General features: G+C 44.5%; 1 protein-coding gene across 1 annotated transcript; it reads right to left on the bottom strand.

Annotated features, from left to right (window-relative positions):
- Positions 1 to 76,215: 76,215 nt before the first annotated feature.
- Positions 76,216 to 123,781, bottom strand: LOC146806172 (olfactory receptor 51G2-like). Its single transcript, XM_085623882.1, has 3 exons — positions 123,472 to 123,781; positions 84,334 to 84,459; positions 76,216 to 77,072 (listed from the first exon to the last, which is right to left on the bottom strand). The coding sequence occupies exons 1-3, from the start codon at positions 123,779 to 123,781 to the stop codon at positions 76,216 to 76,218; spliced, it is 1,293 nt and encodes a 430-aa protein (XP_085480008.1).
- Between the last annotated feature and the right edge of the window lie 20,398 nt (positions 123,782 to 144,179).

The raw sequence follows: 144,179 nt of genomic DNA, 5'->3' as shown, positions 1-144,179 counted from the left end.
GTGGGGGTGGTCTGCCTGTGCCCTGGCCTGTACAGTCATTAGGGGGTGCATATTTGTTGCCACTGATGCTGAGTCCCAACATAGGAGTGCGAGGTTTCAAATTAACAGACTTGCTGCATGCATTATCAATGTTGTGGCCTCAGACATGATGTGCATGAGTGGGATATATGCATAGTGCCGGGACGGTTGCTCCTGTTACAGTCAGCTCATTCCAGGACCATGGAGCAATGTGCACACTACAGTCATGTGTCACAGCCTGCCCTCCTACTCATGTGTGTCATCCAACACTGTGCACATTCACTGTGGGTTCATAATGGCTCTGCCTCTGTGGCATTGTTCCCTGGCCTGGGTAGTAGTTTCTACATGTGTGATACATTTGCCCACTGGACAGGGATACAGCAGTTTTCTTGTGCATACTCACACTGGGCAGTGCCTGTGTGGCTATTCACAACAATCTGTTGATGTTTGTTTGTGACCAATATGTTTTTGCAGCCCTACAAGGTGATGTCGTGTTAATGAAGCTAGTTTTCAAGCACAGTTATTGTAACCCTGAATAACAGCTCTCACTTCTTGATTGGTATCAGTCACATTGACTCAGGTATGGGTGGATGTGCGCGGGAGAGGCGTACATGTTCAACCCTGATGTTTCATTGCCAGTTCTGACTCTGGGAAAATGTCCATTGGCACTCACTACACCTGTCAACAAGTCTCAATGTTTCATATGCTTGACCTTGTTGTTTGGTTGTGAAGGACAATGATGTGCCTGCATGACAGATGTCTCCCAGGGAAGTGCACAAGACACCACCTTTAAACTTTCCAGGGACACGCTGGCACATTTAAAAGTAATGCACAGTTTGGACAACACTTGTTTGGAGTTCATACATACTATACATGTTCCAACAGTGTGCTAGCATTTGGGTTAGTCCTTGGTTGTTGCTGATACAAAATTACGAGTGTCAAGTCATCCAGCCACCCTGGTGCCATGTATATGTACTTACTGCTACGCCATTTCTGCCTAACAGTGGCTGATTTGAATGAGTCTGGCAGCTCAGACAATGACTGTGTACATGTAGTTTGGTGTGCACCTCCTTGTGTGACTTCTGCTATACAGACACATGTGTGTTGTGTTCACAGAGTGCCACATTCACACATGCTAGACATGTCCATTTTGGAAAGGGTTGTGATTCTCCAGGAGTCACAATGTATTTCTTTGGGGTGTCAAAAGTACTCACAGGTCTCTGAGTCTGGGGACACCTTCTGCATTGGCATGTGGTATTTGGCCTTGGGTGCGACAATACTGTTTGTTTCCAAGTGAACAATAGGTGGCATGCCTTCATAGTCTTGCCTTGGCTCCCCTGCCCCAGATTCTGAGAAGGAGGCCTACTTTGCTGGGCTGGGCCTCAGCCCCACTAGTTCACCTGGCCGGAAACGGTCAAGGCACTCCACGGGTAGGGGAGTTAAGTCCCCCAGCCCGTCCACCACCTTCCCCAGTAGCGCTGCAACCCATCCCTCGGACCCCCCCCTCCTTGGGGCCTGTTGTTTCTCCGGGTGCAGGGGAGACGCTTGAAGAACTGGCAGAAGTGTGCAGCGCCGAGCTCACCTCCACCTTTGGCACTGCCCCACCCCCTGTGGTGGAGTCGTCCATCCCTGCACCCACCACTCCTACCCTTCCCCCTCCTGTCCCTGCGGTGCCTGGTCCTTCCCCACATGATGCCCCCCCCCAGTCGACGTAACACTCTTGTGATGTGCAGGCAAGCTAGGGGAGACGCATGGCCATGTGTCCCCCCCAAGGACTGCTGATATGGACTGGCCATTGGCCTTTGTGAATAGTCTTGTTTCGGCACATATAAGAAACCGGGGAATCTCACCACGGGTACCTTTGGATTGGCATTGCTCCTTTCCTTGCAGAATAGAATTGAATAACTCGTGCACTTTATTACATGGTGGGTACCAGTAAATATTTACGTTTCTTCTTCCTTTTTTAAAACCTAAGATGAACTTTAAGGAATTAATTATCCTAGTCTCCCATCACCCAGATTTGAAATTGCATATGATCCATAGCCTGGGTACGACAACGACTGAGACCCTATATAGGTGATTGGGACTGTCCTATACAACAAGTGTTGTTACTTCTCCTGCCTCTATTCTCTTTCCTTTACTTGGGGATTGCTGAACTTGATTCTCTTCTCTCACCCCTCTGTTTTGTTTAGTGTACACATCATCTCTCTTCGCTTGATCTGTGTCAAAACTTGGATATTAAATTATTGTTAAAAACAACAATACAGCGCTGTATATGTTGTAAGCAGACAAGATGAATCACATGTAATGAAAATACTTAGGGTTTAGGAATAAGTTATGTAACCGGCAACATGATGATACATGTGTAGAAAAAAGAAAAAATTCACAAAAAAGAAAAAATTCACGGAAAATTACAAATAATTGTTACCTAAGTAGTTTGTAGCACACAAAGGTGTGGGTTGTATATATATGTTTTTATATTATGTATATTTTGTTTTATATATATGCTTATGTATATTTATATGTTTGTGTCTAAACAGCCCTGAAGAAGTCCACTTCAAGGACGAAACACGTCGGCTGTGTTGTCAAGAACAGACTGTATTTACAATTCGTTGTTTTAAAATGAGAACTATTATAAATCTTTTGAATAAAAAATGAACTTTTTTGAATAACTTTGACGTCGGGAATGAATTATATTATTATCTTTCCCATTTTCTTAATGTGTGGTGCACCTGTGCTTTTGGTTTGAAATTGTTAGGTCCGCTTGGACTTGCATTGTATCAGTGGGTGCGATCCAGTGTGCACACTCACCCCTAGCAACTACATAGGGACATGAATACAGAAGGGATAGCAGCTTAGGTGCTGGCCTATAGAGGGCTCCACTGATCTGGTATGCTTCATACCTTTCTTTTGCATATATGTTATACCCCTCAAATTAGCACTAAATTGCCCTTCAAGTCACTGTACAATACTAATTTTGAATATAAATTTTCTCAGAAAGGTCTCCTTGACCCCTGAATTCCTAATATCTAATGATGCCAGGATTCAAGGATAGAAGACAAGAACTAGCCCAAGACCTATTTGCTACAAGCTCTAAACCTGGAGGTGGGGGTAGCGCTGCCCCCAAACCAGAGGGCCTTAAGGCTAAATTTCAAAGGTTGGAGAAATTAAAAAAGCTTGAGATGTCCAGATGGTGGGACGGAACCACCCTGGAAAAGTATATCGAAAATGAAAAAATACCAAGGGGTCTTAGAATTCTGATCTTTCCGACCTTTGAAGATCTGGACAAAGATTCACTTGAGGACTGGGAGGGAAATTTACGCAATGCATCATTTAATATGATGCGTATACTCATAAAGAATGCTGAAAAGAAAGGAATCAAATTGCAGCAAGAAATAGAGGAAATAGAGAAAGAGATTTTAACATCAGAACTCAAGGATGTGGTCAAGAAAAATTATGCCATCCTGGATGAAGTCTTAGAGAGCCACCAGTTGTACCTAAGGGATAAAAAGATCAAAAAAATTAAAAGGGACGATAAAGACTACAGAGACGGGAGAGTTTACACGTTCTCGCATAAATATGATAATGTAAAGATCCCAGGGGAGGGAAAAAGACCACGGGAGGACACTTTGGACTTAACTCCGGCCAGAAGTGTCACTTCTATATCATCGGCAACCAGCTCAGTTATCTCGGAAGAATCCATAGGTACAAATGGGACGGAAAATAGATCGAATGTTTTATTAGAAATGGAGAGACTAAGGCTGGGGGCAAAATCAGCATTAAAAGACCAAAAACCAGAAGGGGGGGAGGAGATGGCAGGAGTACAAACAGGACCAGCAAAAAGACAAGGCAGGAACCAGTGGGCAGGTTGACTCGTTCCAAGAAAACAGGGAATTAGATGAGATTGGTGCCTCTGGGTCTAAGGAACTGATGATAGTTAATCGTTCTAAAAAGGCTTTGTCAGCTGATGACATTTCTGTACTAAGCAAGGGCCTAGGGTTCTGCCCTAATCAAACGGGTAATGATGTTGATGTTTTTGTGGATCTTTCGAAATTTGTACGATTATTAAAATTGAAGGACCATTTCTCCCGTAACCCATTTATATGTACAAAACCATCTGAGGAGTATGTTCCACCCTCACATACTGTAAATGAAATAAACGTTTTGCAAACAATGATGTCTGTTGAGTATGAAACCCCTATTGAACTGGAGTTGATTAGAAATGAGTTGGATATTTCAGAGGATGTGTCATTGGATAGTGGTCTAAGAATTAAATCTAAATACACCCCACATGGTACACACCCCAATATAGACCTGTTCAGAGATAAAGTCATCCAGGGCCTCTATAAAATTTGGGAACATCCAACCCCCCGTAACAAGAGAAAGCATAATTTAACTGCAGGTGAAAATGACGCATTGAGGGGACTAAAAACTGACACGTCCATAGTTATCCGTGAGGCGGACAAGGGGGGGAATGTCGTGATCATGGAAAAAACAAGCTATATGGGTGAGATCGCACGGCAGTTATCGGACACCTCATGCTATACAAAACTATCAGGTAATCCAATCAAGACTCTAGGTATACATATCAACATGAGACTCATGGAATGGAGAGACAATGGCCTATTGAGTGAAGATGAGTGTAAATATCTCATGGTACAAAAACCTACCTCCCCTTGCATATACATATTGCCCAAAGTACACAAGGGAGGTCCATTTCCACCTGGACGTCCCATCATTTCGGGGGTGAATTCACCCACCGAAAGACTCTCCGAATATGTGGACCATTATATCCAACCATTGGTCCAAAATCTCCCTGCGTACATTAAGGACACGAAGGACGTATTGGGCAAATTTGAGGGCCTAGTCTGGTCCGAAAGCCTTATGTTCGTCACACTTGATGTGACCAGCCTTTATATGTGCATTAAAAAAGAATTTGGGATCCAGGCACTACCATATTTTCTAGGTCAAAGAACAGCGGACCATTACTTGCATAATGAGGTTCTCCTGGAGATGACGGAGATCATCCTATCAAAAAACTTTTTTTTGCATGACTCTGAGTGGTTCCATCAGATCCAGGGAACGGCCATGGGCTCTAGATTTGCCCCCGCTTATGCCGGGCTCTTTATGGGCTGGTTTGAGCGGGGGCATGCCTGGGGACGCCATGCTGCGAAGTGGATGGAACATGTCATTTTCTGGGGCAGGTACATCGATGACATCATCATGTTATGGGATGGGCCTGCCCCGGATCTTCTGGAATATTATGCCTACCTAAATGACAACCCATTCAACGTGAAATTCACAATTGAGTACAACAGGGAAACCATTGATTTCCTTGATGTTACTTTTTATGTCCATGACAATCAAATTCAGAGTCGCACTCACAGGAAAAAGACTGCATGCAATAGTACATTACACTTCCTAAGCGCACATCCGAATCATGTTGTAAACAACATCCCTTATGGGGAAATGATCCGGATGCGGCGCAATTGTAGTTTGGAAAGCACCTTTCTCCAAAACATCAGTGAAACAGAACAACGTTTCCTCAGCAGAGGCTATCCAAAGGCAATACTGGATAAGGCACACAGAAGGGTGATGAAGGTACCTAGGGCCGATACACTGAAATCAAAGCCAACAAAAAAAGAGGATAAACCCCGAATCTCCTTCAATACACAATTTAACAACAATAGTAGTGGAGAAGTGTGGCTCACTGGTTAGAGAAGGCATACCCTGAAGCAGAGGTCAGACCCGGGACCAGGGTTCAATTCCCGACGCGGCAGGGTCTGAGCCCAAGTGTCCACGGACTCGATAATTCTCACTTCGGTGCCTACTCAAATCATGGGTTCACACTCTGCAACTCTGGGCAATAGCTTGCTTAATCTCCACAACGGCCCCCCTGCGGCGGGATGCCTGGCTTTCAACTTGGGGATGCCCAGTACGGGTTATCTCACAGGGAAAAACCAGGACGGGTTCCCAATGCAAGCGCCAAGATGCCCAAGGGTAAGTTGAGCGCTATATAAGCACACATAATAATAATAATAATAGTAGTAGAACATATAATGTTTTACGCAAAAATTGGCACTTATTGAAGGATATCCCGAGTTTACAAGGGATAATCCCTGAAAAACCAAGAGTGACCTATAGAAGAGGACAAACCCTACGTAACAAGCTATGTCCAAGCTATGTTACGACCCCCAAACCTCAGACTTGGTTACCCTCCATGACAAAGGGCTTCTACACATGCAATGAGTGCAATGTATGTAGGTTAGGCAAAAACAAGACTAAGACATTTTGTCATAACACCAATCGAACATATGAGATTAATCACATGATTAACTGCAAATCGACATTTGTGACCTACATTCTGGGCTGCTCATGTAATAAGATCTACGTGGGCAGCACCAAGAGGCCGCTTAAAACAAGAATACAGGAACACTTACAAGCACTTCGGAAGGGTGACCGTAGATACCCCCTGACATACCATATGCAGGAAAACCATGGGAACATGGAGGATTTCTGGTTCATAGAAATAGACCACATCCCGATTCACCCAAGAGGAGGAGACAGGGAACTGGCCCTTAGAAAAAATGAAGCTGCATGGATATGTAGACTCAAATGTGTAGAATTGGGGCATAATAGCGATGATGAGATGCATTATTTTCTTTAGTCATTGTGTTAGTCTCATCTAGGATAATGTATTCCCCGTACTTATTGTTTATGTATACTTACTAACTAAGGCTCGTGATGAACAAGAATAATGTGGACAGTATAAATTCATGTATCACTGGCAAATGTTTCACTAAAAGGTTATGTTGAAAATGATTAAGGTGAATTGTACATATTCATTTATCACCGGTATATATTTCTTGCTGAATTCCTCATTGAAAATGATCAAATGTGGTCTGTATACACTTGCTAACATTGGATACACTGGGTAACAAAATCGGAACCTCTGCCCATCCTTTCCCTTCTCTTTTTATAGGTTTTCCTTCTGTTGCATTCCTTTCTCTGTTTTACCAGTCTCTCTTTGGGAACTTTATTGTAATTAATTCCCTGGCTTGGATTTGTATGCATTATCTGGTCACATGCTTCACCATACCATGGACACATATGCTAATATGGCACCCTTAAATACCCAATAAGTAATAATATTGGTCGTCAGGACACCCTCTCTGCCATTATTTTCTTTTTTATTAGCATACATATGGCATAGTCTTTTGCAAGAGCCAAAGTGCCCCCCACTTATATTCATTGGCGTCATATGAGTATATAATTTTTAAACAAACTAACATTACACACTTTTTTAATGACCGTAGACTGCCCTCAAGAGTAAAAATGTGCCTTTTACATATAATTATTGGCGCTATATGACGTGTATTGACTTGCAGCTTAAACCGGCCTAATTTAGAAAATAAAATGACCGTTCTGATTCAGTTCAACCTGTTCCAAGATGGCTGCCACATATGCCATCCCTTGCGGGGATAGTGACCGGTCCGTTATTTCCATCTCTTTCCTAAACAGAAAGTAAATATAGAAATATGAATTACTTCTAGCTCACTTTGTATACATTGGTGTTGTAGCTAGGTCAACCGATATAGTATTAACAATAGTATTGCCGCGTTAATACAACGCTCAAAAAGGGCCGCCCCATTGGAAGACATCTCACATATAAAACTTGAGGACACTCACGGTGCTGACCATGATTGATTTCAGGTGTTACCTATAGTAGCCAATTACCGCGTATACTTAAGGCTTAGGAATGGTCTTTCATTTGTTCTCCACACTTCCTGCTGCCCGCCAGCCGTTATTATCGAGACCGTCGGGAGTTCATCACAGCCGTATTCTGGTAGGCTTAACTACGAAAGTAACTTTGGAATTAAAACTTAACTTAAGCGAATAGGTACAGCGGGAGAGGGTTTGGAAGCTGTCCCAATGCTTGACTCTTTCGTTTTTGTATTATAGATTGGTTTTTTAGAAATATGGATATTACACCAGTTCGTAGGTTGGATTATATATTCCCTTTCTGTTAGTGATACAAAAGGAACTAGGAGCTGCAAAATCCCTTAATCCAAGCGCGCAGTAGAACTAAGGGCGGATATATCTATTAGCGACATGGAACACACTTCATTATTGGCGCTGGATGTTCCTAATTGCCATGAGAGCTTACTCATATGATAGGGTACCTGTGTTTCTCCTGCTTTGTCACCCTCTAGGGGGTCTAATATGTAAACTATTGGCCTGATACCCAAAGTCCTAGGGGAGACTGTGCTTGCTTGGGCACGAGTTTTTTATGAGCTGGCTCACACATAGAACTTTTAGGTGGTGACTTTACGGTACAATGAGACTATTTTGTGTTATACTATCATAGGATTGCTTTACAAACTATCTATTTCTTGTTATAGACTGTGAAGACTGTTCTCTTTTCACATAACAAGAATATACTTGAAAGAACTTGGAATGATGTGACATGGTCATCCTTTTTTTAAACTCTATGGTGATCGTATAAGAATATTACGCTCATATGTAAGTATATAACTTTAGGGCTGCTATTTAAACAATATAGGGCAGCATCCGCTTTTAGCCTTTATGAATGCTGACTATCATAGTTTTCTCTTATTTGTAGACAGTTTCGGCACATATAAGAAACCGGGGAATCTCACCACGGGTACCTTTGGATTGGCATTGCTCCTTTCCTTGCAGAATAGAATTGAATAAATCGTGCACTTTATTACATGGTGGGTACCAGTAAATATTTACGTTTCTTCTTCCTTTTTTAAAACCTAAGATGAACTTTAAGGAATTAATTATCCTAGTCTCCCATCACCCAGATTTGAAATTGCATATGATCCATAGCCTGGGTACGACAACGACTGAGACCCTATATAGGTGATTGGGACTGTCCTATACAACAAGTGTTGTTACTTCTCCTGCCTCTATTCTCTTTCCTTTACTTGGGGATTGCTGAACTTGATTCTCTTCTCTCACCCCTCTGTTTTGTTTAGTGTACACATCATCTCTCTTCGCTTGATCTGTGTCAAAACTTGGATATTAAATTATTGTTAAAAACAACAATACAGCGCTGTATATGTTGTAAGCAGACAAGATGAATCACATGTAATGAAAATACTTAGGGTTTAGGAATAAGTTATGTAACCGGCAACATGATGATACATGTGTAGAAAAAAGAAAAAATTCACAAAAAAGAAAAAATTCACGGAAAATTACAAAAAATTGTTACCTAAGTAGTTTGTAGCACACAAAGGTGTGGGTTGTATATATATGTTTTTATATTATGTATATTTTGTTTTATATATATGCTTATGTATATTTATATGTTTGTGTCTAAACAGCCCTGAAGAAGTCCGCTTCAAGGACGAAACGCGTCGGCTGTGTTGTCAAGAACAGACTGTATTTACAATTCGTTGTTTTAAAATGAGAACTATTATAAATCTTTTGAATAAAAAATGAACTTTGTTGAATAACTTTGATGTCGGGAATGAATTATATTATTATCTTTCCCATTTTCTTAATGTGTGGTGCACCTGTGCTTTTGGTTTGAAATTGTTAGGTCCGTTTGGACTTGCATTGTATCAGTGGGTGCGATCCAGTGTGCACACTCACCCCTAGCAACTACATAGGGACATGAATACAGAAGGGATAGCAGCTTAGGTGCTGGCCTATAGAGGGCTCCACTGATCTGGTATGCTTCATACCTTTCTTTTGCATATAAGTCTTGTTTACACATTATTATTTTCATGCTGAATAAAGCATTTTCTTTTTCTTTGGAAAAGTCTTGCATTTCAGGTATTGATGTTGATGCTGATGCTACAGGAGTTGGGGTTGTGGGCATGTGTTATGTTTCAGGGATATGTTGTGGTCTGCAGCTCATGGGGTGGAACCTGGTATCTGCATGCCATCACGCGATCTCTGCAAAGATTCTTTGTCGTGTATGCTCTTTGTGTTTTGAGACATTGTCCCAAGGGGTGTTCCTTCCTCTGTGGCACCTGACATCTCCCCTGCAGAGAGTTACACAATTGTTGTGTTGCCCTGTGTCTACATGTCCTTTGTTGGTGATGGATCCCTTCAACTCTGGGCATGCCTGCTCAGCAATGTGTCCGCCTGCATTGTCTTTGCCATCCTTGGTACTCACTGTACTTGTGTATAGAGTATTTTGCCATGCCTTCATGGATAAATGTCTCTGGGCACTGCTGGGAGTCCTCTGGACCCACCCCTCATATGTCTGGGCACTGCTGGGAGTGATAGGCACCCACCCCTCATATGTCTGGGCACTGCTGGGGGTCCTCTGCACCCACCCCTCACATGTCTGGGCACTGCTGGGAGTCCTCTGCACCCACCCCTCACATGTCTGGGCACTGCTGGGAGTGATAGGCACCCACCTCTCATATGTCTGGGCACTGCTGGGAGTGATAGGCACCCACCCCTCACATGTCTGGGCACTGCTGGGAGTGATAGGCACCCACCCCTCATATGTCTGGGCACTGCTGGGAGTGATAGGCACCCACCCCTCACATGTCTGGGCACTGCTGGGAGTGATAGGCACCCACCCCTCATATGTCTGGGCACTGCTGGGAGTGATAGGCACCCGGTCGTCATATCTCTGGGCACTGCTGGGGGTCCTCTGCACCCACCCCTAACATGTCGGGGCACTGCTGGGAGTCCTCTGCACCTACCCCTCACATGTCTGGGCACTGCTGGGAGTGATAGGCACCCACCTCTCATATGTCTGGGCACTGCTGGTAGTCCTCTGCACCCACCCCTCACATGTCTGGGCACTGCTGGGAGTGATAGGCACCCACCCCCCATGTCTCTGGGCACTGCTGGGAGTCCTCTGCACCCACCCCTCACATGTCTGGGCACTGCTGGGAGTGATAGGCACCCACCCCTCATATGTCTAGGCACTGCTGGGGGTCCTCTGCACCCACACCTCACATGTCTGGGCACTGCTGGGAGTGATAGGCACCCACCCCCCATGTCTCTGGGCACTGCTGGGAGTGATAGGCACCCACCCCTCATATATCTGGGCACTGCTGGGGGTCCTCTGCACCCACCCTTCACATGTCTGGGCACTGCTGGGAGTCCTCTGCACCTGCCCCTCACATGTCTGGGCACTGCTGGGAGTGATAGGCACCCACCCCTCATATGTCTGGGCACTGCTGGGAGTGATAGACACCCACCCCTCACATGTCTGGGCACTGCTGGGAGTGATAGGCACCCACCCCTCATATGTCTGGGCACTGCTGGGAGTGATAGGCACCCGCCTCTCATATGTCTGGGCACTGCTGGGAGTGATAGACACCCACCCCTCACATGTCTGGGCACTGCTGGGAGTGATAGGCACCCACCCCTCATATGTCTGGGCACTGCTGGGAGTGATAGGCACCCACCCCTCATATGTCTGGGCACTGCTGGGAGTGATAGGAACCCACCCCTCATATGTCTGGGCACTGCTGGGAGTGATAGGCACCCACCCCTCACATGTCTGGGCACTGCTGGGAGTGATAGGCACCCACCCCTCATCTGTCTGGGCACTGCTGGGAGTGATAGGCACCCACCCCTCATCTGTCTGGGCACTGCTGGGAGTGATAGGCACCCACCCCTCATATGTCTGGGCACTGCTGGGGGTCCTCTGCACCCACCCCTCACATGTCTGGGCACTGCTGGGAGTGATAGGCACCCACCCCTCATATGTCTGGGCACTGCTGGGGGTCCTCTGCACCCACCCCTCACATGTCTGGGCACTGCTGGGAGTCCTCTGCACCCACCCCTCACATGTCTGGGCACTGCTGGGAGTGATAGGCACCCACCCCTCATATGTCTGGGCACTGCTGGGAGTCCTCTGCACCCACCCCTCACATATCTGGGCACTGCTGGGAGTGATAGGCACCCCCCCATGTCTCTCGGCACTGCTGGGAATCCTCTGCACCCACCCCTCACATGTCTGGGCACTGCTGGGAGTGATAGGCACCCACCCCTCATATGTCTGGGCACTGCTGGGGGTCCTCTGCACCCACCCCTCACATGTCCGGGCACTGCTGGGAGTGATAGACACCCACCCCCATGTCTCTGGCCACTGCTGGGAGTCCTCTGCACCCACCCCTCATAGGTCCGGGCACTGCTGGGAGTGATAGGCACCCACCCCTCATATGTCTGGGCACTGCTGGGGGTCCTCTGCACCCACCCCTCACATGTCTGGGCACTGCTGGGAGTCCTCTGCACCCACCCCTCACATGTCTGGGCACTGCTGCGAGTGAGAGGCACCCACCCCTCATATGTCTGGGTACTGCTGGGAGTGATAGGCGCCCACCCCTCATATGTCTGGGCACTGCTGGGGGTCCTCTGCACCCACCCCTTACATGTCTGGGCACTGCTGGGAGTCCTCTGCACCCACCCTCACATGTCTGGGCACTGCTGGGAGTGATAGGCACCCACCCCTCATATGTCTGGGCACTGCTGGGAGTCCTCTGCACCCACCCCTCACATGTCTGGGCACTGCTGGGAGTGATAGGCACCCACCCCCCATGTCTCTGGGCACTGCTGGGAGTCCTCTGCACCCACCCCTCACATGTCTGGGCACTGCTGCGAGTGATAGGCACCCACCCCTCATATGTCTGGGCACTGCTGGGCGTCCTCTGCACCCACCCCTCACATGTCTGGGCACTGCTGGGAGTCCTCTGCACCCACCCCTCACATGTCTGGGCACTGCTGCGAGTGATAGGCACCCACCCCTCATATGTCTGGGCACTGCTGGGAGTGATAGGCACCCACCCCTCATATGTCTGGCACTGCTGGGGGTCCACTGCACCCACCCCTCACATGTCTGGGCACTGCTGGGAGTCCTCTGCACCCACCCCTCACATGTCTGGGCACTGCTGGGAGTGATAGGCACCCACCCCTCATATGTCTGGGCACTGCTGGGAGTGATAGACACCCACCCCTCACATGTCTGGGCACTGCTGGGAGTGATAGGCACCCACCCCTCATATGTCTGGGCACTGCTGGGAGTGATAGGCACCCGCCTCTCATATGTCTGGGCACTGCTGGGAGTGATAGACACCCACCCCTCACATGTCTGGGCACTGCTGGGAGTGATAGGCACCCACCCCTCATATGTCTGGGCACTGCTGGGAGTGATAGGCACCAACCCCTCATATGTCTGGGCACTGCTGGGAGTGATAGGAACCCACCCCTCATATGTCTGGGCACTGCTGGGAGTGATAGGCACCCACCCCTCACATGTCTGGGCACTGCTGGGAGTGATAGGCACCCACCCCTCATCTGTCTGGGCACTGCTGGGAGTGATAGGCACCCACCCCTCATCTGTCTGGGCACTGCTGGGAGTGATAGGCACCCACCCCTCATATGTCTGGGCACTGCTGGGGGTCCTCTGCACCCACCCCTCACATGTCTGGGCACTGCTGGGAGTGATAGGCACCCACCCCTCATATGTCTGGGCACTGCTGGGGGTCCTCTGCACCCACCCCTCACATGTCTGGGCACTGCTGGGAGTCCTCTGCACCCACCCCTCACATGTCTGGGCACTGCTGGGAGTGATAGGCACCCACCCCTCATATGTCTGGGCACTGCTGGGAGTCCTCTGCACCCACCCCTCACATATCTGGGCACTGCTGGGAGTGATAGGCACCCCCCCATGTCTCTCGGCACTGCTGGGAATCCTCTGCACCCACCCCTCACATGTCTGGGCACTGCTGGGAGTGATAGGCACCCACCCCTCATATGTCTGGGCACTGCTGGGGGTCCTCTGCACCCACCCCTCACATGTCCGGGCACTGCTGGGAGTGATAGACACCCACCCCCATGTCTCTGGGCACTGCTGGGAGTCCTCTGCACCCACCCCTCATAGGTCCGGGCACTGCTGGGAGTGATAGGCACCCACCCCTCATATGTCTGGGCACTGCTGGGGGTCCTCTGCACCCATCCCTCACATGTCTGGGCACTGCTGGGAGTCCTCTGCACCCACCCCTCACATGTCTGGGCACTGCTGCGAGTGAGAGGCACCCACCCCTCATATGTCTGGGTACTGCTGGGAGTGATAGGCGCCCACCCCTCATATGTCTGGGCACTGCTGGGGGTCCTCTGCACCCACCCCTTACATGTCTGGGCACTGCTGGGAGTCCTCTGCACCCACCCTCACATGTCTGGGCACTGCTGGGAGTGATAGGCACCCACCCCTCATATGTCTGGGCACTGCTGGGAGTCCTCTGCACCCACCCCTCACATGTCTGGGCACTGCTGGGAGTGATAGGCACCCACCCCCCATGTCTCTGGGCACTGCTGGGAGTCCTCTGCACCCACCCCTCACATGTCTGGGCACTGCTGCGAGTGATAGGCACCCACCCCTCATATGTCTGGGCACTGCTGGGGGTCCTCTGCACCCACCCCTCACATGTCTGGGCACTGCTGGGAGTCCTCTGCACCCACCCCTCACATGTCTGGGCACTGCTGCGAGTGATAGGCACCCACCCCTCATATGTCTGGGCACTGCTGGGAGTGATAGGCACCCACCCCTCATATGTCTGGCACTGCTGGGGGTCCACTGCACCCACCCCTCACATGTCTGGGCACTGCTGGGAGTCCTCTGCACCCACCCCTCACATGTCTGGGCACTGCTGGGAGTGATAGGCACCCACCCCTCATATGTCTGGGTACTGCTGGGAGTCCTCTGCACCCACCTCTCTCATGTCTGGGCACTGCTGGGAGTGATAGGCACCCACCCCCCATGTCTCTGGGCACTGCTGGGAGTCCTCTGCACCCACCCCTCACATGTCTGGGCACTGCTGGGAGTGATAGGCACCCACCCCTCATATGTCTGGGCACTGCTGGTATTCCTCTGCACCCACCCACTTGTGCCCTTGCTGTGGTACACTGCTGTCCTGGGCATACACCACCCCCAATTTACAGCTGATGTGCTGCACCAAGCCGTATGGCGTGTGTATGCCTTGTATCCATCATGTGTTGGGGCTATAGGGGTACGCGCGTACGGCCCGTACCCACGCTCTGGGGGCGTGGGTATGGTCCGTACACGCGTACCCCTACCTCACCACTTCAATGGTGGTACGGTCCGTACCCACGCTCTGGGGGCGTGGGCACGGTCCGTACACACGTTCCCCTACCTCACCACTGCAATGGTGGTACGGCCCGTACCCACGCTCTGGGGGCGTGGGTAGGGGCCATACCACCATTGTGGCGGTGACGTAGGGGTACGTGTGTACGGCCCGTACCCACGCTCTGGGGAACGTGGGTACGGGCCGTACCACCATTGTGGCGGTGACGTAGGGGTACGCGTGTACGGCCCGTACCCACGCTCTGGGGAACGTGGGTACGGGCAGTACCAACATTGTGGTGGTGACGTAGGGGTACGCGTGTACAGCCCGTACCCACGCTCTGGGGGCGTGGGTACGGTCCGTACACACGTACCCCTACCTCACCACTGCAATGGTGGTACGGCCCGTACCCACGCTCTGGGGGCGTGGGTACGGGCCGTACCACCATTGTGGCGGTGACGTAGGGGTACGCGTGTACGGCCCGTACCCACGCTCTGGGGAACGTGGGTACGGGCCCTACCACCATTGTGGCGGTGACGTAGTGGTACGCGTGTACGGCCCGTACACGCGTACCCCTACCTCACCACTGCAATGGTGGTACGGCCCGTACCCACGCTCTGGGGAACGTGGGTACGGGCCGTACCGCCATTGTGGCGGTGACGTGGGGGTATGAGTGTACGGCCCGTACCCATGCTCTGGGGAACGTGGGCACGGGCCGTACCACCATTGTGGCGGTGACGTAGGGGTACGCGTGGTACGGCCCATACCCACGCTCTGGGAGGCGTGGGTACGTCCCGTACCACCATTGTGGTGGTGACGGGTACGCGTCCACGTCCACTTCCGTTGTGGCGGGACGTGGGATTGGTGGACACGCCCCCCAAAGTGACCAGACCATGGAGGTAATGAATGTGCAGGATGGATTAGTAATTTGTGGGGTGTGGGTTATGTTTCCTGCCGCTTGCACCCCCCACCCCCTTTGCCCCTGGTGGATGTTCTGACCTTCTGCGGCGTCTGCGTCAGTTTCTGTACACGAGGTGGTAGGCTATGAGGGCCGGGATGACGCGTAGGTTTGGGTCCATTGCTGTCCGTCGCGTACCGGGGCTCCTTGTTCGCGTCGTCCCCAATTTCCCGGCAGTTTTTGGCTCCCGTAAAAAATGCTGCGTGCGGAGTGACGTCGGCACAAATCGTACATGCTGGTCCGTAGAACGCTGCCTGACTCCTTCCGGACGTCGCGTATGCGCCGTCCAGATTCAGATTTGTATGTATTTTTTTGCAGGTCGGTGTTTTTTACTACTCGTACGGAAATGGTATTTCTGTGCGAATCGTACTTGCGAGTTTGTAAGCTGTTTTTCCCGGGTACGAATCGGACGGAAAAATCGCTCCGTACGACCATTCGTACCCGGGTTTTACCGGATCGGAATCGGCACCTATGTGTGCTACTGAATTATAGACTCAAATTCCGGATCCGAATTGACCAAGCCCAACAAACAAATTTAGATACCCCTATGACAATATACTTAGTGGTGTCAGATTTTAGGATTCGACTGGCAACCTGTGCTGATCTTGTTCCCAGTGAACGGCATACAGACTTTAGCCATACACCTCTAGGTTGAGTGTACATTGGACAACAAAAAAGGAAGTGATCAGCAGTTTCTACCTCCTCCATACAAAAGGGACATTTATCACTGCCACATAGATTTCATGAACTCGTTACCCCACGAAGAGGGAAGGAGCCAACTCTTAAGTGATGATACAATTTGCGATCAGATGGCTTTGTTATGATGTCCCAATATTCATCATAAGTGGGGACATCCTTGATGACAAGGAATAATACTGTCATGGGGCCACCCAGAGCAGCTGCTAATCTCTTTTCCTTAATCTTACACCAATAGATTTCTTTAAAAAGCTTCTTTGAGGGGAAAACAGCAGTAACAGGATCAACCCATAAGGACCCTAACCTCATATCAATCAGGGAAGCTTTTATTGCTGATAACCAAGGAATCCCCGACGAACCCCGTAGCCCTTTTACTTCCAAGAGGGCCTCGGCATACATAGACACTTCCGGTGTCGTCCACAGGCGCAGCCAAAACGCAAGTGGTCTATACCGTACCATGTCCTCCACCGGGTTACAGCCTAGGTCATACAATAGGGGAATACGAGGAGTTGATTGCGGTAACCCTATTGCTGACCTAAGGAATGTGTCCTGAGCAGCCTTAAGTTTGGACATATCACTAAAGCCCCACAACTCTGCCCCATACATAATGGCTGGAAGAATTTTGGAACCATAGATTTTAATCAGTGGAGCCAATGGTTTTGTTAGCGAGTTTCTATGTTCCTTCAACAGAGCTCCCCCAAGTTGGGCGTGCTTAAGGGTTAGGACATCTATCTGGGGTTTCCAACTCAAATTTTCACTAAATGTGACTCCCAAATAAGTAAAAACAGCTGTCTGGTCAGGGATAACCCCACCCATTTTAACCCTTGATTTAACTGATCTTGGACCACGAAGGACCATGAATTTTGTCTTCCCTACGTTAACTTCCAGCTCATGGTCACGGCAGAAAAGCTCAAAGCGAGACAGAGCAAGCTGTAACCCCTGTCTCGTCTTAGAAATTAAGAGCGTATCGTCCGCGAACATTAGCAAGGGGACTTTCTTGCCAGCAAGGGAAGGTGCATCAGTGGGGAAGTTAGTAAAGTAGTTCATAACCCCGTTAATGAACAGGGAAAACAGGATGGGAGCCAAAACACACCCTTGTCTAACCCCTTTAGAAACCTCAAACCTATCCGTCACCTCCCCGGGTTTACCCCATCGAACTTTAGCATACGTATGTTCATGCAATTTAATAAGAAGAGCCACCAGCTCTTTGGGCATGCCTATCCCCAATAAAACATCCCACAACTTAATCCTTGGAACAAGATCAAATGCGGACTTTAGGTCCACAAATGCCGCAAAAAGCATGCCACCACCAAGGATAACCTCTTTCCAATACAGGAGCATAACCCTGAACGCTTGGTCTAGGGTTCCAATATGCGACCGAAAACCCGCCTGGAGTTGTGTTAATATATCAATATCGGCCATCCAGCCCTGTATACGAACCAAAAGTAGGCGGGCAACAATCTTTAACTCAATATCTACGCAAATATCTGGATGAACTACTTGGGATAGGTTTTATCCACCACTACACATTGCATGTGTCTTCCCCACTCTTCTTTGAGTTGAGGGCCTTTGTGGATTATAGGGCAGTCAATAAGGTGATTATTAAGACCCGCTATCCTCTCCTGTTAATTCCGGTACTACTTGATTAGGTCAGATATTCTACCATTTACAAGAAACAAGATTTATGGGGAGCTTACCACTTAATCCGTGTATGAGAAGGCGCTAAATGGAAAACCACCTTTAGGGCTAAGTTCAGGCTGTTTGAGTATAGTGTATGCCCCTCTGGCTAAGTAATGCTACTGCAGCATTTAATATTCCATTAATGAGGTCTTGAGGCAGTTTTTGGATGTTTGTGCAATCATCGACATATACGTCATTCTGATTCACTTAAAATCAGAACAAGAATATGTACAGCATGTACGCGCCATCTTGCAGCACCTTAGGGAAAACGCTCTCTTTGCAAAATTAAACAGATGTTCCTTCCATGTACAGTCAGTACAGTTTATTGGGTATCACTTATCTACAACAGGCATCTCTATAGACCCCAAAAAGGTAGAAGCCATTACCAATTGGCCAACTCCAACAAAGGTCAAGGAAATTCAACAGTTACTTGGCTTCACCAATTTTTACCATCGTTTCATCCTGCACTTTTCAAAAATAGTGTCACCCATACCAAAGCTGCTAAAAAAGTGGCAATCATTCAGCTGGCCACATACATGCTATAGACTTTTCTTCCAAAAAACATTTTCCAGAGGATCAAAACTATATGTTGGCTTCCAGAGAACTTCTGTCCATGAAACTGGTGTCCACTGAATGGAGGCATTGCCTACAGGGGGCTAAACATACAGTCAAAATATTCCCAGATCATAAAATTGTACAATTCTTTAGCTCCGATAGGGCTCTCATCCCTGTCAAATGTGATGGCTGCATTTCTTTAGTGTGTTTGATTTTATTATCACCTATGACCCAGGGACCAAACAGTTACAGTCTGATGTTCTTTCTAGACTGGGGTATGGTGATTCTTCTCAATCTTTTCTTGAGTCCCCTCACTCACCCAAGGTTTCCCTTAGGTGACATGCTTCATCATTGGGGCCATCCCAAGCATCTACTGCCTGGGGCATGCTGCGACTTGCGATAGTTACGTAGGAGCACTGAATTAGTAAAGACTATGTGTAGTGCAGTGAGGGGGGAGTGGTGTGGATTGATTAAAATTTACCTAGCTAGTGAGTGTAGGATACGTTTATTCTTGCTCTTAGCTGGTAAAGGATAAAAAGGGGTTTAATAAAAGGGAGGAATTAGGTAATTATGTACTAATAGTCCCTAATATTCAGAGTCAACATGTTTCGAGGTTATCCCCTAAACCTCTTCTTCAGGACCAGCCCCATGCGTACCTCTCCGTGCACAACCTGTAATAAAGTGAAAAATAATAAACGCGCACCTTAGTGTCAGCGTGAACAATTTACATACGGTTACACTGAACACGTAGTATCTGGAGGGATATAAAAAAACATACATGTTAATAAGCAACCTGCCCATCCGTGTCGTGGGCAGGTGAACATCATGGATCATAATAAAACATAAGTGGTGGTGCTCATGACTGTAGCTTAGAATAGGCGTTAGAATCCAGTGCTGTCTCTAAAGTGAAGAAACACGTATTTAGATGCAAAAACACACACAACACTCGTGATGGGACAACCGACAAAAACAAACATTACATAAAACATATATAGGGGCTTCTGGACCTACTTATTACTTCAGCAAACATAGCCTCATGGTCTGCCGGGGTGGAGGAGCCTGAATAACCCTAGGAGAGAGTATGGGTTAGAAAACTCAAGGTCGGTATTGAACCCTGTAAGAGCGAACAAAGTTAATGGGGAAAAAGAGGGACAAGGTGGCACGGTCGGGCTCATGGTTTCGAGTGAGCCCAAACATGGGAGGAGAAAGCTTACTTGACTCGGCTTGCCTCAGTCACTTCGACCTGTTGAGACCCTTCGGTAGACCGCATCTTAGCGTGTCTTGGTTTCAGCGCTATTAATACTGTGTGCAGCGGTAGAAAAATGCACGGTCATTGACTCGAGGGAGAGAAAAGGACTAGACCGCGTGTAGAGTACTGTTAGCGGCGGACATCTTGAGTTTTTCGGTGGACGTGGTTCCTTTGGAAATCTCGGGAAAACACTCCAAATGGTTTATAAAGACGTAAGGAGCACAATTGCATCGGGTGTAACGGAAAATGTGAAATAAAGAATAAAAATAAAAAATGAAGGGAATTAAAAATAGAAAATATTTCTAAAGGGTAGAGGCGGGGCGCGAACCCTGCCAGTGACAGACAATCTATCCAACTGAATTTGGAATATCGTGGAGGCCATATTGGGTTGGTCTATAGGTAAAGGGATACGGGTCAGAAGGCGGTGAGCAATGCCACGCATTATAACAAAAAAGGGAAAAAACAAAGGAAATCACAATAGTGAAAAGAATAGATAAATAATACTGGTAGGAGGGAGGGTGCCTGGAAAAAATTTTCATTGAAAAAAAGTCTTTGGCAAAGAAAATCAAAAATATCTATATAGATATACTTCCATTTGATGCAGAGGGTCGTTTTGCAAATATAATGCAAAAATATTGTTACACAAAAATATTGTTATACAAAAATAGGCAAACAATTAGTAGTTTGACAGAAAGAGGTTCAAGAGGTCACTCCAGGTTATCTAACAAACTGACCCCACGGGATATTGTCGTTTAGTCCTTTGGTATCCGCGCATAGTTTGAAAACCCAGCATTGTTCTTTTTCCAGCAGTCTGCGTTCAAGGTTGTCACATGGTTTTATATGCTCTAATACCACCCACCTCATGTCGTTTGGTGAGTGTTGCATATCGTTAAAATGTGCTGTCATTCTGGTACTTGCTCTGTGGCATCAGATGTTACAGCGGTGTTCACAAATCCTTGTGCTCACCTTTCTAGTTGTGATACCCACATAGTCGAGATTGCAGGAGCATGTGATCAGGTACAATACTCCCACTGTGTTGCATGTCGTGAAATTTCTTAGTTCCCATGTTGAGCCTGTATTGAAATGGACTGTCTTTGCGGTGGAGGTCAGGTGGCACACACTGCAGTTATGACATGGGTGATGGCCAGTTGGTAGAGTGCTGATGGTCAGTTGCGTTTTCTTTTGTAACATCCGATGCCACAGAGCAAGTACCAGAATGACAGCCCATTTTAACGATATGCAACACTCACCAAACGACATGAGGTGGGTGGTCCTAGAGCATATAAAACCATGTGACAACCTTGAACGCAGACTGCTGGAAAAAGAACAACACTGGGTTTTCAAACTATGCACGGATACCAAAGGACTAAACGACAATATCCCGTGGGGTCAGTTTGTTAGATAACCTAGAGTGACCTCTTCAACCTCTTTCTGTCAAACTACTAATTGTTTGCCTATTTTTGTGTAACAATATTTTTGTGTAACAATATATTTGCATTATATTTGCAGAACGACCCTCTGCATCAAATGGAAGTATATCTATATAGATATTTTGGATTTTCTTGGCCAAAGACTTTTTTTCAATGACAATTTTTTCCAGGCACCCTCCCTCCTACCACTATTATTTATCTATTCTTTTCACTATTGTGATTTCCTTTGTTTTTTCCCTTTTTTGTTATAATGTGTGGCATTGCTCACTGCCTTCTGACCCGTATCCCTTTACCTATAGACCAACCCAATATGGCCGCCACGTTATTCCAAATTCAGTTAGACAGATTGTCTGTCATTGGTAGGGTTCGCGCTCCGCCTCTACCCTTTAGAAATATTTTCTATTTTTAATTCCCTTCATTTTATATTTTTATTCTTTATTTCCCCTTTTCCGTTACACCCGATGCAATTGTGCTCCTTACGTCTTTATAAACCATTTGGGGTGTTTTCCCGAGATTTCCAAAGGAACCACGTCCACCGAAAAACTCAAGATGTCCGCCGCTAACAGTACTCTACACACGGTCTAGTTCTTTTCTCTCCCTTGAGTCAATGACCGTGCATTTTTCTACCGCTGCACACAGTATTAATAGCGCTGAAACCAAGACACGCTAAGACGCGGTCTACCGAAGGGTCTCAACAGGTCGAATTGACGGAGGCAAGCCAAGTCAAGTAAGCTTTCTCCTCCCATGTTTGGGCTCACTCGAAACCATGAGCCTGACCGTGCCACCTTGTCCCTTTTTTTCCCCATTAACTCTGTTCGCTCTTACAGGGTTCAATACCGACCTTGAGTTTTTTAACCCATACTCTCTCCTAGGGTTATTCAGGCTCCTCCACCCTGGCAGACCATGAGGATATTTTTGCTTAACTAATAAGTAGTTCCAGAAGCCACTATATATGTTTTATGTAATGTTTGTTTTTGTCGGTAGTCCCATCACGAGTGTTGTGTGTGTTTTTGCATCTAAATACGTATTTCTTCACTTTAGAGACAGCACTGGACTCTAACACCTATTCTAAGTTACAGTCAGGAGCACCACCACTTATGTTTTATTATGATCCATGATGTTCACCTGCCCACGACACGGATGGGCAGGTTGCTTATGAACATGTATGTCTTTTTATATCCCTCCAGATACTACGTGTGCAGTGTAACCGTATGTTAATTTTTCACGCTGACACTAAGGTGCGCGTTTATTATTTTTCACTTTATTACAGGTTGTGCACGGAGTGGTACGCATGGGGCTGGTCCCCATGCGCTCCTGAAGAAGAGGTTTCGGGGATAACCTCGAAACATGTTGGCTCTGAATATTAGGGACTATTAGTACATAATTACCTAATTCCTCCCTTTTATTAAACCCCTTTTTATCCTTTACCAGCTAAGAGCAAGAATAAACGTATCCTACACTCACTAGCTAGGTACATTTTAATCATTCCACACCAATCCCCCCTCACTGCACTACACATAGTCTTTACTAATTCAGTGCTCCTACGTAACTATCACAAGTTGCAGCACGCCCCAGGCAGTAGATGCTTGGGATGGCCCCAATGATGAAGCATGTCACCTTGGGTGAGTGAGGGGACTCAAGAAAAGTATTTTCTTTTCTTTCAATTGTGATGCGTTGACTCATTGAGTTTTGACCCCCATTCCCTACTAACTAGGTTCAGGGATCCATGACCTTGGATCTTTTTGTCTTACATGTACCTAGGAGAACAAACCTAGTTATATCCTCCTCTCCCTCCTTTCTGTTTTGATTCTTCTCAATCCACATCAGACTCACCTCATATACATTTAAAGAAATATAAATAAACAACTTTACCATTTTCAGCCCACAGAAGGCAATCATAAAAACAACCTCCAGAGTGCCTTGCAATCCATTTGAAGAGCGTAGAGCTCCAGCTAGGAGTCAATTACATAATCATGGTAAGTTGTACTGGAGTCATGGATTTAATGGCCCAGAAGACTTACTGCTTTTTATTAATATGGCTAGGGGTGGCTGCAGTTCCTGTAGTCTCCCACAACATTAAGAAAAAGGCTTGGTGGTGCCCCTACCTCCTCTAGCGACATCACAAAACTAAAACCAAAAAATGTAAATGGCCCTCATAGGGCATTAGGGGGCACTGCTTCAAGTAATAATAAATAATAAACGATCCTCCAGCTGCTCATTGATTTTTCACTTTTAAAAAAAAGAAATGTTTATGTTAGTTTCCCATTGCCCATCTGGGACACCAACAGCACCCAAAGGGTTACATTTATTTTGGGGCTGTGGGGATAGCCCTAGGGCCCCGGTGGCCCCAGCCAGCATACATTGTGTGTGCTGGTGGGAGACAGCATATTGTTATTAAGTGTGTATACCGATGTCTACCTTGATCAAGCACACTGCAGGACACATTTGGGCTGATGGGGTAGCCGTTAGGCCTCCGTGGCCCCAACTGGCTCACCAGTCAGCACCATATTGAGTGGAATCTTTCTTTTGCTCCCACCAATTGGCTCTAAATCCCGGGTGGGATAAGTATTTTGTAACTACTCCCGCCAGGCAGGGGAATAATTGAGTTCCATGCCTGGCAGAGTGTGGGCAGCCTAAGCTGCACTCTCTCAGGCCGAAAACCACAGTGTTTCAAGGGTGGGTTTCCTGGGACACTGCTTAGTATTGGGCTCTGGAGGATAGTGTTCCTGAAGGCCAATACTGGCATGGGGAGAGGGTGCATGGCCCCTTCTTCTTTTTTATTCATTTTGCCTCTGGGGAAAGGATCTCTGGGGCCCAACAGTGGGTCAGGGTGTGGGGGCTGTCCACTTCCTCCCTCTTCTTTTTCTCAAATTGTTACTGAGGCTCAATAGTGGCTCAGGAGGGTGGACAGATGCTACTCTCCCCCTAAATTTTTATTTGGCCCCGGGGGGATATTGCGCCTGGAGTCCAAGAGTTGCTCCAAGAAGGGGCCCCACTCATGCCCCCTTTCACAAATATTAAAAAATTAAAACCCCCGAGTTGTAACTCGTCCTTGGGGTCATAATAATTTAAAAAACACAACACCGGCCACGGTTTTCTTTTTTTTTACGTGACCTGCTCTAAAAAAATGTAACAATGTTTTTCACATTTTATCTCCATATGGGCCCCTCTGAAACCCCCCACAATGACTAAGGGGCTGATTAGGATGACCGGCCACCATCCTTTCGTAAATGGGACCACCCGACAGGCTGTCGGTGGTCCTGCCATAGGCATCAGGATGCAACCACCACCCCGGCGTTCACAATGCCTATATTTTGTATTGCAGAAGGTGCTGCTGGATGCAGCACATGCCGCTGTACTAAAAGGGGACACTACACATATCCCTGAGCTACGTGGAAGGCACCATGCATTGCCTGCCACATGGTGCAGGGATATGTAGGGGCCACCATAGGTGCCCCCGAAACCCACAACTGAGGGCCAGGGGGAATGGGCCGACTATGAGCACCCAAAGCCCCTTTCCACCTGCCTTTTCATGGTGGGTTAACCACCAAAATACGGTGGGCGGAAAGGGACATTGTAATCCCTACAGCCACCATTGTAGGGAATACATCTCCCCTGATCCGACCGCCACCCACCCGCCCACCATCCTAATGTGGCGGGTGGGAATCCTCATTGCGATGGCAGTTCTCCAACTATAGACTGAAGAAGACTTCTCCGTGCACTCGGCTTCAGTGCGTATTATGGTACTGAGGTGTACGTTCTATCTGCTTTTGGCCATCTTAATTGTGATTTCAACCGGCGGTTTTCTAATTTTTGATGCACCGTATATTTCCGGCTTCTGATACTAGGACATAGCTGCTTGCAATCAATTTATACCATACACAGAGTGATTGATCTGTCCGGTCTCCAGTTATTTGATTATACATTGATCATCTGCATTTGCCACAGATACAATTGCCCCTCATGTATGATGAACCCGCATATTCCCTGAAGAAGTCCATTGTATTGGATGAAACACGATGGCTGGCCTACGCTAGATGTTGCATGATATGTTCATTAAATAAAAAAGAGGACTTGAAGAACAAACTCTGGATATAGACCTTGTGATTTGTTATACCATTGATGTGGTGGTGCACTGATTGCTCTTTTATGGTGAACATTGTTAAGTCCAGTGCAACTCCGTTGCATCGATAGTTCCCCACAAGAACGGATGTGGACCACGGTATTTGTGCTTCAAAATGTATTCACTGCACAGTCGCCATAACACGTTTCGGCTAGTGATGAGCCTTGATCACATAACATGGGACCATTGGAGCATTGTGAATTTAAAGTGACAAGTGCTCATGTGATGATATCACGTGTGCAAAATAGCAATGAACATAAAAGACATTTAAACACATGCCGTAATGGTCATTTGTATACAATGTAATCAATGTAATTGTTAATAAAAGCATGCTACAGATCATTTATGACTGTATGGAATCGGTAAAATTATCTAAAACCGATATTGAACATCTTTCAAAATTATTTAAAAACCAATCCACATGTTGCATTTGATTGATCTTTTGTATTTTATCTTGCCTAGTGGCGTGAAATTTTGGTGGCATCACTTCTTGTAGCTCTCACTGCTCACATAATGGTAGACCTATGGTGACCGTTGTCCATGTTTCACTCCATATGTATAATACAATTGTAGTTATACATGACACATCTGGAGTTCCTTCCTTTGTCTGTGTTTATCATTATATACAACATGTTAAAATGTAAACATTGCTCAAAAATGGAAAAGTGCTCTTGTGCAAAGTGATAAAAGTGCGTAAAACCAATAAAGTGCAAAGTGCAAAATTATGACATCTCTGTTCGTTTGTTCTCCCTGTATTTATAAAGTAAATTCAGGTTTCTTTAGATTATTTCAATGGCTTGGAGCCCCAATGCCAAAGTTAATCTTATTTGTCTTTTTTGTCTTAGATCTCAGTATACCTCTTTGAATTATTACAGCTCACCCATTTTTTTTACCTTGTTTTGCACATCTCGGTTTAATACCAGGACCAGGACTTATAGTCTTAAGGGTTTGTAAATAATGTTGATCCAAAGGATCTCATTAATATCTGTGTATTACAGGATAAATCCAGGTGCATGCGTGTATATTCTATATATATATGTCTCCCACTCCGTGTTTCCCAGGAATAAATATCCACAACATCATATGCAAATATATATAGAGAAAAAAAATATATATGTATATAAAATCACATAAAACAATATAAATATAAATATCAACACATGAAATTATATAAACCCTTAAGATATTGAGTAAAATGTTAGTTTAAATCCAATAAAGCTAATTTCAAGTTCTTATAAACATGTATATAAATCCGCTGATATTTTAAAACCTCTGGGCTGTTTAGAATCGATTTCAATGATGTAGCGAGTCTCTAATTTCCTCAGGCTAGTCTCTCTGTTCCCACCTCTTCTACTTGGGGGTACTGCATCGATTACATAATACCTGAGCTCTTGATTATTAGATTTGTGATGTTCCCTAAAATGGCGTGCTACTGGATACGTTTATCCTGGTTTATTATAGCCAGCATATGCTGGAGTACTGTTTTGTGCACTGGTAACTTAGTACTCCCAATGTATTTTAAATCACATAGGCAAGATAGCACATAAACTGTGTACTCAGTCTTACAGGTCAATAGTCTCATAATTTTATGCTCCTTGGTACTGAATGGGGTTTGGTATGAGGTTTTATTATTAGCTATCTTGCATGCTTTACAAGACTTGCATTTAAAGAAACCCCTGTGTGTTTGCAACCAACTAGTACCCTCTATAACTTCTGGACTTGTTTTGACCAGGACATCACACAAGGACGGACCGCTGCTGCAGGTAATAGATGCTCTTGGGGGTAACAGTGGACCAATGACAGAGTCATTGAGTATTAATGGCCAGTTGCCTCTAATAATAGTTTGCAACTGTTTGTGCTGCCCACTGTATTCCATAATTATCCTGAATTCATTGGGAATAGTGTCGATCCCTTCCCCCAAATGTTGTGCATCTATGATAGACCCGGTTTGTTTGTGCCAGAGTAGCACACATCTTTCTTGGGTCATGGATTTCAAAATGGCATCTTTGATGGTTTTTTGTGAGTAGCCCCGCTCGCTAAATCTGAGTTGACTAGTTTTTTGCGCTATTGTCAGATCTGCATAGCTACTATGTATGCGTCTCAGACGTAACATCTCCCCATAGGGGATGCTGTTTATTAAATGTCTGACATGGGCGCTACTGTCATGTAGTGTGGAATTTCCAGCCGTTTCTTTCCTGTATAGCATTGTCTCAATTTTGTCTTCATCAATATATATTTGTGTATCCAGAAAGTTAATGGTAGTTTTACAAATCGTGGCTGTGAAATGTATATTGATTTCATTCACATTGATGACCTTCACAAATTCCTTAGCCTCATCTACAGACCCCTCCCAAACCACAAACAGGTCATCTATAAAGCGTAGCCACATCTTTATATTCTTCTCAATGTATTGAAAATGTTCTGCTCCAAGGACCAGCTCCTCCCACCAGCCATGTGAAGACATGCATAGCTGGGAGAGAAGCTGGCCCCCATCGCCACACACCTTGTTTGCTGGTATAAGACATTGTTAAACATACATATGTTATTGCTTAAACAGAATTTGACCATTTCTGACAACATATTGGTGTGTTCAGTTGTTTGTCCCGGTCTCTTGTTAAGATAGTTTCCCACTGCCTGTACTACATCGGTATGGCTGATACTTGTATAGAGTGAGATTACGTCAAATGCAATAAGCAAATAATCATCTTTCCATTTAAAATTCATCAATTTACATAGAATGTCACTTGTATCACATATGTAGGATGGTAATGCTTTCTCAAGGTCCTGTAAAAAATAGTCAACATATTGTGATGTATGTTCAAACAAACTATTTTTGGCAGAAATAATCGGTCTGCCTGGAGGTTTTATCGGATCTTTGTGAACTTTAGGAATAAAATTAATTGTCGGTGTTGTTGGATTATCATTCTTTAAGAACTTGCATTATATATATATTGTATATATTACGTACTGGTGGTCGCCAGTAGGTAGTTATAGTTAGAACCTAGTTTACATAGGAATTTTTTTTTTGATTTGCTAATAACTTTGGCATTGTTTGATGAATCTTTGCGAAATTCTCCCAAAAAAAGGTCCATCCAGATCAACACCTATCCTGAAAGTTTGGGGGTGATTAGTCTAGTGGGGGCTGAGAAAAAAGGGGGTCCCAAAATGCATTTTCTCCATGTTAATTTCCATAGGAAATTTTGAGACGGGCTACAGCCCGAACTGCTGAACGGAATTACCCCAAATTTGGCAAAAAGGTAGAGCTTGGTTCAGAAAGCGACACTTTTTTTAAATGGTGTAAATCCGTTAAGTAGTTTTTGAATAATTAAAAAAATAAAAGTCAAAAAATCAATTTCCCATAGAAAATTTTGGGCAAGGTTACTGCCGAAACTGCTGAACGGAATTACCCCAAATTTGGCAAAAAGGTAGAGCTTGTTTCAGGAAGCGACCTTTTTTTAAACGGTGTAAATCTGTTCAGTCGTTGCTGAGAAATTTAAAAGATAAAAGTTTCGATATCTAGGGCAGCGATGAAGTCGCGACCCCTCCAGACCACGAGCTTCATTCTAATTGGCTGCCACGACCATGAGCTTCATTCTAATTGGCTGTCAACACTCCAAACCAGGAAGTGTTGGCAGTCATCTTGTGACTCGGTAGAAGCGAGTCACCAGAAAACAGAGAAACAAAGATTTAAAACAAGAGAAGGGGCAGGGTAGAAACACCCTGACCCTCTAGGCCTGCTGAGGGGGTCCCAGAAGGACCCCCAGGGCTCAAAAAAGCTTTTTTTTTAAAAAAAATGTCGGTGCAATACGCGCTGGGGTCGCAAATTCTGCAGAAATTGTTTAAAAATAATGAAGCGTGGGTTCCCGCGTTTTATTTTAAAGAGGCCCCCGGGTGGGCTAGGTCCTGGGGGCATTTCTTAAAAAATAATAGTGGGGGCCTTCTGGGGCCTGTGCAGCCCCAGGGACCACCACCTCCCCGGGGCTTCACTCATGTTGGGAGGGAGGGCACGGTGCCCTCCTCCTGGAGCCCGTGATGGCCCTGGGGACCGCCACCCCCTAGGGCCAGCTACTGCAGTGTCCCGGGGTGCCCACCCCGGGACACTGCTGTTTGCTATGTCAGGGCAGGAGCCGTGTGGCTGCCGCCTGTCAAAGCAAACTTGCTTTGGATATTGGAAGCGAGAGCAGGGCAATCTGCTCTCGCTTCCAAAATACATAGCTGATGCTTTTTCACACGGGGAGCTGCATCTCTGCAGCTCCACATGTGGAAAAGCAATGCTGGCTCCCGCAGGATGCAGGGACCGGCGGGACCGTGGGGGCATCGGGGCTCCCCCAACGGTGAGGCCAGGCCCCTGGGGATAGGGTTCTCGGGCCGGAATTGGCCAAGGGAGGGGGGCCAACATGGTCCTCTACTTGTTTTTTTAATTATTTTAAATAACAAACATGCCGGCATGCTTCGGGGGATGGGGTCCCCGAGGCGAATATAAATTAATGAAAGTGGGCGTTTAAAAAAAAAAATCGAGTCACGACTCCAGCGCTGCTCTCAGGGCATCCCTGTGTGAAAGCGATGGGTGCACGGCTCTCAGTGCGGCACTCGAGTACTTCTTAAGTCTTTCAAACACCGAGGGGTATATTCTGAAGGACACATCACCGAGTTAAAGGCACTTTATCGCAACCAAAATGGTGATAAATGTAACGCACCATTCACAAGCTGGAGCAAACAGCCCATATCACCAGTTTACCAGTGATAGCAGCCTCAAAAAGCATCATCACGGATGACCCCGGCAAATATTGCGAATGAGATGTAGAGTAGGCGTACCCATACAAAAAGCAGCGAACACATCTCTTCGCATGTTTCTCAACCACCAGCAAGGTCGTTGAAGAGAGTGCAAAACAGGCGATAATGTGTGTTAGTAGCAGGAAGTTTACACTTGCTCTTAGCCGGTGTAAAGTAGGACTACAACCTGCAACATGAAAGGAAGCCCAGCCCAGAGCCACACCTGAATAACAACAGATGCAATGGAGCCAACGATCATGCAGCTCTGACACCCAACACTGCTCTGACACCCCCCACCACCAGCCCCTTGTCCGCCAGCCCCTCTCACCCCCACACCACATACACAAATGTGACAGCAACCTTAGGAAATCTGGAATGTAACAAATTGGCTGATGTCGCACAATTATAATTACGAAGATGCAAGCGAGAATGGATCCAATAAGAATCTCAGTCATTTATGGATTTACATATAAAACATTATTTTAAACAAAACAACAAAATAAAAGTAGGTACAAGCATGGCGTGTCATCCCTCGACAATTTATGAATCACAGCCTGCAAGACAAAAAGAAGAATAAGATTGTGTGTCATGTGTCCATCAAAGGAGAGAGAGAGAAAGAGTGAGAGAGAGGAAGAGAGAGAGAAAGAAAGAACGTGTGAGAGAGAGAGGAAGACAGAGAAAGAAAGAAAGAGTGAGAGAGAGAGGAAGAGAGCAAGAGTGAGATACAAGGAAGAGAGAGATAAAGAGAGAAAGTGTGAGAGAGAGGAATAGAGAGAGAGAAAGAGAGAAAGAGTGAGAGAGAGGAAGGGAGAGAAAGAAAGAATGAGAGAGAGGAAGAGGAAGAGACAGAGAAGGAGAGAAAGAGTGTGAGAGAGAGAAAGGAAGAGATAGAGAGTGAGAGAAAGAGTGTGAGTGACAGAAAGGAAGAAATGGAGAAAGAGAGTGAGTGTTGGCACTGTGGAGAAAATCCTCACAGCTCACCTGTGTGTCTCCAACCACGTGCTGGGACATAGTGCAGCCCTCAAGTTTAGTTATCTGAAACATAGTATAAAATCAGTAATGGCAAAATACATACAACTGCACACGCGTAATTCTCTGTTTTGCCCCTGCGCACCCAGGCTGCTGCAACCCATTGACTCCTGCTGCCCAGAGGTGTCTGTCCGCCCTGCACACTCAGGCTGCTGCACCCCACCCACTCCCACTGCCCAGAGGTATCTGCCTGCTGCTGTGCACCCAGGCTGCTGCACCCCATCCACTCCCAGTGCCCGGAGGTGACTGCCCATTCCTGCACACCCAGACTGCCGCACCCCATCCACTCCCATTGCTCAGAGGTGTCTGCCCGCTCTTTTGCACTGAGGCTGCTGCACACTATCCACTCCCACCACCCAGAAGTGACTGCTCGGTGCTGCAGAAACAAGATTCTCTGCTCACCCTCTGCCACTGGTGTGTGTCAGAGGGCCCACCACGTGCTGAAGCAACCTCTTCAGCCGTTGCATACACACAGTCAAGCCGAGCTCACAATTCAGAGTGGGTGTTGATTGCCAGGATGGCCACGCATCATTGCAGGCTGCACACGCATTCAGCTCTGGTGGCACTAACTCATTGGAACTAAAGTCATCACCTCGTGGTGGGAGGTCCGTGTGGGGGGGTCATCAATCTGTGAATCACATCCTGCTAGACAAAAAGCAAGATAAGATTGTGTGTCATGCGTTCATCAAAGGAGAGAGAGAGAGAGAAAGAGTGAGAGAGAGGAAGAGAGAGAGAGAGAGAGAGGAAGAGAGAGAGAGGAAGAAAGAAAGAAAGAGTGAGAGAAAGACAGAGGGAAAGAGTGAGAGAGAGAGGAAGAGAGAGAGGAACAGTGAGAGAGAGGAAGAGAGAGAGAAACAGTGTGAGAAAGAGGAAGAGAGAAACAGAGGAAGTGTGAGAGCCAGAGAAAGAGAGAGAGAGAGAAAGAGTGAGAGAGAGAGGAAGAGAGAGCCCTCAAGCTCACTCATCTGAAACATAGTACAGAATCAGTAATGGCAGAGAACATACAACTGTGCACGCCTAAATCGCTGTCCTTTGTGCATCCAGGCTGCTGCACATCATCCACTCCCACCACCCAGAGGTGTTTGCCCACCCCTGCACACCCAGGCCTCACTGCTCACCTTTCAGCAGACAAGGCACCCTCTACATCATGCAGCCCCACTCTGCAGGCCACCAGGTCTCACATTTGGTGCTGCGTCTTGATTCTACCATGGCAGAGGACATACCAGTGCACCCACCATCATCGCAGGTTGCACACCTGCTCAGCCCTTGTGGTGCCACTAACTCTGTGACCAGTATGGCCACGCCACGTGGCGGTAGGCCCCCGCTGTTCGATGGCTCAGGCCTACACTGCGGTCCAGCAGCGCACACAAAACATGACCTGTCCGGACCACCAGGACGGGTCATCATCGCAGGGTGCACACCCGCTCAGCACTTACAGTGCCCCTACCTCAGTTCACTGAAAGTCACCATCCCGTGGCGGTGTGCCTGTGCCAGCCGCAGTGCATCTGGTGACCAAGTCTGAAACGGAAATGGCATGGAGCAAGTGTGCCTGGTCCTTTTTAATGGCAGGGTCATGTGTCCTGTGACGCCTTTGCTTGATGGGTGTGGTGTGGGTGTAAACCAGCCATCCGGGGGTGACTGTGGTGTACTGACAACTAGACCTGTGAGCAGCAGATCACTACAATGAAAATCTGGGCCATGTAGCGTTTTTGTCCCTCCCTGTATGGGTAAGCGGATTGGGCTGGCCTGGTGTATGCCAGTCCTGCGTGAGGCTGTGAACAATGACTCCGGAGCTCTGGGCATGGTTCTGTCCTGGGCTGTATGAGGAATAAACTGATGTGGGTGTCCCTGTTGTAGTGCTGCCACCACCCGGGCCGCAAGCACCAATGTGTCACCCTGTGACCCAAGTCCTAAAACATGGCCAACATGGAAGGTAGGGGGAATCACTGACCCTACAATCATCCATACTTCCACACATTGTAGAAGTGGACCTCAGCTGGGCCTACCAGTGCAAGGGGTTCGCCCTTCTCTGCACAGAGTCCTCAGACCAATAGGAAGAAGTTGGCACAGAAACTGGAATAGAAAATACAAAGTTTAATAAACCTCATGAGGTGGAACTACATTCAAACAGCACCCTTCGGTATTGAGTGAAGTAGCACACTGAACAGAAAGAGCATGGTCCTTTTATACCCACACAGGGGCTGAAAAAAGGCGGTACAAGTATACATGAGAAGAGTTATGCACATAGATGGTCATACAGAAATGCACAGTCAACAGTAAAGGAGGAGCTAGCAGTTGCTGACTGTGGTAGAAACAACCTGACAGCTACAGACTAAAAACAGATGCATGGACAGTTAGACTCTTCTGCGTATGTGCAGAGTAGCAGAGTCTAAGTATAGCCAGTGCTTTAAACAGAGCACAAAGGAAAACAACAGTGAAGAAGGAAACAGCTCTTGGTGAGCACATGGCAGGCAAAATGGCTGCCAGAAATACAAATGGATTCCACAAAATGGACAAGATAGCCTCTAAATACGAGATGGATTCCGCTAATGCTAATCCAATTGCAGCCAATTTACAACAGACGACCCTTTTAGCATTAGCTGAAGACATCTGTTCCTCTGGGGTAATCTAAATATGCATCAAAGTTCAAAGTGCTAACTCTGGCTTTCAGAGCGCTAAAAGGCACATGCCCAAATTATCTGAAACTCCGACTTCCTCGCTACCACCAAAAACGTGAGCTACGCTCAAACTCCCTACTCAAGCTAACTGTACCGCACATAAGGAAAGCGAGACTTGGAGGCAGATCCTTCTCGGCCGGCACGGCGAAACTTTGGAATACCCTGCCTCCTGCCATCCAATCCGCTACGTCAGAAGCAAGTTTTAGGAAACTCCTAAAAACCTGGCTTTTTACGCAATAATCCTGCCCCCCTTCCTGACTACTTACTCTTGTTGTGGGACTCGCTAGCGCCGGGACACCTCCCCAGAGGTAGCTGTTCGCGCTCAATAAATTTCTGTATTATTATTATTATTATTATCCCGTACATCTATCAGCATTATTTCGGCCACTTCTTTATTCAACATTTGTTGGGCCTTTGTCTCTGCAATTTTCCTTTTGACAGGTATACGGACAGAAATGCAAATAGAGCAAAGCATTGGACCACATTGGATACATACACAGCATGTAAAAAGTATCGAAATAATTATACACAGTATGGTTAGTAACTTCCAGCCCCAAGCAGAAACGAGAGTCCAAAACCATACAGCCAGAGTCCAAGTACCAGTCTCTGGATGAATTTCTGCAGCAATCTTATGCAGCTTTGATATTGCGTCATATACTGAGGCGAGTGATCCGGTATGAATACACAACAGCTGCTACCGATGATGCGACATGCACCACCTCGATCAGCCAGAACCACATCTAGGACCATTCGGTTCTGGAGAGCTACAATCCTTGCAATTTGCAGCTCCTCCGTAATGTTCCCGAGTGCCATAGCTGTCTGATTGGTAACAGCTTCCACAACTCTAGTTAATCGTCTTACTTTCCTACTGTTTAATGCAGCACCCACAAAGGAGAACAAACCTAAATTAAAATCGACATATTGTTGCAGAGTGGTATCAGTTTGGTCTACTTCGTCAACACTTATTGTCCTTTTGTATCTATTCCTAGAGATATCGTCGAATAATTTAATGTCCCGGTGGTAGGATGCAGGTGCCAGAAACACAGGGGGCAATAGAAAGGACACATAGCACACGCCTGACCACCCAGTAGGTAGTTGATAATATCCGTGGCTACCACAGATAAAATAAGTATTGTGTGAGGCTATGAAAGTGCTATTGTTTATACCTTCAATAGACAGAATTACAGTACATTCAATTTTCCCCACTGGAATTCTTCCAATACTGCTTACACATAAATCTGCTTTAACTCTAGTAACAGAAATCACAAATTGTTTATTACTGGTAAAAGTTCTCATATTTGTGAAGATATATGGCGTTGAAATATTGTCAGGTTGATACTCTTTTTATTCCCATTTGGTCCCTTTGGCTTGAGGATAACCATCTTTATCTTGATAGCATACTTTATTGATGCGGAAAAGAAGCCCGCCTACTGTGCGTCTTCCAGATGCAAACAAAAGCGCATACCAAGCTTGACAAGAACCATTATGAGAAAAGGGAAGAGGAATAAAAGGTGTTCCTCCTTTCTTTTTATATGCAGGTATCATCCCACACACCCAACAGTTGGTAGTATTTGTGGCATTATGAGTATGATGCAACATCTGGATAAAGGTATTATTTAAGTAGGATTGTTGATGCTTCTGCTCATGGTAGGGAAGCGTAAAGTAGTGGTGTTCAAATGATACTGGAGTAGTAGCGATCAAAAGTTCTCGAGCAGGAGCTACTTTCTCAACGAACCAGGTTATGACTGCTACAGCCACCATAGCAACAACAAACCCTATAGCACAAATGATCTTTCTCTTAGCAACAGTTGATCTAATTGTGGACATGATCAGCTTATTGTTGAAAACAATCGTTGGAGCTCTTATCCCTGGGCAGCCGTTGATTTCTTCACCGAGGGTCAAGACGGGTGTCGCTACACTATACAGAACTGATCCTCCCCCCTTGCCACATCGGCATTCCGTTTCACTAACCCAGGGAGGTTGCTCTACCAGTCTATTTCAGCAATGCAGGCTCTTTCCGTTGTCTCAGTTGGTATCGGGATACTCCAGGAAATGTGTGGTCCGGGAAGACTTCCTCAGGTTCGTCAGGTGATATGGCTTGGCCTTTCTCTGTATCCAGGATGTCCCGATGGTCGATCAAAGCAACAGGATCCACCAAGGTAGACGGCACTTTCTTGCAGTGGGTGGAGTGCACCCAGTTCCTCCTGTTTGTCACTCGAACCGCAGTTCTCCTTGAAAGGAGCACCTGCTCCGGGCCGCGCCACCTCGGTTCCAAGCTGCTCGACCTCTGGAACGATCGGATCATCACCTGGTCTCCAGGCCGAAGTCCATGGCCTTCACCTGCAGACCTGTCAGGAAGAGCTTCTCGAACCTGTTGATGAATAGAGACCAAACTGTCAGTCAATTGTGATAGGTAGTCACTCATCAATACACATGGCACATCATGTATGGGACGTGGTTTAGGAATTCCCCAAATGTTCATAGGCCTCCCAAATACCACCTCATAAGGTGTAAGACCAGACCGCGAATGTGGCACTGATCTATTGGACAACAGTGCCAAAGGTAATGCGTCTGGCCAATTCAAGGATGTGGAGGCTAGTATTTTCGCCAGTTTTAATTTAAGTGTGGCGTTATACCTCTCCACTAACCCTGCTGATTGTGGATGAAAAGCAGCGTGAAAGTTCTGCTTTATCCCTAACCCCTTCAGGACATATTCGACAACTTGCCCAAGAAAATCGGGTCCGTTATCACTCCATAAAAGTTTACAAACACCAAATCTAGGGAAAAATTCCTTCAAAAGCACCTTTGCTGTAGTGAGAGCTGTATTGTCCTTCGTAGGGTATGCCTTTATCCATTTACTAAAGGCACATACCACTACCAAAACATACTTTAAGTTATTACAGCGCTCAAGCTGGATGTAATCCATTTGCAAAACTTCAAAAGGTGCGGTTGGCGTAGCAAACCCTCCTGTAGGAGTTTGTGTCCCTTTACCAGGATTATGCTGAAGACAAATCAGACAAGACTGCACCATCTTTTTAGCTGTACCGGCAATTTCTGCATGCTCCCAAACTTGCGTGAGTAATTTCGTTATCGATGAGGCTCCAACATGTGCCGGCCCATGTGCCATATGAATCACAGGTTGTAAATAGGCTGTCGGCAATCTCCACTTGCTCATCTCTTTATTCCTCCAACAGCCCTCATCATCCAATGTTCCCTCCTTAGACCATTGCTCAATTTCATCTGCAGAAGCAGATCTCTGCATATCTAGCACTTCCTGTCTAGTATCATCCCAGCGTTCGGCCTGTGACTTCACTACGTACATAGACGTGGTGCTTCGCTCTATGGCAGTTCCACGGGCTGTTTGGTCTGCAAAAGCATTGCCTTGTCCTATTTTATCAATTATTTTCTTATGTGCGCTACATTTAACAATTGCTATCTTCTTCGGGTCTGTTAAAGCAGTCAAGAGATTATGTACTAATTCTCCATGCATTATTTGAACCCCGTGGGATGTAAGAAAGCCCCTCTCCTTCAAGAGTAGCCCAAAATCATGAGCCACTCCGAAAGCATAGCGGCTGTCTGTATAAATGTTCACAGATAAGTCAGTACTAAGTTCACAAGCTCGTGTCAACGCTATTAGCTCAGCTGCCTGAGCTGACTTCTGTGGAATACGAGCTGTCTCAACTACCGCCTGAAGTGTTGTAATTGCATATGCAGCTGACGTTGTACCATCTGGTAACTTCAAACAGGACCCATCAACCCATAGTTCCCCATCAACACTTGAAAGGGGATTGTCTTGCAAATCGAAACAACCCTTTGTCTGTTCCTCAGTAAGGAATATACAATCATGAGACTCCTGTGACTGAGAATGAGTCGCCATGTATGGCAACAAAGTGGCTGGGTTTAGTATCGCACATCTCTTTAGTGTAATGTGAGGGGCCAACAATGTCAATTCGTATCCTGTCAGACGAGCACTAGTTAAATGCTGCGTCTTCGTCTGATTTAAAAGGGCATCAACCACATGGGGTACTAGCACCAACAGTTTATGTGACAAAACTATCCCTTCACTCTGACGTATTGACACAGCTGTTGCTGCAACTGAACGGAAGCATCCAGGTAACGCACGAGCAACAGGATCAAGTACTGCTGAAAAATATGCACAGGGACGCTGTTTGTCACCGTGTGTCTGTACTAAAACTTACAATGCACATCCATCTTTCTCGTGTACATATAATGTAAAAGGCTTCGTATAATCTGGAGTACCTAACACTGGTGCTGAACAAAGAGCTTGTCGTAACTGTCGGAAAGCAGTCTCACATTCATCTGTCCATGGGAGGGGCATTGGAGTATCTTTGGTGAAAAGTGCTAGCAAGGGTTTAACAATGTGTGAAAATCCTAATATCCATTGCCTACAAAAAGAAGTAAGACCAATGAATGCACAGACATCTTTCTGAGTACGGGGCACTGGTGTGTCTAAAATAGCTTGAATGCGATCTGGTGTGAGTGCACGGCCCTCCTTAGACAGAAGGTGACCTAAGTAGGTCACCTTCGATCTACAATATTGCAATTTCTTTCGTGATACTTTGTGATGATGGGAAGCAAGAAAAGACAGCAAGGAAAAAGTACATTTTTCACACTGCTCAGGGGTGTCGGCTGCCAACAAGATGTCATCGACATATTGTATGAGAGCCACTCCTTCAGGCAAAATGAAAGAATCAAGTTGTCTTTTTAATGCTTGACTGTAAATACTAGGATTCTCAGTATAGCCTTGAGGAACTCTACAGAATCTATACGATCGATTGTTCAAAGTGAAACCGAACAAATATCGGCTATCAGGATGAATAGGGATCGAAAAGAAAGCATTCTTCAAGTCTATCACAGAAAATGTAGTCGCTGTCGGGGGAACCAAAGTAAGAAGTGTCGTTATGTCAGAAACCACGGCGTATTGTGGTACTACAATCTTATTACCTTCTCGCAAATCAATAATAAATCTGTAAACCCTAGTGTCAGTATCTTTTTTCAGAATAGGAAGAATCGGACTATTACAAACATTGTAAGGAACTTCCTCAACAACCCTCACTTCAATGAGATCATGGACAATACGTATGAGTGCTTCTTCACCTTCCTGTGAAACTTTATATTGAGGCAAACGTGGCAGCACAGCGCCCTCCTTGACACTAATGTGTACTGGTGGAATAACCATTTGCCCTACATCAGTGTCTGAAGTAGCCCACAAAAGTACTAGGGAGTGAAGCTAATGCAATATCCTCTTTAACAAGATAAGCTCTCTCCATCACAGAATGGTTGTCATTCAAGATAACACGTACACCTTCTGGAGAACATCGTATCGTAGCCCTGAAATACTTAAGCATATCAAGACCTACAATATTGTCTGGTGTATTTGGGGAAAGCAAAAATGGACATGGAGCAGTAAATATATCCACATGGAATGTAAGTGGTTGCGACAATGGGCTAAGGGAAGGGGTTCCATCGAAGCCTATCGATGTAATGGTTAAGCCAGACAGGGGAACCCTTGGAACCAATTGTTTAGACAAGGCGCTACGAGTAGCTCCTGTATCAACCAGAAACTGATCAGCGGAGCCCAAAACATTTGCTGTAACATAGGGACCCCTCTGATCTACTGGAACTTCAACTGATTCTTACCCCATCCTAGGCAATCCTATGCATAAGTAGAATCTTGAGAATCAGAAGGCACATAGTCAGACATTTGATATTGGTTCCTTCTATCAAAAGTGTTGAACCCATCCTGCCCACGTATATTAACATCAAACCCAGCACGATCACCTGTGCTTCCTCTAGGCCCTGAATATCCTGGACGATTTTTCATTTGTCCCCTACCACGTGTACACTGCTGAGCACGCCGTGCTGGACAATCGGAAACCAAGTGCCCAAATTTCTTACAGTACGCGCACTGGTCAGCAGACAAATTCAAACGAGTATAAGAAGGGAAAGACGAACCATAAGATCCACGTCCACCTCTATCACTACCTCTAAAAGGCGGACCATAAGCCTGAGCCAACATAACCTTCGTTTTTAATTCTTTAGTCTTCTTATCCTCATTACCCTTTGCTTCTAATTCCTGGCGTTCATAATACCGAGCCATAGTCAAGAGAGAAACCGGGGAAGAGGTAGTCCATGAACTCTCACTGGCCTTTAGACGACTAGCTATTCCTGGCAACAGGTTTGCGACATATTTATCGACAAACAGATGTCTGCCTGTGTCATCTGTCAATGACTGGCCACTAAAATCGTGGAATGCTTCTTCAAAGTGTGTAAAGAAATCCGAGACCGATTCATTGGCCTTTTGCTTACAAGATGCTAAAACAGTCCAATCTATCTTTTTAGGGGGAATAATCGTTTTTAACTTAACTAATATAGCTGCGGGAAGATCTAAAATTAACTGACATGGCTTCTGTGCGGGTTCCCTTTCTACATCCATTTGTTCTAAGTCTCTCCATAACGCCCCAAAAGCTGCACGATCATCAATTTTACGAACAGTTCTCCACATATCAGGTGGTAATATCAATCCGAAAAATAAATCAATATCAGGCAAAGTCATAGTGCAAGAGCTAATAGCACCCTCAACTTCCTCATAAAAAGCGGCTGGATTTTTCCGCTGATCAGGCAATGCAGTTTTAAGTGCCATAACATTCGTCCTATTCCAAGGAGTGCAAACCCAATTATAAATAAAATAACCCTTCGCATCAATAGAGGCCTTATCATCACTTGTACCCTGTCCTTTAGGAGGAACATACAAAGGCGCGGTCTCCCGCATAGGTTTCGCATGAACTATCATAGTCTTATCTGTCCCGGAGGTAAAAGCTTGTGCCATGCCGGTCTGAGATGTCTGTGCTGCTACGTCTGCAGCCTTTTTCTCCTCTCGCAAACGGACTGCATCAACACGCAGTTTAACCAAACGCCTGATTGTATCAGCCACCTGGGAGAAAACAAAAAGACCATCACGCATTTGTTTATAATTATCTGCTGTATCGTCAGGCTCTAACTCTTCAGAATATTTCCTAAACAGCTCAAGGACCTCTGCGGCAAACACCTCAGTAAAATACAGCTGTTCCCTTTCATACCACCCTCTCATACTATCTAGAAGTTCAGAGGCAGGGGCAGTGCTATGAACTGCTTTACGAGCAGCAGATCGGAGCTGGGACGAACGCGCAGCAATCAACATAGAACGAGTTTCTCGTGCCTTATCATCATCTGAACTAGAGTCCTCATCTGACTCATGAGGGGCAGACGGAACAGTATACGGAGGTGGAGGGCGATCTAATAATAAGGAATCATCTTGTGGTTTATTAAGTATAGGATAAAGGGGCCGCCGAACAGCGTATTGGCCAGTTACCTGTAAATTGAGCCCCCTAAAGTCTCTCTCTTTTAACTCTTTTATTTCTTTGTTCTTCAGCTCTAATGCTTTCACATAAATGTTCTTTTGCTGTTCTTTTTCAATGAAAGCTTGCTCACGCTTCATTCATTCACGCACTTCTTTCTCCCACATTCGTACACAATCAAACATATCTTGCCTAGTCTTTCGCTTACACAGACATTGTTCCACATACTCAATCTTTCGTAAATCAAATGACCCATACATAGGCCAACGCAACTCAGGATCCTTACGAGTGTATTTATTCCATAATGTGCTGTACATTATAGAAGAAAGACCATGCTTAATATACATATCCCTATTAGGCGTCCCCTCTGGGGGGGCCGGTTGTGCTTCATCGAGTCTCCAATTGGTACCACTACAAAAGCAACACATCCTACGAAGTGTGCTAAAAACAGGCATGCCAAAAATAGTGCAGAATATGCAGTATTATAATCAAAGTAGCACTTAAGGTACCTTTAGTACGATGTGCCGTTCAAATCAATTCAGATAGAGAAAATTCTCCTTATTACCTGCCTATATAGGTTGCAACTTATATATATATATATATTCACTGAAAAAAACATAGGTTTCAGGGGTGTTATAGTTAGTTGGACATTTCACTCGTACAAAACCATAGAAATTCCCCCGTTATAGTTAGTTCAGCTAACTATAACTCGCGCGCCCGCAATGCACTGCTGATGACGTCACATATTACACCACTCATGACATGGTCAGTGACATCACTCATGACATCACTGATGACATCTCAAATTACATCACTGATGACATCATCCAGTGAATGTGTGTTTTTCTGAAAATTAAATATGTTTTATATATCTATATCTCAAGGTCGATGGAAGAATAAATGGGTATATAAGTGTCTAAATGGATGATTTTTGGGGGGGTAAAATTGATTGTATAACTGACTGATTAAGTGTATCGTAGTGAATACATGGGTTAGTGAGGAATGTTTAAATATGTAAATATCTGTATCAGTCTCTCATTTTGTGTATACGTGGCTGCATGGGTTGGTGAGTAGCTACATGAGTGTCTATATGGGTTATTAGTTGGTTTTTTGAGTATCAGTATGAGCGTCTGAGTGTCAGTATGGTTCAGTGGAGGTATTACTTAGTGCATAGAAGCATGAATGAGTGACTCACTGTTTGTATGTGTTGAAGACAGCATGTGTGCAGGACTGTATAGGTGGATGAGTGTGTGTATGGGTGTGTTAGTGAGCGAATGACTGTCTCAGTAGTGTCTTTATGAGTAACTACATATGTTTTAAACTAGTATATGTGAGTATTGGTGTATATAAGTGAGTGTATGTGAGAGTGAGAGATTGGAAGAGTTCCTGTACAAATAGGTAGGTGTTTCTATCAGTGATTGTATAAGAGAGTAAGTATGTGTAAGTTTCTTTAGAAGTAAGTGTGGTAGTGTGTGTATAACTGTATATGCAAGTAAATGGATGTTTGATACTTTGTTTGCATGTGTGACTATGTGTGTGAGTAACTCTATGGATCAGTGGCGGTGTGTAACAGGATGTATAGGTGTATGAGTACATATGATGAGTGAGTACATGTGTGAGTGACTGTATAGGGACTGTTGGTGAATGAGTGGAAGTGTGTGTAGATCTTGGAATTGCTGAATAGGTGTGTTGTAACTGGTATTGGTATGTTCATTGTTTTGAAAATTTTAGTTTGTATTTTTGAGTGTGTATATCAAAGGTTATATTAGGGTGAGAGGAGGTCTGCCACTCTATCACAAGGATGATGTCATCAGTGATGTCATCAGTGATGCCATTTGAGATGTCATCAGTGATGTCATGAGTGATGTAACTGACCATGCCATGAGTGATGTAATATGTGACGTCATCAGTTAGCTGAACTAACTATAACAGGGGAATTTCTATGGTTTTGTACGAGTGAAATGTCCAACTAACTATAATGCCCCTGAAACCTATCGTTTTTCAGTGAAATTTAAAAAAAAAAAAAAATATATATATATATATATATACATATATATATATATATATATATTCACTGAAAAAACCATAGGTTTCACACATGTTATAGTTAGCGGAAATTTTACTGATAAAAAACCAATGAAATTCCCCCGTTATAGTTAGTGCAGGCAACTATAACTCACGCGACCGCATTCCTCTGCTGATGCTAATACTGTATTTAGACACTTATTTGCCCATGTCTTCTTCCATACATTTTTAGCTATACATATATTACAGATATTTTTTTTTCATAAAGACACATATGTCATCAGCAGAAGATTGCGGTCGCGTGAGTTATAGTTGCCTGCACTAACTATAACGGGGGAATTTCATTGGTTTTTTATCAGTAAAATTTCCGCTAACTATAACATGTGTGAAACCTATGGTTTTTTCAGTGAATTTGCAAGGTTTTTTAAATGCTAATTCCTAACTATAACGTGTGTGAAACCTATGGTTTTTTCAGTGAATTTGTACGGTTTTTTAAATGCTAAGTTACTTTACGCCATCCGTGGCGTGCGCGCCCACTTAACGCAGTTCGATCCGTGCGCGCACGGTGCGCTTCGCGCACCGCGCGCCCACTTTACGCAGTTAGTGCCGTGCACGCACGGTGAGCGTAACGTGGGCACGCGGTGCGCGTGCCCACGTTACGCTAGATGGGCCATGTACGCACGATGCGCTTCGCGCACCGTGCGCACAGGGAGGACATATGATGCACTTCGTTTTGAAAGGTAATATTTTAATTTTTCGTATATGTTCTACGCCATGCACAAATGGTGCCCTTCGGGCACCATTTGCACACGGGGTGGAGAGAGTGTTGAAATTTTTTTTTTTATTATTATTTTTTGTAAAATTTTGTTTTGACTCAAATCAGATAAGCCATGCTCAATTGTTGCACTTCGTGCACCAATTGCACACGGGGTGGGGAGAGTGTGGTTAATTTTTTTTTTTTTATAATTTTTTACCGTACACGCACGGTAAGCGTAATCGGCGAAATTACCGAAAAAATAAAAAATCCGTTTTTGGCCTTGGGGGATCTTTGGGGACTCCCTCAACATGGCTATGTGTGTGGGAGCTGTCTAAACAGCCCCTTTACATGTTTTTGGGCTTTATATTTTAAACATCACTCTCAGTGCGAGAGAGAAAATGGCGGCCGCCGCTTCCTGGTTTCGGCCGATTCGAATGTTTACTAAGATCTAAGAGCCAATCAGAATCGCGCTCGCGCACGCCACCGTACGCGTACGGTAAGCGTACCGTAAGCGCACCGTAAGCTGGCGCAGATATATATATTGATTTAAAGGCTATTTTCTCAGAATCTACTGAACAGATTTACACCAAACCTACAAAAGGCACTTCCTTGACCTGAGGACTACCTCTCTGCCAAATTTCTAGTAATTCTGTTCAGCCGTTCGGGCTGTAGCCCTGTCTAAAGGTCCTATGGAAAAATGCATGGGAAAAACGCGTTTTGGGACCCCCCTTTTATCTCAGCCCCCACTTGACGAATCCCCCCGAGACTTTCAGGGTAGGAGCGGAGCGTAGCGCCCCACCTATTTTGAAAAATTCGCGAGGATTCGTCGACCGGCGCCAAAGTTATTCAAAATAGAATGTTGCGGATTTCCTATGGAAACGTGGTCCTAACTATAACTACCTACTGGCGACCGCCAGTAGGTAATATATATAATAACAAACCAAGTTGGCCAACACAAAATGCGCAATCCAAAACCCACAGTAAGTGTTACTAAACTACCTTACCAATCCCAGGCGTCAAAACCAACAGCAAGCGCCGCAAAAGGACACTTACCAATCACTTGGTGTCCAGGTTCCAACTGCCAAGTTCTAAAATCGACCAAATGGTCACTGCACGGCGGGTCAACAGAAGAGATCTCAGTCGAGGACCGGCACCACCTGGATGGTCAGATCAGAAAGAAAGGAAAAATGCCGTGGTTGCCAAGACTCGGGTCTCATCGGGCAGCGATCGCGTCCAGAGCGAGATTCCAATCCTTCGTCGCGACCAATCCTTTGGGCATCCGAGTCGCCGATGAGCCCCACTGGTTGGGCGCCAATTTGTAGAAGTGGACCTCAGCTAGGCCTACCAGTGCAAGGGGTTCGCCCTTCTCTGCACAGTCCTCAGACCAATAGGAAGAAGTTGGCACAGAAACTGGAATAGAAAATACAAAGTTTAATAAACCTCATGAGGTGGAACTACATTCAAACAGCACCCTTCGGTATTGAGTGAAGTAGCACACTGAACAGAAAGAGCATGGTCCTTTTATACCCACACAGGGGCTGAAAAAAGGCGGTACAAGTATACATGAGAAGAGTTGTGCACATAGATGGTCATACAAAAATGCACAGTCAACAGTAAAGGAGGAGCTAGCAGTTGCTGACTCTGGTAGAAACAACCTGACAGCTACAGACTAAAAACAGATGCATGGACAGTTAGACTCTTCTGCGCATGTGCAGAGTATCAGAGTCTAAGTATAGCCAGTCCTTTAAACAGAGCACAAGGGAAAACAACAGTGAAGAAGGAAACAGCTCTTGGTGAGCACATGGCAGGCAAAATGGCTGCCAGAAATACAAATGGATTCCACAAAATGGACAAGATAGCCTCTAAATACGAGATGAATTCCGCTAATGCTAATCCAATTGCAGCCAATTTACAACAACATGAAAGATCGTGCACATGGCATATCTTTGTGGATATGAATGTTTATTGCACATTCAGTGGAGTGTTGCAGCTGTAGCAATACAGGGCCATGCAAAGCCCACATTTCAGTTTTAGGCACATGGAGGGCAGCCAATTAGAGCCAAGCTCGTGCTCGGGGGTTAGGCTCTGCAAACATATGTACTTATCCAATCCTGAAGCACTTATACATTCACTATACACTTTCCTTGCAGTACTCTAATGATCCAGTCTCTACCTATCTACTTATAAATTGACCGAGACAAAGTTACATAACCAAAGTTTTCCCCACTGCCAGAGGTAACATGGTTGCGAGCGCTGTCCACAACAGAATGTAATGTGGTAGGGCCCAGGGGCAGCATCATGCATTCATAATGAACACACGGACACAGTTAGCTCGGCCCCTTTTTATTACCAGGGTTACATGTCCAGTGACGTCTGTGCTGGATGCGTGTAGGGTGAGTGTAAGCCAGCCCTCAGGGAAAGGCTGGTGCTGGCAGCAAGTACAACAGTAATCATCGGATCACACACAGAGATTCAATCATAAAGGGTCCATGACTTGTGCTGCACTAAGTTAGGGGCACCAGATGTGAAATAATACACAAAAGATTCTATCGTAAAGGGTTCATGACTTGTGGTACACTGAGGTAGGGGCAGCAGATCTGAAATCATACACAAAAGATTCTATCATAAAGGGTCCATGAGTTGTGGTGTACTGAGGTAGGTGCATCAGAAACATTCCGCGTGTGCACAGCTAGCGATGATGCGTGGTCCGGGAGGGCCGCACTTGTAGCAATGTTTGTTGCCTACTGGACTGCGTCATCTGCAATCGCAACTCGATCTGAATTGTGAGCCCTGCAGTCCGCAATGTAGATTGAAGGCAGTAGTCAGCACAGGTATCGACAAATGCTTTTTGTCACTTCCTCTTGACAAAATCCGAGGACATAGAGTACAATTCTGTCTGCAATTAATAAATCATGTCTCAATGTAAATTGTGAGCTCTGGTGACTGCAGTGTAGGTAACAAAAGATGAAATATGTATGGAATGCATTGTCGAAATGTGTAGGTTTCGGGGACCTTATAGTTAGGTGCCTACTGGACTCTGAAATTAATGAATCAAGACTGAATTTGAATTGTGAACCCTGCTGACCACAGTGTAGGCTGGAGGCAGCGGTCAGCAAAGGCCCACAGCCACATGGCGTTGACTTGAGCTGTATAGAGTTAGTGGTAGGTGTGGTGCTCAGCATGTGCGCAGCCAGCATTGATGCGTGGTGTGGGCGGGCTGTACGGGGAGCAATGTCTCTTGCCTACTGGACTGCGTCATCTGCAATCGCGACTGCATCTGAATTGTGAGCCCTGTTGTCTTTAGTGTAGATCGAAGGCAGTAGTCAGCACAGACATCGAGGAATGCTTTTTGTCACTTTCTCTTGAGAAAATCCAATGACATAGAGTACAGTTCACTCTGCAATAAATACATCAAAACTGAATTCAAACTGTGAGTTCTGCTGTCCGCAGTGTACACTGCCATTCAGTGTTCCTTTGGACTTGCAAGATTAATTTGGGCATTGTACTAAAGCTATAATTGATATCAAAAAAGTTCTTGAAGCAAGGATACTAAAATGATATTATGTAGGTTTCAAAGACATTATAGTTAGTTGCCTACTGGACTCTGTAATTAATGAATCAAGACTCAATTTTAATTGTGAGCCCTGCGGACCGCAGTGTAGGCCAGAGGCAGCGGTCAGCAAGGGCCCACAGCCACGTGGCATTAAGTTGAGCTGCACAGTCAGTGGCATCAGAAGCATTCAGCGTGTGCAGAGCCTGCGATGATGCGTGGTCCTGGCGGGCCGCACTGGTAGCAATGTCTTTTGTCTAATGAATTCTGCCTTAATACGGGTATGTGGTGATGACTTATGGTGCACTGAGTTAGTGCCACCTGAATCACTCAACGTGTGCGCATCCTGCGATGATGCGTGGTCCAGGCAGGCCGTACTGGTAGCAATGTCTTTTGTCTAATGAATTCTGCCTTAATAAGGCCACATGGTGTTGACTTGTGGTGTACTGAGCTAGTGCTACCTCTGGCGCTTAGCGTGTATGCAGCCTGAGATGATCCGTGGTCCGGGCGGGCCACACTGGGAGCAATGTGTCTTGCCTACTGGACTGCGTCATCTGCAATCGCGACTCCATCTGAATTGTGCGCCCTGCTGTCCGCAGTGTAGATCGAAGGCAGTAGTGTGTACAGACATAACTCTGCAGTGCTGCGCCGGTGTGTTCACAGGGGGCCGGTGTAGAGGAGGCCCACGGTCATGGCAGCAGCCACGTGGCAGGGTGAAGGCCACTGCTCTGGCAGATGCGTTGGCCTTCACACAAGTGAACCACGCCCAGAGCCCCGGACTATTTATTCACACTTCTACGCTGGAGTGGCGTACGTTGGACCTGCCCACTGCGCTTCCGCTTACAGGGGATGACGACACAGGTACATGACCAAGATCTTCCCCACTGCCTGAGGTAACATGGTTGTGTCCACTGTCCACATAATTACAAGCACCAGCAGTATATGTATACATGAAGAGGTTTGTGATCTGCATAGTGAGGTCTGTCCAGCACATCACCGGTACACTTGGTATTGTGTGCATTATTTTTGGTGGGTGACTTGCGTCCTTCACACATGTTTGGTTGCCACATCTCGCAACATTCAGCTATTGTGTGGCTGAGGGGCCATGCCGTTTTTGGAAGGTCCGCTGTCCTGTTATGCGCTGCCTCGGTGGTAGTGGGAGGGGGTGGTCTGGGGGGAGGTCCTGAGGGTGGTGGCAGTGGGTTTTGTGGCCTTCTTGGGTGTCGGAGGTGCATGATCAGTAGCTCTATGACCTGTGTTGGTCTTCAGATGTGCTTCTGGGCTGGGCTCCCTTTCACACTGTAGGTAGTCGTCCTACTTTACACCAGTAAAAGGCAGATGTTACATTCCTACTGCTAACGCAGCTTATCACCTGTTTTTGGATCGCACCACAGATTTGGCTGCTCATTGAAAATATCGGGAAGTGCTGTTTTTGTGTTATTTTTGCACAGGCACGCCTACCCTGAATATTATTAGCGTTAGTTGTTGCTCTCATTTGTGGTGATTTTGTTTTGCGGAAGCTATTACTGGAAAGCTGGCGATATCGGCTGTTTTCACCAGGTTGAGAATGGAATGATAATTTAAAATCACTGAAAAAACTATAGGTTTAATTAACATTATAATTAGAAATTAGCATTTAAAAAACCTTTGAAATTCACTGAAAAAAAACACAGGTTTGAGGGATGTTATAGTTAGAAATAAGTATTTAAAAATCACTGAAAAAACCATAGGTTTCAGGGACTTTATAGTTAGTTGGATATTTCACTCGTACAAAACCAAAGAAATTCGAACGTTATAGTTAGTAGAGCTAACTATACCCCACGCCCCCGCAATGCACTGCTGACGACATCACATATTACATCACTCATGACATGGTCAGTGGCATCACTGATGACATCACTAATGACATCTCAAATGACATCACTGATGATATCACTGATGACATCATCCACGTGATAATCTGATGCACCTCCTCACACCTGAATATAACCTTTGATACACCCACTCTAAAATACAGACTAACATTTTTGAAACCATAGACAAATCAATAGCAGTTACTATATACCCACTGACTAATTCCTAGCTATACACACACATTCATTGATTCACCCATACAGTTACTCATACATTCAGTCACTCATCAATATAGCACTATTATATGTACTCGTACACCTATACAAACACTCATACACTGTCACTCATCCATAGAGTTATTGATACACCTAGCTAGTCATGTAAAGAATCAATAACACTGCCATTTACTCACCTATACAGTTATACATTCACTATCTAACGTATTCATACAGATACTAACATATACTTACTCTCTTATACAATCACTGACACATGCACACACTCATTTATACAGCCACTCTCACAATTACACACTCTCACATATAATTATTTATATACTCCAACACTCACATATACTGCCTTTCACATATGTAGTTACTTACACATATACCAGTGAGACACACATTCACTCACCTATACAGCTATTTCCACATGCTTTATTGAACCCATACACCCAGTAAATTATCCACTCACACATGTAGGCAGAAAGTCACACACCGCTCACCCACACACACAAACACTGAGGCACCCATGCAGATACTCATGCAACCAATAGGTAACCCATATAGACAGTCATGTACCTAATAATCAACCCATGCAGCAGCTTACACAACAACTGAGAGACTGATACAGACATTCACACAGTTTAGTCACTAACCCATGCATTCAGTAAGACACATTTAATCACTAACTTATACAGTCAGTCACACATCTATTAAATCCTCCACCCACACACTTATACACCAACTCATTCTTCAATACACCTTGGCATTAACATATATTAAATATATTTAAACTTTACAGGAACACACATTCACTGGATGATGTCATCAGTGATGTCATGAGTGATGTCATTTGAGATGTCATCAGTGATGTCATCAGTGATGTCACTGACCATGTCATGAGTGATGTAATATGTGATGTCATCAGCAGTGCATTGCGGGGGCGCGAGTTATAGTTTGCTCTACTATTTATAACGTTCTAATTTCTCTGGTTTTGTACGAGTGAAATGTCCAACTAACTATAACGTCCCTGAAACCTATGTTTTTTTCAGTGAAAAAAAAAAAGAAAAAAAAAAATATATATATATATATATATTCAGTGAAAAAAACCATAGGTTTCACACATGTTATAGTTAGCTGGACATTTTACTCATAAAAAACCATTGAAATTGCCCCGTTATAGTTAGTTCAGCTAACTATAACTCGCGCGCCCGCAATGCACTGCTGATGACGTCACATATTACATCACTCATGACATGGTCAGTGACATCACTCATGACATCACTGATGACATCTCAAATGACATCACTGATGACATCATCCTTGTGATAGAGTGGCAGACCTCCTCTCACCCTAATATAACCTTTGATACACACATACAAAAATAGAGACTAAAATTTACAAAAGAATGGACATACCAATAACAGTTACAACAACCTCTTCAGTAATTCTAAGATCCACATACACATCCATTCATTCACCAACAGTTCAATACAGTCACTCATACATGTACTCACTTATCATATGTACTCATACACCTATACATCCTGTTACACAATGCCACTTATCCATAGAGCTACTCACACACATAGTCACCCATGCTAATAAAGAATAAAACATACATTTACTTGCATATACAGTTATTCACACACCACCACACTTACTTCTACGGAAACTTACACATACTTAGTCTTTTAAACAATCACTTATAGAAACACATACTTATTCATACAGGAACTCTTACAATGTCTCACTCTCACATATACTCACTTATTTACACCAATAGTCACATATACTAGTTTAAAACATATGTAGTTACTCATAAAGACACTATTGAGACAGTCATTCACTCACTAACACACCCATACACACACTCATCCACCCATGCAGTCCTGCACACATGCTCTGATCAACACATACAAACAGTGAGTCAATCATTCATGCACCTATGCACTACGTAATACCCCCCACCGAACCATGCAGACACTCAGACTGATACTCAAAAAACCAACTAATATCCTATATAGACACCCATGTAGATACTCACCAACCCATGCAGCCACTTATACACAAAGTGAGAGACTGATACAGATATTTATATATTTAAACATTACTCACTAAGCCATGTATTCACTATGATACACTTAATCAGTCAGTTACACAATCAATTTTTCAATAAGAAATCATCCATTTAGACAGTAATATACCCATTTATTCTTCCATCGACCTTGAGATATACCTATATATAAAACATATTTAATTTTCAGAAAAACACACATTCACTGGATGGTGTCATCAGTGATGTCATTTGAGATGTCATCAGTGATGTCATGAGTGATGTCACTGACCATGTCATGAGTGATGTAATATGTGACGTCATCAGCAGTGCATTGCGGGCGCGCGAGTTATAGTTAGCTGAACTAACTATAACGGGGCAATTTCAATGGTTTTTTACGAGTAAAATGTCCAGCTAACTATAAAATGTGTGAAACCTATGGTTTTTTTCACTGAATTTCTAAGGTTTTTTAAATGCTAATTCCTAACTATAACGTGTGTGAAACCTATGGTTTTTTCACTGAATTTCTAAGGTTTTTTAAATGCTAAGTCCTAACTATAACGTGTGTGAAACCCATGGTTTTTTCAGTGAATTTGCAAGGTTTTTTAAATGCTAACTTTTTTTTTTTTCTTCTATTTTTTTAAACATATTTTTATTTTAATTTTTTTACCTTTTATAAAGACTATGATAAAATTTTTAAAATTCTTTAATATGTTTTTTTTAATATATTTTTTAAAATAAACATGTAAAATTTATTTGCAGTACTTTTTTTCTATTTTTTTTATTATTTTTTTAGTACGCGTACCGTAAGCTCACGGTAAGCGTACGGTTCACGTAACGTCCGTAATTTTTCTACGCTGCTTGCGTATAGTTACGCAATTTGCGTAGCCGCGCGTACTCCGCGTGGGACGCGTACGCGTGTACGCTACACGCGCACGTTACGCGGAAGTGTCGGGGAGTGACTGTTATGCGCATGCGCGCAAGCGCGTGTCTTTTTTACGCGCATGCGCACTTTTGCTGTAAGCGTACCGTAAGCGTACCGTAAGCGTACGGTAGGTCATGTGATCATGAAACACAACTTTTGATTGGTTGAAACTACTTTCAGTTCTAGAACTCTCCTACACCACACCCATTCCCCTCATTTCTGCTTGTGATCCCTTAGGAGAAGGAGCTGGGTTGTCTTTGTGATACGATGGCAGAACAGCAGAGCTCTTCTGAGAGTGAGGCTAGCACTAGCAGCACTGTCTTGAGGCAGAGAGCGAGGAAACAATAGCCCTCTTATGTATGGGATTATTTTACTTTTCCTGAAGGCCAGCAAAAGGTGAATGCACCCTTAGTAACTTGCAGGCTGTGTCAGCGTGTACTTTCTAGAGGTAATCCTGACAGGAAGTATTCCTTTGGGAATCATACCATGAAGAGACACCTCAAGGATGTACACAAAAGGACACATGGTCATCTTTTTGGAGGTAACTCTTCAGAAAGACAAGCAAGTACATCCACAGCAGCTCAGCCTGGACCATCATCTGCAGAGCTGACTCCTTCTTCTGCAGGTCAGGTGAGCCCTTCATCTGTGGGGGGAGAATCTCCTTTTGCTGGCCCTCTGGAAATGAACCCTCGATTTCGAAGGGTTGATATTCGATGCACCTTTTGTCAAGATCTAATTTGCCATAGGGAGACCAGTGTTTCCCTAGTGAACAACAAAATAGATCAGCACATTTGTCGCTTTGAATAATTTTCCCATTCTTTCTTTCCTCTGTCCCTGCATGAACACAACGGTTCTTTTAAGAGCCAACCTTATCTTTCATCTTTTTTTTACATATGTTTTTAAAAACTTTTTTTTATTTTTTTTTTACCGTACGCGTACGGTGCGCGTACTTTTTTTTTTTTTTTTTTTTTAAAAACACTAAAAATCAATTATCACATTACAAGGTCCTTGAGAGACTACAATTATTATTATTGACTTACCATACTCACTCAAAAAAATATTTATTCATTTGTTTTTTAAAAAAATAGCTTTAAAAATGGTTCTAGTTTTCGAAAATTTTCTATATCAATCTGAAAAAAAAGAAAAAAGTATTAATATTTTTAAAACATTTTATAATACAGTACACATATTTACATTTTTTTCCCAAAAACATTTTTGCCTTATTTTTGCTGTTTTCAGAATATATTGCATTTCACTATAAATTGTGAAAGCAATTGCATTCATCATTTTACAGCGGGCAAAAAAAAATAACAATCACAAAGATTGTAATAAAAAAGCCCAGAATCTCTTTTTACTTAAACTTAACATTATAGAAATGCATAATATTCTAAAAAAATATCATCTAATACCAATAGTTATTTCTTTAAAATACCGTCTGATATGTTTGTTTCAGAAGTATAATCACAATATTAAATCTCAAATAACTCCACAATACATCTGATTCCATTTCCTTTAGGCCAAATAGTAATTTTAAAATTTTTTTTGGAATAAATTTCCAACAGTAATCCAATAAAATTCTAAAGCTTAATTTGTCCAGATCTCACCGATTCTCTGTAACATTTTGGTTCACGAAAATTTTTTGAATAATTTATTAAGTCCACAATAGAATTGGTTACTTTTCCGCATGGCCAAATAGTAATTTTTTAAATCATTTTTGAAAAAATTTCCAATGGCAGTCCAATAACATTCCAAAATTTAAATTGTGCAGATGTTACCGATTATCTCTAAATTATTGGTTTTTCAAAGTTTCATTAAAAATTAAAAAAGTCCACATTACAATTGGTTATCTTTCCATTAGGCCAAATGATAATTTAAAAAATCTTTTTTCTACAAAATTGCAATGGTAATCCAGTAAAATGGTAAAATTATTTTGTCCAGATCTTGCCAAATCTGTCTAAAATTTAGGTTTCAGGAAGATTAGATAGGAATTTGCTAAATCAAAAGGCAAACGTTGTTTGAAAATCAATTGGGAATCATTACACAGTGTCCAACCTTTTTCACATTTAAGATAAACTGTGTAATGTCCAGAAGTAACAGTAGGTCCATCATGGAAAATTATTGCAACAGTTACAAAAGTTTTTCCTGAAATTGATAATTGCTGTCCTGTAAACTTCTTTATTAAAGTATCCAATTTTGAACCATCAGCTCTACATCGTTGCATCATTAAAATTACATACTGTCCGTATTCCTTTAAAATTAATGTTGAAAACATGTCAGATTTACACTCACCACATTTCATGCTATGATTAGCATCTTTAACTAATTTTGCAAAAGTAACTGTTTTACTCTCTGGCAATGTCAAATAAATAAACCTTTCATTATCAACATTAGAGCCACATATATTATAACAATTTTCACAACTATGTTCCCATTTATAAGAGAGACCAAACACAATTTCAATGGGAACTCCTTCTTCTTCCACTACCTGAAGAAAATACATCAAGAATTCCTGTGCGTCTTGCTGTACATTTTGAGAAAACTGTGTTCGTCCTGAACATACATCTAAAAGTTTTCTAATTTCAGTAGCACTTTCTATTTGAGTTTTATCTTTACTCAGCTTTTGAAAAAGGAGACTCAGCTCTGAACAGAATCTTTTTCCCTGATTTACTATTATCTGCTCTTGCAAACTTTCCAGATAAAATGCAACATTCAGCACTACATTTGCGTAGCAGTTGACACCAGAGCTATTTTCAAAATGACATCCTACAACCTGTTCTTCATTTTCCTTTTTCTTTTTGCTTGCAATTACATCACTCCTCTTTTTTTTCCTCTTCTCTACATCTTCATTACAGATATTCTCATTTTTTCTTTTACGAGAAACTACACGTTTCTCTAACACAGGATACTGACCTAAATGAGGAGCATAGCTTCTTCTTAATCTATTATACTCCTTTACACAGTTTGTATCAGCACTAACTTTTGAGTCATCAAAGTCTATCATGAATAAACCTGATAATGTTTTCACTCGTGACAAAGCAACATATGCCATACCTTCTTTGAAAACAGTTGAACCAATGTTCACAAATGCACAATCTACAGTCAATCCTTGAGACTTGTGAATAGTTACAGCATATGCTAGAGAAAACGGAAACTGCTTCCTACGTACATATAAGTCTTTCACAAGCATGAAACGAACTGTACAACGACAAATATCTTTAACTTCTTCTATCTGATCAAATTTTATTTTTAAACATTCAATTCCTTCTTTTTTCTGATAATTAATAAAACCCACAACTCTTCCCATAGCTCCATTAACTAAACCTTTTTCAACATCCAAATTTCTTCTTAAAAATACTCTACAGTTCATGCAATCATATAGATTTTTTTCTAATCCAGCTGTTTTGGAGATGTTCTTCTCTAGTGAGTCCAATTTATTTTTCATTTTGCCTGTTACTGTGACAGTAATTCTTCCATCCTCAATTTTGTCCACTGCTTCCAATTTCCTGATCTCTTCCTTTTCCAATTTCAAAAGCTCCTCATTGAATATTGAGCATTCACGTAGAGTTGGCATTAAGCAGATGACACTTTTGTTTTCTGCAATGTTCTTGTATATCTTCTCTGCAACTATTTCTTCCTTTGGAAATAAATTATGTAGCAGCCGACTCTGTAATGCTTTTTTGCCAACTTCTGTGAGTAGTCCAATTCTGATATCCTTCAGAATACTTCCATATTCTTCATCGCTTGCTTGCCTCATATTAGTAGTAAGTTCCTTGTACTCAAAGAAGGACCAAATATTTGTATTTCCGATGCTTCCCAATGACTTCTTCGTGTCTTCATGTGTGACAGTATTAAATACTGGTTGTCCTTTAACTGGAGTAAGTTGCAAAAGATCTCCAAAAACTATGACGTGTTTTCCACCAAATAACATGTCATAGTCTGTCTTCAAAATTTGCTGCATTCTTAAATGCACAAAGGCAAGCATTAAGTTTGATACCATGCTCACCTCATCAATAATGAGAACTTGCATCTTCTTCAATACTCTTGAAACTTCCAAGGATGCTTCTCCAGTTAGCTTGTTGAATTGTATTTTGTTCTCATGCTCCACTGGTAACATTAGCAAACGATGTAAAGTGATTCCTTTTATGTTATATGCTGCTAACCCAGTTGGAGCAGTAACCACACAAGACAAAGTAGAATCCGTTTTTTGCTTTAGTTAGCTTCTGATGACTTTTATTAGGAAACTTTTTCCAGTTCCAGCTTGTCCGCTTACATACATCCTGATTGGATGAAATGATGTGCATGAGCACTCTTTTTTTTCATGTAGAAATCCGTGATCAATTTTGTTTTTGATCTCTTCATAAATTTGTTGCTGCTCTTGATTCAGTTGTCTTTCCAAATTTTCTAAGTCTATAAATTCTTCTTGAGCTTGATTCATAGCCGTTTCCACTTCATTCATGGCTATTGATGCTTCATTTTCAACGATTGGTTGTCCTAGGGGATCTTGACTGAGTGTTCCTGAACTTTGGCTGTCCTGAGAACTATCTCTAGCTATTTCTGCTGCAATTGTAGTTTCCTGTTCTATTTCTTCATTTAACATTTGCAGATAAGTTGAGAATGTACTGCATTGTATGCTGTCTTTGCAAGCATTAAAAGAATCTTCATAGCTTTGAAATTCTCCCAGTAGTTCATCCTCTGTACGCCATGGTTTAAACAACTGTAAAAGAGCCAAGTAGTAAAATTCCTTCTTGTCAGTAGTGTCACAACTCAGCTTCCGGTGATTTATCAAACTTCCTTTTGTTTGCTTCACCAAACATCCTTCTTCACCAATGACTTTATATTTTCCATTGTTGATGTCTTCTGCAGCTTTCCGTGAATAAATGTAGTTCTGCAACACTTCATAGAGACACATGTTCTCCAGATGATGACTTCTCTTGGGATAATAAGTGTCCAACATGTTTGATTTCAAAATATCTGTACTTTCTGGGTCATTCTCGGCCAAATATTCAATTTCTCCTACAGATTTCAGTACCCGATTTCTCATTGCTGCAAGGCCTAAACTTGCCCAAATTATTCTTCTTGACTTCGAGTAGAGACTTGCAGAAGATAACCTATCTGAACATTCGTAGGATCCAATTTCTCGATGCGATAACATCTTCAAACTGAAACTGTACAGCTTCTTACTGACAGTCTTCTCGTGAGAAATCTCTTCCCACATTTCCTTCAATTCTGTTTTTTCTGATTTCGTAATGTAAGACGTTACATATCGAGCAACAGCAATGGAATTGTCAGCAACATACTGTATATCCATGTTAGCGTTCCACATGGATAAAATGACTGGGTTGTAGTCATTTATATTTTTTGATTCTTCTTTTCTTTTAAGGTTGTAGGTATTCTTAGGTGATTTTCTTGTGATAGTATGTCTCACAGCTGACATAAAACTGTTTACTCTTCCATTTGAAAGAACAGGTCTAGGAAATCCAAATCGACATTTAGTGTAGTATTTTTCTTTGCTCTTGTATTTCCGTCGACAGTATTTTCCACACCGATGACTTTGGAAACGTAAAACTTGCTCCTTTAACTTGTTCTCTTCTGTGCTTTTTGGTATAGCACATGTTGCATATTCTTCAATGTAAGATAACACTGCTTCATCAGTATCTGTTCCAAACTTTGGGGCATCCTTGATCCACAACAGCATATGAATATGAGGAGCACCTCTTGCCTGGTACTCTTTTCTCCAAAAGAAATCCACTACTTCTCCAAGAGGTGGATTTTTTTTATTGCAGATGAAGGACATCATAGCCTCAAATCTATGATTGAAATATCTGCAAACATTAACCGGATCCAATGAGCACAGTTCTCCTGCTGTCTTGTATTCGATGTTTTTAATGTTTGAATTGGCCTCTCGTAGAAAATCCAGTAAATCATCCCAAGCGTACTCGGCACAGCTTAGGGTAAGGAACCATGTTGGTGTTCCTAAATTCCGTAACATGCATTTTAGTTCACCATGGCGTCGGTACCAATATTCATTTGTCCCACGCTGACAAGTCATCAGATTGATCAGTTGTGTTTCCAAATGATCATCTCGGTGCTGCACTTTCTCCATAAAATCCTTAGCAGACACATTTTGTAAATGTACTCCACTTTTTAAAATGTGATTTACTGCATAAGACAGTGCAGACAAGTCGCTTTCAAATAAAAGATGGAACAAATAAGGAATACTTTGTCGAAATCTGGGATCTTCAGCATATAGTCTTGTAGTCCGATACTCAGAAGCTGGAATCTGTTCTGGACGTTCATCGTATCGTCCTCCTTTTCCTTTAGGAAACAGCTGGGGAAAACATCGAGCTTCCAAGCTCTCCTCCCATACACTCACGGGAGTTCCTTTTGCTTTCTTCATCTGAAAGAGATCAATATTGTCTCCCATAACTTCTTTTGAATGAAGAGGATGTATGCTAAAATGTTCATAAATTTCTTCTTCCTTTGACTTGTCCACTTTTTCAATTTGTCCAGTTGGTGTTTCTGTGTCTTCTTGTAAATCTTCTTCTTCTTCTTCTTCTATATAAATTGATTCATACCATTTGTTATTTTTTTTCAAATACAAATTTGCTCTTTGTACTTTCCGCACATCTACCAGCTCCTGCCAAATCTTCTTATTCTTTGTAGGTACACCATTAACCAGAATAACTAATGGTTCAGTTTCCAAAGTATCCGCATCAATAGTTTCCATATTTTTTTTCAAATCCAAGGGCAAATACACCACTCTACCTTTTAAACCTCTCAGTAAATCTGAAGGAGGTAATTTACCAGTTTTGGGCTCCATACGTACTATGGTCTGGAACGGATGAACACATTGAATGAGTATAGACTCATATGTATTTAATTCAGAAAGTTCAGCAGGAATAGCATCCAATTCTAAATTATTATGTACAGCTCTGGTCGGCATTCTATTTTCCTCTAACTTGTTGTAACAGTATTTACAAATACGCTGATCTTCACCCAATTCAAAACAATTTTCTAGAAATATATATGTGGCAAAATCCTTCCACTTATAATTATCTTCATTTTCACTCTTTCTGTAGAGATCAACATTCCTAGTTTGTTTTCTATAATGAGTTCTGCGGCAACAAATACAAGTAAAATTTGGTCTTTCATTAGAGACTATTGCAAATTTTGTTATGTGATCATTAAATGTGTTACTTACAGAGGGTTCTACATTCTCTTCCACTTCTTCCTCATTTACTGTGTCCTTCTCTGCACTGTTTTGTTCAGGACCAAAGTAACAAAACTGAATTTCATCAACAACCTTCTCTACATCTGATACCGTTCCTCGGAACAGAGCCCTATTCAATTCATTTAACTTTATTGCTGGACTTTTGGCAAAATACAACCGTCTCACAAACTTTCTCATTTCAGTATGATGAACAGCCAGCATCCTAAAATGATGGAAAACACTATTGCACACTTTTCTAGATAGACAAGCCAGAGAATGACCCTGCAAACCAGTATTCTCTCTCACTCTGCATGGATCCAGACTTTGAAGCACCTTAATCTTCTGTTTTATACTTTTTTTACTATATTCTCTTAGAAACTCTCGAAATTTGTCAATAGATTCCTGACGCACAGTGCAAATACTACTACAATTCCAAGTGTACACTGGGGCTTTAGGACGTCTCCCCATTGCCTCATCTGCCATCACTTGTACCTCATCTCTTGGAACCATTATCTCCTTCTCCATTATGCAACCATTTTTTACTTCGTATGAACGACCTCTGGTGTCAACTGCATGCAGCAAACTATTACTTTGAAAATAGCTCTCTTCATTAAAAAAAGGTTCACTACTTGAACTATGCATCCACTTTCCTAAAAACACTTTACAAAAGTTTGTTCTGTTCACTACTCTTTTCCTTTTGCTATGTGATTTCAGTACATTAACCATTTTGTCTAATGTACGCATCCTATTCAAAATTAATATGAATAGTTTCCTTTTTAATTCTAATGCCTTTGCTGCAATGGCTTCAATTTCTTTTTTTCTCTTATAAAACTTTGTCTTTTTCTTATATTTCTTCACATCCTTTATCAAATTGGACATAACTCTTCTCTGAAACATTTTTCTACGTATCTCTTTAAACGCTGTTTTTCTGTTTAAGTTTATCTTTTTAGTTGCAGAAGGTATATTTGCATTAACTAAATTCTCAATTTTTTCTTGTCCTTTTCGTTTGAAATCATTCTTTCCTGTACAGACATTTTGTACATTTTTCCTTTTTTTGAATATGTTCCTTAGAAAATCTTTTTTTTGCTTACCAGAAGATTTTTTCTTCCTCCCAACATCAGCATCTTCTACTAACTTTGATCCTCTAGTTGTCTTCAAATATAGTTTTTTTTTTAGCGTTTTTTGAACTCTGGATTTTGTAGGCATCTTAAATTTTGTTCACTGCTCTTCAGCAATACCTGAAAAAAACTAAAAAAAAATTCCTTTATTTTATTTAAATATATTACTACATTTCTTTTCACAATAGTCACAAAACGAAATTTCTTTGCCAATTTGAATGCACACTTACTGCTCTTTTTTTTGGGCAAGTGAAAATCACTTTTACAAACTGACACATTATGAAACCACTTTTCAGATTTTTTAAAAAGCCCATGTCCAGACTGCTACACTCCAGCAAGGGCAACCAGCCTTAGTGATGCTGAATGTATTTGCATTACAGACTGAAACCTGAAAACCCCACTCGCTTGTAAATACTGTGCATGATTATACATGGCAAGCAGATGGGTGTGTGCTAAGAGTCTGCTTCTTCCCCCAAAAAATCGCTCCCCCTTTTTCCTACTAATGCAACTGTGAAATCACCAGAAAAAAACGCAATAAATCTCTGCCTGTAATTCCTTTTTCCACACAGAGTCATGTTTTCACAATAGTCCTAAAACGAAATTTCTTTGCCAATTTGAAAGCACACTTACTGCTCTTTTTTTTTTGGCAAGTGAAAATCACTTTTACAGACTGACACATTATTAAACCACTTTTTTGATTTTCTTAAATGCACATGTCCAAACTGCTTTTTCAGACCACCACCATGTGTAACCTGGGTGGCTGCCTACACTCCAGCAAGGGCAACCAGCCTTAGTGATGCTGAATGTATTTGCATTACAGACTGAAACCTGAAAACCCCACTCGCTTGTAAATACTGTGCATGATTATACATGGCAAGCAGATGGGTGTGTGCTAAGAGTCTGCTTCTTCCCCCAAAAAATCGCTCCCCCTTTTTCCTACTAATGCAACTGTGAAATCACCAGAGCAATACGCAATAAATCTCTGCCTATAATTCCTCTTTGCACACAGAGTCATGTTTTCACATTAGTCCCAAAACGAAATTTCTTTGCCAATTTGAAAGCACACTTACTGCTCTTTTTTTTTGGGCAAGTGAAAATCACTTTTACAGACTGACACATTATGAAACCACTTTTTTGATTTTCTTAAATGCACATGTCCAAACTGCTTTTTCAGACCACCACCATGTGTAACCTGGGTGGCTGCCTACACTCCAGCAAGGGCAACCAGCCTTAGTGATGCTGAATGTATTTGCATTACAGACTGAAACCTGAAAACCCCACTCGCTTGTAAATACTGTGCATGATTATACATGGCAAGCAGATGGGTGTGTGCTAAGAGTCTGCTTCTTCCCCCAAAAAATCGCTCCCCCTTTTTCCTACTAATGCAACTGTGAAATCACCAGAAAAAAACGCAATAAATCTCTGCCTATAATTCCTCTTTGCACACAGAGTCATGTTTTCACATTAGTCCCAAAACGAAATTTCTTTGCCAATTTGAAAGCACACTTACTGCTCTTTTTTTTTGGGCAAGTGAAAATCACTTTTACAGACTGACACATTATTAAACCACTTTTTTGATTTTCTTAAATGCACATGTCCAAACTTCTTTTTCAGACCACCACCATGTGTAACCTGGGTGGCTGCCTACACTCCAGCAAGGGCAACCAGCCTTAGTGATGCTGAATGTATTTGCATTACAGACTGAAACCTGAAAACCCCACTCGCTTGTAAATACTGTGCATGATTATACATGGCAAGCAGATGGGTGTGTGCTAAGAGTCTGCTTCTTCCCCCAAAAAATCGCTCCCCCTTTTTCCTACTAATGCAACTGTGAAATCACCAGAAAAAAACGCAATAAATCTCTGCCTATAATTCCTCTTTGCACACAGAGTCATGTTTTCACATTAGTCCCAAAACGAAATTTCTTTGCCAATTTGAAAGCACACTTACTGCTCTTTTTTTTTTGGCAAGTGAAAATCACTTTTACAGACTGACACATTATTAAACCACTTTTTTGATTTTCTTAAATGCACATGTCCAAACTGCTTTTTCAGACCACCACCATGTGTAACCTGGGTGGCTGCCTACACTCCAGCAAGGGCAACCAGCCTTAGTGATGCTGAATGTATTTGCATTACAGACTGAAACCTGAAAACCCCACTCGCTTGTAAATACTGTGCATGATTATACATGGCAAGCAGATGGGTGTGTGCTAAGAGTCTGCTTCTTCCCCCAAAAAATCGCTCCCCCTTTTTCCTACTAATGCAACTGTGAAATCACCAGAAAAAAACGCAATAAATCTCTGCCTGTAATTCCTTTTTCCACACAGAGTCATGTTTTCACAATAGTCCTAAAACGAAATTTCTTTGCCAATTTGAAAGCACACTTACTGCTCTTTTTTTTTTGGCAAGTGAAAATCACTTTTACAGACTGACACATTATTAAACCACTTTTTTGATTTTCTTAAATGCACATGTCCAAACTGCTTTTTCAGACCACCACCATGTGTAACCTGGGTGGCTGCCTACACTCCAGCAAGGGCAACCAGCCTTAGTGATGCTGAATGTATTTGCATTACAGACTGAAACCTGAAAACCCCACTCGCTTGTAAATACTGTGCATGATTATACATGGCAAGCAGATGGGTGTGTGCTAAGAGTCTGCTTCTTCCCCCAAAAAATCGCTCCCCCTTTTTCCTACTAATGCAACTGTGAAATCACCAGAGCAATACGCAATAAATCTCTGCCTATAATTCCTCTTTGCACACAGAGTCATGTTTTCACATTAGTCCCAAAACGAAATTTCTTTGCCAATTTGAAAGCACACTTACTGCTCTTTTTTTTTGGGCAAGTGAAAATCACTTTTACAGACTGACACATTATGAAACCACTTTTTTGATTTTCTTAAATGCACATGTCCAAACTGCTTTTTCAGACCACCACCATGTGTAACCTGGGTGGCTGCCTACACTCCAGCAAGGGCAACCAGCCTTAGTGATGCTGAATGTATTTGCATTACAGACTGAAACCTGAAAACCCCACTCGCTTGTAAATACTGTGCATGATTATACATGGCAAGCAGATGGGTGTGTGCTAAGAGTCTGCTTCTTCCCCCAAAAAATCGCTCCCCCTTTTTCCTACTAATGCAACTGTGAAATCACCAGAAAAAAACGCAATAAATCTCTGCCTATAATTCCTCTTTGCACACAGAGTCATGTTTTCACATTAGTCCCAAAACGAAATTTCTTTGCCAATTTGAAAGCACACTTACTGCTCTTTTTTTTTGGGCAAGTGAAAATCACTTTTACAGACTGACACATTATTAAACCACTTTTTTGATTTTCTTAAATGCACATGTCCAAACTTCTTTTTCAGACCACCACCATGTGTAACCTGGGTGGCTGCCTACACTCCAGCAAGGGCAACCAGCCTTAGTGATGCTGAATGTATTTGCATTACAGACTGAAACCTGAAAACCCCACTCGCTTGTAAATACTGTGCATGATTATACATGGCAAGCAGATGGGTGTGTGCTAAGAGTCTGCTTCTTCCCCCAAAAAATCGCTCCCCCTTTTTCCTACTAATGCAACTGTGAAATCACCAGAAAAAAACGCAATAAATCTCTGCCTATAATTCCTCTTTGCACACAGAGTCATGTTTTCACATTAGTCCCAAAACAAAATTTCTTTGCCAATTTGAAAGCACACTTACTGCTCTTTTTTTTTTGGCAAGTGAAAATCACTTTTACAGACTGACACATTATTAAACCACTTTTTTGATTTTCTTAAATGCACATGTCCAAACTGCTTTTTCAGACCACCACCATGTGTAACCTGGGTGGCTGCCTACACTCCAGCAAGGGCAACCAGCCTTAGTGATGCTGAATGTATTTGCATTACAGACTGAAACCTGAAAACCCCACTCGCTTGTAAATACTGTGCATGATTATACATGGCAAGCAGATGGGTGTGTGCTAAGAGTCTGCTTCTTCCCCCAAAAAATCGCTCCCCCTTTCCATCTAATGCAACTGTGAAATCACCAGAGCAATACGCAATAAATCTCTGCCTATAATTCCTCTTTGCACACAGAGTCATGTTTTCACATTAGTCACAAAACGAAATTTCTTTGCCAATTTGAAAGCACACTTACTGCTCTTTTTTTTTGGCAAGTGAAAATCACTTTTACAGACTGACACATTATGAAACCACTTTTTTGATTTTCTTAAATGCACATGTCCAAACTGCTTTTTCAGACCACCACCATGTGTAACCTGGGTGGCTGCCTACACTCCAGCAAGGGCAACCAGCCTTAGTGATGCTGAATGTATTTGCATTACAGACTGAAACCTGAAAACCCCACTCGCTTGTAAATACTGTGCATGATTATACATGGCAAGCAGATGGGTGTGTGCTAAGAGTCTGCTTCTTCCCCCAAAAAATCGCTCCCCCTTTTTCCTACTAATGCAACTGTGAAATCACCAGAAAAAAACGCAATAAATCTCTGCCTATAATTCCTCTTTGCACACAGAGTCATGTTTTCACATTAGTCCCAAAACGAAATTTCTTTACCAATTTGAAAGCACACTTACTGCTCTTTTTTTTTTGGCAAGTGAAAATCACTTTTACAGACTGACACATTATGAAACCACTTTTTTGATTTTCTTAAATGCACATGTCCAAACTGCTTTTTCAGACCACCACCATGTGTAACCTGGGTGGCTGCCTACACTCCAGCAAGGGCAACCAGCCTTAGTGATGCTGAATGTATTTGCATTACAGACTGAAACCTGAAAACCCCACTCGCTTGTAAATACTGTGCATGATTATACATGGCAAGCAGATGGGTGTGTGCTAAGAGTCTGCTTCTTCCCCCAAAAAATCGCTCCTCCTTTTTCCTACTAATGCAACTGTGAAATCACCAGAAAAAAACGCAATAAATCTCTGCCTGTAATTCCTTTTTCCACACAGAGTCATGTTTTCACAATAGTCCTAAAACGAAATTTCTTTGCCAATTTGAAAGCACACTTACTGCTCTTTTTTTTTTGGCAAGTGAAAATCACTTTTACAGACTGACACATTATGAAACCACTTTTTTGATTTTCTTAAATGCACATGTCCAAACTGCTTTTTCAGACCACCACCATGTGTAACCTGGGTGGCTGCCTACACTCCAGCAAGGGCAACCAGCCTTAGTGATGCTGAATGTATTTGCATTACAGACTGAAACCTGAAAACCCCACTCGCTTGTAAATACTGTGCATGATTATACATGGCAAGCAGATGGGTGTGTGCTAAGAGTCTGCTTCTTCCCCCAAAAAATCGCTCCCCCTTTTTCCTACTAATGCAACTGTGAAATCACCAGAAAAAAACGCAATAAATCTCTGCCTGTAATTCCTTTTTCCACACAGAGTCATGTTTTCACAATAGTCCTAAAACGAAATTTCTTTGCCAATTTGAAAGCACACTTACTGCTCTTTTTTTTTTGGCAAGTGAAAATCACTTTTACAGACTGACACATTATTAAACCACTTTTTTGATTTTCTTAAATGCACATGTCCAAACTGCTTTTTCAGACCACCACCATGTGTAACCTGGGTGGCTGCCTACACTCCAGCAAGGGCAACCAGCCTTAGTGATGCTGAATGTATTTGCATTACAGACTGAAACCTGAAAACCCCACTCGCTTGTAAATACTGTGCATGATTATACATGGCAAGCAGATGGGTGTGTGCTAAGAGTCTGCTTCTTCCCCCAAAAAATCGCTCCCCCTTTCCATCTAATGCAACTGTGAAATCACCAGAGCAATACGCAATAAATCTCTGCCTATAATTCCTCTTTGCACACAGAGTCATGTTTTCACATTAGTCACAAAACGAAATTTCTTTGCCAATTTGAAAGCACACTTACTGCTCTTTTTTTTTGGCAAGTGAAAATCACTTTTACAGACTGACACATTATGAAACCACTTTTTTGATTTTCTTAAATGCACATGTCCAAACTGCTTTTTCAGACCACCACCATGTGTAACCTGGGTGGCTGCCTACACTCCAGCAAGGGCAACCAGCCTTAGTGATGCTGAATGTATTTGCATTACAGACTGAAACCTGAAAACCCCACTCGCTTGTAAATACTGTGCATGATTATACATGGCAAGCAGATGGGTGTGTGCTAAGAGTCTGCTTCTTCCCCCAAAAAATCGCTCCCCCTTTTTCCTACTAATGCAACTGTGAAATCACCAGAAAAAAACGCAATAAATCTCTGCCTATAATTCCTCTTTGCACACAGAGTCATGTTTTCACATTAGTCCCAAAACGAAATTTCTTTGCCAATTTGAAAGCACACTTACTGCTCTTTTTTTTTTGGCAAGTGAAAATCACTTTTACAGACTGACACATTATGAAACCACTTTTTTGATTTTCTTAAATGCACATGTCCAAACTGCTTTTTCAGACCACCACCATGTGTAACCTGGGTGGCTGCCTACACTCCAGCAAGGGCAACCAGCCTTAGTGATGCTGAATGTATTTGCATTACAGACTGAAACCTGAAAACCCCACTCGCTTGTAAATACTGTGCATGATTATACATGGCAAGCAGATGGGTGTGTGCTAAGAGTCTGCTTCTTCCCCCAAAAAATCGCTCCCCCTTTCCATCTAATGCAACTGTGAAATCACCAGAGCAATACGCAATAAATCTCTGCCTATAATTCCTCTTTGCACACAGAGTCATGTTTTCACATTAGTCACAAAACGAAATTTCTTTGCCAATTTGAAAGCACACTTACTGCTCTTTTGTTTTGGCAAGTGAAAATCACTTTTACAGACTGACACATTATGAAACCACTTTTTTGATTTTCTTAAATGCACATGTCCAAACTGCTTTTTCAGACCACCACCATGTGTAACCTGGGTGGCTGCCTACATTCCAGCAAGGGCAACCAGCCTTAGTGATGCTGAATGTATTTGCATTACTGAGTCCAACCTCAAACCCTTAAACTATTCTTTTTTTTTCCAGTACACCTTAATTTATTGTGAAAACATAGTCCATATTATTTTACATGTTCCTCACATTTAAATTTCTCCCAAAACAGAAAATGATAAACGCAACTTCAACAAAAAGAATTTCCATTTCTATTATTCATTTCTTAAGTTACCACATACATCCCCTCTCAAACTCATAACTCACCTTTAAAATTAGTTAGTTGTGAAAGAAATGTGGCACTCAAACAGAAGATTATCAGAGCCAGGATCTCTGTTGTGTTCACCTCTCTCCTCTCAGCAGAACCAGATAATGGCAAACTTTCCCTCTATTTTTCCACACATATACATGTAAGTTTCAAATCTCAGTGCTTCCCCCTTTTTTTCAAATGTAATCACACATTTCTATTGGTTGAAAACCAACCCTTTTCCAAAAGTACCCTGCCCCCAACTTGACTTCTGCCTAGTACCCTTCCCCCAACTTGACTTCTGCCTGCTACCATAGCAACAGCTCATGGAACACTGCTGTGTGGAGTTAGGTCAGAAGTTCGCCACACAATGTTTCAATTCCACAGAGCAAGAGTGCTTGACTTTTCAAACCTAACAGCAAATCCATAGTACTGTTCTTTGGTAACACATTTTTTTGTACCGATACAAAACATGCTTCTATTAATTTACACATACAGCCTAGTTTTTATTCTAGAATGGTATGAAACAGCCAATCAGTTCTTTTTGTTTTGAAAAAAATATGTATGCCTCCATTTCCAAACTGTCTTTCTTTTCATATTGCCATTCTACTGAAAGACACCTCCTGAGTGCATCCAGTTCTCCTTTGAAGATGTTCACAGTGTGGATTGTAGGGCACAGCTATGTCTTCTGGAGTGAAAAGTTTGCAGAGAAAACAGATATGGTGAGAGACCTTGCTTTGCCAAATGTAGACATTAAATGGATTGGTCAGAGAGGGTTAAAGTGGCACCAATTGATGCCATTGGTGAAATCCTTCATGCAAATCCAACACCCTGACCTCATAATAGTGCACTGTGGTGGCAATGACCTAGGCACTTTGACTGGGGTAGGTCTGGAAATGCTTATGAAGGACACCTTTACACAACTGTTTTCACTTTTCCCTAAAACTGCCTTTGTGTTTTCCAACATATGCCAAAGACAAAAATGGAACTGGTCCAATCATTTCTGTCCGCAGATTGACAAAGCAAGAAAGCACGTCAACAAATCTGTTTCTGCTTTCCTCCGTGACTATGGTATGGGTGCCATTTACCACAACAACTTGTGTTATGACATGCAAGACATTTATAGAGGAGATGGTGTGCACTTCAATGATGAAGGGAACAGAGTCTTCCTTTTGAACCTTAGACTCTGCATCGGTACTTACTTGTAGGTACCACTAAAAAAATGACTTCATAAACACAACAGCTCTTTTTAGAGCTCCCTAATATCTAAACTCTTAATTCTGCATTTCATTTATTTATTTTTATTTTTTTTTACCGTACGCTTACCGTACGCGTACCCCGTGATTTTTTTAAAAATCAATAAATGTTTTTTTTGTACTTTTCTGTCCTTCTTTGACCCCCTTACAAATGTTAGGGGGTCTGTAACTCTCCTCATTGCCCCCTTTTCTTGTTTTCACTCTTTTTTTTCAGAGTGAAATACACAAAATGGCGGCCGCCGCTTCCTGGTTTCGGCCGATTCGAATGTTTACTAAGATCTAAGGGCCAATCAGAATCTCGCTCGCGCACGCCATTTTTCTTCCGTACGCTTACCGTAAGCTCACCGTACGCGTACCCCGTGATTTTTTTAAAAAACAATAAATGTTTTTTTTGTACTTTACAGTCCTTCTTTGACCCCCTCACAAATGTAAGGGGGTCTGTAACTCTCCTCATTGCCCCCTTTTCTTGTTTTCACTCTTTTTTTCAGAGTGAAACACACAAAATGGCGGCCGCCGCTTCCTGGTTTCGGCCGATTCGAATGTTTACTAAGATCTAAGAGCCAATCAGAATCGCGCTAGCGCACGCCACCGTACGCGTACGGTAAGCGTACCGTAAGCGTACCGTAAGCGGGCTCAGATATATATATTGATTTAAAGGCTATTTTCTCAGAATCTACTGAACAGATTTACACCAAACCTACAAAAGGCACTTCCTTGACCTAGGGACTACCTCTCTGCCAAATTTCGAGTAATTCTGTTCAGCCGTTCGGGCTGTAGCTCGTTCTAAAGGTCCTATGGAAAAATGCATGGGAAAAACGCGTTTTGGGACCCCCCTTTTATCTCAGCCCCCGCTTGACGAATCCCCCCGAGACTTTCAGGGTAGGAGCGGAGCGTAGCGCCCCACCTATTTTGAGAAATTCGCGAGGATTCGTCGACCGGCGCCAAAGTTATTCAAAATAGAATGTTGCGGATTTCCTATGGAAAAGGGGTCCTAACTATAACTACCTACTGGCGACCGCCAGTAGGTAATATATATATTAAAACAAATTGAAACCCACATATATATGTGTGTGTGTATATATTTATATATTGTATTAAATATTATTGGAGTGTATTTAATTTCCATTAGATTACATTTATATATTATGTATCATTTACTACTTTAAACTTTATTTAGACTTTTAAAGACTGATATTTTTGTAAATTTTTTGACAATAAGAGTGTCTTCAATATTTTGGTTAATGTATTTTTCTACATACCATTATAATTATAGGAGCATGATATTATGGTAAACAATATTTTTGACATGTCAGTGATCCAATTAATCTGGTTTAACATGTTTCTTTCAGGTGGGCACAAGTGATATTAATGTATCAATGTGTTTTATTTTTTGCTTCTACTCACTGAGGTTGCGTATAGATTTGCTAGTGGTGTTTAATTTTATATGCTTAATTAGTTCAGAGTTAGCCCCCTTTCACACATAGGTACTTTAGCAGCACTCATTATTTGATTCAAGCTTTTCCTCAATCAACTTGACAACACTGTCATCCTCATCCGTAGCTCCTCCACATACTTCTTACTTGTTGTTGGATCCTCTGAATTAAGGCAGAAAATCATGTGGTTAAGCAGCCAGTTGTGTCAGAAAGGAAGCAGTCTGATTGCAGCCAGAAAGAGCGGATAGTAAAATTACTAGCAGATACGCTAAGAGCACTACTAGCCCTGGGGAAACCTGATTTTGTTATTTTGCTTCTTACAATAGTCTATCCACTTTGTTGTCTTATGATTTACAGTAGTTTCTATTCCCAAAGAAAATGACACACACACACTAAAAGCATGGCAGAAGCGACACTACTTCATCGAGATGTAGAATCACTATTTACTTAGTTTAGGGTTTCATCCACCCCAGCAACACTCTATCTAGCTCCCTGTACTCCCTCAAACTCTCTTCCCCTTTCTTCCATTCTCATATTTAGTCTTCGCAGAAAGGTGAGTGTTTACTTCCAAGTCACAAGAAATTACTGGACATTTTGACAATTGCCATGCTCCTGCAAACTTCTTTTCTTCCTTGAATGTCGTAAATGAATTCTACTTAATAATACCATAGCATAATTCACATTACTCAAACGAAGTAAATCAGCATCTCTCTAGCTTTCCATTTCTCATCTTTTTTCCCTTTCCCAATTCCTTTGGCAAGTCCCTCTTTCTTTCTGCCATCATCCATCTTTCTTCCACTCTTCCTATCTTCACAACATTTTCACTTTTTATTTTTTCCCTATATGCCAATTTTCATGTCCATCAGAAACATTCTTTACATCACCGACTATCGCCTGACAACCTCTCAATATCTTTTCATTGATCATTTTCTCTCTCTCCGCAGCTGTATCTTGCTTGCCCTCTTTATCAGTATAAATTCCTTCCTTGCACCTTCTCTTCTCTTTGCCCTCTATACCCTTTTTCTTTGTATGCCCCTATCACTATGTATCGTCTTCTATCTCTCTCGTCCACACTATTTTCTGTTCATTTTATGCCTATCTCCTCTTTTCTTTCCTTCACATCCTTGACTCTCTTTTTCTCTTTCTCACTTCATAACTTTCTCTCCCTATCTATATATACCTCTGTATCTCTCTTCATTTTTCCGCTCTCTGTTTCTTTTGAATTTTTTAAAAAGGAAAGCCTGGATATGCCTGACAAGTTTCTCTGCTGTAACACAAATAATCGGTGGCAACAATAGGGGTTCTGGCTCCAACGCAGTAAGGCTGCGCCAATACAAGAGTCAACAAAAAAATGCCAGTACTGCACTTCAATTCAATAGTTTCTGCTAATTGAGTAACAATCCTCAATTCGGAAAGACCAATCTTTTAGTCTGGTTTCTTATGAACATTTCTTTTTATTTTGGATTTTATTCCTAAAGTTTTTTTCTATTTTTTGTTGGACCTTCTTTAAATAAAAATTATTTCACAACAAATAGAGACTTGAAAGGTATATACAAAAAACATCAAATATATACAAAGACATCAAAAAATGTCACAACTCACATATAATGTATATCACTTTGCAAAATATTTAGTGGACACATTAGCCATTCAAAGGACAACATTAAGTGCACTTAGAGACATGAACATACAAGACTGGACAAATTGACGACACATTAACAAATATAGCCTGTTCAGAAACAAGTGTAAACGCCCTGTGTTAAATAAAGTTTTTTGAGAACAAGTGCGGATACTAGTGATTAGTACAAGATTTGTTTGTTCATATTTTCATATAATAGACCATCAGATAATTCAATTTTTAAGTTGTAATCCTGGGGAGATTGGTCTATTTGAGAGAACGGAGGTAAAGAGAACAGGGGTCGACGCGTTTCGAATCCCTTATGTAGCAGGGATTCTCATCAGGACCGTGAAGATTCAATCTACAGAAAAAATAATAAAAACATTCTGTCAGTCATACTCACAACACTCGACTTCAATCAATCACGCACACTCTCAGATCATACCTGTATTTATGATTCAGTGGTCGGTCTCCCAACAAAGTGTCTAATCGTGTAGCTGTAATGTTAAGAATTCAATGGGCATAATTAGTGTTGGTTAGCCAGTGAAAGGGAAACCATGATGGCGTTCGTTAATCTGGGTACTTACATAGAGATGCGGTATGACCGCGTGGTCAGTTACTTGTTGTCAGTTTCTTCAAACAATTCTGTAATGAAGAAAAAAAGAAAGAAATGTCCTATTTACTTTGGCGAAAAAAGGACACGCCGATGCTCATATTTAAAATGACCGGCTTAGTGGGGCGGGTGTAATCGAGCTCTTAAGTTTGTTAGCACGCAGTGAGCCTGATTTCTAGGTGAGGATGTGCCAATCAATGGAGTGGTTTGGCGTTTGGTAGCGTTCATTTAGGAAGAATGTAGAATTCACTTGGGCACTTCCGCGTTCTGTAATTCGATGGTGTGTCTATGCTCGTGTTAAATGACAGATTTCGTCAGGCGGCATTCCAAGTGCACGGTTTGTTGAAGCTTTTAGGCTGCGCGCTAAGGAAATCTTACCGGTATTAGTTTCTCAAGTCTCCTCCATACGCGTCCACGTCCATCACTGAGGCGCGTTTGTGATTATCCCGGTTGACCCGGTTGTATAAGTGATTGGAGCCTGCTGCTAAGGCTTCTGGGAATCGAAAAAAAACCACTATGTTCATAAGTCCTATGTCCATGCCCCAAATTGTACATAGGGAAAACAAACCAGGAAATCAGACAGAGAATCTCTCAACATAAATCAAGAATAAAGAAAAAAATCACCACAGCACCCCTTGTACAACATTGGATTGACGAGTCACACGGAGATCTTGACTTCAGATGGACCGTCATTTCGAAGTTAGAGCATGACCAGAGGGGCGGAGATCTAGAGACCAAACTAAAGCAACGAGAAGCAATGCTGATCCTAAAATTCAACTCGGCCACTCAGGGCTTGAACGAAATGTCGGAACTTTATAACTTATGAACATAGTGGTTTTTTTTCTCTCTCCCTCCATTTTACATCTACTGTGGCAAGAATTCATGGATACATTGGACAGCAATGACACATTCCACCACTAGACAATCGATCTACAATGCACTTACACGGGTTGCTAAGTAACAGCTGTCAAGTTTTTTTCAAAAAAATCTCCTGACCTACGGAATCGGCATATCCTGCCACCAAAAACGGACTAAACCACACTTTTACATACCCCTAAACTAATATTGCAATCAACACAACATGTCCAAAACTTAAAACTACGATTCCCAGAAGCCTTAGCAGCAGGCTCCAATCACTTATACAACCGGGTCAACCGGGATAATCACAAACGCGCCTCAGTGATGGACGTGGACGCGTATGGAGGAGACTTGAGAAACTAATACCGGTAAGATTTCCTTAGCGCGCAGCCGAAAAGCTTCAACCCATCCGTGCACTTGGAATGCCGCCTGACGAAATCTGTCATTTAACACGAGCATAGACACACCATCGAATTACAGAACGCGGAAGTGCCCAAGTGAATTCTACATTCTTCCTAAATGAACGCTACCGAACGCCAAACCACTCCATTGATTGGCACATCCTCACCTAGAAATCAGGCTCACTGCGTGCTAACAAACTTAAGAGCTCGATTACACCCGCCCCACTAAGCCGGTCATTTTAAATATGAGCATCGGCGTGTCCTTTTTTCGCCAAAGTAAATAGGACATTTCTTTCTTTTTTTCTTCATTACAGAATTGTTTGAAGAAACTGACAACAAGTAACTGACCACGCGGTCATACCGCATCTCTATGTAAGTACCCAGATTAACGAACGCCATCATGGTTTCCCTTTCACTGGCTAACCAACACTAATTATGCCCATTGAATTCTTAACATTACAGCTACACGATTAGACACTTTGTTGGGAGACCGACCACTGAATCATAAATACAGGTATGATCTGAGAGTGTGCGTGATTGATTGAAGTCGAGTGTTGTGAGTATGACTGACAGAATGTTTTTATTATTTTTTCTGTAGATTGAATCTTCACGGTCCTGATGAGAATCCCTGCTACATAAGGGATTCGAAACGCGTTGACCCCTGTTCTCTTTACCTCCGTTCTCTCAAATAGACCAATCTCCCCAGGATTACAACTTAAAAATTGAATTATCTGATGGTCTATTATATGAAAATATGAACAAACAAATCTTGTACTAATCACTAGTATCCGCACCTGTTCTCAAAAAACTTTATTTAACACAGGGCGTTTACACTTGTTTCTGAACAGGCTATATTTGTTAATGTGTCGTCAATTTGTCCAGTCTTGTATGTTCATGTGTCTAAGTGCACTTAATGTTGTCCTTTGAATGGCTAATGTGTCCACTAAATATTTTGCAAAGTGATATACATTATATGTGAGTTGTGACATTTTTTTATGTCTTTGTATATATTTGATGTTTTTTGTATATACCTTTCAAGTCTCTATTTGTTGTGAAATAATTTTTGTTTAAAGAAGGTCCAACAAAAAATAGAAAAAAACTTTAGGAATAAAATCCAAAATAAAAAGAAATGTTCATAAGAAACCAGACTAAAAGATTGGTCTTTCCGAATTGAGGATTGTTACTCAATTAGCAGAAACTATTGAATTGAAGTGCAGTACTGGCATTTTTTTGTAACACAAATAATCTGCATTTCCTGATTAAAATCAGTACTTCAGCCAGAAATAAAAGGAGACACATTTAATGAAGAATTCACAATCTCTGGCTTTCCAATTGGATGTATAATTCAATTGCAGTTTTATCCAGTATCATTGTTGCTATTGATGATCTATATTCATATGCTTGTAGATATATATGCAACACCCAGCTGAGATCAATGAACCTTGAGGTACCAGGGCACAACAGTGCAAGGGGAAGATGCTTCAAGATGATGTACATAGCCATACAAGGAATTCAACGTTTCGCGTTTCATGCCCCAAATTTTCTTAGAATGGAGGTTCGCATCTGTTTGGTTTTTATGCTGTAGATCATTGGGTTCAGGGCTGGTGGTACTACAAGCAAAATTCCACTCAACAGGAATCGGGCAGGTATTGAATCTGTCTTTGCATACCTGCTGACGAACGTCAAAGTGATCAGTGGGATGTAAAACAGCAGAACAATACAGATGTGGCTCACACAGGTGTTCAGTGCCTTCAAGTGTTCTGCTTGCCCTGCTCTGCTAAGAACAGCCTTCAGGATAAGCCCGTATGAAAGCAGAATAAGCACTGCATCAACAGGATATGTGGTGAGTACCACGGCCAAGCTGTATGCACCAGTAATGGTAGGATCCGCGCATACCAGCTTCATGACATCAGTTTGGTAGCAGAAGGCATATGAAAGAGCATATTTATCACAGTATGGAAGAATTTTCAACAAAAACGGCATAGGGAAATGAAGGCAAAAGCATCTTATCAGAGCCACCAGCCCCATCTTGATAATGTTTGGATGCATTATTGAGGTATATCTCAGAGGGTTACATATGGCTACATAGCGATCAAAGGCCATGGCCACCAAAATGGAAGATTCCATGGCACAGAGCGTATGTATAAAGAAGAGCTGAGTTAAGCAGGCAAAGAAGTGGATTGTCCTGGAGTTAAATAAGAACACGTCGAGCGTTGTGGATAATGTAGCGAGAGTCAAGCAAAGATCATTTATTGCAAGCATGGAAAGAAAAATGTACATGGGCTCTCTGAGCTGGTTGTCTACTTTTATGATGAACAAAATGATCCCATTTCCCAAAATGGAGAGAAGATACAAGAAACATAGAGCAAAAGACATCCAATGGTTTACATGGTTTGCAGCATCTGCCCCAGGAAATCCCGCCAGTCTGAGCCATAGATGATTGATGTCACTGGAATTAACAGTTGACATGATGCACTGTTGGATCTGTGGTTTAAAATATATACATTTAGTCAAAACAGTCATTATTATTAATCAGCAAACAATTACATTCAATCTATATGAAAATGTTTCTTTACATCAAGCCATGCCATGTAGGTTTACTACCGGAACAACCAAAGAAGCACTGTATAAGATACCAAGAATGCCAACATATAGAGCTTCTACTTTGGTTTGATTAGCACTTTTTGTAAATTAGTTCCTTTAGAAAACAAGGGTAAAGCAAAGAAAAGTTTCATTAAATTGTATCACACCTTGCATCAAATTATCATTCCAAGAAGTGAGACTGATAACAAAAGCTAATCAATGGCAGGATTTTGCAGCCCAATAAGTAGGATTCCTCCAACCCAAATTACAATTCATTTTCATACCTAATGTGGCAATGAATCTTCATCATCAGATGTCTGCTTAAGTAATGTTGTGGGGGCTATTCACAAAGGTAACCTTACACATGAGAAAATCTACATTTGTAAAGTTACTCTTACATTTTTGAGTAACTTTGGCATGTCTGGGAAGCTGGCCTGCTATACGTGGTCTAGCTATCTAACTTGCGCATTGGCTGTACAAGCTTATCCTCTTGGCAACATGGCAACATGGCCTCCCAAACCTGGGAAATCTTAGGCAGAATTGTCAACGAGAGGACAGAGGTAGTGGCCACTTGACATAGCAAAGCCTAGGACGGATCAGGAGTAGCAATCAACAGGAGCTGGTATCCATGATCTCTTGGCATTGAGTGAGATGAGTTCAGAAGAAGACACCCCGAGAGATGCAGAGTGTTTTGGAGTATGTGAAGCATTTGCCTGGAATGTCTTGGTGGAAACAGGAGCGGGCCCTGAGGAGCTGGGAGACGTGTTTGCAGTACCACAGGTAAGGCAAAGGCAAGTCTCCCTTCAAATCTGTTGGATGCATTAATTCCATTCTCCCTGAGCTCTTGAGTATGCTGAGACATAAGCCGGGGACCAATTCATTGGGCATTCTGTGGAAAAGTCTGGACTTTCACATTAAAAAAAAGACCATGGCTTAGCAACAAAAAAAGTTACTGGCCAAAAGTAAGTTAAGCCTTCATAAAACAAAAGGGAAAACAGTTGTGAAGTGGAATTTGAATTCAACCACATGGAAACATTAGACATCTCCTCTTCTCCTTTGGGCCTAGATCTCCCTGAGCCTTCCTTGATTAGCCAGGACTAAGCACCCTTAGTTTTAAAGAATATGTGGGCTTGGCAAGAAGGTGGACTTTCTCAGGGTAAAGAAATAACTCAATGGTTGGCACGTCAGAACCAAATTCAAGATTGCTGCCCCCAAGAGAAGCGCTAGAAAGTAGCATGGAAGGGGGAGACATGAAGGGGTCCAAGACAAAGGCTACAATAAAGATTTCAGGGCTACATTGGGGGTGACAGGGCTTGCCCATAATGAAAAGGGCATAGCTTTTCCAATTGAAACAATCTCAATTCTTGCACTTCCTCCACTAAACCAAATAGTGACAAGGGTGAAAAAGGTTTTTCTGGTCTTTAATAAGTCAGGCAAATCTTTCACAATCACCAATTCTCATATTGGAGAGGGATAAGAAGACACAGAGGTGTTCTCTACTCAAAAATCAATCACAACTAAAAGATCCCCTAATGCCATTCAGACAAGTACTTTTCTAAGAAGAGCACTCAAAATACAAGCCCTGTAACATGGATCATACTTAGGGCTCAGTACTGTTCTGGTACAACTCAGAGGCAGACCTTGTGTCATGGTGGGATTTTTAAATAACGGATTATGGGGCTTTCGGCCCTATATGAATAGATAAAATATACAAACAAGTAATGGGAAGTGCTTCACATACGTGATCTCCATGATACCTACCAACCGGCTTGCTGTATCATCATCAGCACTTTCTTATATTGGCAGGAGGAACAAGCACAATGTATGTTAATTTTGATGCTCAGTGTGTATAACTAATGATCAGTGTCTCGAGGGTGCATCATCCTCCTGCAGGTCCTCAAAAAAGGAGGAGAGGATTATAGCTTCCTCTCATAATAAACTTTAAACATGAGTTCAAAAAGGCATGTCAAATAGATTTTACCATATGCCAAGGCTAATGATTAAAAACATTATAACATGTGTACGCAACTTTTTTTGAGAACAGTCGACATGCTTCATTGCCGAACAAAACTTACAGGCAAATTCATCACAAGGACCCAAAAGCCATCCAACTGTGCAACATACCATATGACCACGAGCTGAACACTTACCAGTAGGAGATGGGAGAAGCTTCTGGGATGAGAATAATAGGCCGTCTACAGTGTTGGTGGATGTTGAAGACAGCCACACCTGCAGACCTGCAGGAGGGTTATTTAAAAATAAAACTGAGACACAAGGTCTGCTTCTGAGATGTACCGGAGCAGCACTGAGCACTAAGTATGACCTATGTTACAGGACTTTTATTTTGAGTTCTATTTTATGTGAAGTACTGGAGGAGAAGCTCAGTGGTTGGGTTCAACAAGCTAAGCAGCTAAGAGATCATGGTCTGTATCAAACGCCTTTAAATGCGGCTAGTGCAGCACTTAGTTTCAAATCAGAAACGGTGGCAGAAGGTAATACCCCCTCGAAGAATCTCGCCTCGAGGACACAGTTGGTTAAGAAAGGTATTGAGAACCGCTCAGCAAATAAACCGATTGAGTCGTTATTAATGTCTATCCATTAAAAACTTTGAAAATGATGATGGTAGACATTGAAAAGAGAATTGAGAGTTTGGGGACACAACTGGAAGGAATGACAGCTAGAATCTTGAATCTTGAGAATACCCAAAGTGAGCTGGCTAAAAACAACTCCATCATACAAAAGAAACCTGCCTCTGTGAAACAACAATTTGAGGATGAAGAAAAATACTCGAGGATGTCTAACCTTAGATTTGTTTGTATATCTGAAAGGGAGGAGGGAATCGTATAGACGGCTATTGAAAACATCGATGACTTGATTCACACTCATCTCTGGTGGGAAAAATGGAGGACCAGAAGATAACGTGTGCACATCAATGTAATTTCAAGAGTATCTTAATATATCCTGCTCCAGTACTAGGTTCGTGAATTTTGGGGACAATGGGATATGGAAAAAGGTGTTGAACAGTGCTATAAAACACAGAGGTATTAAAATCAGAGATGAGTTTGCTACACAGGTTTTCCCTGATGGTTCAGTGACTTAATATCGAGAGACAAAATATCGACTACACAAAATATCGACGCCAAAATAAAGAAAGACAGAATATCGACTCCCTATCTACAAACAGGTAAGTACTAAAATATCGATTCCAAAATATAGAATGTTAAAATATAGTTAGCTAAAATATCAAATTTTTTAAATGTATTACAAATAATATAAAAGTAATTCATTATTAAAAACAATTAAATAAAACATACATAATATAATATAAAAAATCTTAAAATGTAAACATAATAAAAGTTATGTAAATAAAGTAGAGATTTTTTTGGATAGTGAGAGCGTAAAAATTACTATTCCCACTCCAGTGACTGCAACAGTAGGGAAAGCGTTGGATAGCGTAGGGGTAAAAATTACTATTCCCACTCCAAACAGTGCAACAGTAGGGAAAGCGTTGGATAGCGGGAAGGTAAAAATTACTATTCCGACTCCAGAGAGTGCAACAGTACGGAAAGCGTTGGATAGCGGGAAGGGAAAAATTACTATTCCCACTCCAGTGAGTGCAACAGTAGGGAAAGCGTTGGATAGCGTAGGGGTAAAAATTACTATTCCCACTCAAGTGAGTGCAACAGTAGGGAAAACGTTGGATAGCGTAGGGGTAAACATTACTATTCCCACTCCAGTGAGTGCAACAGTAGGGAAAACGTTGGATAGCATAGGGGTAAAAATTACTATTCCCACTCCACTGAGTGCAACAGTAGGGAAAGCGTTGGATAGCGTAGGGGTAAAAATTACTATTCCCACTCCAGTGACTGTAACAGTAGGGAAAGCATTGGATAGCGTAGGGGTAAAAATTACTATTCCCACTCCAAAGAGTGCAACAGTAGGGAAAGAGTTGGATAGCGGGAGGGTAAAAAATACTATTCCCACTCCAAAGAAGGCAACAGTAGGGAAAGCGTTGAATAGCAAGAAGGAAAAAATTACTATTCCCACTCCAGTGAGTGCAACAGTAGGGAAAGCGTTGGATAGCGTAGGGGTAAAAATTACTATTCCCACTCCAATGAGTGCAACAGTAGGGAAAACGCTGGATAGTGTAGGGGTAAAAATTACTATTCCCACTCCAAAGAGTGTAACAGTAGGGAAAGCGTTGGATAGCAGGAGGGTAAAAATTACTATTCCCACTCCAGTGAATGCAACAGTAGGGAAAGAGTTGGATAGCGGGAGGGTAAAAAATACTATTCCCACTCCTGAGAGTGCAAAAGTAGGGAAAGTAATGATTTATTTTTAAAATAAGATTACATTAATTATCAATACCAATAAAAAGTTAATTAAAAATAATTACCAATTAATAACAATTAATTACCATTGAAAAAAATTAATTAGCAATTAATAAAAAATAATTACCAATTAATACAAATTAATTACCAATTAATAATTAATTATCAATTATCAATACACATAAATAAAAAAAATATTATTTACTTTATTACAATTAATTTACTTCCCACCCAATTCCCCTATAAGCCCACAACCCACTCCCAATAATAAAAAATACAATTAACATTATTATCAATTAATCAATTAATAAAAATAATTTTGAAATTAATAAAAATTAATTAGCAATTCATACAAATTATTTACCCATGAATACAAATTAATTACCAATTAATAATTAATTATCAATTAATTATCAATACACATAAATAAACAAATAATTATTTACTTTATTACAATTAAATTACTACCCAACCAATTCCCCTACAAACCCACAACCCGCTCCTAATAATAAAAAATACAATTAACAAAATTATCAATTAATCAATTATTATAAATTAATTACCAATTAATGAAAATTAATTACCAATTAATAATTGATTATCAATCAATTATCAAAACATATAAATATAATTAATATTTAATTAACCATAATTAAATTACTTCCCACCCTATTCCCCTATAAACCCACAACCCGCTACGGAATTAAATTACGCAAAAATTAAATTACATAACATTCATTAGTTTAAATAAATTAAACATACATTACAAAAATAATACATAATTTTAACACATATACTACCATACATAACACTAAAAAAAAATCGATATTATAGATATCTATTTTTTTAAATTCGATATTATGGAAATCTATATTTGAAAATTCTATATTATGGAATTCTATATTTTTAAATTCTATATTATGGAAATCGATATTTCGTACCCCAATTTCGATATTCTGACCTATCTATATTTTGATAATTTGATATTCTGTCCACTCTATATTTTAACTTCGATATTCTGGCCAGTCGATATTTTGGAATCGATATTTAGGGTGTTCACCTTCCCTGACATGTCAATGGAGACTTCAAAGCAGCAAAGGGAATTACGGCAAATGCTACCTTTATTTGGGGGGGCGCTAGAGGGCGCACGGCGAGATGGCCGCCTGCTAAGACGGCTCCGCCGGTCGGAAACATGAAACGGCATACCTAAGCGACATGCGGAGGTCCTAACGGCATGAAAATGGAATCCTAAGACGTCGGAACGGCTGGGCATGCTTGGGCACGGCTGAGGTGACCTGCAGATATGGAGGGACGGTGCCAAGAGGCGATCTGCACGCCGGGCTAACTCTGCCGGCTCAGAGTCAGGCAAGATGGCGGCACCCGGTGCGGCTTTCGGACCGCGATGGGCTCGTCGGGTGTGAGCTGCAGGGGCGGAACGGCTGCAAACACTGTCTATGGCGGCGCCCTGGATGCGGAGGTGGTCGCTAACGTGGCTACCGGGCAGCGACCCCGAGGAAGATCGATGGTGAGAGCGCGGCAGTGAGGACGGCTCTGGACGCAAAATGGCGCCCGCCATCGCGGCGACCGGTGAACCACGGCAGTAAGTGAGTACGTGACTGTGCACGGCTGGACTGGGAGGCAAGCGGCGCACTCGACACTCGGTTGCGGCATACCATGTGAGTGGCGAGCATTGCTCTTGGTGCTGTGATTGTGGGACAGGCGCGACCAGAGAAGGGCTGAACATAGCGCCGAGATACATGCGGAGGCTGCGGGGCTGCTAAACGGCTGAGCCGGGAGGTTCTGATGTGAGCTGCTCCGGCGGACGGGCGTCACTGGATGGTAGAAGGTGCAGTGGGTGACTGAGGAAATGACCAGAGCGCACTCAACTGTCCTCGAAGCACGGACGGGGCCGGAGGTACAGCGACAGCGTGCGGGTCGAAGTGGCGCTGACCAGGCAACGGATATCGCAGTGGGTCGGCGGTGCATGGTCCGGGGCAATCTCCGGCAGAGTGAAGTGCACGTGAGAAGTGGCTCAACCGGCGCGTGACGTGGACCGTCGCAATGGGAAAGCACGATAGAGTTCAGTCTAAACTACAATTCGATGCAAAAAAATCCGCGAAAGCGCTGTCGGAGACATCAGAGGAGGGTGCGGAGGCCGCGCAGGTGGCACCAGTGGGTATGGAGGGCGCCCTGCAGGCTATACAGCAAAGCTTGCAGGACATTCATGGCAAGCTAGACTCCATTACCTTGCGGGTGGACAACATGGCGGCTAAGCTGGATGGGCACGGGGAGAGACTGGTGGAAGCTGAGACCCCTATCTCGGCGGTTGAAGACGAATCGCACACCACGGCCCGAAAATGTGCGGACATGGAGCGGCTGCTAGATGTTATCAAAAACAAGGCGGAGGATTTGGAGGCGCGTTCCCGCCGCAATAACGTAAGAATCATGGGTATTCCGGAATCCATGAACATAGTAAAGATGGAAACCTATGTGGAGGAATTGATCAAGAACGTTTTTGTAACGGAGTTCCTCTCACCCATCTTCCTGGTGGAACGCGCGCATAGAACATTAGCCCCAAGAACAAAGCCTGGCATGCCTCCAAGACCTATAGTGGCACGGGTCATGAACTACCGAGACCGCAATGCCATCCTCCGCATGGCCCGGGACAAACGCAAGGTCAGCTATCAGGGAAACGACCTGGAGTTCTACCCAGACTTCACGGTGTCAGTCCAGATGGCACGTAAAGAGTTCAATCCGGTCAAAAAGAAACTACGAGAGCTGCAGAATGAGTATGCTATGCTGTATCCAGCACGACTGAAGGTAACATATGACGGGAAAACGGCGCTTCTCCAGACGCCTAAGGATGCACAAGACTTTGTCAAGCGGATCACTAACAGGCGTAAGGAGCAACGACGCATGGATCAAGGCGGGGACTCGGACTGAGGGCTGCTGTGGAGGTCAGTGCCATGTATGAGACTGCGGAAATACAGGGCCGCTGCTGTGACCGATGCTGCGGGGGTTGAGATGGACGCTGCTGCTGCTGCGCAGGAGGTAACGGTTGCGGGAGGATGGCTAACACAGGGCGCGGTATGCACGGTGTCCCATGTGTGGGAGGTGAGATGTAGGCTATGCCGCCCCTCTGATGGATACGATTTCTCTCCCACAAGCTTCAGGACACGCGACACTGTGGGTTGGCTGAAGGGAGGAATGGTGGGATTGATGGGCCAGGCGACATCATGGCGCACTGTATATTGGGTCACCATATGAAAAGCCAATGTTGGGGTATGTGATTGTTGTTCTGACTAAGCAGGGACGTACTAGGATCTCGCGTGTACCCCGAATGGGTAACCAACCACATCCATTAGATTGGATGGAGTTGTGCGCTCTTGGTGGGTCCCCCACACGGGTGTTCCCCAAACCAAGTTGGGTTGTGATGTTGCATTGTAATGGGGATTGTCTTTGGCAGAGTTGGGTTGCTGAAGTGGGTGGGGGGTGGTTGGGGGGGAGTTGGGGGTTGTTCCGTAGGTTGTGGTACGAAAGGGGCATTACAGCTGTACAGGGTGGTATTGAGGCACGCGATCAGAAGGGGCCTGTCCAGGTTGCATGCAGTGGCAGTTGCTGCCAGCTGGTTGCCATTGAAGTGCGAGACAATCAGATAAAAGATGGGCGACAGTACGTTACGTAATAAGCAGCTGTCATTCCTGACATGGAATGTGCGGGGGCTGAACAATCCCAAGAAAATAAGACATGTCTTGGCATACTTAGACCGTCATCACATAGATATTGCTATGTTGCAGGAGACACACCTCACACCAGCAGCACCTATGTCTATTGGGAGTAGATGGGCCGAGACAATGCACTGCTCGTCGTACTCCTCGTATTCTAGAGGGGTCATGATTTTGATTAGAAAGGGGGTACAGTTTGATGTGGACAATACGTTTAAGGATGAGGTGGGATGATTTGTTCTGGTAACGGGCAGATTGAGGGGACATAAAGTAGCATTGATTAGCACCTACGGTCCAAATGTGGACGACCCGGACTTCTATCATACGGTGTGGAATAAAATTAGTGAACTACCTGATATTCCCTTGATCTGGGGGGGAGATTTCAACATAGCGCTGACGGATGGGTTGGACAGATCAGGCATCACAACTGAACCCCACACCAGGGCTAGGAGACAACTGCAGGCTATCATGGCTGACAGGGGTCTTGAGGATGTATGGCGGACAAGGAACCCGGAGAGTAAAGAGGCGACCCACACGACAGCGGTTAGTAATAGCTGGTCCAGGATAGATTATTGGTTGGGGTCTGCGGAAGTGCTCCTATGGACAAGGTCCGTGTGCCATTTGCCTAGGACTCTATCGGATCATAATCCGGTCAAACTAACAGCTGAACTACCGTATTATATACCCCCCCATTTAGTTGGAGTTTTAATGCACGGGCACTGACTGACCCATTATATGCTGAAGTAATAAGCACGGCTATTACGGAGTATTTTGACCTGAATGCGCCCACAACGGACGACCCTGGGTTATTGTGGGAGGCGTTTAAAGCTAACATTAGGGGGATCTGTATAGGCACTAGTGCAGGCATACTGAAAGATATTCGCCAGCAATTGGTGACAGGAGAAAATTCGCAAGTTAGAGCGAGAATACGAGCGTACACAAAATACTAAACTATTAGGCGACATCAGACACATAGGTGCCGATTACGATCCTGTAAAAACCGGGTACGAACCGTCGGACGGAGCATATTCTCCGTCCGACGCGTACCCGGTTGTAACAATATACAAACATGGAATTACGATTCGCACGGAAACTAAATATCCATACGAATCGTACAAAAACCCGACCGACGAAAACAAACATACAAATGCGATCCGGGAAAGCGCCGGCGTGACGTCGGGACGCACGCAGCCTGCCATTCACGAACCAGGAATTACGATTTGCACCGACGTCATCCCGCACGGACAATATTTTCCGGCTGCCAAAAACTGCCGGGAAATCAGTACGACGCGAACAAGGAGTACCTGTACGCGACGGACAGACATGGACCCGAACCTACGTGTCATCCCGGCCCTCATAGCAGTCGACCTCCTCTACAGGTTCGGACGCAGACGCCACAGAAGGTCAGAACAACTAAGGGAGGGGGAAAGGGGGGGGGGGCAGGACCAGGGGCAGGCCACAAAACCCCCACCAAAGTCACACAGCACACATGCCCTGGACATACCTGACCCCCAGGCCCTGGTCACTACGAGGGGGTGTGGGCGTGTCCAGCAAAGCCAGCGTCCGCCACAATGGAAGTGCGTGACGACGCGAACCGGCAACACAACAATACTGGTACGTCCCATACCCACGCCTTAAGAGCGTGGGTACGATTCGTACCACGCCCACACCTACGTCACCCCAACAATGGCGGGACGGCTGTACCCACGTGGCAAAGGCCTGGGTACGACCCGCACAAGCATTCCATAGCGTAGGTACAGATATGTACGGACCGTACCCCCACCCCCGTATGCATGGAGTGTACCCCCCACCCCAACAGTGTAAGTATGACCCGTACCCTCACCCGCGTACGTATGGAGCGTACCCCCCACCCCAACAGTGTAAGTACGACCCCTACCCCCACCCGTGTATGCATGGAGCATACCCCCCACCCCAACCGTGTATGTACGACCCGTACCCCCACCCCCCTATGCATGGAGCGTACCCCCACCCCAACCGTGTATGTACGTACCGTACCCCCACCCCAACAGTGTAAGTATGACCTGTACCCCACCCGCGTACGTATGGAGCGTACTCCCACCCCAACAGTGTAAGTACGACCCGTACCCCCACCCGCGTATGCATGGAGCGTACCCCCACCCCAACCGTGTATGTACGACTCGTACCCCCACCCCAACCGTATATGTACGACCCGTACCCTCACCCGCGTATGTATGGAGCGTACCTCCACCCCAATCGTGTATGTACGACCTGTACCCTCACCCGCGGACGTATGGAGCGTACCCCCACCCCAACAGTGTAAATACGACCCGTACCCTCACCCGCGTACGTATGGAGCGTACCCCCACCCCAACAGTGTAAGTACGACCCGTACCCTCACCCGCGTACGTATGGAGCGTACCCCCCACCCCAACAGTGTAAGTACGACCCGTACCCCCACCCGCGTATGCATGGAGCGTACCCCCACCCCAACCGTGTATGTACGACACGTACCCCCACCTCGTATGCATGGAGCGTACCCCAACCCCAACAGTGTAAGTACGACCCGTACTCCACCCGCGTACGTATGGAGCGTACTCCCACCCCAACAGTGTAAGTACGACCCGTACCCCACCCGCGTACATATGGAGTGTACTCCCACCCCAACAGTGTAAGTACGACCCGTACCCCCATGGAGCGAACCCACACACGTGTATGTTCTAAGCGTACATATTGTTAAATAGGAGGGGTGTGTGCAGAGTCCTCCCAGCAGTGCCCAGACACAGGAGGGGTGTGTGCAGAGTCCTCCCAGCAGTGCCCAGACACAGGAGGGGTGTGTGCAGAGTCCTCCCAGCAGTGCCCAGACACAGGAGGGGTGGGTGCCTAACACTCCCAGCAGTGCCCAGAGACAGGAGGGGTGGGTGCAGAGTCCTCCCAGCAGTGCCCAGACACAGGAGGGGTGTGGGCAGAGTCCTCCCAGCAGTGCCCAGACACAGGACGGGTGGGTGCAGAGTCCTCTCAGCAGTGCCCAGACACAGAAGGGGTGTGTGCCTAACACTCACAGCAGTGCCCATGGAACGCAAAGGGTGGAGTAACCACAGATACCATGCCCACAAATTTCAGTCAGGTGCACAAAGACCCTGCAGTACATGTACCACATGTGTGCGAGGCTGGGAGTATACGCATGCATAGCACAGAAAAGAAAACATGTCCACATGAAGTCATGTCAATAGTCCACATACACAAGTACAATGACTACCAAGGATGCCACGAATGATGCAGGTGGAGACATTGCTCAGCATGCATGTGCAAAGTTGAAGGAGTCCGTCACACACCCAGCTAATGTACACACAGCTCAGCGCTAAATATTGGGAACACCCTGCAGGGAAGATGTCAGGGTACTGTGGTAAATAATTTAATTACCTGTACTATTTTTGATACGGGAAATATAATAAGAATAACTCAGTAAAATGAGAGGCAGAATCCGTGGTATTAGAGGTTCTGAAAGGGCTTTATTCCTTGTACAACTCGAGTTGTAGGCATCATATTCAATCACCACGGAGGTTCAGGAAGTGAAGGCAATACATTATTGACAGATAATCATTTTTATAGAAAAGGCATTACAGTGAAACAGATGCAGGAGGCGTAACAGCTGATAATACAGATAAAAGGTGCATACGTAACTAGAAATAGGCGTAACTAGGTGTTACTAGAAAACGTCATTATGCATGATGTCAGCAATGGGTGGATCCATAAGAGAATCTTGCAATGTCAGCAGAAATATTTGGCGGAGATGCGCGCGCAGCCGCATGACGTGTGATTGACGTGCAACTAGGGGGTGAAGGGGACTTGACATTCAGCTCTACATGTGGAGACAGAAGTCTGAGGGGTCAAGTCAACCTAATCCTGAATCATATCTAACATCCTATGTTTAAAGAACTACGTTATCCTAAAGGAAGGTTTCTCGGACAGAATCTATTCTATACTGACTGTGAGTGCGTGTACAAGCGTCTAAGTGTCTACATGGGATGCGAGGGCAGAAATCTTCCATAGTAACAGGGGCTATGAATTACTTGCACAAGGACAGCAAGGCCGGGCTCTTCGCTCGGTAGCTGGAAGAATGTTTACCTAAACTAGTAGACAGGAATGCATTGGATGAGGAGCGGAGCAGATAATCTTGAAGGTGAAATACAGTTTTTGGCAGGCAGACAGGCCGAAGTCAGGCACCGTTAGCCGCGCAGGGAGTAGGACAAAGTTCATGGATACAGATGTGAGCTCAAACTGGAGCTGTCAGAGGTAGGAAGCAGGGAAAGGCTTGATGGCAGCATTCAGGGCCTATTCGCCTGAACTGCAAAATAGAGTAACTGAGCCATACAAAGTCGGTGGCCTTTCATACTTAGGAATAGAATATCCGACCCATTCATGGCGGATCTGAAAGAGGACATGTTGACGGTGGACGCACATATGTTTGCGTCTTCATAACTGGAACTGGAGGGAACATACATGTACTTGTAGCTTATACATGGAGCCGTTGGGGTCTAAGATAGGGGACATAATGGATCACGAAAATTCATATTTCCACATTCCCTCCTTGTCCCCTACTGACCTCAGGAGATATCGATCTTCATTAATCCATCAATCTGTTCATATAACATCATTTGTTCTTCTTTCTTCATCCCGCATTGTGAACGAAAACTTGGATGTGGGATACACGATGTGGCGCACAGACCACAAATCGCTGGCCCACATTGTAGACATAAGCAGCAACTGAATAGTATGAGAAAGCCAATACCTAGGAAGGATAGTATTCTCCATCCCCAGGCTGACAACACGCTCCAAAACCAACCGGACCAAGTCCAGGTGCCTGGATTCTGGTGTATCTGGCTTATAATCTTATGAAGGCGAGTTATAGCTTTATATACAGATGGCAAATTTTCTGGGATAAATATACAGCAACTTGATCCGATGACCCTACAAGCTCCGCCCCTATCGGCCAGGATGACGTCAAGGACAAGACGATTTTGAAGAACAACAATCCGCATCGCAGACTGCTCCTCTGTTAAGTTGCCTAAGGCGGAAATAGTTTCATTTACTACGGCTTCAAGGGTCCTGGTTAATCTACGTATCAGCTTACTATTAGTGACTGTGCCTATATAGGGAAAGAGACCTTTATTGAAATCTGTATATTTTTCCCATGCCGTCTCGGTGTAATCGACAATTGGGAGATCTCTCTGCTGTCTAGTGTGTACTAAATGGATATTCCTATGATAATCAGGAGGGGCTAGGAAAACAGGTGGCAGTAGGAATGCTATGTAACAGGTGCCATCCCAATCTAGAGGTAAGCGTGTATATGCGGTCTGACCACATATGAAGTAGGAATGATGGGAAGCTCTAAATGTAGACTTGCCTTGATCACTGAATTTTATTACAGTGGTGCATTTACTATGACCCATGTGTATGGATCCATTCTTTCTCACACATAATTCCCCTTTTACTGGGAATACTGACATGGCGGGCAAGATTGGTGTAGTTTCGGATTCAACGTTCAGGATCATGAGGTTAAGTGTAAAATTACCTAATCCATATACTTCATTTTCTAGATCAGTTCCTGTTCTTTTGGGAAGTCCCTCCTTGTTAGGGTAGCAGACTTTGAGTAAAACTAGGTTCAGGTTTCCCCATACCCAGTTGTCTTGATAAACTACTGAATTTGAATCTAGGGAATTAATCAAACTAAACCATGCTCCACAGGAGCCATTGTGTGTGAACGGATATGGAAAGAGAGGCAATACTCCTTTATAGTTCTGATAGGGAGGGAGTCGGCCACATATCCAACAATTTGTGGCATTGCTGATCTGATGGGAATGATGTAACATACTAATAAAAGTGTTATTACGCAGCGCAAATCTATAGGATAATTCATGCGGAGGTAATTCGCTAAAAGAATGTTCTGCAGTTACATTGTGATCGTGCGTGAGAATAGGGTAATACATGTGCAATAGTATGCTGACAATGATGATCAGAAAACTTAGAAAAAACAAAATTAATAACGTTACTGTGCAATGACTACGCAGTGATTTACAATACGCATGCTTTTTCAACTGTCTTTCTCTATTCAGGTCTAGAGGATACATGTCAGGGACAAATTCAACCGCTTCACCTTGGAGAGGACTTAAACAATCAAATTGTCTGACTTTTTAGACCTTAGTTTTAGTTTGTAGAGTTCAGAGTTTGTAAATTCAGTCTTTTCAACCAAAGGGAGTTTTGAATCAGTCTGTGAGGGAATGCAGGGCTGACTTTTTCCATCGGATGGTAGTCCATAAAATTTCTTGATATGACTCGAGTGTAACCATCCTTTTCGACCCTCGATCTTCACGGCTGTCCTCGTCGTCAGTAGCACGAGTTGAGGCGATTTCCACCTAGGATCCAGCTGAGACTTCCGGTCAAAATTTCTCACTAGCACCAGGTCCCCGGGAACTACGTCATGGGGTTTTACCTCGGTGTTATCGGGAAAGGCTGCAGCTACCTGTGAACGACAAGATTGTAGTGCAGACATCAAGGAAGCCAGGTAATCTGTCAGCATATTACAGTCAATATCAGTGATTTTGCGAGGTATAGGCGTCCCCCACATATTTGGTGGTCTACCGAAGATCACCTCATACGGGGATAGCCCTGTTCGAGAATGTGCTACTATTCTCATGTAAAAGAGTGCAACCGGTAAGGCTACTATCCAATCGACTCCTTTTTCTCTACATATTTTGGACAATCTAATTTTCAGAGTTTGATTATGGCGTTCCACGAGACCTGCTGCCTCGGGGTGTCGGACACAGTGAAATTTCCATTGATAGCCTAACAAAAGTGAAACGTGTTTCATTAATTCGGATGAGAACGGCTGGCCGTTATCTGAGTAGACAACACGTGGTAAACCATACCGTGGGAAGAATTCTCGAACTAATTGTTTGGCAGTAGTCGGAGCAGTGTAACCTGAGACGGGATACGCCTCTGTCCAACGGGAAAGAGCGCATACAACTACAAGGACATATTTGAATCCTCGACAACGTTCCATCTGGATATAATCCATCTGGAGGACTTCAAAAGGGTGATCAGGAGGTTGAAATCCACCCTGCTCTACGGGGATGCTTTTACCTGGATTAAACTGACAACATATCATACAGGTACGGACTTTCTGTTTAGCTGCTGCTCGTAAATGTTTGTTGAACCAAATGTGTTGGATACTGTCTAGCATAGCTTTTTCTCCTAGGTGCGCTGGACTATGTATTGTATTAATGACGACTTGAACCATTGAATCGGGGAGAAACCATATAGATTTTTCCTTCGTCATCCATCCTTGATCCGTTTGGATCCCTCCTAATTCAGTCCATTTCTTTATTTCATCTGGTGTAGCATGTGTCTGTATGTCAATTACATCAAGAGCGGGATCCTTAACTGTCATACAACATGTTGGTGTCGGAACTATTGTCTTTGTCACGTCAGTTGCACGAGTCTGATTCTGAGCAGTCTGTTTGGCTGTTCTGTCAGCTAAATCATTACCCTGAGAAATGATATCGGTAACTTTCGTATGGGCTTTGCATTTCATAATCGATATTGCAGTGGGTAGATGTATTGCATCTAATAAGGCATGAATGAGTGGTCCGTGCTGGATGTGGGCACCGTGAGAAGTTAAATAACCTCTCTCTCGCCACAGCACGCCGAAGTCATGGACGACTCCGAATGCATAACGTGAATCTGTGTATATGTTAACTTTCTTATTTGTGGCTTGAATACAGGCTTGTGTCAGAGCGATGAGCTCTGCTGCTTGAGCTGACAGAGTGTTAATACAATTTGTTTCGATGACTTCAGTGTCTGTTGTGAGTGCATACGCGGCCACTAACTCTCCTGTACTTGTTCTCATGCATGAACCGTCTTCATACAACGTCAGGTCTGGATCTGACAATGGGACATCTATCAAGTCTTGTCTAGGTTTTGTCGTGATAGTAATAACTTCACTACAATCATGTGCTAGTGGGTCTGTTCCGTTTACTGGCAAAAGTGTGGCAGGATTTAATGTACTACAACGTCTGATTTCTATGTGTGGCTGAAACAATGTCAATTCATAACCCGTAAGTCTCGCTATATTCAAGTGTTGTGTTTGTGTTCGGTTCAAGAGAACCTCTACTGCGTGTGGTACTTGTACTGTCAATTGATGTCCTAATACTATAGAATTGCTTTGTCTGATTGCTAAAGCTGTCGCTGCCACTGATTTCAGGCACGCAGGAAGAGCTTGAGCTACGGGATCTAATGTGCTAGAAAAGTAAGCACACGGTTTATGCGATCCTGCTTGTTCCTGTGTGAGTACTGACAAGGCAGTACCTTCGCGTTCCGTAACAAAGAGTGTAAACTGTTTACTGTAACATGGTGTTGCTAAGACAGGTGCTTGGCATAAAGCTTTCTTTAAGCTTTCAAAGGCATGTGTATGTTCTTGAGTCCAAGGGAGGACAGTCAATGTGGCTGCCTCCTGTGTTGTCAACTGAATGAGTGGTTTTGCTAGAAATGCATATTGAGGGATCCACTGCCTGCAGTATGAAGTGAGGCCTATAAAAGCCCGCACCTCCTTCTGTGTCTTGGGTATAGGCATGTTAGCAATTAACTGGATGCGGTCGGGTGTAAGCTGCCTTCCCTCCTTGGACAGCGAGTGCCCTAGATAAACTACTCGCTGGACACAGAATTGCAGCTTAGAAGGGGACACCTTGTGCCCCGTGTCGGCCAGAAATTGTAAAACCGTCAGTGATGCTTTTTCACATTCAAGTTCGCTTCGAGCGGTGATCAGCAGATCATCGACATATTGAAGCAGTGCAGTGTTCATTGGCATGTGGATACTGTCAAGTTCTCGTTTTAGTGCTTGGCTATAGATGCTGGGGCTTTCTGTGAATCCTTGAGGTGCGCGTGTGAATTTAAAACTTCGTCCATTCAAACTGAATCCGAACAAGTATTGGCTTTCCGGATCTATTGGGACGCTGAAAAAGGCATTCTTGAGATCAATTACAGTAAAGAACGTTGCTTTGGAGTCAATGGCTGTCAGTAATGAAGAGATGTCTGGGACCACGGGGTATTGTGGTACAATGCATTTATTTAATTCGCGCAGATCAATAACTAATCGATATACTGGCGGGGCTTTTGTATCACTTCGTTTAAGAATCGGAATTATCGGGGAATTACATACATTGGAGTTGGTTTCCACAACCACTCCTTGAGAAATAAGCTCGTCAATGATTTGCAGTAAAGCCTCCACAGCATCCGGAGGTAACTTGTATTGTCGTATTCGTGGTAATACTACTCCTGTCTTAAGTGTGACTCGATATGGTGTAATGTTCATGCAACCAACATCAGTGGGGCCTTGTGCCCATAAGTGTGTAGGTAAATTCTGCAGTCGGTGATCCATGTCTCGGGACACATAGTGTCCTTTGAAATCACGTAAAAATAATCTTACTCCTTCCGGAGAGCAACATATTATAGCTCCTAGAGCTTTCAATGTTTTTATACCTAACAGGTTTTCCGGACATGATTTAGTAAGCAATAAATCTGTAGTTCGTGTCAAGGGACCAATCGTCAGTGGAAGAGGTTGTGATACTTCATTAATGATAGGTTTTCCTGAAAAACCAAGGGAAATATTCTGTGAGCCTGAGAGGGGTGCCCCTGGAACTTCGCTACGTCGTATTGTTGTTCTGCTTGCCCCTGTATCAAGTAAAAATTTTCTATCTTGACCTAATAGTTCACTATGTACATAAGGACCTTCCTGATCTACAGGAACCTCAATAAGGGGTAAGCCAACTTCCTTCTCCAGGCTATGTCATGCGTATCGTTGATAATCAGGATAGTCATATTGTGCATACTGGTACATCTGTTGCGTTGCTGCTTGTGTGGCAGCAATAGGCTGTTGCTGTGATGCAGCTACGGTCAGTGGTGGAGCTGCCTGTTGCGGAGCTGGCCTAGATTGCGCATGCTGAGGGAGTTGCGTTTGGTTCTGATCCTGTCTAGGTGGACGTGGTCTTTCCTTTGTTGCACCTGTGGCGATATTGTGTTTTAAGACTGGACAATCGTGTATATAATGACCTGGCTGCTTACAATAGTTGCATGTCCCTTTCACAGGACCTGCTGAATCACTGGATTGTGTCATACCCTTTTTATGACCGTCAACTGGAACTGACTGGGCAACAAGCATTTTCATTTTTGTGTCTTTCATACGTCTATGTTCATGGTCTTGTTCCTCTCTAATTCTATTGTGGTGATATTGTAACATCTGTAACATTTGTGACGGGGTGTTACCTTGCCAGGTACTCTCAAATTTCAATACTCTATTCTTAACTTGGGGCAGGGAATTCTCAACTAATTTTGTCACAAACAGATGTGGATAAGATTCGCTACTCGCTTTTATGCCACTATTTATACCAAAACATTTTTCGAATCGAGAATAGAAATCACTAGTGTCTTCATCTTGCTTTTGTTTACAGGCTGAGATCGCACCCCAGTCTTCCTTTTTCGTACTTAATAAACGTGGCAGTACCTGTACTAGCAAACCTGGTAAGGTTTTAGTCTTGTCCCCAAGTCCTGCACCTGGACCTCGGGCTCTTTCTTCTGTTTCTAATGCTGTCCAATCTATCTTTTGGTCTCCCACCTCCCAATCTTTTTCTTTGAGTTTTTCGTAAATGCCAGCAGGCATTAATACTTTCAATATTTTCATAATGTCAGGGTAAGTATATTCTCCCATGAGTAACATGTCTTTAATCTCTCGGTGGAAACCCGCTGGATCTTTATCATGACTGGGTACCACTTTCTTCATTTCTAATAGTTCCATTTTAGATATGGGTGTGTATACGAATACACGTTTAAACTCATTGTCATCACCCTTTATTGGGTGCACTTCACGTAAGGGATTCTGTCTATCCATATAATACGTCGTTCTTTCCTTGATGGGCAGTGAGACATGCTCTGGGCATACGAAAAGAATATACTGGTTTCTGTATTCTAGTATTTCTCTAATTAAATCAGTACCTGAACCTCTCCATTTATTCGTGAGTAATTCAGTCAATATATCAGGTAAAGGACCAGGATCGGAGTGTTGGCTTTTATATAATATAAGGAGATGTTGAATCATGTATATGCTGGCTAAACGCTGTTCGTCTGGGGTAAGATTCAGAAACGTGCGAGCCAGTGCATCATCATTGTATTTTCCGGGACTGTCAGCCCATAGTACTGCTGATCTAGCTAATTCTTGCTCGTCCATTGAATCAAGTATATGATATCCCCTCCGTTCTCGGAGCAAGTTGTCGGCGGCTTGAAACAAGTGCTCGGGAGATCTTATATTTATTATGGGTGTTTGGAAATTTCTATTATTTTCTGGACGTATCGGACGTACCGAATCATTAAAGCATCTAGTATTGTTAGAAAATCTTCCTCTACCTACATAAGCCATCGTGTCTACGTGTCCTGTTGTCATTCCTAATTCTTCCCCCTCCTCTCTGTTTAGTTCTACCTCGTCTACCTCTAATCTTTCTTCGTGTATTCGTTCTATTTCTTTGCGGATCTTTCGGTACATAGCTACTATACATGGCTGTCTATCATGTCTTCCTTCTGATATATTCTGTCCCCAAGTGACAAGTTTTTGCATTTCTTCCGGATTTACCCCCGGTCGGTCTTGATTTCTGATTACACAGTTGATAAGGAAACGTAACAGTTGCCCCTGTACCTCTGCTTTCTGGTACTCCATGGCTCTGCTAATACTTTCAGGACCTCGCCCTGTCTGAACAAAGTGATATATATTTTCTAAATGTGTAGTCATTCCTGGTAGCTTCTTTAAATATATTGCAGCTCGTCGGATACGTAATGATGATAGCAGCATTTCGTCCCGCTTACCGGGCACAGGATCATATCCACAATCTACTAGAAGTTCCTTAAGCATGTCGGGAGTTGCTAATTTGGGCGTACGTTGGTGCGCTAATTCTCTAAGCGAAAGTTTATTTCCTCTGGGTGGTGTAGAAAAAATGTCTGTCGTACCTCCTGTAGCACCATCTGAGGTGCTGGGCGTGAAAGGATTTGTCGGATGTAAGACAGAAACCGTAGATGCGGAAAGAGCGGTAGAAACAGATGTGGATGTCGGAGTGTGTATCAGAGTTTGTTGTTGTGGAGGTACAGACGGATGATCTTGGCGTTGCGTACCATCGGTACGCGGTCTATGTGATGCGGTGTTAACATACTCGGGAGCTGCGTCATCTAAATAGGAGGAAAGAAAAACATCTTCTGCGGTTTTGGGATGCCCTTTGGGATGTACTTTTATCGGAAATAATGGGGGTGGCAAGTCTTTCGGTATTTCCGGGGTAGCTTTAGGTAACCCCTCGGTCAGAAGAGGATACATACCATTCATAAGGGCGTTTCTTTGTCTATCTACTTGTTCTGATCTTACTCAAGCACCTTCATCAATTAGGAGATTTTCTTGAACTCTATTTTGATTCTCCTTCCTTTTCTCTTCCTGTCTGAGTGCTTTTTCTGTACGTCTATATGATTCTTTACGCCATAATTCAATGGCATCTTTCTGTGACTGTCTAGCTTTCTTTTTCCATAATTCTTCTTCTACTTTCATGATGCAATCCGCATCCCAGGTCCCAGCTGCGGGCCACCTCTGACTCTCTGGTAATTCTTTGGTGTAGTCCACCCATAAATCAAGAAATAATACGGCGTCTAGGCCATGTTTATGATACATGAAGTACCCTGGAGTGTCCCTAGGAGGAATGGGAACAGCTTCTTCGAGTACCCCTTTTCTAGTTTTGATCTGTCTTAATTTCGAGAAGAGCGGCATTTTGAGAACTGGTTACTTAATATGAAACACACTTAATACGATAAACACAATAATGAACAGTCATTCATACCACGATATGTAGAACGTATTTAAAAAACATTTAACATTTAACATTTAACATTTGACGAACAATAATGATTAGAAGAAAACTAGTTACCGGCATAATACTTAATACTAGATAATACTGAATTATATACGAGACATACTGGATATACTGCTAAACAGTACAGATACACTGCTAAAACAGTGCAGACCGGATCTGTGTACCCAAACCCGTCTTGACCGGCACGACTTATGTGCACGTCTAAACGCCTCCCCGGCAATGGTACTCACCGGGTAGCTCGGAACGGAAGGCCTCAGAACTGAACTGGACTGGACTGGACCGGACTGGACTCGACGCGGAACTTCGGGACTTCGGAACTTCGGAACCTGGTGGGCCTCTGTATACCTCGGATCTTGCTCTCTCAGCTAGGCTCTGGTCGGGATACTTCGCACTTCTCACCGCCTCGTCTGGGTGTTGATCGCAGCCTCAATCGCCCCCGCTTGGCCGGAGGGAGATACAGGAAATCCTGCAGGTACGCGTTTTTGTCCGTTCAGCTGTGGCAGGAGACCGGGCCTGCAACGCACCTCCGGCGCGTGAGATGAGAAAGTGTCCCTGTTCGGGCGCCAATTTATGTGGTAAATAATTTAATTACCTGTACTATTTTTGATACGGGAAATATAATAAGAATAACTCAGTAAAATGAGAGGCAGAATCCGTGGTATTAGAGGTTCTGAAAGGGCTTTATTCCTTGTACAACTCGAGTTGTAGGCATCATATTCCATCACCACGGAGGTTCAGGAAGTGAAGGCAATACATTATTGACAGATAATCATTTTTATAGAAAAGGCATTACAGTGAAACAGATGCAGGAGGCGTAACAGCTGATAATACAGATAAAAGGTGCATACGTAACTAGAAATAGGCGTAACTAGGTGTTACTAGAAAACGTCATTATGCATGATGTCAGCAATGGGTGGATCCATAAGAGAATCTTGCAATGTCAGCAGAAATATTTGGCGGAGATGCACGCGCAGCCGCATGACGTGTGATTGACGTGCAACTAGGGGGTGAAGGGGACTTGACATTCAGCTCTACATGTGGAGACAGAAGTCTGAGGGGTCAAGTCAACCTAATCCTGAATCATATCTAACATCCTATGTTTAAAGAACTACGTTATCCTAAAGGAAGGTTTCTCGGACAGAATCTATTCTATACTGACTGTGAGTGCGTGTACAAGCGTCTAAGTGTCTACATGGGATGCGAGGGCAGAAATCTTCCATAGTAACAGGGGCTATGAATTACTTGCACAAGGACAGCAAGGCCGGGCTCTTCGCTCGGTAGCTGGAAGAATGTTTACCTAAACTAGTAGACAGGAATGCATTCGATGAGGAGCGGAGCAGATAATCTTGAAGGTGAAATACAGTTTTTGGCAGGCAGACAGGCCGAAGTCAGGCACCGTTAGCCGCGCAGGGAGTAGGACAAAGTTCATGGATACAGATGTGAGCTCAAACTGGAGCTGTCAGAGGTAGGAAGCAGGGAAAGGCTTGATGGCAGCATTCAGGGCCTATTCGCCTGAACTGCAAAATAGAGTAACTGAGCCATACAAAGTCGGTGGCCTTTCATACTTAGGAATAGAATATCCGACCCATTCATGGCGGATCTGAAAGAGGACATGTTGACGGTGGACGCACATATGTTTGCGTCTTCATAACTAGAACTGGAGGGAACATACATGTACTTGTAGCTTATACATGGAGCCGTTGGGGTCTAAGATAGGGGACATAATGGATCACGAAAATTCATATTTCCACAGTACACAGAGGAAGAAATACACATTTGGACAATTTCACCATGCAGCAACTGCTTACATGAACAGAGAAACCTAGCTAACACCGTGTGATGGCACCCAGATCCCAGGGTCGCCCTATGACCAGCACACTAAAAAATGTCCCACACACCCAACACATGAACACCACCCAAAACCATGTAGCAGCCCCACCAACAGCAATACCAGCAAAGCAGTAGTTTTCCAAGGGGAAAAAAATAAATTGCTTTATTCAGCATGAACCAAAAAATCTTGTTTGTAGGAAGTTCAATATTTACAAAGCCTATAGGGCAGTCCAGAAGACACAGCTGGATGGGGGACACAGTGAGGGCATCATGTGGGGGGGAAGAACCAGGCACCGCAGGGACAGGAGGGCGAAGGGTAGGTGTCGTGGGTGCAGGGATGGAGGACTCCACCACAGGGGGTGGGGCAGGGCCAAAGGCGGAGGCCAGGATCTCGCTGCACACCTTAGCAAGGTCCTCCAGGGAATCCCCTGCACCCGAAGGAACCACAGGCCCCAAGGAGCGGGGGGGTCAGAGGGATGGGTCGCAGCGCCACTGGGGGAGGGTGTAGACAGGGGGGGGACTCAACCACCCTGACCGGGGACTCCCTTGACCGCTTGTGGGGTGGTGTCACTGTGGGGCTCAGGGACAGAGCGGCCATGAAGGAGTCTTTGTGTGATATGTGGCCAGGAGAGCTGAGGGGAGGGGATTTGGAGGGAGTGGATTTGGTGGAATGCGGACTCCCACTCTGGCTACGTGTCTTACGTTTGCCCCCCGACTCAGTGGGTGTGCCTACTTCACCCTGTGTGTGCGTGCCAGGAGGTGTGCGGGTGACCTTCCCTGCTGGTGTGGTGCCTGTGTCCGTCGTGGTGGGTGCATGCTGACGTCTGGGTGTACGTGGGACAGGCATGGGAGTGGGAGGTGTGGATGGGGCAGGGGTAGGGGGTTGGACGTAGCGCTGCAGGAGACCCACTGCTGCAGTCAGTGTCGAGTCTATCGACCTCAGCAAGCTGCGTTGGTCAGCCTGCGATGAGTGAATGCCCTCCAAGTATGCCTCCATGTTGTTGAGGACCTGGCTGTGGCCATGGAGGACATTAAGGAACGCAGCCTGACCAATCTGCAACTGCCGCTGGATTTCCACAGACTCGGCATTGGCGGCAGCCGTGGAGACAGGGGCAGGGGGTGCGGTGCCTGGCAGGAAGGAGACATGTGGTGACCGGGCACGTTGGGAAGGGACACGAGCAAGTGGGAGGCGGCTTATGGCAATGGAGGGGGCGGGGTGCGATGTTGTGCCGCTGTCAGCTGGTGGTGCAGCCTCCGCCCACTCGGAGAGATCATCCTCGGACCCGTCGGCTTCATATTCGGTGGTGCCAGTGGACAGGTCCTCGGCCTCACTCTCCTCCGCCTCTGTACCACTCAATGTGCCAGCCACGATGTCAACGCTGGCACTGGTGCTCGGTCCCTCCGCTCCGTCTGTGCTCATGTCTCCCTCCGTGTCCCCCGACGATGCTGTGGGCAAGGTGAAGAGACAGCAATTAATCACACACCTGTATACATATGTCACATGAGTCCAATCTACATAGGTTACAGTGCACAGCCTGAAAAGAAAGATCAGTAACATCTACAAAACAAGGTACAGATGTAGGGCATGCAACACACAGTTGGTTGACCCACCATGCCAATGAAAATCCATGGAGAGCATGACACAATAGCAAATGACATGAAATGGAGTTTGACATAGGAGCCAGGCCCTGGGGACAATCCAGCACTGCATCTGCACCACACAGCGTTGCCGACAATAGGGATGAGGAGGGACCAAATCCATGAGCTTGAGGCACATGCTGCATAGGTAATACTGAAAACATGCCCAACATGACTGGCTCACTGCACCTTGAGTGTATGTCCAGCCAAACATCACACACTGGCCAGAACTAGCAAGGAGATTTCAGGTTTTGACATGTAGGCTTGCCCCGCACCAACCACCCCCTACATGAGACAATTTGTTGAGACACAGGTGGCACTTACATTTCTTAGTCTGGGTGAAATACACAGGGGATGCATAAATGCAAGATTGGACGCCAAATACCTGAGGTGCGCCTGTCCAAATAATCATATACAAATGGCCAGCATCAGATGATTGTAACAAGACACACAGGCACTGGCCACTGTGACTATGAACAAGGAAAATCAGGTCAGGCTGTACAGTGGACACTTGTACTACATTTCACGTCAATATACATGGTGCCAGGGGACAATGGCACAGAGCACAACCTATGCTGTAGACACTGAGAGTGTCCACGTTTTGTGATGACACACATGACACCTAGGAAAATATGACCCAGGGGACAGTAGTGGCAACACAGCTCCATGGTCCTGAATGGGAATGACTGCAACACACGCCACCATCCCTGCACTATGCGTATCGCACACTCATGCACATCATGTCACAGGCCACAACATAGGACATGCGCACTGTAAGGCATGACACTTGTGAGACTAACTCCCATGTCTGGACTCTGCATCAGTGCCAACTGACATGGAACCCACATGTACTGAACTGGACAGGGCACAGGCAAGGTCCCAAAACCTGTTACACACCACCCCCACACATGATGCTACAGGCATAGTTCACGTGGAGAAAGTGCCAGCCTAGATAACCTTGTGAAGGAGTGACTACACACAGACCAGGGAACACATTGCAAGGAGGGGAAGGGAGGCAGGAGAGCACAGCTATACAGTGGGTAACTGGATCTGCACAGCACCTTTAAAGCCTGGCAGTGTATCCATGCAACTGTGCACTTACAAATGCTGGTGAAACACAACAAGCACACATGTACCTACCCCCTTCCTGCTGCTGCATCTCCTGTAAGCGCCTCTCCAAGTCTGGAAAGACCACCGGCAGCACACGCTTGTGGATGTGGCTCAGTCGGCGGCGCACGCGGTTCTTATGGCTCTCAGGTGAGTCCCCCAGCAGGACCCGTGCGATCCTCCGCGTCCAGCACCGGATATCCTGCCAGCGTTTCCTCACCTGGGACAGGCGCCGCTTCCGACCATCCGCACTCCTCAAGGCGCTGACGGCGGTCAGCCATATCTGCTCCTTGGCAGAGGCGCCTACCTGTGAGGATGAACAAGTGACACTACATCAATACACCTGGCACATGTCACAGAGACACATATTAGAACACATTTGCTGTTTACAACAAGGCATAGTATGCATCCAACACATTGCACCTTTGTCATAGGGACATGATCCTCTGGGGAAGGGCAAAAGCAGTACGTGCCATTGAAAGGACACAGGTGGAATGAGGGCAACTACACAATCAATGATCCAGCCTCACACTGTGCATCACAAGCTACACCAGGATAATGTGCAGCACCTCTAAGCAGTCACATGCCACAGGCCACTGACGCTACAGCAGCAGAGTACACAGACACACACAGGCACAGGACGGGGAACAACCTTTACAACGCAACTTTTACAACGCACTACACTTACAACGCATTTTTTACAACGCAACATCCACTACAACGCATACCATTACAACGCATAATATTATATTAAAACCCCTACACTATCCAACACTTACCCTACTGTTGCACCCCCTGGAGTTAGAATAGTAATTTTTACCCCCATACTATCCAACACTTACCCTACTGTTGCACCCCCTGGAGTTAGAATAGTAATTTTTACCCCTATACTATCCAACACTTACCCTACTGTTGCACCCCCTGGAGTTAGAATAGTAATTTTTACCCCTATACTATCCAACACTTACCCTACTGTTGCACCCCCTGGAGTTAGAATAGTAATTTTTACCCCTATACTATCCAACACTTTCCCTACTGTTGCACCCCCTGGAGTTAAATTAGTAATTTTTACCCCTATACTATCCAACACTTACTCTACTGTTGCACCCCCTGGAGTTAGAATAGTAATGTTTACCCCTATACTATCCAACACTTTCCCTACTGTTGCACCCCCTGGAGTTAGAATAGTAATTTTTACCCCTATACTATCCAACACTTGCCCTACTGTTGCACCCCCTGGAGTTAGAATAGTAATTTTTACCCCTATACTATCCAACACTTACCCTACTGTTGCACCCCCTGGAGTAAGAATAGTAATTTTTACCCCTATACTATCCAACACTTACCCTACTGTTGCACCCCCTGGAGTTAGAATAGTAATTTTTACCCCTATACTATCCAACACTTGCCCTACTGTTGCACCCCCTGGAGTTAGAATAGTAATTTTTACCCCTATACTATCCAACACTTACCCTACTGTTGCACCCCCTGGAGTAAGATTAGTAATTTTTACCCCTATACTATCCTATACTTACCTTAAATGCAATGTAATATTATGCGTTGTAATGGTATGCGTTGTAAAGGTAGTATGCGATGTAATGGAATGCGTTGTAAAGGTAGTTTTTAAAAATGCGTTGTAGTGTCCTGCGATGCAATGGCATGCGTTGTAGTGGATGTTGCGTTGTAAAAAATGCGTTGTAAGAGCATGCGTTGTAAAAGTGTGCGTTGTAATGACGTACATCCGCACAGGACATTCACCTGCCATTGCCAAATGCAGCGACAAACCTCACTCTGCACATGTGCCACTAGACTGGGGGGGGCTCACAGGTGTGGGGCTGGCTCTGCACGTCAGACACACAGCACTGCTCCCTGCTCACATCACATGGCCAGGGTATATCTATCCCTCATGCAGCTGGGGTGCTACACTCCACATATGCACCCACCCACATGACAGGGGACTTACACACACACCGATGTCCAGGGTACGAACACATCATGTGGACACTCTCAGCACAGGTACACAGAACTAACACACATCTGTGGGTACAGTCACCTGTCACACTGGGCTGACCACATAATCACATGAGGACTGTAGAGGCAACATTCCCAGGAGGATAAGACAGGCAGAATGTGGCATGCACCATGCAGTGATTGTCACAGTAAACACGATGCAAGTGAGGACGGCAGACATGCACCACTGCATGCTCTGGCTGGGAGACATCAGGCATTCCCCCCCCTGGGACACCCCTACAGTACATAGCATGTGTGAGACACCTGGACACAATGGCAGACGTCACAGTCACAAAAAAAGGACACAGTCTGTGCTAGTGGACTCTGCACTCACCTGATACCCTGATCGCCCATACAGCATGGGGTACTATGGGAGGATCACATCCAGCAAAGCCATGTTCTCCTCCAGGGTGAAGGGCTGTGACCTCTCCACAGACCTTGACATGGTTCCAGGGAATCAGTAGCAGCAGCTGGGTCGTGGAATCCAGAGATGTGCAGGCAAGTGCTCCCTCATGGGACCTGGCTGCCTTATATCTGCCTTGCTGGCCTGTTTCATGCACAGGAGTACAGAGTGATTGGTCACTCACATTTGCATCCTATGTTTCCTCCAATCCCTTCAAACCTAGCACAGTCAGTGGGTTCTTATTGTGTTTTTTTCTTCAGCATGATGTCAACCCCACAAACACATTGCAACAAAGTAGATTCATTCCAACTGACTTCTGCTGTGCACCTTCCAGAACAAATTCAAACTTTAAACTTGGTCTCCATGACAACCAGCATGCATGTAGGCCTTAATACTTGTCCCTCATGTGTCCCCTATGTAATTTTGAGCTTCACACACAGGTACGGTGTGTTCCGGGGCCCTAGGGCACCCCAAATGCATAGCAACGGCCCGTACAGGCGTGTGTACGGGCCATACCACTATGAGTCCGCATACGCAAGAACACCCATAGTGGTACGGACCGTACACGCGTGCGTACGTTCACTATCACTATGGGTGTCCTCGCGTATGCGTACTCGTAGTGGTACGGCCCGTACACACGCCTCTACGTTCACTATCACTATGGGTGTCCTCGCGTATGCGTACTCGTAGTGGTACGGCCCGTACACACTCCTGTACGCTTACTATCACTATGGGTGTCCTCGCGTATGCGTACTCGTAGTGGTACGACCCGTACACACGCCTGTACGTTCACTATCACTATGGGTGTCCTCACGTATGCGTACTCGTAGTGGTACGGCCCGTACACACGCCTGTACGTTCACTATCACTATGGGTGTCCTCGCGTATGCGTACTCGTAGTGGTACAGCCCGTACACACGCCTGTACGCTCACTATCACTATGGGTGTTCTCGAGTATGCGTACTCGTAGTGATAGTGAGCGTACAGGCGTGTGTACGGGCCGTACCACTACGAGTACGCATACGCGAGGACAACCATAGTGATAGTGAACGTACAGGCGTGTGTACGGGCCGTACCACTACGAGTACGCATACGCGAGGACACCCATAGTGATAGTGAACGTACGCACGCGTGTACGGTCCGTACCACTATGGGTGTGCTCGCGTATGCGTACTCATGGTGGTACGGACCGTACACACGCCTGTACGCTCACTATCACTATGGGTACGCATACGGCAGCACTCCCATAGTAATAGTGAACGTACGCACGCGTGTACGGTCCGTACCACTATGGGTGTGCTCGCGTATGCATACTCATGGTTGTACGGACCGTACACACGCCTGTAAGCTCACTATCACTATGGGTACGCATACGGCAGCACTCCCATAGTGATAGTGAACGTACGCACGCGTGTACGGTCCGTACCACTAAGGATGTGCTCGCGTATGCGTGCCCATAGTGATAGTGAGCGTACTCACGCCTGTACACTCACCATCACTATGGGTACACATACGGCAGCACTCCCATAGTGATACGGGAACGTACACAGGCCCTCTTAGCAAAAGTACGGTGGTTTTCACACATCACAGTGGTGACAGGCAGCACACAGGAAGGAATAGGGCTGACATACTTGTCCATGGATGGACATCAAGGTATTGTCTGGCCAGTACTACATGTGTGGGGCACAGGTGTGAAAGGCTGTGATGTGGCACATTACTCCTGAGTCGAGAAGGCACCAGATGTATGATGAGATGTGTACACATGTAATGTGTGACAGTGCAATGTGTGCCAGGCATGCCCTTGACTCCTTTGACATGTGTGCATGTCGTACTGCACACTTGGGATGAGCGTCACTGGCATGGCACGGACACCAACACACGGAAGTGTCCCCTGAGGCCAGGTACAGGGGTTACCACACCTGACATGTCACTACCCACGGTGCACGATGTGACTATGTCATGTATGTGTGGAGGATTCGCATTAGCTTGATGTTGGAGCTCCCTCAAAAGCTGCAGCTGTTGCAGCAACCAACATGTGTCTGTGTGTAGATTGACATTGCACACTGTTCCGCACACCATGCCACATATGGTATCGGATGTGAGGTGCGTATGTATGCATGGGACACGGAGTAGCGTAACAAGGACATGTCTGCATCCTCTCTATGAATGTGTGGTGAGTCATCACATGTACACCTTAATGGCAAGGTGTGTGGGCTGTCCTAGTGCAATGTCATGTGACCTGTGGCTCTAGTGTTCCACTACCAGTCTCTGAAATCGACATCCTACTTCTGCTGATGTGTGGATGTATGTCACTCCTGTCTTGCGTCTGGCTGTTCACTTACACTGGGACACAGCTAATCCCATGCCATGGCATGTGGAGGTTCACAATCTCCATGTTTAGCTGGGTCTTGGTAGGAGTGTCACCTGGCAGTCATACGTATCCAGGGCATGTGGCACATACCATACTCCGTATGTAGCATATGTGTATAGACAGATTAACATGTGCTCAGTACAAATAAATTGTTGTTGTGGTGCACTCACTCTTCCTTGTCACTTCCAAATTACTGCAGAGCGCCGCCTCTTCCCCGACCTATTCCGGACTTGGCTGCCATGCGGGAGAATGACTGTATCCGGTGCTACCGCTTCCCCCAACGGTTGATTCTGGAGTTGACGGCGAGACTGGCACCACACCTGCAACCGCTGCACAGGTATCCTACGGCACTGACACCCAAGCTGAAGGTAATGGCAGCCCTACATTTTCTAGCCACGGGTACCTTTCAAAATACCATAGCTCATGTTGGTGGCATGTCCCAGAGCATGTTCTGCCGTGTGCTGCATGATTTCTTAGAGGCCATGTTGATTCACCTGGATGACTTCATCCATTTCCCAACCCCTGAAATGTTGACTGGGGTCAAGCGTGGATTCTATGCCCTGGGAGGGATGCCCCATGTCATTGGGTCCATAGATGGGACACATGTGGCTTTGGTACCACCACAGGCACAGGAGGTAGCGTACAGGAATCGCAAGCACTACCACTCCATCAATGCCCTTGTGGTGTGTCTGTCCAACATGGTGATTTCACATGTCTGTGCCCGTTTTCCAGGATCAGCACACGATGCCTACATCATGAACGAGCATGTGTTGTTGGTGGGTACAGTCTGTCTGTCCTGTATTTTGCGTAGACTTCCAGCACGACCGCTTCTCCTGTCCTACTTATGTCCATGTGCTTTCCATGTAGGGGACGCTGGCTATCCCAACATGCCATGGCTGATCACACCTCTCCGCAACCCCATCACGCCGGCCCAGCTCTGCTACAACACCGCCCATGGCTGGACAAGGCGAGTGATAGAGAGGACGTTTGGTCTCCTGAAGAGCCGATTCCGATGCCTCCACAAGACCGGCGGCGCCCTCCCATATGCCCCGGCGAAGGTCTGCAAAATCTTCATGGTCTGCTGCATGCTGCACATCATGGCAGTTGAGAAAGCTGTGCCACTCATCCTGGATCAAGATGACCAGGACCATCCCCCGTGGAGGACGAAGGGCTTGGCAATGGGGCTAGTGATGTGGAGGATGTGGAGCCGCAAGAGGACATCCGGACTCGGCTCATACGCGACTTCTTTGCTTAGTGGTGAGTACCAGTGTCTGAGTGTGCACGCATTGGTCCCCGTGTGGCATGTGTTGCGATGTGTGTCTCCATCTGCATGTATGGCACGTGAGTCAGAGGTGTGTGTGGATGTGTCACTGGAGTGATGGTGCCAGTGATGAGTGTATTTCCCCAGTCATAATTGTGACCTAGCATGTTGTCATCCATACATGTGTCGAGTACATGCACATGCAAGTGGCTGTGCTTTTTGTGGCTGACTTCTTGTGTGTCTCTCTTCCCCAGGTACTTGCGCATGCCGTCTGCTGCTTGCATTGTTGTGGCACTGCTATTCCTCATGGACACGTCATCGTGTGCTGACTCAGCGTTACACGCACGGACAAGTTTGGAAGTCTCCTTAGGGTAAGGGATGCATCAGGGGTGTATTGGGTGTGGCAGTAGTTCACGATGTATGCACACTGCCCCTGTCGATGTTTGTTTCCTCTGCAGACATGTTGCATCACCATGGTACACATGACATGCAGATGGGTACACCTGAATAGATGGTCAGACTTGTTGACAGTCATCAGTGATGGGATTGTGGAATGTGATGATGGCATCAATGTGTGTAACACTGCCCTCGGACACATACGGTTTGCATTGGCTTGACATGGTGTGGGACTTCCACATCAGCGGATCAATGGTGTATGGCAGGCTCTCTGTGAGCAGCAGGGGGTGTTTAGCTGTTAGCCGACACTTGTGTGCCAGTTCCATGGATATCACGCATTTGTGGTGCAGAAGTGGCGTGCCAGTGTTGGACCCACATGTTACTCCACATGACCCGTTCATGTGTACTCCGACTTGCCTCTGCAATCCCAAATACATGACTAATAAAGGTGTCCCTATGCCTCCAAGGTGCCTCTTCTCTGTCAATGCTGGTGTGTTGCCATGGTGCATCCGGCATGTCTGGCATGGTTTTCCGTGATAGTGGCTATGTGTCTATGTGTAGAGTAGCAAGATGCAAGCTGTTTGTGTGGGATTAGACCGTGTATTGTGCATGATGTCCATGACTGTGTGGGTATTGTGACATGTGCCATCCCCATGCATCCAACGTTGGCCAGGCCACCATTCTCTGCATCCACCTGACTCAAGCTTGCAGGACATGGTTCTGCCACCTGTCTACACATACCTGGGTGCCCCCAGGACACTCGACATGATCCCTGACCTCTGCGCATGACTGTTGCTGTACTCAATATGTCTGTCGGCACGGTTGTGCGGCCACCCCCTCAGCTGGTTGGGCCCATCACGGGTGTGTATGGTGCTCCATGTCTGTCTTGCCTAATACACTGTGACCCGTGTGTCCTGTGCCAGACTCAGGCCCCAGGGTGTGGATGGTTGAAGTCAAATGAGAACTCAGGCATGTTTAGACTTTACAAGACACATGTAAGGTAATAATGCAACCAGCAGGCATCTTCTCTTCATGGTGTGACTTTTTATTTTAGTGGGCGGGGGGGGGGGTTTGACATGAGGGGCTTTCCGGGTGTGTGGAATCCAAAGTTCACTAGGGGAGTTGGTGTCCTTGCCATTTGAAATCCTCAGAGTCCATGCCACAGTCTTTGTCAACATTGGTCAGACAGTGAACAGCAAGGCCATGTGGCAGAGGATGTCTTTTGATGCTGTGCTGCTGTTGCTCCAGTGGGCCAGGTGCCAGGCTAAGGTGTCCTGGGAGATGATGCTGTAGCGCCGACCCTCACGGTCTTTTACGTGGACGACCCGCCCTCCTGCGGGGACCCTCAGAAGCAGGCCGTGATGATGTTTGGGATGCTCCATCGGATGTTTCCTCCTCCTCCTCCTGATCCCTCCCTGTGGGTGGTGATGTTCTACGCCTTCTGGCACAGGGAGGGTTGCCCATGTTGTCGGCCATCCGACGGAGCGTACTGTGAATTCCCGTGAACACCGTCACGAGCTCAGCCTGTCTGTCCTCCATCCTCCGTTGGTGTTGCAGTAGACAGGCATGTTGCTCCGCATGTTGCTGGGCCTGCTGGGTCTTGATCCCCTCAAGGATGGACACAACCTGGGCCATGCCCGTGGTGTCCTGCCGGTATGTGTCCAGGATGTTTCGGACATGGGAATATACCGGTTCCCCAGCCAACTGGTCAGGCTGGCGCCTCCGCCGTCCTCCACTCCCACCACCCCTGCCCACTTGCACCTGGCCTGCCCTTGTGGGCACATCGGGTCTCCGGGACCCCTGAGGGGTGGCATTGGCGTTGTCGCCTCCCTCCTCCTGGGTGCCCGGGACACCGTGTCCCTCCTGGACAGCCTGGCTGCTTTGTGGTGGTGGGGCAGGGATCCTGGGTGTCTCCTGGGATGTGGCAGGAGTGGGGGTGGTGGTTGGCCCCGTTGTACCTGACGCAGGTGCTGCAGGTCGTTGGACACCAGCGGGGCCAGGTTGGTCGGGGTCGGGTTGGTCCACAGAGTGGTGAGAGTCGTCGCTGCCGGTGGCTCCTTCATCCCGCCGAGCCGGGTCCTGTGAGTCTTCCCCCCCAGTGTTGGGGGGTGATCCACGACGTTGACCTGTGTGTGAGAGAGACAATGTTAATTTTGTTCCATGCAACATCCATGTTTCATTAGTTTCAAAGTTGGAACATTTCCTCTGGGAAATTGGATATGTCTTGCATTCCACTCACAGTGCACTTGTGCATGGGTATGTCCCTTGGGCACAGCTTTGGCGACTTTACCTATGTGTGGCACAGTCTTACTTGCTGCGTCAAGTGTGACTGCAGTCAGCAGTGGAGTGGGCAGGTGTGGCGAGCCGTGCATTGGCGCCTTCCGTGTAGCACTGTACGTGGGCACATGAAGTTGTTCCACACACTTATATGATGCAGGTAGCTGTCGTTGTGCTCGTGCACAGGTTGTGACATGGCCCTGTGTTTTGCCATGGAGGAGAGGGGGGGTGCTGGCACTGGCCACCCTTGTCTACATGCACGCAGTCCACCTGCTGACGAGCAGACATTCCCACACACCACAAGGCTGATTTGCTCTCCCTGTGTCTCCCTCCCTCTCTTTCCCCCTCTCCCTCCCTCTGTGTGACGGCCTCCTCCCTCTGTCCGTCTCCCTGTGTCTCCCTCCCTCTCTGTCCCCCTCTCCCTCCCTCTGTGTGTCGGCCTCCTCCCTCTGTCCGTATTCCTGTGTCTCCCTCCCTCTCTGTCCCCCTCTCCCTCCCTCTGTGTGTCAGCCTCCTCCCTCTGTCCGTCTTCCTGTGTCTCCCTCCCTCTCTGTCCCCCTCTCCCTCCCTCTGTGTGTCGGCCTCCTCCCTCTGTCTGTCTCCCTGTGTCTCCCTCCCTCTCTGTCCCCCTCTCCCTCCCTCTGTGTGTCGGCCTCCTCCCTCTGTCCGTCTTCCTGTGTCTCCCTCCCTCTCTGTCCCCCTCTCCCTCCCTCTGTGTGTCAGCCTCCTCCCTCTGTCCGCCTCCCTGTGTCTCCCTCCCTCTCTGTCCCCCTCTCCCTCCCTCTGTGTGTCACCCTCTGTCACCTCAGCCCAGCTTACTGAGCACACACTGTTAGCAGATCTTTGAATGGCCCTTGGATTGTTGATGTGAGTTTGTTTCTGATCTCCAGGCACCCATTGTGTGTAGTGTCTGTGTCTGCACTGCTGCTGTGGTGGTGTGTGCTGCCACTCTTTCACAGTGTTGGCTGTTCATTAGCTGCTGTCATGTGCAAGAACGTGCCGTCACCCCCATGTGTTGATGCAAGGCGTCCGCCATTTGCTGGCAAGTCATTCCTGTGTTGGGACACACTGTTTGTCTGGCTGTGACCTAGGCCATATGGGCAGGGGGCATTGTTGTCTGCTTCTGAGTTGCACTATGTGATTTTAGGGGCCCACCCTCCCGCCATCCGGCTTACCGTGTCATGTGTTGGTGTCTTCTGTGGCCTGTGACTTGACATTGTCCAGCTGGGTGCATGGGGCATGGTGGCGCCAGTGGCATGTGCGTGTTCATGGAGTGTGGTTGAGTCATGCGATAGCTTGGGGTGGTTGCGTGCCTGTTTGTGAGTTTGGTTGTGGATGACGTTCCCCCCATGTGAGGTGAGTTGTTTGTGTACTCACCCGGGTCTCGGAGTCCTTCTAATCCGTCCACTGCCTCCACCAGCAGTATGGCCATCACCCTCTCCTCCCAGGGATGGTAGTGTACGGGTCTGCGGACGGCCCTCCTCCAGTGACGTTGGCCTGGTTGTGTTCATCCGTCATCTTGGCTCGGACCCTCCTCCGCAGATCGTACCACCTGGCTTGGCATTCCTGCTTGTTCCTTCTGGTGTCCGCAACAGCATTCACAGCATCGACGATGGTCTGCCACATGGCTGTTTTTGCTGAAGTGCTGGTCTGTCTGACCAATGTTCCAAAGAGGTGTGGCTCGACTCTGAGGATTTCATTGACAAGGACCTCCAACTCTCGGCTAGTGAACTTTGGATTCTTGTTAGTGGGCATGGTGAGGGGTGTGGGTGTGGATGGTGGGGGGGGGTGTGTGGATGGTTGTGGGTGTGTGGGTGTGGTTGTGCAGGTGTTTGTGTGAATGTGATGAGGGGGTGTTTGTGAAGGTGTGTGTGTGAAGTTGTGCAAGTGTAAGGTGTGGTAAAGCTTCTAGTATGGTGCTGTAGGTTGTCTGTGGGGTCTGGCAGCAGTGAGTCTGTTGCAAAGGCTCATGGTTTGTGTGTGTGGGCCCTTTTTATTGGTCCATTGGTGGGTGTGGCTGTGTTTGAACTTTGGGTGGGTGTGTTATAAGGAGTGGTTGTGTTTTGGGCCTCTGTTTGTTTTTGGCAGTTGCAGGTCAGTGAATGTGTTGTTTTAGTGGTTGTTGGACATGTTTTGTCGCATTGTGCCATTCGGATGGTGTATTCTTGTGTCGTTTTGGGTTGTCCTGGTTGTGTACGTGTGTTTTTTGCGTGTGTACGATGTGTACATGGGCCATTTTGTTGTACAGTGCTGTCCTTGTGTGTGGCTTGGTACGACTCGTACATGCGGTTGTGATGTTGGGGCCTGGGGTGCGCTCCGTACTTAGAATGTTGTGGTGGGGGTACGCTCCATGCATACGCTGGTGGGGGTACGACTCTAACGTACACGGGTGTAGATACACGGGGGTACGACACGTACACGGGTGTACATACATGGGGGGTACGACACGTACACGGGTGTACATACACGGGGGGTACGACACGTACACAGGTGTACATACAGGGGGGGGTACGACATGTACACGGGTGTACATACACGGGGGGTACGACACGTACACGGGTGTACATACACGGGGGGTACGACACGTACACGGGTGTACATACACGGGGGTACGACACGTACACGGGTGTACATACAGGGGGGGTAGGACACGTACACGGGTGTACATACACGGGGGGTACGACACGTACACGGGTGTACATACAGGGGGGGTACGACACGTACACGGGTGTACATACACGGGGGTATGACACGTACACGGGTGTACATACAGGGGGGGTACGACACGTACACGGGTGTACATACACGGGGGGGTACGACACGTACATGGGTGTACATACGGGGGGGTACGACACGTACATGGGTGTACATACACGGGGGTACGACACGTACACGGGTGTACATACACAGGGGGTACGACATGTACACGGCTGTCCATACCCGGGGGGACGACACGAACGTACACGGGTGTAAATACGGGGGGGGGGTGTACGTCACGAACGTACACACGACACGTACACGGGTGTACATACACGGGTGGGGGTGTACATACACGGGGGTACGACTCGAACATACGGGGGCTGGGGGGAGTGTTGGGCACGTATGCGGGCACATGTCTCCATGGTTGCTATGGGAGTTCGGTGCGGACGGTGTTTTTTCCATACGGTTGTAACATCGGACGCACGGGATGGATCGTGATTCCGCGGTCGGACTTCACTTTTCACATTTGTACGGTAAATCGACCGAGGACGTGTCGGACACATTTTCCGACCCGAGGACGTGTGGGGAATTATTCCGAATGCGATTCGTATGGTCTTTTTCCCATGCGAATCGTAATTGGCAGTTTGTACGGCACTTGTACGAATCGTACGGTAAAAAGACCGCATACGAGTCGTACGGGGAAAATTTTTACCGGATCGTGATCGGCACCATAATATCTGAATACCAAACATTTGCAGAGGACGAGCTTAGGTACATCTCGAAACGCCAGGTAGCCAGGGCCTATGGTGAAGGCGGTAGGCCGGGTAAAACTCTAGCAGCTAAAATCTGCGCGGGGAAGGCACCGCAGATAGTACGAGGGGTGCGTAATGAAAAGGGGGATATGCAATATGGAGCACAAAATATACTCAGGGAATTTAGTGCTACGTATGGAAAATTGTACGAGTCGCAACAGACGGCATCGGAAGAGGAGATTGGGGACTATCTAGAGGAGGTAGCGATAGCATGGCTGTCTGATGCGCATAGAGAGTACTTAGCGGAACCTATTACAGTGGAGGAGGTGTCGGATGTGATTAAATCACTGCCGAATGGAAAAGCGCCAGGCCCGGATGGGTTCACGTGCGAGTTTTACAAAGAATTCATTGTCCCATTGGCACCTCATTTGGTTGAGATGTACGGACACGCTCACGAACAGATGTCACTCCCACCCACGCTCCGTGAAGCGCTTATAATTGCACTATTGAAACCAAACAAGGACCCTGAGTGCTACGAGTCTGATAGACCTCTGTCCCTAAACAATGTTGACGCGAAAATTCTTGCCAAACTACTGGCTAAGAGGCTCCAGCCGCTAATGACCCGGTTGATATTACCGGATCAGTCGGGATTTATACCCACTAGATCCACAACGCACAACACACGAACACTGTTTGCTCTGTCGCACTGCTTACAGCCATCGACTAAAGCAGCCGCGGTCCTCCTGGATGCGGCAAAAGCATTTGATTCACAAGAATGGCCGTATCTCCACAAGGTACTCCGCAGGATGGGATTTCCGTTGAGGTTTCTGCAATGGATACAGCTACTGTACACGACCCCGAAGGCACGTGTTAGAGTTAACAGATATGTATCCGGACCGATGCCTATTGGAAGGGGAACGCGGCAGGGATGCCCGCTGTCCCCCTTGCTATTCGCGCTGGCAATGGAACCACTGGCGTGTAAGATACGGCAGGGACATCACTATTCAGCGCTAGAGTTTCCACAGAGGCCGCTCCATATATCGCTATATGCGGATGATATGTTGCTGTATGTGCGAGATACCGAGGTGAATTTAAATGCACTGCTGCATGAGTATGTTAGGTTTGCACGGACGTCCGGGATAAACATTAATTGGGCAAAGTCGGTCGCTGTTCCATTGTCAGACACCCCTCATCCACACCAGTTGGACTATCCAATTGAATGGCAAACAGACCCGGTGCGCTATCTGGGAGTTTGGTATCATAGAGATCCGGAGGTGGTGATTCGCACTAATTATGGTAGGGCTGTCGGAGCGCTGGAAGGGAAAATAGATAGATGGATAAAGCTGCCTCTATCACTGGCAGACAGACTGGCCATTGTTAAGATGGTCGTCTTACCCAAATTACTGTATCTATTCAATAATATACCGATACAACCGCCGGGCGAGGTGTTCCGTAGAATATCGGCGATGGTACTTAGGTTGATTTGGGCAGGTAAACAAGCCAGGATTGAACTGCAAACACTGACGCTACCGTATGCTCAGGGAGGGTTTAGAGTGCCGGATTTTCTGTTATATTATTTATGCGCGCAAGCACAATTTGCACACTATTGGTACCACCCAATCCCGTTCCTGACGCACACTGCCATAGAGGAGGGGGATGCAGCGCCAATTCCGCTGCGGGCAATTGTTACGCATGCACGAGCTCCGTTGCATAAGTGAGATATAAATACAATAGATATGACTAATAAGGCGTGGCGAGTAATGGGGAAAAAAACACGCAAATTGCCGTTATATGCGCCAGCCCTACCGCTATTACACCATCCAGAATTGTCGGTAACGCAGGAGAAGGTGGGGATGGGGCTTTTGAGACAGGTCGGCATAACCACAATGGGGGATCTGTTTGATAATGGGACGTTTCAGACACTGAGCGAGCTTACATTTATAAGTAACCAAACGTTGTTGTTCAAATTCACATACTACAGGTTGCAAAGCGCATTGCGGAAACTTTATCCTTCGTTTCCTGAGGAACCATCACCGCTGCTAGCTTTACAGTTTGTGATCACAACACCCACTGCCACTAAATTGGTGTCGAGGCTATATGGTAAATTACAAGAGGACATAGCGGGAAATACGCATAAATCATTGGGAAAATGGAATAGTGTGTTAGATGACCCGCTGACGCTGGAAGAATGGGGGGTAGCCTGTTCTTTGACTGAATTGCTAACACCAAATGGTAATCTTAGAATGCTGCACTATAAATATCTGCACCAGACCGATTATACACCGGCTAGGCTTTGCAAGTACGGATTAAGGGAAGACTCGCGCTGCTGTTGATGTGGGGCAGAGGGGGCAGATTTCAGTCACCTGGCTTGGAGATGTGCGGCAGTGGCGGAATACTGGGTAAAGGTGGTGAAGATGGTGGGCGAAATGGTGGGGTTGGAGCTGGAATGTTCAGAAAGGACATGTTTGCTGGGGATTCTGCCTGAACTGCGATCTATAAAACGTAAATTTGCTGTGATAGCACTGCTGTTGGCCAAAAGGCGGATATCTCTCTGCTGGAATAGTAAACTAGCCCCTACGATTAAGCAATGGATTACGGACTTAACATTTTGTAAAGACACTCTCAAAACGTATGAGGAGGAGCTTCCTGGAGGGTCGAGGCCCAGAGACTATTGGGTGTACTTAATTGACTATCTACCGCTTTGCCCGCTTGATTGATTGTGTACTGTTCCTTTTGTGGGGCAATGCTGCTTACTTTTATTGCGTCGATGGCTACCAGGTGCTGATGTAGACCTGAGGACTGGATGCTACTGTATCATGACCTAATTGTTCTTTGTATGTTGAAATGTTGGCTGCATTTCCGAAAATGTCAATAAAAAATAAAAAAAATGCTACCTTTGTTTCAAGCTACCGGTGGTCAAGCAAAGATTTTACAACTGGCCAGACTTTTTTTAGGGGAATATTTAAAGTGTTTAATGATAATCAGACAACAAAAAACTGCTTGCATGAAATTCAGAACAAGGAAAAATGATGGCTTATTGCTTTAAATTGTTTGCTGAAACTATTTTGTAAAGGAAAAAAGAATTACAATACATGCCTGGCTTAGTATAAAGATTGGGGGGAGCGGTCAGGGCTACCAGGTTCCAGAGCAAGGTGCAAGCAGTGCACCATATACAGGGAAGGAGCGAGGTCATGACCGGGTGACATGGTCACGTCGGAGGAGTTTTGGGCACAGGGGAGTGGATGGGTGAGGTTTTGTATTTAGTAATAGGTGAATAGCACAGGTCTGTGGGCTTGAGGAATGTGGGGCTCTTTTAGATCCTAATAGAGGCCAGGGTGAGTATTTGCAGTGGAAGAAATTGAGTTTTTGCAGTGATAGGCTGAACCAAATTATTAAAGCAGGGAATATGGATGAGTTGGATGGCGGCCATTTGCTCACGGTTTTGATTTTAGAAACTGAATATATCTAATGAGATCCCCTGATAGAACTGCAGGTTAATTTCTGTAAATGTTAATGGATTGAACAATCCTCAGAAGTGCTGGGAAGTTATGGACTGGCTTGCTGAGCAGAAGGCATCTGTGGTCTTACTTCAGGAGTCACATATTAGGAAATCCAAAATATCTACAATTAATTAGTCTCCTTTCCAATTATTATGTTTTTCTTGCATCAGCCTCTCTTACAGATGTGGTGGTTCTTGTCAGCAGGAGGTCTGAGGGACAGGTGAAGATGGTGGCATCAGATAAAACTGCTAGATGGGCAGTGGTGGAAATATGAATAGGGCAAAGTATTCCTTAATTTCTTTTTTATGGCTGTACCCAGCTGAACCTCCTCCATTCTAGGAATTGTCTCTGCAGTTTGCCAATCACCCCAAGAATATAATAATAGGTGGGGATTTTTATTTTGGTAAAAAAAAACAGAGGCCAGTATAAGTATCGGAGCTATCTCTTATTGCAAAGCTAAAATGGCAGGTGCAATGCATAGGATTATGGAGGAGCATAGCTTGTTTGACCCTTGGTAAGATGCTAATCTGGTGGTAAGGCAGTATACTTTCTTTTCCTCTTGTTATTGCTCAGCTTCAAGGACAGACTACTTTCTCACTTAGAAGAATAATACAATTGTTGTCTTTTAATTTATAGCAAATTCTTTATTAGACCACACTGCTATAGTTTATATGTGAGCCCCACCAACAAATCTACCCTGCCCAAACTCCAGTCTTTAAATAGAGCATTACTAAATGAAGAAACTTTTATCAAACAAATGAAGGTGCAGGCTAATTTGTTTCTGAGGAAAATCAATACTCTTCTTCCTCAGAAAGTATCTGGGAAGCATTTATGGTAACTACGAGAGGGGGTTATTGCCTTTTAAACCCATTCAAAAGAGTTAGCAAAACTGAAATGTAGGGAACTTCCTGAGAGGCTTTATCTGCCTGTGGTGAATTTTTCCCATGTAGCTAAACCTCTATAATTTAAGGAGAGAGAGTTAGCAAATTGTTAGCTACAGTTTCGTTTTGCTGGATAAGCAACTCATAAATATCAGAACCTTTGAACAACAATTATATGAGAAAGAAGACATAAGTGGTAGGCTGTTAACCTGATAGTCTGAGCATGTCAAGCTCAAAATTTCATAGATAAAATCTGGGATCCGATCAACAAGAACTTTACTGGGGAGGCTTCTTTAATTGAGGAAGGATGTTATCAACATTTTGTTACAATCCACACAGCTGGCCAACCCCTAGGTACAAAGGATATTTTGTGCTTCCTAGATCATATTTGCCTCCCGAAGCTGTCTAGTGAAGCAGCACAAACTCCTATAGCACAATCAGAGATAGATGGTACTGTTAGAGCTTTGTCCAGATTGAAGACTGCAGGAGAAGATACGTTTTCATCAGAGTGGAACCAGATCTGTATCTCAGTAGCAATAGGGGCCATGATGGCCCTGTTTATAAATATATATATAGGTGACCCTGTTCCCACTTATTTGAGTATAGGCATCCTCACTTGCTTTCTCGAGAAAGACAAATGTCTGGAAGACATAAACTCATTTAATCCCATAACACTGCTAAACACAGATTATAAGATCTTAATGAAAATATTAGGTGCTAGGGTGGCAGAGGTTATGCATTTGATTTTTTAATTGGGAACGATCACACTGGGTTAATATATGATGCCAATTCTTTTATGTCATACATTATCTAACTGAAGCCATTGACTATTTCATTTTAAGTAACATTCCTTCAGCAGTCTTTCCTATAGATGCTGAGCAAACTTTCTATCTTGTGAGCTGGAATTATCTGTTTCAGGTAATGAAGGTAATAGGATTTCCAACCCAGCTCACAAGGTCAATAGTGGCTACAATTGAGGGTTCATTTGCTGCAATATGTCTTAATGGTAACGTTTTGCATTCCTTTCAGATTTCCAGGGGCACAAGGCAGGGCTGCCCTTTGTCACCAATTCTTTTTGCATTACTTATTGAGCTCCAGGCCTGCTTTCTAAGCCAGAGTGGGGAAGTAAAAGGGGTAGTTTCTGGGATGTCAAAACGTAAACCTATATGTGGTTGACCTTGTGCTATATCTGGCACCTGGGAGGAGGGTGTTTCAAGTACTTTGACATTTTCATGGTTTACTGGCTATCAAGTCAACATCTCCAAAACTGATATTCTTCTTTTCAATGCAGAGGCAACAGCTCTACCCCAATATTTTCAAAATATTTATCGGCAAAAGTCAGTTAGGAATTTAGGTATAAATGTCTCCAAAAGGATCAAAGATTTTTATGACTTAAACTACCCTGCTTTGCTTGCTAAGATTTAGAATATCTTGGATCCATGGGGGAGTGTACCGATCTTTATAATAGGTAGAGTGGCATAAGTTAAAATGTATATTGAGCCTCTGCTAAACATTGAAAAAAATATATATATTTTATTTATTCATTTTTTATAATAACCACAGGATAGTACATACACCAACATATCGCTTTGCATAATAGTACAGTTCATTTTATCCCAAGGCCCTTGCAGACACTTGCCAAGAGAATACAATGAATAACAGATACATTATGATATAGGAGTAACATGGAACATGGAACACCGCGAACACAGCCTGCTAACAACCAAAGTTTGGTTGTGTATCCCTTGCAGTCCTGCCCCATTAGATGTCTGATCTGCTGACAGCCTTGCCCGAGGGCTTTTGGCCTAGCACCTCGTTGAACACTGTACAATTGGTTTTACTGAACTTTCTCTGAGGCATCTAAATGGATTTAAGATATCGGAATAGGTAGTCATTTTCCTTTGTCTGTTCCTGCTCAGCCATTTTATAGCTACTGGTATTGAAAAATCTTGAGAGACAGAAGATGTCCTCACAGGCTCCTCCACACAGAAATTGAAAGAGGACTGATGGAAGAGCCTCATAGTAATAGAAAGAAGACTGATTGAACCTCAGCAGTGGCCATCTTGACTTGGACAAATGATCAACAACCTTCTCAATCTATTCGGCTGAAGGAGACCTGATAATCCCCACTGTACAATGGATGGCATCATTTTATTTGAAGTGATTTTAATTTGCTATAATGGTGATCATTTAAGAGGGGGCAAGTCATCATCTAATGCAATGACACCACATATATCTTTCACATCCCAAGATCCATTTACAATGGCGCTATAGCTCTTTCTTCTAGTAGGCCTTGACCATACGTCAAACCTTTTGGGTCAGTCTACTTATACAGTTTACTATTCTTAACAGACCTACCCTATTAGTGACTAAAACTGACCCAAGATCTCACCCTCTCCTAGCACTCTGCCCTCCACCCACCATGGCTACATCTATCTCCAGTCCTACTGAAGGCTCACTCTCCCAAGTCAGTTTCAATGCCTTTAAGATTACTTATCCCCCTAACCTGAATAAAAATGCCGCTAATAAATTCAAACACAATATAATCAAAAGACACCCGGATACTTATTTTTGTCTATCTAATAGCAACATCCTGAACGACTTAATCTTTTTCACGAACAGAAGAGCTCAATGGAGGAAAACCCTCATATCCTTATTTAAGGTCAAACAGATAAAGAAAACACCTCATGGTTTCAGGCTTTCCGTTACTTCCTCCCCAATCTTCAAAGCCGATCTCACCATTATAACATTTACAACTAAGGGATCATTCTAACTCAAGCATCGGATCGAAATCTGGAGCAGTTCGACAAACTCTTTATGAAGATTAAAAAACTCATTAGCTAACAATGCAACATCTTTGCGATAAGATCTAGCACTAGCAACCTCAAGGGTACCCCAAAGCATTGTTCCCAGTTCCTCTTCGAATACACCTCCCTCCTCGCCCTCGTATCGACCTTCATCCCTGATGGGTGGTGGGTCGAATGCTCCTCCCATTGCACCACCAGTAACCCTTTCACCATTACTAACCTCTCTATCAAGGCACCCTGGTACACCGCAAATCCTCAGTAACCAACTCTCCCCTCTGGAACCCCTCAATACCACCACTGACCCATTTGGAACTCATCAAGACCCTTCCTCTCAGCCAGTTTTTCCCACACAACTTCTACCCCTTCCGCAGCACCCAGACTTGGTGGCATGCTTTGACAAACTCCCCCCTCCGGAACCTCTCAATACCTCCGCTGACCCATCTGGCACTCAACGAGACCCTTCCTCCCCGCCAGTTCTCCCTACTCAACTTCTACCCCTTCCCCAGCACCCAGACTTGATGGCTCGCCTGGATGAACCCTCCAGCTGCACCTTCTCACCTTCTCACCCTCAAACATCATGATCTGAAATTCCTCTCATAGGAACACCTCCCCCAGATAAGCTCCCTCCTCTCTGGTAGGAATCGGCCCAGAGTCCCACCTAGCGCTAGCGTTAGAGCTCGCCTTGACCAAATCTTTCCCTTCAATATCCCTAAAACCATACCCCTATCTAACGCACACTCCCGCCCCAGAAGATCGTTGGCCTCTCTCGCGCCCAACAATATCGATGACTTACTCAACTCTTACTCACTTATCCTAGACACCAATAAGATCCCTACGGGCAAATCCAGGCCATTCACGCAAACTCGAACAGAGAACCCCCCACAACCTAAGAGTCATAAACAATAACAACCTCATGAGACTGAACATCATACAGACCCCCCCCCCTTTCTCTGGTACAACTTAAATGCGTACTACTCAACTGCATGTCAGCCAGCAAACACGCCTCTGATATCTTTGACCTCATCCAACACAATGAGATAGACATCATCGTCCTCACTGAAGCTTGGCTCAATCCCTCTTCCACTCTCATTCTAGACCTCCTAGTGCCCCCTACTGATGACATAATTTGTCTAGCCAGAGCTTTGAAGCCGGGAGGTGGCTTAGCCTGTATACATCGGAGCACTCTCATGGTCTCCTCTCAGAGTCTTCTACGCCATCATCTTGTGAATACCTTTGTCTCAACATCTCCAGTAACAATCAATCTGGTGTGAAAATGACATACATTCTATCACCCCCCTGGGGACAACCTCCCCTTCATCGAACAATAAATGGAAATCATCTCTGCAAATGTCAACTCCATTCTGTCCCACATCTACCTTGGTGACTTCAACCTCCACTGGTCTAACCCTAATAACCAAGCTGTAACTTGCCTCAAATCTTTCTTGAGTGATCACGAGCTGATTCAACATTGTGACTGGCCAACCCGTAATAAAGGTGAAACTCTGGACCTCATCATCACCAAAGGACACATCATCACAATGGATACCATCACCCCTTGTGATTGGTCCGACCATCACAGCATCTTCTTCCATATTAACATGGATGTGTCTCTAAGGAAGGGTTAACCAACGAAATCGAAGATCTGGAAAAGGCACCTTAGAAATATCAACATAGCCGATCTAGCATCACACTGTATAGTTGCCCTCTCTTCCCAAGTCGACATGTCTGAGGTTCATGTACTCAACTTCTACAACTCTACTATCTCTAGCATAATGGATTCCGTTGCTCCTCTCCAACCAAAATATGCTTCAACAAAAACATCCAAACCATGGTTCAACTGCAACTTCAACTCGGAACGTTGCATCCTTAGGGCTATCGAACGATCCTTGAGATCCAAAACATCCATGGACCAGCTAAAAATCCTTAGATCGGTTAGAGGCTCCAATAACAAGCAAATCAAGAGAGCTAAGGTGGACTATTTCAGATCCCAATTTAATCAAGCCGCAAACCGCCCCAAAACCTTTTTTAGCTGGTTTAACAACAATTGGTGGAAGCCCCAAATCGCTTTGATTTGGAAATCAGCCCCCCCTGATGTGAGGATCTGGCAGCTTTCTTTACTGAGAAATCAAGACTCATCAATATTGAACTGGAAACCAAGCGGGCCCTACTACTATCCAATGGTTCTAATCCCCACCCGGCCCTAACGGACAAGATCGAACCGTTGAGCCTGGGCATCAAGAACAATGCCTCTTGGGACACCTTTAACCTCCTCAGTGAAAGAGACATTAAAAAGGTTCTTTAGAATATCAACCCTTCTAATCACTTCAGCGCCCCGTTGCCAACTTCCATCTTCAAATAAATCAAGGATGTTATCTCTCCCATCTGGACAAAGATTGTCAACGCGTCTCTGTCACAAGACACGATCCCGGAGTGCCTAAAAGCAGCTCAGGTAACACCCATATTAAAAAAATCTACTGCAGACAGCACTGACCTCAACAACTTCCGCCCTATCTCTAGCATCCCCACCCTCGCCAAACTCCTAGAAAAATGCATCCAGCCGCAACTCTGTGCTCACATTGAGAATTTCCATCTCCTGGACCAACATCAATCTGGCTTTCTTAGTGGGGATAGCACCGAATCGGCTCTCACTCACGTTATGGACGAAATTTTAAAGATGCTTGATCAAAATGAATCGTGCCTCCTTATCCTCCTTGACCTTTCCTCTACATTTAACACTGTTAATCACGAAAACCTCCAAACCATCCTAGAGCACAGGATGGGCCTGTCTGGTCCGGTGTTGTAATGGTTCTCGTCTTTCCTCCATCACAGATCCCAAAGAGTGAAGGCGAATCACTCTCTCTTGCAGACATCTCCAGTATCCATGGGTGTCCCCCAAGGGTCCGCCCTGTCTCCCATACTCTTCAACTTATTCTTGGAACCACTAGCTAATGCATTAAATTCCATGGACATTCTCTTCCATATGTATGCGGATGACACCCAACTTTATCTGAAAATCTTCTCCCTGGATAACCTCACTCAACACTACACTACTGACTACTCAAAACTGGTTAACTGTGAATCACCTCCTGCTCAATACCTCCAAAACAGAATTCCTTCTCATCCCTCTTCCAAATCACAACCTGAAGCTAGACCTCTGGATGAATCACCTCACCGCCTTCAACTGCTCCCCCCTCATTATCGACTCAGCTAAATCCTTCAGAATCACTCTGGACAAGCACTTGAACATGAAGATTCATATTAGCAAAGTATGCAAGGGAGCTGACCACCTATTGAGGATACCCAGGAAGCTCAAACCTTTCCTCCGACAAGCTGACTTCAAACAAGTGGTCCAAGCGCTTGTTTTGCCAAGACCTGATTATGGCAGTGCTACGCTCTGTGATCTCCCCAAATATACCTTGGCCCCACTAAAGAAATGCACACATCTCTCAAGTCTTAAAATCCCTAAATTGACTGCCCTAGGAAGTGAGAATACAGCTAAAGATTGCTTGCCTATCTCACAAAGCCCTCCATTTCAAAACCCCCAGTTACCTAGCGCAAAAACTGGAACTATCAGGAGGGGCCAAACCCTCTAGGAGTGCTAACTCTCTCCTCCTGAAACCTCAGATCTTTTGCAAAAAGAGAACATGCCACCGAGCCTTCTCTGGCTCAGCTCCGAAGATCTGGAACTTGCTTCCACCGAAATACATAGAATGTCCTCCACGGATGCCTTCAAATTGGAAGAAACAAGTTCTTACCTTAATAGGTTGCTGGATCATCTGCTCTAATGCATTGGACTTAGATTTTTAAGCCTTAGCGCTGGTTGCTATTCCATCTCGATATGTACGAGTTATGTTCTTATTATTCTGCTGATCCCATGTACGTGTAAACGTTCTTGTCCTGTGAGTTTTATTTTGATATGTGATTTTGTCTGTAATCCCATTTGACACATGTACTGCAACTGTTAGTTTCCTATACCCATAACTGTAAAGCGCTCTGATATCCCTCGAGATCATATTCGCGCTATATAAAACGTTATAAATAAATAAATAAAATGGAACCCTGAGCTTATAGACGTCTGGTAGGCATGGTCTTTGATGGCAGCAGTTTATGTACAGTGGGAGTCCAGCAGCACAATGGGGATGACCGGGCTAGTGTGCACATGAGTGGGTGGTCGGGATGTGGTCTTGTCTTCTGCAAGAGTGCATAGGTAATCACGCAGGGGTTGCCAGAAGTCGATGGGACGCGATGCTAAACCTTTTCTTTTCATCAATTCCATGTGTATTATATAACAAATTCTTTCAATCTTGTAAAAGTAAGGAACTGGATTGTTAATGAAGCTTTGATTGTCTGGAAAGCGACTCTGGGTGCAAACTAGATTGTTATATATTCCGATTACATCCATTTTAATGAAATACCAACCTTTACAAGTTGAATCAACCCAAAAAATTGTTTGGTCAGTTTTTCGATCTTTGGGACGTTATGTTAAACAGAGACAATGGTGGTTGCGCTCAGGATGGTTCAATTTTCAGGATGAGTTTTGAAACATACAAAGTAAATAGATACAAGAGAATAAGGTGAATTTACCTCAGGAGCAATATGTGGAAGCCTCTGTCCTTGGTTGTAAAGTTTTATGGGGTTCCAACATTCAGAAGATGCGATTGTATGCTTAGTGAATGGTATACTATATCTACGTACTGTTACATAAATGGGGAAAAAAATATTTCCTGAGTGCCGTCCTAGTTGTTTGGAGCCCGGTAGCTGGATCCATATTATCTAGGAATGTAATGGGGTGAACATTTTCTGGGAGGGGGATCTGAGGTGTATGTGCGTTTCTTTGAGGAAATCATACTCAATAGATTTGAATGCAGTTTTATTAGGCTGTTGAAGACATATGTGTATCAGTCCAGCTCTGACACACTACTGGTGGTTCATTGAAACATGTGTGGCAAGGTCAATAATTATTGCACTTTGGAAATCAACTGAATCACCTAGGCTGCGAGCGTGGGTTGAGGGAATGAATACTTTATACTCTAGGGAATGTGTACTGCAAAATGTGTAGAGAAAGGAAGAAGCTTGTTCAAAGGTTAGAAGTACTCCTCTCCATTTATTGTGAGTTGGAGTAGTGGGTGAATAAGATTTTGGAGCTTGAGTTCGTACTGAAGGAAGTAGTTCTCCATTGCACTTTATTGAAACAATGCACTTTCTTGATGTTTACTTACATTATAGGCACTTTAGAACGTGGCTATTATGTAAGTTTGGCTGGAATTAATTTACAATAGTATGATTGTAGGTAGTAATTGCAACCTGTTTCTGTAAATATATAATTTGTTAACATTGAGAAAAGCTGCACTAGTCACAGAGTGAGCAAAGACTGAGAAATACTGTCAGGTACTCTCGGGTGTTGGGCAGTCGCATACCAAGCACAATGTAACGATATCTTAGTTTTAAGTAAGAAGTGTATGCCAAGAGGGCCTTAAGAGAAAGGAGGAGGATCTGGACTGAAAAAGGGGTGAGACTAGTTGTACATAAGAATGCCCCTCATAAAGATGCAAGAGCATGTATACATTGCAGTTTATGTACCTCACTCAGTGTGTGCCCAGACCCATGAGGAATGGCAAACATATTGGAGTGCATAGCTCAGTGTCTGGAGATTCAAAGGATCACTGCACATAGATTAGTGTAGGCCTTCAAGTATGTAAAGTGTTGTAGGAAGCTGGCTCTTTATATTGTGGACCAAAACGAGGTATACTGTATAAAGTGTCCAGGTAAACCCCAGTTGGTTTACAGAGGCACAAATGAAAATCCAAATGCCCTCTTTTGTGGTAATGTGGGTGAACAGTTAAGCTGTAGTCACAGAGGCAATAAATGAGACACACACTCAAGAATAAATCCAAGACCAATTTAGAAAAATAATTTACATTTTTATGTAAATGTCGGTACCAAGAACTTCGTTAGCATGAGATTACTAAGGGTGGGCGGAAATTGCGTAATCGCGTTACGCAAAAATATCGCGAAGACGCGGAAGTTTTTGTCCCGCCCGTTCGCGATGTTTTTTGCGTGATCGCGTTGGAAATGTGTCGCCAACTTGCCCATGCAGTCGCTAATGGGCTCAGCCATCTTGTTTTCACTTGTCCCGCCCGCTCGCGATGCTATTTCCTGTTCCGGGTCGCGCAATGCATGCTTGCGCTTGTTCACGTTAGGTATTTCCTGTTCGGGAACGCGTATTGCGTGTTCGTGATGCTTTTTGCGTGCTCGGGGGGGAAATATCTCGCAAACTTGCCCATGCGGTCTCAATGGGCACGGCCATCTTGTTTTTCACTTTATGCTTTGGTTCTGGGGCCTGCTTTTCAATGCTCCCTCTATCTTTTCAATCCTTTGTTTCTGAAAACTTTTTTTTTAATCTTTTTTATTTATTATCTCTCTCTCTCTATTTTCCTGACTCTCTATTTTTTGTTTTTGTATACTTTTTGTGTGTTTTTTAACTACTTTTTCAATTTTTTTTCTATTACCTGCTTTTTAAATTTCTTTTACTTACTTTTTAAATTCTTACCTTTTCTTTTCCGCCCCCCGCCTACCCCAGGACCATGGCAAAGGGCCACAGGGGTCATCGTAGCCTGAGCCGCGACCGCCTTCCTTGCGGAAGGCGACGCCCACAAGAGGGGCAGGAACGGGCCTTATCTGGGGAGGTGGAGTTGGCTGCACTGGTTTTTTTTGTGCAGCGCCACCACCCCTTAACCCTGGCAGCAGGCGGCAGACCTGGGTCCGGGTACGGGCTCCGGGAGCGTCGGCAGCAGTGGGGAAAGGTGCGCCGGGCAGTGTTTCGCTGCTCGGGTGTCCCGCGCAGCCAGAACCAGCTGACGCACCGGTGGTCTGATATCCTGGACCGGGAGCAGGACCTGCTGGACTTGCTAGGAGTGGAGGTACCGGGTCTTGGTGAATAGCTACTTAATTATTACTACTTTGTGTCTGTTCTTCTGCTCTGTGTTATATATTGCAAATATATATTTTTTCCGACCAGCGAGAATGCTGCTGCTTACATACATTACAGGTAATTTACGTTTAAAAGTCTTCTGTGATTGTTATGACACTGGTGCTCTGCGCTACTAATCTTGTTATTTGCAACTTTGCGTTTGCGCTCGTTTTGCGTGATTATGTAAGAGTTTATTTTAGAAAACTTAAGTTAGGTAATGCTAGAGTGACTCTAGTCCTTCCATTGTCCTGTCACTAAGAGATGGGGTGGATTTATATTTAGGTTTAGTTACTTATTATAAGTTTGTAATTTTTTTGTGGTCTGCGACGCCCCCTCTATTACGTCACGTGCTGCTGAGTGCTGCTAGTGCTTGCCCCAGTTCTTAGTAGAACCTTTTGTAGTTTGTTCAGTGAGTGCTAATAGGCTTAGCACTAGCAGAACATCTGCATCAACCAACCAACAATTTTGTGTATGCAAAAATACAGGCATATGTCCTCCATTTATGCATTTTTGTGGACTAAAAGAAGTGGAAATGCTTATTTAATGTACAATTGGCACGCCTGGAATAGGTGGGCTCGGTCAGGTGGTATGTACTACTTAGGCATAGTTAGTATTCTGGAATCAGAATGGAACACTGGATTAGTGTAGATAAATAATAACTAGTCGGTCCGCGAATCCCCAGATACTACTTGTCGACCAGATTAGATAGGTCAATTTTATTGCAATTGTTGTTTACACAAATGTTTTTTTGACAGTCTTATAAAAATATTTTATTTGTTTCACACCAATCATCAATGTTTGTCTCTTTCTTTCTTATAGCTTTCATGATCAGCACCCAGGGGCAAGAAGACGGGGCAGAGTCGGCAGGACCTTTTCCAGTCGGACAGGAGGACCAGAACGAGGGCTCTTCTGCTGGCCTCAGTAAGTCCTCCTGTTTTTAATATTAATTCTTATTCACTAACTTTTACTGCACCGTATTTTTTTCCCGAACTATTGTTTCCATTTCCTAATGCTATTTTTTACCAACAATTACCCTTCGATCTAGACTATCTGTGTCTAGATTCGTGTTATCCCTGCCTCTAACTGCCTCTGCTATGACTCTCTGTACTACTACTATTAGTCTGTCTGTAGCTGAGCATGCCCAGTTGGCCACTCTTTAAGTAAAAGGTTTTAAATAAAATTAAGATTCACCAGTAGCTCTAGCCATTGATGAGCCCAGTCCTTTGGGTTGTCCTCTTGTACTCCTTCTATTCTGCTAAATCTTTGAGGTTTTATTACTCTTGATGTTTTTCGACAATTCCCACCAACAAAATGCCCAACCAGATTTTATTATTTTGATAGGATAGGACATACTACTGCTGTTGTAGGGATTTTCCACATACAGAACAATGCACAAGAAAATAGGATGTTGGTGATGGGAGGTTGGACCTTCCTCACACTCACACCTCAATCAGAACAGAACCCACCACAATCCCCTGCCCAACTAGTTATAATAGTGTTTTATCACTATTAGCTCTCCGAACCACCCCCCAAGATACCCAATGAGTAGACAACCCAGAACATAACATTCCCGACCTCCCAGTCGTGGAAGCAATGCACATGCACAGTTTGCACACCCTTCCTTTCGCTCGCTCACTCGTGTAAGTCCATCCACACCAAATACCACCGAGTCTATGTAAGTTAAAAAAATTTATTTTCAACTGACAAGCTCTGTACTTTGTTCTATAATGCAGCACCAACAGCAAAATGCATACGATTAAAACTATAAACATTGTTGCACTTAGTTACACTTACAACAACTACAAGTCCATAGAACGAAGAAAAAAAAAGCAAAATCATGATTAATAATAAGTGAACAGTGGTGGAAGCACCACTATCCCCTTTGTAGGAATAGGAATATAGTTTATATAAAATTATAAATGAAGATCTGAGCGAATTCTGTGGACCCCTCACCTTAGAAGAAGCTAGTACTGGTTACATCATAAGCTCTGCAAAGCTCTGGTTTGTAGAAGGGAATCTTCCGTCTGTTAGGAGAAAAATGGTGCGCGTTAGTATATTGCAAGCATTTCTCAGTCGTGGCAAAAAGTATAGCATTTTGGATAAGCAATATGGACTAACACCAGAACTCCATAACAAAGTGGCTTGTTTTGATTGACCTTGTACGCTGCGCTTAGACAGTAGCAGTATGAGCTCATGTGGGCTCAAAGACGTCACTCTTTAGACAACAAGTTGGAAGGTAATGAAGCGTGTGCCAAAATAAAAGACACAAAGGTAAAATGGTAGCACGGCTCGGGCTAACTAAGCAAAGACTAGAATGACTCTAGGGACCATATAACTACTAGTGTCTACTCTACTACTACCTGTTTGTACTAGTGATGTATGTTGTATATGTATGTATTACTATTAACTCATTTTTCAATCTTGCTAGTGAAAAATAGGGGGAGGTGGATATGGCACCTAAAAAATGTGTAATGTTTTTTCAAGGCGCACTACCAACCACCAGTGCCGGGGCCAGCGGCGACGCGGCTGCTGATGGAGGAGAGGAGGAGGCAGCAGTTGCAGGAGGAGCTGCAGGGCGTGAGCCAGCAGCAGTGGCAGGCGGTGGTAAGTTAGATTTCTAATCCTTACTTATTGACATTACACTCACTGCAAGAGTGTACTGTATAATACTGTACAGTTGACTTACTAAGTAAGAGGTTGTGAACGGTTGAAGACACCCTTTACTTAGCATTAGTAAAAGCATTAGTGGCGGGAGTGTTGAGTAACCAATGGCCTCTTCTATCTGATGATTTCAACTCAGCTGTGAAAGTTTTATGGAGAAGACTAAAAGTCAGATCAGATGACCTTGATGGATGGGTTGAGCGAAAAGGGAAAGAAGAGTGGAAGGAAGAAGTACGGGCGAGATTTAAGATTTATGACTGGCAGAGAAGGATTCGTGGGATGCATGCAGCATGCATACTGGTGGCTGATAGGAATCAGATGCATGGTTGGTTGAATGCCTGAAACTCCCACAAATGTTAAAGTCTAAGAAAGTGGGAGGATAGATAGTACATACTACAAATGTTATGTGCTTGCTAGTGCTACCGTGACACTATGTGTAGAAATATTTGTCTTACTGCTTTGCTAATAGTATATTTTACAATAGTCTTGTTTTTTCTTCTTCATATATAGCTACTCCTTCCAAGGGGAAACCTGACCGGAAGGAGTTGGCAGCCAAGGCCCGGCGCCGGAAACTGGAGGCCATACAGACCGAATATTGTCGGCTGGTGGTCCTGGAAGAGGAGGAGGAGGAGGCAGCAGCAGCTGCAGCCTCCTGCAATGCCCTGGGCCCCAGCCACCGCCCTCCAGTGGTACGGCACCACTGTCTGGTAGCCACCTGCCGCTGCCCCTCCATCATTGCTGCCCCCCGTGGATGCAACTGCCGCGCTTTGAAGTGCCGTGTTGCCCGCCTGGCGGAGCAAGTTCGTGTCCTCCTGAAAAAAGCCCGCCGAACTTAGACCCTGTTATTATTGCCCCTTTTTTAATTATTCTTGGGGTGGGTGGAAATCGGGCATTGGGTTTTCTCTTTTGGACAATTGGACATTTTCTTTACGGATATTGGTTGGGGTTAGAGAGAGGGGTGGGTCAGGTGTGGGATTTTTTTTACATAGTTTATTTTTGTTAGGGTATTAAATAATATATTTCTACTTAAGTTTACAGACGATGTTGTTAATGTTTTCTGGGTGGGGTTACTGTTTTACATCACACTGTATCCTTCTTTCCTTGCTGGCGCAGGGCCGCCCACAGCCAGTGTTTGATTTTAATAATTGGATGACTTTGTAAGACAGAAACAGATAGATGCGCACCCCTCACTGAGTGACTTGTCCTACTAGTACTGTCAGTCTCTTCTACTCTAGGTTCTCTGCAACTGGTCTCAAAGGGGTGTGTGAAATTGAATTAATGAAAACATGTCTATTATTAATTATGCCTCCCCCAAACTTCTCTTACCTTTGCTTGATGTTTAACTTAGGCACAGCGATGGCTGCATGGTGGTGATGGTTTTCTTTCCTAACATGCCATGGTTGTGGTGGTGGTAGTAGTAGTAGTAGACACTGGCAGCAGCATTTGCCAAAAAAGAAAATGAGACAGTCAGTAGCATGAGAGAGACTCTTCAAGGAGTAGTAGAATGAAGTACAGTACAGAACTTACTGCCAAACAATAATATGCCCAATTAAAACAAAACATATTGGTGGTGGGGATAGCCTAGTAGTACACAGAGTTATAAACTCTAGTTGTGTCGAGTCACTTGACTAGGCCTACAGTACATTGGACACAAGCGTAACTGTTAGTGCTGGGTAGGAGGATGACAACGAATGAAATCCATTAATCCAATCAATGCCGGGAATTAATGCTGATATATTAGCCGGTTCCTTTGGTAAAACAATTACCTCACAAATATACTGCTCATGGGTGGGCAAGCAGAAGAAGATCCCCGCCCTGCCTTGAAATTGAAGTACTGTTGCTTTTGCCACATCCGCCCCAGCAAGTGTGTGATAAATTATTGGTGTACATTTAATGTAGTCATACCTCAATAAGTCACACAGCACGGGGGAAGAGGGTTAGGGTTTGTTGAATGGTTGGGAAGGGGGTTTTGGAGTGAGGTTTGAGAAAGAAAAACAGTATGCATGGACAAACATCAAACAACAGAATCTTTGTAGACTACCATTGTCACGTGGTTTTAGGCCACTCCCTATTTACAGTGCTAAGTTAGCTTAATCACGTTAGCTGTTGGAAAACCATCTTGTTGCTTTTGCTGACTTTGCACCCGACACTGTTGTTACATGTTATTAACTTGAGAAATGCAGACTCGCTCTTGTCTCAAGGGAATGTTATTTATACATCCTTAACAGTTGCTAGTGCCCTTGGTCTGTACATCGAGTAAAGAACTGTTCTAGGACACTAGACGGTGCCGGCTGATTGTGTTCAGGGTGATCGTACCACTGTTTAGTCACAACATGCACGTAGCTGCAAATACCAGAAAGTCTTGTGCTTTAATATCACAGCGCAGCATATTGTTAGGGCATTCGATAGAAGAGAACACTGAGCTGATCCTGTGATGTGACACACCTGAGCTGATCTATACGGTATGGGGTCCCCTATGCAAGCCTATGAGACCTTCTAATAGTCTAATAATATTTTATTAGTTGCTAGAGAAAGGAGGGTGGTTATTTTCCACTGTCATTATTAATATGATCGCTCCTTTTGTATTCTATGGTATTGTAACAATGTTAATGGTAATGATCTTAACCATTTGTCTACTTATGTTAGCCAAAGTACTTTATAACAGGACTCGAGGTTTATGAATAAATTCTTTAAACTTTACTGTGTCTTAGTTATTCTGTTGTGGACTGATATATATATGTGCAAACGGGTATTTCGGGTTCCCACCATTCCTGAGAATAACTAAGTCGCTTGTTCTGGGTTGTCTATACATTGGGACCGCCGAGCTAAATCTCGGATAACGAATGTGACACTAAGCTAGTCGGATAAGGGGTTCTTAGTTCTGAGGGGAGTTTCTGGTACACCACAATTCTCTAAGGTTCTGGTTTCCTGCGCATAGTTCTGTGCATACGCAGAATCCCTACAACATGGCGCACCTAACGTTTGGTCTTAATATCTGAGATGCCTTAGTAGTGCTTTTTATTAGTCCACAACGCCCTCACTCTGGTTTCCGGATAACGGGAGTGACGGCTTAACCTACCTAGGTTTTAGGCTATAGGTTCTTTCAAGCTTGATAATAAAAAAGGTTAAACTAATATAAGCCCAAGTGCTACTAAAGATCTTGTTGTATCTTTTTTTTAAGTCCTTATGGCGGTAGAAATTCCCGCTCATAGTAGGGTGTCTCTGCGTGCTCATTTGAGGACGTATGGGGTGCCTGATGACGGGATGGCAGTGGTATTTGTCGTAAGTGCAAGTGCTACTTACCCTTATGAGTTGTTTTACTCTTGGGTTACCTTTGAGGCTGTGGAAGATGTCGATAAAACATTCCACAAATACACTGCCACGCCGGTGCCTCTACGGTAAACCCCATATATGGCTTTGGAAATTCCTATCTCAACCTGGCAGCACACTATTTGGTTTAATGGCGCCCTCCCCCACACGGTCACCCCGGCGAGACTGGGTCCTTTGTCTATTGAAGGAGCTACTTGGCCGGTGCTGGCCGGACATACACCTCATCCACGCTACCTGACGGTAGGAGTGGATAGCTTACGTATACTACACACTACCCTGATTACGGTCCATAGGGCGTTAGTGCAGTATGTGTCGCGCACTGTACAGGTGGGGGCACCTGCAGTTGCGGGACACGGGGCTGATCACCATCATGCGGTTGTGATCAGTCCTGTAATGGTAAACGCGGTTGTTGGCAAGCGCCCCCAGAATAAGGATGAGTATCCTTATTGGCTTGCAGAGAAATTCGATCAACTAGAAGCCGTGTTTCCTAACACTAGTCCTGTGGATAAACACAGGATACTCACTATTACTTTGCCAAAAGAACTAGTCCCAGACATTGTCGATTGTGACAATTGGGGCAAGGTCTTTGCCGCGACCTATTCGAAGTGCTTCGGCACTACGTCTATGTCGGTACTACCTTCCGTTATCAAAAAAGTCCAGGAGGACCATGGGGCGGAAGCAGCAATTGAATTGGGAATGCGGCTTATCGATAGCTTCGATGTAGTATGTTCCATGATCATGGGAAATCTCAAAGGAGATGCCATGCAGTTTCAAGTGGGAAACATGATGGCACTTATTGCGGATGAGGATAAGCCGAGGGAGTTTGCAAAAGTTATTGCAAAGGCCTATAGGATGGTTCGACGTAGTGCCCTAGGCGTGAAACCCGTCATCAAAATTCCTGATGTAGTACAGCACACTAAAGTGAGTTTGTCTACAAAAGACGATAAACCTAACTTTCCAAAACAAAATTGGAGAGCCAAAAAACAAGATAAACAGCAACAGAAACAGGAGACTCGTCCAGCGTCCCCAGTTCAGGCATATGTTGAACGCACTTATGATTTGCGTGATCGTTCTCGTATTAAGTCACCTGATAGGTTTCAGGTTCCTGACCAGCGCTCTCCTCGTTCTTCACAGGAATCAGCGGCTTCACACTTTGGTGGCGGAGACCGTGGGAGAGGCCGGAGTGCTCAAGGACGTGAGCAACCCAGACAAGCAGACGTAAAAGGCAAGCAGGAGGATTCTGCACGTCCGCGTCCTCCGTTTCAGATAAAGAAAGTTGCTGCTATCTCAGCGAAGTATGCCTCAGATGGTGCGGACACAGCTTCTGAACATGAAATGGGCTTTGACGCTGCTAGACAGCGCGGCGGAAGTTACAGTAGTGCGGGGAGCACTGCGTCCATTTCTGGAGGCGACAGCAACTAAAATCTATGTAACAGTAGAAACTGCTGATACTCGCGTAGCCCCCCCTGAGAGATTATTTGACATAGTTCTAAATATTGAGGGTGACATACAACGAAAAATTAACGCGGTATTTTGGGATAATCTAACGACCACCTATGATATACTTTTGGCGGAGAAAGATTGGCCCCCGGCTTTCGTTCTAAACGCTCCAAGGGGGGAAGAAGTTATTCTTCCTTCTTTTGGACACGTAGTGCCCAAGGAGGAGTCTGAGAAGTTAGCCGAGGAGTGGGCGCGGGTGCTTGCACCTGCGCTGTATCGTAATCAGGTGGGGTGGGATAAAAGTTCTACCCTCCACGAATTTCCATTGCGGTCCGACCCCCAGCCACAACCCCAATACCCTATGCGACGTGAGGCTAGGTCTCACGTCGCGGCTATCCTTGAACAATTGGAATATCAGGGTGTAATTGAAACGTGTGTGTCATCCATGAATAATCCTTTATTCACTGTAACGAAGCCTGACGGATCGTACCGCCTAGTTTTGGATTACCGGCACTTAAACTCGCACTGCCGGAATTGTGCGGTGCAAAATACCCATAGTTCGGCTCTCGTTGATAGTCTTGTGAGAAAAAGGTTCAAAACCACACATGACTTGTCCAATGGTTTTTATTGCCATAACATATCCCCTCATAGTTATGAGTGGACCGCTTTTACTTCGGGTGGTAAACAAAAAGTGTTCAAAAGGCTTCCAATGGGCTATAAAAATAGTCCTGGGGTTTTTGCTGCCCGTGTGGTCTCTCTCTTAGAGATGGTAGACCCGGAGGCATACTCGTACGTTGATGACATCTACTTAACAGACGACGAGTTGCTTCCACACCTTGCTCGCGTGGACAACATAATTTGTATGTTTGCGGACTTTGGTTACAAGTTTAACTTTAAGAAGTCCCACATTGCCGAGTACACAGTTTTATTCTTGGGGTACGAACTCAACAATGAGGGCCGAGGCTTGGCTCCGCAGTTCCTTGAGAAATGCGCACGCCTTCGTATCCCTACGACACTGAAACAACTTCAATCATTGCTGGGCTTTCTGAATTTCGGTCGTACCTACATTCCTGAATATGCCCAGCGTATCAAGACATTATATGCCTTGGTGCAACCTACTTTTACCAAATCTTGCTGGCTGCCAGAACATTCAGCTGCATTACACTCTTTGCAGTCTGACCTTCTTACTGCGATATATTTACAAACTCGTGATAACCACAAAAACCTGGTAATTAGAATTGTGCCGGGTGCTGAGGGGTTCACGTACTTAACTTACAATGAAGGCGACACAGTCCCCATTGCTTACAAATCTCATTTATATACTTCGGCTGAAATGCGTTTCTCCACTGTCGAAAAGGTTTTGACAGCTGTTCAGATGGCAATCCTGAAAGAACGAGCGCTATCACAGGGGAAGCGCATGATGGTGGTAACATCATTCCCTGCCCTAGAGGCAGTCACTAAAGCAAGTGTGCCGAATTCTAAAGCTTTGCATCCACGGTGGATACAATGGGCAACCTCCTTAGCCTCACCTGATGTCGAATACATTTTTGACGCAGGACTTCAGACTCAGGAGAGTTTAGAGTATGAATTAGTTCATCCGGCTCCACTTACATTGCGCCCGTTGGAGGAATTCCATTGTGTCATTTACACTGACGGGTCTGCGCAACCCGCAACTGGATCAAGGCACGCTTATTCAGCGGCTTGCGCAATTGTGGTTGGTACTTTCGTGAATGGAGAATTCGTTCAGGATGCGGTGCATACGCAGACTTTGGGTGATTGTACCGCACAATTGGCGGAGCTTAGAGCTCTGGTGCTTGCACTGGAGTTTGCTGATTATAAAGTCACAACTCTTATAGTGAGTGATCCTTACTATTGTGTACAATCTTACAACGACAATCTGATGTTTTGGATTGCGAATGGATTTCGTGATTCAAAAGGTAGCACAATAAAGCATAAAACGCTTTGGGCTAGGGTGTCTGAACTGAAATGCAGTCGACCCCTTGTGAGTGTTATTCACACTCTTGGTCACCAGAGAGTTGGTGTCCATGCTGTCGGTAACAGTTTGGCTGACGAGGCAGCTAAAACAGCAGTGGCAACATACTTAGTAGCAGCAGTTACAAGATCCAAAAGTAAGATCGATGATGACATCTTGGCAGCTATTGCTGCTTCAGAGACTGGGGAAAACTTCCCTAGAGGTTTCCCTTCTCGATACCATTATCACTTAAGTCCTGATAACGTCCCGTTAGTGAGGATTAATGATGTTGGGGATAGGGTTATTCCCAATTCGGACTGCAGACCTGCATTGGTACAAGCTGCGCACGAGGGTGTTGCGTCTGCGCACGCCGGAGTGTCCGCAACTGTGTCACTGCTGCAACAGCGTTATTGGTGGTACGGTTTGTACAAACATACACGGACTTATGTCCTCAATTGTGGAATTTGCCAGCAAATTAAGCCATCAACGGTGGCGCGTCCACCACAAACGCAGCTGCACATTTCTAATCAACCACTAGCGTGTGTTTATTTAGATCACTGCGGTCCTTTTTCCTCCGACACTGCGTACAAGTATATCTTGGTTGCAGTAGATTCGTGCACACGTTTTCTTTGGGTGTGGCCACACAGGAGTGCTGACGCCAGGACTGTCATCAAAGCGTTGCGTGTCTTTATAGGGAGTTTTGCATGTGGCACCCTTCACTCTGATCAGGGCCCTGCGTTCGCCTCTAAGGCTTACAAAGAAGCTATGAGAAGTTTGGGGGTCCAAGTCAAATTTTCGTCTCCATATCGGCCTGAGGGCAATAGTGTTGTGGAACGAATGAACCGTGACCTAAAGCAATCATTGACGGCCCGGGTGTTAGGTACTGGCAAAAACTGGCTATCCCATTTGTATGACGTCCAACGTGCACTTAATAATCTCCCTAGAAGGTCTCTGGGTGGGAGGACCCCGTACATGATGCTCTTCAGAGTTCGAATGTTTGTCCCTGACCTTGAGGGTCTCGACATGGCGGCGGCGGCCGCGCCTTTTGACTTAGATGACCACTGTACTGTTTTACAGAATCTTCAAGAAACAAGAGACACTCTAGCAAAAGAGCACGTATCTTCTGCGACCGAGGCTGGACTTCAGATTCCGGTAGTCGGCTGGCTACCCCGAGTTGGTGATCTGGTCCGTGAGAAGGTGGAGAAGAAGAAGGAGTTTGGACCCTCTTATCGTGCACCAGTGCCGGTGCTTGGAGTTGAGGGTACCCGCACAATTGTTTTGCCTCCACTTCCTGGTCACAGAGACAACAGGTACATTTCGGTTGACAATGTCAAGCTACACAGGGTGGCCGATACTCCATAGTCTGACACCTTCAGTTTCTTGCCCTTCAATGATGCGCAGTGCTGTTGTGGTGCGACCATCTGACGTAGTACCTGAGGTTGCCATTGAAATGCAAGTACTTTCTGATTCTGCTGTTTCACCTGCGGATGGTGCTTTACCTGATGATGCTGAATATTCATATCCTACTGATGTCCCATTGCCCCTTTTGCATTCAACTGACATTGTCCAGTCTAATTCTTCCTTTGGAACTGAATCATTGACTTCCACTGCCCCTTCCAAATTTTCTAAAATTTTTGCCTGGTTCAAGAGACAATTTTTGGTTCCCCCCTGGATTTACATCTGGCTGGTGCTCATTTGCATTTTTTTGTTCATGTCCGTTGGTTTTGTGGTAGTGTTTTTTAGGTTGATAAATGGACACTACCTGAATGAACGTTCTACAATTAGATTAATTAATGGAACTTTGGCCCCACATTCATCGTCGCACATCATGAAGAGGGACCAGACCTTTGTTAATATCACCGCCTGGCCTGTTCGTGATGGAATAGCATGGGATGCAGTTAAATTTCAAATTCATGGTCCCACGGAAGTGATTAATGTGCCATCTGTATATCGTGTCTCTATGGGTGATGTGGTGAAGCAAGACATTCGATCTGATGATTGGGATGTTAAAACTATAGAGACACTGTTTTCTGATTTAAAATACTATGCCGCTTTTGATGCCGAGGATTTGTATTTGAATAATGAGAACTATGCAGAGCAATTTTGTTATCAACATTATGGCACACATTTTCTCCATAGGGCAAACACATTTCGTAGTTTAGTCAACTTTACACAGTGGGAACATTGCCCTGCCCCAAAGATTGGAAGTTCAAAAACATTGATCGCAAAGTTTTCATATTTTTCAGATTTTAGTGTAACTAATAATGCTTCTTTTTATTTTAAGCTTAACAAGGACCCTGTTTCAAAGGTGCGTTTGACCCACACTAAATTGTTGTTTTCTAAGTCCTTCATGGACGATTTGGCAATTGGTGGGTATGACGTTTGGAAACATGCTATTGATCTCAAATCAGTTTGGGGTACTAAATCTTGGCAGGTACAGGGTACAGAAGCTTTACATCGTGCCTGCCTGATCCCAAACCACATGTTGTTTTTAAATTCTACTGTTTTTCAGACAACCTGTTTTGGATTGGCTATCTCTAAAAACTTAAATTCCCCCTCGATCCCGGATCTGAAAGCTTATCCTGGTTGGGAGAATCACACAGATCTGTCCCTTACTATGTTGCAGTCTTTTATTTCCAATTCCACCTTCAATATTAGTGCATTAGACCCTACAGGTTGGTTGATATGGCAGAAAAGTTCGGATACCTGTCAACGTAGATTTTTGGGGTTAATTCCCGGGTACATACAGGATAGAGTAGACCCACGTTTTCTGTCCTCACATACTGTCACTACCTACTCGGTAGGTAAATTATGTCAGACATGGTTGCAACATTCCACATTAAATTCTGTTAAACTTCACTTGTCACGTTTGCATGACAACATTGATTTGAATGATTTTGTTAAGGGTCCCGCATTAGGAAGATCCAAAAGATGGGTGTATGCTGTTTACAACGAGGTGTGGAAGTTGTCACAGATTGAGGCTGCTTCCAGACTCCGTGCTATTGACCAAGCCAATATGGAAAACGTATTGGCAGTAATAGATAATAGTATTAATACCTTATCTTCAAGAATATATACATTGGATAACATTGTTTCATCTGTTGTGGATATTGTACAGGACGATGTGTCTCTGTTGTATCATGGTCAAAATCAATTACGATCGATTATGCAATTTGCTTGGACTTTGCAGACGTTAAAGGCGGGGAAAGTACAGTGGGATTACATGAATGTTTCGTCTTTATTCCGCCCGTTTAATCTGTCAGCAAAGCAACAATTCATGTCCATGAAAGATGCTACATATTCACTACTACATATAGAAAAGTTAGAACCTTTGCCTTTTTCTGTTGCTGAGTCGGATTATGCAGTGTGGCTCGTACATGGAATGGTAACTTTACCAATTTCTATGTATAAGTTTAGTTCTTGCATGAAACATTATGCCTTAGGCAGATTTGAAAAACTTGGTTCTGCATTTTTGCATGAAGTCAGGTCTCTCCCATTTACATATCGCTGTGAGAGAGACGGCAAAGAAGTATATTTGAAGGGTGAGGAGTGTACGACTGCTCCTGATCATTCCGTAGTGTGTAGACATATCCAATTACATGGATCGTGTAATATGAATGCCCCTAATTTAGCTTGCGTGTTGAAGGGCATTCCTGTGCCAGTTATAACGCCATCATTTACGCTGCTTGCTAATGGTAGTTATCTGCTTTTAAATAGTGAGGCTTGCTGTGGGATGTTAGCTGGAATTCCATATATTGTTTCAGTTTCACGAAGAGTAGTTTGCTGTAATAACGTGCTTTTCCCACCCCCGCAAGGCCGGCTTGATATATCCATCTGGCCGACGATTCCAACCTTGAAAGCAGAGTTCAATAGGATGAGCAGAATAAGGGCTCTTTTGTCTCAAAAGGAGGTTGCGTTGACTTCGTCACGAGAAACATTTCTCCTTCAAGTTGCGAACACTCGCACGGAAGTTCAAGCGCTTTTGAATACTGACCTCCCCCTTCATTTTGGCACACTAATACACAATATCTTCAATGCTTCTTCTACGACTGGTCTGGTGCACTTTTTTAAAATTGTAGGCTCTGGCCTTGTGACGTCTTTCCAGTCTATCTTTGGTATAATACCAGCTATTTTTCATTCTATTTTTTCTGGTGTTTTCGGAGGGTTTCCTCTGATACTCGCATTAATTGCTGGCATACTGCTGTTGGTCTGCGCACTACGCTATGGCTGCACGACTTGCGCTACTCGACCACATATTCAGCATGTTCCATCTGCGTAGCCGAATGTGGGAAGCTTATGGGACTTTGCCACTGGCTACCTTGAGCGTCGCTTATGGATTATCCTTCAGATTCCCGTTTTTCACTTGTGTACAGCCTGTCTTTCACTGTCTCGAATGTCCATTCCAATGGGCTCTGGATATGTGTCTGTCAAACTTGGTGTCACCGGACCTGGATTTTGATCGACTGATGTATCCCTTAGTGGTACATGAGTTTGCCTGTTCTGGAGTCGGGTTTATGGCCTTGGGTGCGGCGCAAGGAGTCCTTGGATTATGGGATATAGAGAAAGCAGCAATTGACTTCCTGACACGCAGTTACATCGAGATGCCTGCTTCTTGTCCACGTGGAGTGCTTGATGCTCAATTCCCTGTGGAACACGTGTGTTCTTTTTCTTTGCTGGATTGGATGTCAGCCAATTTTGCGGATGACTCAAATGATTTGCTACTAGAAGCTACAGCCGCATATGCTACTTATACTTTCCAAAATTAACTGCCTGATGACGAGCTCAATGGAGTGAATTTTTACCTTCACACAAACGATCGTAATCCTCCTTAACGATGGATTGTGTTTTTATATTTTTTTCTTTCCTCTCTTCTTCGAAGTTTTTTCTTCCTCTCATTTACTGCACTCACACTTCAAGCTCTTTAGTCTGCATCATTGATCTTGAACTCTGCGTTCTGTAGAATTATTCGCCCCTGGTTATACCGTGGTTCGATGAAAGGGGGATGTCACGTGGTTTTAGGCCACTCCCTATTTACAGTGCTAAGTTAGCTTAATCACGTTAGCTGTTGGAAAACAATCTTGTTGCTTTTGCTGACTTTGCACCCGACACTGTTGTTACATGTTATTAACTTGAGAAATGCAGACTCGCTCTTGTCTCAAGGGAATGTTATTTATACATCCTTAACAGTTGCTAGTGCCCTTGGTCTGTACATCGAGTAAAGAACTGTTCTAGGACACTAGACGGTGCCGGCTGATTGTGTTCAGGGTGATCGTACCACTGTTTAGTCACAACATGCACGTAGCTGCAAATACCAGAAAGTCTTGTGCTTTAATATCACAGCGCAGCATATTGTTAGGGCATTCGATAGAAGAGCTGTTGCAGAGAACACTGAGCTGATCCTGTGATGTGACACACCTGAGCTGATCTATACGGTATGGGGTCCCCTATGCAAGCCTATGAGACCTTCTAATAGTCTAATAATATTTTATTAGTTGCTAGAGAAAGGAGGGTGGTTATTTTCCACTGTCATTATTAATATGATCGCTCCTTTTGTATTCTATGGTATTGTAACAATATTAATGGTAATGATCTTAACCATTTGTCTACTTATGTTAGC

The sequence above is a fragment of the Triturus cristatus genome, chromosome 8 (assembly GCF_964204655.1).
Source record: "Triturus cristatus chromosome 8, aTriCri1.1, whole genome shotgun sequence".
Lineage (NCBI taxonomy): Eukaryota > Metazoa > Chordata > Amphibia > Caudata > Salamandridae > Triturus > Triturus cristatus.
Note: the sequence above shows the minus strand (reverse complement) of the source record. Positions and strands in the feature narration are given on the sequence as shown.

Coding starts and splice junctions, on each gene's coding strand:
- LOC146806172 (XM_085623882.1), bottom strand. CDS start 123,781: ATGGAAGAAGATGCTGTGATGGTCGGACCAATCACAAGGGGTGATGGT. Junction 84,460..123,471: donor CCCCAGGGGGGTGATAGAAT/GTATGTCATTTT, acceptor GTGCATCCTTAG/GCGTCTGGAGAAGCGCCGTT. Junction 77,073..84,333: donor GAACTCTTTACGTGCCATCT/GGACTGACACCG, acceptor CAAACCATGTAA/ACCATTGGATGTCTTTTGCT.